Source organism: Phodopus roborovskii, unplaced genomic scaffold (genome assembly GCF_943737965.1).
Source record: "Phodopus roborovskii unplaced genomic scaffold, PHOROB, whole genome shotgun sequence".
Classification (NCBI taxonomy): Eukaryota; Metazoa; Chordata; class Mammalia; order Rodentia; family Cricetidae; genus Phodopus; species Phodopus roborovskii.
This window is the reverse complement of record NW_026126407.1, coordinates 15,858,496-15,980,391: the sequence shown is the minus strand read 5'-3', so window position 1 is coordinate 15,980,391 and position 121,896 is coordinate 15,858,496. Positions and strand designations below refer to the sequence as shown.

The following is a 121,896-nucleotide window of genomic DNA, read 5'->3' as shown; positions in this document are numbered from 1 at the left end:
GAGAAGAAAAATAATGAGAGGCTGATAAACTGAGCTGAATTTCCTCGTCCATAATAAGAACAGAAAAGAAAGAGGAGGAGAAAGAGGAGGAGGAGTTGGCCCTGTGTATCAGTCCTATAATAGCAATCCATGGTATTTCTTTCCCGGAATGTGAAATGGCACTCTTCTCTAAAATTCTAAATTGCCCCAGTATGACTTCCTGGGCCTCCAGTTGCCTTTCTGATTGTTTTATGTCTAGTCTTTGGAACTAGAGGTAGTTATATTTGAGAGCCTCGGGAGTCTCTGTCCATGGCATGAAGTTTTTTTGATTCAGGTTTCTCACCTTCTGTATATCACTGACAAGCATAGAGATGGCAGAAACAATTGGGCTACTGATTAAAAAGCAACATGTTCTGGATGGATTCACTGGACAATGCTAGTTAGCTGTTGTCAGTGAGCATCAGTCCAGTGGAACAATTTGGGGGTTGAGGGACACTGAGATGCTATTGCTTTTCTTGGAATTGATTGGCTTTGGCCCTCTCTTTGCCTTAAGGACTCTATGTGCTGAAGTGGGACATGCCTGCTCTTCTGACAGACAAAGGATACCTGGGAAGTTGCCTCCACCTTGGCATGGCTTCCAGAACCTCTGAGGAACTGGCTTCCCTGCCCTCCCTGGAGGCTCTGTTTTCCTTCCACAGAACATTTAGCAAATTCATAACAAAAGCTAACAGTATGAGCTTTTGCACCAATAATGCCAGAGAGAAACTGTAGAGTGAACTTATGTCTCAGTCACTGAGACAAACTGTGGGCTAGAAAATTACTGATATGAGAAAAGGCAGTGGAAGACATTTTGGCATTCTTAATCTGAGAAAGCACAGTTTTGAGTGCATCACTGAAGTTATTAACAGTTACTGGATTCTGATAGTAATTACATTATACATATCTTAATGACTGACTCCTGTTTGTTCTGGTTGATTGTCACAGAAACCTCCATTGCCGGGATCCCCCACCCCCATTTTTTCCTTCATCTTTCGGATCACACAAGTATTTCTGGCTGTGTGCTTTCCCCCATGGAATTCCTATCAAGCTTCCCTAGCATTTGTAACTCAGGTGTTTACCACTGCTGTAAATGGAGGTCCATGGGGGAATTCAAATTGAGATCGGTGACATCCAGGAAATCAATGTTGAATATGCTGGGGCCACTAGTGGGGAGGTTGCTGAAGCCTGGTGTGGAACTAGGTGGAGTAAGGTCCAGCCATTCCATTGTTTCCCAAGGAGATTCTGTGAAGCTCAGCTGTAGACCACTGCTGTCCACTGACGAGGGTGATAACTGTGTAGGCATCGGAGAAAGGGGCCCAGGCAAGAGCTCATGAGCGCTGAAGAGGTCTTCGGCAGCCTTCCCGGGGAAGCCATCCATGATTCCATCAAAAGGAGTCTCCTCGTTTCCAATTTTGAGGAGAGTGACATCACTCACTTTGCCCATGGGGCTGTGAGAATTCAATAAGACTTCCAGGTGTTCATCACTATCAGTGGCATAGTGATCAAAGGAGATCTGACCTCCTGAAGATGCCTGTTCAAAGGAAGCTGAGGGCTTGGGGAGGATGGTGGTGGGGCTGCAGGAGGACCCATGTATCTTTGGTACTTTTTGAAGACATGAATGATCTTCCCTGGCATCAGCAGGCATTTCTGTTGGTAAAACAGTGTGAGTTGTTAAGTCACTTCAAACTGGCCATGCCACATGATGAGTCTTTGAAATAAACGAGTTGCTTTATGGAAAGCACAGAAGATGGCCATGCTTTCCTGCTCAATACTTAACCTTGGGCTCACCCTACCTATGCGATCTCTCTGTTTCTTCTTACTTAAGGTTTCCTCAAATACCCCTGCTTTGGAACTTCCTCTCTATTATGGTCAAACACTTCTCTGCCGGCTTCTCCAGTCCCTTCACTGCCACTGTCTGTCATTAGAGGACATTATATCCCTGTCATACTCTCTGTTGGACAGCAAATGAGGGATGAGTGTCATCCACATCTATTTTTATGCTAATACTCCCACGCCCTTCTTACCAGGCCCCGGTGGTTTTTAGGGCAGCCCATTTCCCTAGTTTAGGCCTGCCAATCACACCTCCTCATCTTTTGGAAAATATCCCCCAGTTCACATTTTGCTGGGCCAGTGTTTCTTATTTTAAAGACAATAATATCCTTAGAAATCACACTGCTCATGCTGGCCTTTCAGTCCCATCCACTCCAGTTATGACAGCATCCCCACTTTGTTGAATACTTTGAGACCTGTCCTTGCATACAACATCCTTCCAAGAACTCTATCTTAAGCAGGATTTCTCACTCTCTCTCCTTCTCCTTCACACTCTGTCACTCATGTATGAGTGGTTTGGGTCAGTTATTTCTAAGACACTCTTAGGTACCCAATCTACTGTATATACTATTGACCATTGTGTGTCTACCTCCCACATCACCTCTTTCCTTGTTTGGATCATATTCTCTAAGACACTGTTACAGTTATTCCTTCTCTCCTAGCTTAGCAAAATTCTCTACCCTGAGAAGCCCCCATCCACTTTTTCTTAGCCTGCTCTAAGTTTCCTGGATGTAGAATGAGAACAATTCAAATGAACTGGCTGGATTTACTTTCAGGTGATGACATTAAGCCTTCTACTTGCATTTAATTCTACCTTACCATCTTGAGTCTCTATAAACCTCAATTCATTCAATACTAACTCATGGCTATCCTTTCCTGGACTCTCCTGCACTCTCTTCTGTGCCCTCACTACTTGCCTCCTTGTATGAACAGTCATCTTCCATCACAAAGTGTAAATACACACATAGACCCAAACCGATCTCTCTCATCCTCCTGGTTATGATAAGAAACACTGGTTCCCTTGCTCACTGTCTGTCTTCTTTACCAGACTGCAGTCCATAGAATTATCTGGTGGAGAACTGAGCTTAACATGATGCCTGGCTTTCCATCTCTGAGTCATTGAGTGCCTCCTGTTAAACTTCAAGTGCTGTTGTTAAGGGTTTAGCCTCATGTTCCTGTTTGACCTTCACAAAGTCCCATCAGACCCCTGATTCTTTTGTGTGTTTTCAAATTCTAGGCACACATTTGATGATATTTCTTAAGTAAATGAATGAACTGGTTAAAGAACACACTGGTTACGTTTATTGCTAAGGTGAGTAACATTTAAGCACATTCATGCATTCAGTGGGAGATGGTTGGTTGAATTTCAGTTTGAGTAGTGAGCACAAAACATTCACTATTTTCATATTTTTTCTTTTCTTTTAATAATTAAGAAGACATGGATTAGAATTGTAGAAAAATGATCTGATAACAGACTACACTTACAGAGATGGGGTGCAAAGCATCCCCAGGCTAAAGGTGATGAGAAATCATCCACTGTGGTTCTCTTTACTGCTAACAAAGCACACCAGAACCTGAGATTAAGTGACTTTACCAGCAGACCACTTGGTGGACCTGACTCAGTGTATCCCTGACCCTGGTCATCAGAAGCCATGTCCTATAGTATGCATAGCTGTGGAGGGTCCTGATGGATAATGGGCAAGGCAATCTTACCTCCACTTTCAATGAGGACATCCAGGAGTTCATCCATCTGCTGACTCCGAGTCATTTGCTATTTAAATTAGCCAAAAAGAGAGCAGAGGTGTTATATGGTGATTAAAATAATATGGGGACAGTAGAAGCAGTCACCATAGGGCTTTGGACTAGGCCTGCGTAAGGATTTTTTTAAAAAAGCATAGTAAAATAGAGCATAACAAAACTTGTAAGCTCCATCATTTTAAGTGTACATTCACTTCTTAAATACAATCAACACTATGCACCCATAGAACTCTTTTAATATGCAAAACTAAAACTCTATACACATCAAACAAACCTTCCCATAGTCCTTTGCCAACACCGCAAGTTGCAATTCTCCTTCCCGCCTCTATGAACTTGATTACTTTTGGTCTTGGACTGAATGGGGCTCTGTGGTATGACCATACCACATCTTGTTTTCCATTTGCCTGCTGATGGGCACTTGGGCTATTTCTACTTCTGGCTGAAGTAAATGATATTGTTGTATGCTTAGCTAGACCTGCTAAAGGGCTTTAGTTCACATTTGATCAAAAATTTTAGTGTAAATCCTACAAAGATAATCTACTGAACTAGATAATCCAACGCAACAAACAAGAATGAGGAAGATGAGGAAGTGATTCTTGCCTCACAAGAAAGCTTCTATCCCAGAAGTGGACATCTTAATATACAGCATATATCCCTTTCTCACTTTGGAAGCTACTTGCATGTACTTCTTTTTGGATTTGATCCAGGAAGTCAGCTTCAATTTTTTTTTTTTTTTTTTTTTGGTTCCTTTTGCAGAATCTCTGTCTCTACCCTTGCCTCTGCTCATCTGAGTGATTAAGCACAGTCTTACTTCTCTCGAGGTCTCCAGAAGTGAAAAAGCCTACTGCATGACATCTTTTGATAGCAAAGGAAGCCCTACTGCCTTGGTTTTTTACTTTAGGAGACCAGATATCAGGCAGCATCTGACGTAGCTGCTCTGTTGTGGGTTTAGTACATAGATGTGGTTATTTGATGTGATATATAAATTCAAGCTACTTGAACTATTCATCCTTCAGTATCATTGGAAGCCAATTTCAAGGAGCACTCGCCCTTGGTTTCCAAAATCTTTGGGTGCTCAAGTCTATTCTATATAATGATTTGGTATTTCAACAGAACATACACCTGTCTCTCTGTCTTGCAAGTCATCTCTGGAGCTTGCTACCTAATATGGTGTGACTAATGTGAAAATAGCTATTGTCCTGTGGGGCTTTGGGTCCAATGACAGGAAGAAGGGGTGTATGCTCAATACAGATGGAACTGTGACATACCTAACACAGCAGTGAGACTTGACTCTTGACACTCCCATGCAAATGCTAGAGAGGCAGGAGTCTGAGAAATGGCCAGAGGCTAATTCAAGACAAGACAGGGCTTTCATTTGGATGGATTGAACATCTCACCTGACGTGCAGCAAGCTCAAGCGGTGGTTGCGGGAACTTTCAGGACTTATTTCCTTCATTTCCCTAAGCCATGGCTGCTAGGATACAGACACAGATGGCTAACTACATAAAAGCATCCGTAATTTCCTTTTTCTTACTTTTTATATTCTGAAGTGTTTTCAAACACAAATGTAAGTGTTGGAGTCAGTGAACCTCCTTGTATCTATTACTTAGGTTCAACAGATGTTGAACTGTTTCAAGGTCTACACTGTTTCAAGGTCACTGATTTTAAAACTAAGAAGTTAGGAAAATATAATGATGATTGCTCTCACACTTGAGTGCCTATCATGTGATCAAACAATGGAGGTAAGTACTAGATTATCCATAATCCTTACAGAGTAAATACTTTTATTTTCTTGAAAAGAACTTGAGTGTGTATCCAACCTCAGTGACGGTGGCAGGTGACAATTTGACTGTTGAGTCCAGGCCTTGTGAATGCCTGCTCAGCTTGTTCTCCCTGAATCTCTCAGCTCCTACAAATGTCCCTCAGCTGACCACAGGACTATAGCCAGGTAAAAACACCTAAACTGATATCAAAATAGACCAAAATGCATTGCACACTAATAGCCTACTACACACCCTAGCACAGCAATACAGCATACTGTAGAGCTCCTGCTTTTCCTTATGGCTGGGCAGTTGATTAGGAACTGAGATTTACTGTAGCTGCCCAGCACCTAGAACTGAACCACATGCTACCAGCTCACAATGAAATCCAACTTCAAAATGCAATTTGTAATAAATGCACACCATTTTATAATACCACAAAGTAGAAAAGTCATCAACAGAGCTAGCCTAACTTGGAGTTATCTGTACACGCATACAACACTGTCTTCAGGTCATACAGATACACTTTGTTCACTCTATTGGTAAGGTACCCAGCCCACTCAGTAACAGAATTCACCAAATATAGAATTCTTGATACCGCAAAGTTCTGCCCTCTGAGTCTTTGTATTGAACCATATAGAATAAACTGCGGGGTTACCTGCTTCACTGCATCTTCATAGGATGGGGGCTGGGTTATCTCTGAAACCGCTGAACTTGACTTGGAAAAAGTTGGGGATGGAATTGAAAACTTTGGTCCCACCTTCTCAGAAGATTGCAAGCCAGTCATCTGCAAGTAGATACAATCCGGAGAACAACACTCAATCCATGGGTCCCAAGGGACAGTGGTTGTGTTTTAGAAGCCACAGGTTACATTGAAAAAAAAAATGCCAAGTACTAATAATAGAAGCCTGAGATGAGAAGATAGCAAACAACACTAATAGATTAACACCAGTTTGTGCCACTGTAGATTCATTGTTAATGGAATCTTAGCATAGAACTCACTGATTTATTTACTTCCCTTTTCTCCTTCTTTCCTTTCTTCCTCCCTCCCTCCCTTCCTCTCTCCCTCCCTTTCTTTCCTTTATCTTTCTCTCTCTCTTTCTTCTTTCTTTTTTCTTTTGAGACAGAGACTCATTGTGCAAACCTGGACATTCTGGGACTCACTATGTAGCCCAAACTGGCCTGAAAACTTCACATAGACATACCTGCCTCTGCCTCCTGAGTGCTGGGATAAAAGGTGTGTGCCACCATACCTACCAGGTACATCATTTTCTACTAGTTGATAAGAAAGGGGCATGAGTTCAATCCAGTACAAGGAAGTTTTTTAGCCTAGGGATTTTCAGAGCAACTCATTCCCTAGGTCAATTCATTTCATTTTCACACAGTCACTGTGAGTGTGGTCTTCTGTAGGTGCCTAGGCTGTGGAGTTTCTATCCCTTAAACAATGTGAAGCATGAGGCTTGGCTATGGCATTTCTGCTTTTTGCCTGTCTGATTACATCACTCTCTTTGCTCTGGGAATTCCCTACATCCTGACTCTTTTTATCCCCATCCCTTTCACCAGCTTCTGAGTACTATCTCTCATATCCTCTGCAGAGACTCCATCTCTGTCTCCAACATTATTCTCCCTGTGCTCTGATTTCAGTCCTCACCCTCACAGAAGCTGGTTTGTTGTCAGCTTCTCTACTACTGACCTTTGGATGAATAACTGGGCTTTTGGGACATGGGTTGAGCCCAACACTATGACTGCTGTCTGCTTGGGTGCCAGAGAAAGGCTGATGGAGGCTGGAAGACGATGGGGAGAAGCTAGGAGGATGGCCTTCATGTGCCCCTGAGTTCTGTAGGAAGGAAGATGCGACAAGTTAAAGAGCCAGGAGTGTACCTGAATTCTATTTGGTGACCGAATCTAAAATCTGGCTTTGCGTGTGTTACCTATGGATTACAAACTTTCACTAGTTCTCACACATCCACGACATAGATGCCTCACACCACACCTGTGCAAAAGTTCAAGGTTCTCTATGACTATAGGCATTACCTAGTTCTATGAACCTAAATTCTCCTCCTGTAACCATGCCTTATACATTTGTCTTACCTATCTTGTTCACATGGAGTATTTATATTTTATTTAGACTTTCCAAAAACTCTATAGCTTCATGGACAAAAGACAAGTCTACTGATCTATCCTCCATTTTAGTGCTTCCTGTGAAGTGCAAACTGGCTGCAAAGCCTTCCAAAACTCTACCAGCACTTTACCATCAATCTCCCCCTTCTCACCTATTTGGTGCTGCGTGATTCAGTGCCAAAAATCAGTTATGCTATCTGTTCTGCCTGAAATTGCTAATGTCCTATAGAGTCTTTGTAAACAGTAAATTATCGCACATCTTATTCCTTCCCAATAGCATGGTTATCTTTAAAATGGAAAATCATGGCCCAAGAGTTATTTTTACCTTTGTTGCCTAGGGCACTGTGCATGCAATAGATGTTTATGAATGGTGTTGATAAGCTATTTTAGTCCCTATTCCTCCCAGTGTGTTCTTTCAGGAGTGGATAGCACTGATTTTGAAGTGTTGTTAGGTAAGTGCTCTCATTACCCTTAGTCATGCTTCACACCCCCAGGATAGAGATATTTTATTATGAAGTTTAAAATCAACTACTCCTGGCATTCTAGGCAGTGAGTTCAATCATCATGGATCGCATTTTTCTTGATGGCAAAGAAAAACACTAAGCTGGAGCCACAGGGGTGCTGTGATGGTAGACAAGACGCTTCTTTTTGTTCCTCTTAAGTCTTGGCTTGGCAGGTACTCAATGTGAGTCATCGTCTTAGATTTTATAATCTTTTGACAATGTGGTCTTCATCGTCAAATAGTCTTCCATATACTTTTTAGTAATCCATTAGTTCCATGAACCAAAGGAAAGCCTTTGCTGGTCATGTTGGGTGTAGTCTCTGAACTGTTCCTCTCATTCTCCTACAGCTTTTTTTTTTTTTTTTTTTTTTTTTTTTAATTCCGTTCCAGATACACACTGGCTTTCTTTCTGATCCTTCGGCATTCTACTTACGTTTCCACCTCAGGAACCTTTCACCTGCTGTCTCCTATGCCTTCATCCCAAATATTAACAGTGTTTCCTTCTTGCCCTCTTTCAAGGTTCCTCTTCAACATTCCTGACTCCTTTAGTGGAGATTGTAAACTTCCAGATTTCTCATATATCCAGCCCTTCCCTACTTTCTCTACAAGACAGAACCTCTGTTTCCTTAGCACCCATCACCTGTCTTCCCACAGGAGTAGAGATTTTCCCCCCTGTGGTAGAGTGTGTCACATAGTAGGTCCCAATAAACATTTGATAAGAATGTAGGAGAAGTGCTATCTCATTCACAGGATGTCTCTCTGTATTAGGATGTATCCTAAGCTGGCCTCAAACTCACAGCAATCCCCTGACTCAGCTTCCAGAGTGCTGGAATTCCAGACCATGCCCAACTTCCACCACACCCTACTTCCTTTTGGATCTCTGAATAGAATGATTTGGGCTATGATAAGGGCTGATATTAAGCAGTTTTGAGAACATGAATTAGCAAACAATAGCCCACAAGCTTAGTACTGCTTGGGGCCTGATTTTGTAGATAAGTCTATATTGGAAAGTTATGTATTGTTACAAGCTGCCTGTGGATGCAAATTTGCTACAAGGGTAAAGCTTAGGAGTTTGGTTCAGGAATTATGATTTCCAGACACTTGCCTTCTAAGCCTTTATAGAGAAATTTTGCCAACCAGTGATGAAAAGATTGGCTGAGAAGGCTCAAGGATGGTAGAGTCAGTGAGGTACTGCCTAGCCTCTAGGAAACCTTTCCCGGATCTCTAGTGGTGGGAGTCCATCTCCTACCTCCCGAGACACCCTTTGGCGAGGTCACATGTGCTTACCTGTGTGCACCCTTGACTGCTGCTAGGTGAGGAGACCCCATGGCTCTCTCTTTGCACCCCAGAGGAGGAGGAGGCCAGGAAGTAAGGGTTGTTGGGCGATGGGGGCAGGCTGATGTGCTGTGGGCTCTTCAAGGTCCCCAGGGGCGAGTGCTGAGGGGAGCACTGAGGGCTGAGAAACGTGGATGAGAGTACATGGGCTTGACCTGAGGACTCCACACAGTGGGGCAGCAGCTGAGCAGCCTCACAGGCCGGAGGAGGGCTGTCGGAGCTGTGGCCCTGTCTCTTCCCAGACACTTGCTGGGCTGCGAAGGGACAGCTAGAGACATCTTCCTGCTTGATGGTGGTGGCCAAGAAGGGAAGTGGCTTTTGGTCGCTGCAGCTGCTCTTCTGCTTCTGCAACTGCATCCTCAACTCTTCTACCTGCCGCTGCTCCTGCCGCAGCTTCCAGGTAAGCTGGTTGATCACCTTCTGCTTCTCCACCAGCATCTTGTCTTTCTCCGAGTCCAGCCCATCCGGCTCTGAGGAACCTGAACCCCCATTCAGGCTGCTCAACAGGCTCTCGTCAGTGCAGGCTGGCACCGGGGAGGCATGTAGGCCGAAGCCAGGTGATGCATCGGTGAAGGTGTCTGGCAGAGACCCTGCGGCCGACAGGTCAGATGAAGCGGGGGAGATGGGTGGGCTGGAGCTTGTGCTGCCAAAGTGGTAGAACCCTGATGGTGAGGACTGGTAACTGGGCAAGGTATTGGGTGTGACAGGAAAGGTGACAGTTGTGATGTCCCCAAAGTTGGGCACGGGGTTGCCAGCACAATCCTGGAAGGGTCGAAGCCTGTCCACCAGTGCTGTCTTGGTGCCCGACACCGGCAAGCCTCGTATTCGAAGCTGTTGTCTTAACTCTGACACCTAAAGGAACAAGGGCTCCATTAGTGCAGTGTCGGGTGCAGGGTGCTCACAGTGTATTTGCATTTGTTATTTAGGGAGCCTTGGGATAAGGGATATTCACATGGGACTTTACAATATGTATTCATTTCTCTTTTAGTACTCCTTTGCAAGTTCTCTCCTGCCTCTGATTTAAACCAATTTTATGGAATTTTAACTATTTTTTTAAACTTTATCTCCTAATCATCCATCCTAATGTGAAAATATCATGAATTCAAAAACATAGGGAATACACTTAAATTGTGGAACAAACCAGCTGGGCTACAAGGCCTGCATGGTACATCAGCCATTCCCATGACCACAGAGCAGACTGGACCCAGAGGCCACTCCTGATGTCCAACAGAAAAGACTGACAGCTATCACTAGCCTAAGAGTCAAACATTAGTTCAAGCATTATGCATATGGAATGTGTATCATTTCACACCAGTGACCACTGTAGTGAAGACCACATCTGCCTCATTTTTCATAGTCATGGTAATGCTTTTTCTTAACCCAATGGTAAAATCAGCTAACCCACAGCTCTCTAGCCTCATCTCAGCCTGTGCCATTTCTGTGGACACAAGTCTAAGCCACAACAACTGTCAGCCACTCTGAATTCTTCTACCATATGCTCTTTCTCAAACATAAACATATACCAGCTTACTAGAGGGCTGGATAGACAACACAGATCATGTCTGGGGTCCAGGATTTTCCATGTATAACAATCCCAGCAGGACATTTATGCCTCTGGTCTTGGATCAGACTTTGAGAACAAGACTTTATATGGACATCATTGGGATGGGAGCTGTAGGAAGTGGGAAATATTGTGCATGTGTATATGTCACTATTCCTAGATACAAATGTATGTTTGTTCAAGAGATGGAACCTAGGGTCTTGCACAAGGTAGACAAGTTGTTACTCTCCATCTCCTCAGTTTATGTTTTGTCTTCATTTTGTGTGGCTGCCCTCCGACTCTTTATCCTCTGGCCCCACATCCTCAGTGTTGGGATTACAGACATACCTCACCATGCCCAGATATATGTTGGGTCTATTTTAATTTTCAAGACCTGTTAGATAGCAATTGCATATTGAAGAAAGTATATGGGGATAAAAACTAGGCCCTTCCTGTCTCTAGCTTCTTGATCCCCTGTGCTTTCTCTTTGAAGTGAGATATTAATCACTGCCTTATACATTTTCTGCAAGGGCATACATGGATTTTTAAAAGCACTTGGAATAGTGCCTAGAAATTGGTTGTGCAATATAAGGCTATTATTATTGTTATATTGATACACATGTAGCTAATTAATTCCCACATCTTATGAAGTTTACAAGTTGTAAACTATGAAATATATGCAGGCATGGGAACTGGTTAAACAAAAATTACTGCAAATGATGGGGTACCAAAGATCCACTAAGTTTAAAGCTATGAAAGTTTGTTGACAATGGGTGATAGGTAATTGTTTCTGGTTTATTATTAACTGAAAGAAAGTTTGAGTTGATACTATTTTGAATAAATTAGACAACATGCATACATTTAAACTTATGTTTGCTTATAAAATTATGTAGATGAACATCTGCTAAAACGTAAGCTAGTGTACTCCTCACTGCTTTTTCTAAATAGTCCATCACATTTCTAAATAGACACATCACTTCTATGAGTAACACAGAAAACATATTAAACACCTAAGTTCCAATGATTTTGTAAAACAGAAGGATACAGAGGGAAAGCTTTCCTGTAGGGATAGAGTTTTTGAGCATAAAAGCAAATGAAGCAATCATCAAAATATCCACAATAAAAATTTGAACTTTGATAAATCAAAAAAGCATATACAAAATGCAAATTCAAATAGCAATCCTTGGAAAGAAATCAATGGCAACATAAGCAATTAAGTTGCCCAAATGAGAACTCATCAAGTGTTCTTATCATCATAAAAGAAACAGGGGGGCTGGAGAAGTGACTTAGAACACTTGTTGCTCTTGCAAAGAATCCATGGTATTCCATAGTCATCTGTAATTCCAGTTGCAGGGGATCTGATACCCTCTTCTGATCTCTGTGTGTACTTAGCATGCACATGGTACACAGACAAACATGTGGGAAAAACATTCATACTCATGAAATAAACAAAAATTAACCAAAAAGGCTCAGACTTAATACAAAAGTAGGTAAGACATTCAACCCAGATCTTTATAGCCAAAACCATAGTTTTAAAATGTTCCATAATATATGTGTATGATCATTAGTGATTTAAGAAGCAATGCAATTAAAATGAAAGGAAAATTTTATTCACCCAACAACAGAGAAGTAAGTAGTGGCTTCTTATATGAGCAAAGCAGCAATGAAATAAAGACCTTGGCAAGCTGAAGGACTTTACTCTCTGCCTGTTTAAGGTAACAATGGCTGGGAACCGGTGAGATGTGCACTCTTACCCTTCCCACACCACTGAGCTGGGGGGGCTTCATCTTAACGTGCATTGGCACACGTGAACACATTTATGTTGGAGTGGATCTGCTTCAAGTGGCTCTGCAGGCAACTGTTCAGGAGAGACAAGTCTGGTAATATCCTTCAAGAACTTTAAAAAATATTAATGTGGTGTTTTGTTTGTTTTTTTGTTTTCGTTATTTTGTTTTTTCAAGATAAGGTTTCTCTGTGTAGTCCCAGCTTTCCGGGAACTCATTTTGTAGACCAAGCTGGCCTTGAACTCATGTAGATTTGCCTGCCTCTGCCTCCTGAGTGCTGGGACTAAAGGTGTGTCCCGCTATGTCAGGCTAAAAAAATATTAATGTATTTTAAGCCAGCAGTTTAACATGTATTTAGGTACTGGAAATAATCAGACAACATAATAGATGTATGTACAGAACCCACTATTCTGAATAGCAAAACATTTGGCAGCAAGTTAAATGTCCAGGAGTGGAATGCTAACTAGGTGATCAGATGATTTGCTGGTATTAAAAATAAAACTTTTATGGAATATTAAAAGTTATGGAAAATTTTCATGGCGTGTCAAGGAAAGCATGTCAGAAATTTATGGGCAGCATAATTATTTAAAAGTAGTTGTTGTCAAACAAAATGTGTTCACATGCATTTCAGGCTGGAAGAAGCATAACGTCATGTTTTCTCTGGCTCTTGGCTATTAAAATGCCATTTACTTTGCTATACACGATCATGTTTCCACTGGAAAAATGTCACTTTGCAATCAACTAAAAGCCATGAGAAAAGCCCCATGGTTGCCTTTGCTGTCGTCCAGCATGCTGCTCCTTGTCAAAGTCTTGCTGGACAATTTTCTTTTTCTTTCAAATTTCCTGGTTTGAAAAAGTACAAGATGGCAACCCATTATTGTTTTAATTTTGAGTTACTTAAAATTAATGAGTTCTACACTTATTTTTAGAATCTGTTCTTGCACCGAATAATTTGGCTACATTATTAAATAAAGCAGATAACATTCTGAAATAAAAATGAATACTTGTTTAGTTCAATTTCCCTGGAAAATTTCCGATTATTTGGCTGTGTGGGCTTGGGTGAGATAAAGGGTCACACATGCCTCTTCTCTCTACTCACTGTATTCTAATTATTGGTAACTTTGAAATAATGTATTATGGGAAAATTCTAACACACACAAAAGTAGCTAGAAAATATAAGGGACTCATATGCCCATCAAACAACTTTAATAATTATCAATTTATGTCAATCTTGCTCCCCTTTCTATTTATCTTAAATTATTTTGAGGCAATTTTGTGTTTTTTTGTTTTGTTTTTGTTTTTTGTTTTTTGTTTTTGTTTTTGTTTCTTTTTTTTGAGACAGGGTTTCTCTGTAACTAGCTCTGTAGAACAGGCTAGCCTTGGGGATTAAAGGTGTATGTCATCAATGCCCGGCCTTTGAGGCAAATTTTATAATTTAATTGGTATGCCAATCTGTATCTACCTCTGAAAGAAAAGTGCTCTTAAACACATAGAAACAATGGCACTAGCTGGCTTTCATAATTTCCCAGTTTTCATAATTTTTAGTTCCTTCCACTCATTCTTCCTCACATTGAATTCATTAGAAATAGGGTTTTAGAAAACCACTAATCTCTGTCCCTCTCTCCATGTCTCTGTCTCTCCCTCGCCCTCCCCCCACTTTCTTTCTTTCTTTGTGTGTGTTTAGGCCGGAGGGCAACCTCAGGTCTTCCTTCCTTCATTCCTTTCTTTCTTTCTTTCTTTCTTTCTTTTTTTTTTTTTTTCAAGACAGGGTCGGTCATTGCCCTGGAGATAGCCCAGTTGAGTTAGAATTGCTAGTCAGCCGGTCCCAGGGATCCTCCTGTGCCTGCTTCTCTAGTGCTGGGGTTACAAGTGTGCCGTCATGACACACAGGTATTGGGGATCAAATTCAGGCCCTCATGCTCGTAAGGCAAGCACTTTCTCACAGGGCTGTCTCAACCCTGATGTCTCTGTACGGAGAAACCAAATTCCTCCCACTGCCCTTTACTTTTAGGCAGTGGAGCCTTTGCTAAAGAAATCCCATCTATACTGTTGACCTCTCCAATTATCTCGAGACGGCCACCTTTGTAAATTCTTCATTCCACCCTTCTGCAAATGTGAGTGCATCGTGAGCTCCCTTTACTCCTCATCCCTATTCTTTTCTTCCCACTCATTTTTCTTCCCACTCATTTTTCTTTCTCTCTATGATCTCATTCACTTTTCTAGTTTCAGCTTTCCCTACTTTGCCAAGGATTCTAAAGTGTATGCCCCCATTCCCTGCAGCACAGCAGACTTGAGTGAGGTTAATGTATTTCTTATCATAGGAGTGGGTTAGGTTTTCTCTTGGTTGCTACTCAGAATTCCAAACCTGAATGAACTTGTCGCTGATCTTTCTTCTTTGACTTACTGCAATTCTGCCCTTGGTATTACTTTCCCAGGACTCAGGGACATGTCTCCCCACCACACACCAAGTGAGAGATCAAATCCGGCCAAGCTCCCTCCTTTCACCCATTCCCTTCTATTCTCATCTTTCACAGTAATGGCAAAGCCTTTGCCATTAGCCACTTAAACTGGACCCCATCCCATCGCTTGCAAATCGACTAACTTGCGTGTCATTGAACCCCTTCAAGACTCTGGCTTAACCTGGGATGATAAGACTGACCTGGCCAGATAGGGATCTACATTGAATGACTAGTTAAAAATACCGTAGCTACTGTCACCCCATCACCGTCACCACCACTACCTCCTTGACCTGTCCTAATTACTGTGATTGTCAGGATCAATGGTGCTGAGCTTGGGTGCTCACAGGGAACCACCTTGGGGACCTCTGCCTAATGCCACCAGCTCCTCTAGACTATGTTTTCTCTGGGTCTCTCCAGCCCTACACGATCCAGGACTTTTCTACTTTAATGACTCCAAATAATAACTTTACTAAAGTAAAGTAAACATAAAGTTTACCGTTTGGCCATTGTCGACTACACAGTTTAGCTTCAGCAAGTACAACCACAATGACATCCACCCCCCAGAATGTTTTCCTCATTTCAGTTTCAAACTATGTCCACATTAAGCAATTACTCCCTGTGGTCTTTCTGGAATGGTTCTGGTAACTTCTATTCTACTTTCTGTCTCTGTGAATCTGCCTATTCAAGTGTTAGGTAAGGCAACTCATCAGGCATCTGAACTATTGCACCTGCTTATTTCACTTAGCGTAATGTTTTCAGACGGGATGGCATCTTTTACGTCTGTGGACTTATGACTTGAGGAATGGAGGGGGTGACTGCATGTCAATCTTGAGGTTTGCTTTGAAGCATACCAGGTTCAATTATAAAGCCAGTAGCATTTGAGTGGATGTAGATCCCTGTGATCTGTGATCTGTAACCAATTGCTGGCATGCACATGCCTTTTAATAAGCTGTCACTTCAGAGCTGATGTTCCCAGGTTTGGGAACATAAAAGACTAGGGCATCGTTTTAAGCTATACTACTGACAGTGGGTTACCAACTTTGTTTCTCATTCAGTGAGGATCAAGATCCTTATTCAACAATATCTGTGTTGGACAAAAAGAACCAACCAAAACCATTTACCTTTCATCAGTATAGTCAGCATTTTTAGTGGAAAGGCTACTTTAAAATTCAAAACTGTTAGGAAGAAATGTGGACACATTAGCTACATGGATTAGCTACATGAAGAGCAATTCCCATGGTTTCTATTTTTCCCATTTCACCAGAGATTGCCAAAGGTTAATCATGAAATTGTTCATTGCTTTAGAACATTCTGGAAGCTTTATAAACCTCATACCTCTACTTTATGCTAAGCCTTACCCTGACTGACACTTAGTAACTCACTTATGCTAACGAGGAGTCTAAGGTGCACAAAAGAGCAGATTCGAGCTGGAACAGCCTGGGGAGGCTGAGGCAGGAGCTACAGGTTTGTGTTTGAACACTGCAACACCTTTGTGTACTTTCTCCCTCTTCTACTTTTTTTTTAAAAAAACTCAAGAAATCATGTGGCAAAGACACTGGTGACAACACATCTCTGTAATATTTTTTTTCTAAGAAAAAAAATGGATCAAATTGTATACCTTGAGATCATCCAGGTTGGCTGGAAGGGGTCCTGGTTTGAGAGAAGAGACACCAGTTTGTCCAGAGAGACTATTTTTGACAGGGGACAGAGGGGTATTGCTCAGTGGTGTTGAAGAATTCGGATTTCTGACCATCTGTTCGTTTGGTTCTCTGAAAAACAAAGAGGCACTTACAACACAGTCAGACCTGCTTGGTGGAGCTTGGAAAAGTCACAGAGTAATTGCCTATAGGAATTAGGCAGGTAACAAATTGGCAGAAGAGGATGGCAGAGAAGAAATAATAACCTGAACTAGACAGCCAATTGCAGAAACTTCCCAAGCTTCTTTTTGAGGACACAGAGAGGATGGAGGCTGGCATAGCAGACAATGCATATCCACCTATGATTTCACCGGGGCACTGTTCTGCAGGCGTCTATGCATGCCATATTAATCTTGATCATGCTCAGCTTTGGATATATTTGAAACTGTGTCCCGAGAGTGGCCAAAGACAGGTGACACACTCTTCATGCTAACTGTATGTGTGAGGATGTTGCCCATCTGTAATATGAATAGGACCTTGCAAGACAGGTATCCAGCCTGAGCTCAGGGGTCAATCTCCAAAGCTGTCACTTAACTCTTATGTTTTTGGTTGTGAGCCTAGCCTTTAACAGCTGAGCCATCTTTCCAGCCCGTCACTTAACTCTTTAGCAGTGACCTTGAACTGCCAGCAAAGCCAACTCTGCATTCGTAGACATTCCACAGTTTAGTTTAGACATGCTAGGAGTTTCCTTCTTCTCCTTGATTTATTTGCTTCCATTCAGCTCAAGGTCCTGATAATGTGTGCATGGCTTCTAAAGAACATTATGCTTGAAACATGCCAGACAAGGACATGATGTAGTACAGGATACACTGGTCCCAAGCAGCTGACTCTGCAGGCCTCACACAGAGAAGCCCAGAAGCCTGCACCCCAGGGCACTGTACTCACTTGAGGTGTGTTTGGTGTATCCCAGGGTAGTTGAAGCGCTGTTGCTGCTGCTGCTGCTGTTGCTGCTGTTGCTGGCTGAGGATCTGCAGCTGCAAGAATAGCTGCTGTTGCTGGAGCAGCCGAGCATAAGCAGAGTCCATAGGTGGAGGGGACTTCTCTGCCTTCTGGTCTGGGGGGATGTACTGGTGGTATTTCAGCTTCTTCACCTTTGGTTTGGGGTCCTTGGGCTTTTTGTGGCGGTTCTTACTATCACCCAAAGACTTGGACTGCAAAGAGAAGGGAGACACAGCCCAGGTTTTAAGTGATGGTGGCGAGGAGGATTTTCTCAAATCCTGGAAATTCAGCAAAGGCATGGTGTGTGGTCCCCAGTAGAGGTCATGTAGCAGATGGACAGATCTGCCGTGAAATCCCCCCCTTCATTGCACCTAGGCACCTCGTGTCATATAAGGGGCTCACTCTTGGAACTTTCCAGGAGTGGAGTCCAATGGAAGCCTGAGCCTCAGTGGCTTAGGTAAAACCTAGACATAGCTAGCACTCTGACGTGGGGATCTCTCCACCTCAAATCAAACACATGGTAGCCTGACTTGTTAAGGACACTGGGTTTAGATGAAGTTAACGTCGTCTCTATGGATCCAGAAGGTGATTCTTGGACCCAAACACAACTGCATGCTTGCTTTCCCTTCACCTTTGCCGAAATTGCTCATGCATGACAGGAAGCCACACCTCCTGAAATAACGATTCTTAACTACGGGGAGGGCTACCCACCCACTGTACACTGTAGCCTTTCCAGGAGTCACTCGCTGTACACTATGATCTGTACATGGTGAGGGGAGTTAAAGCGGCAACTTTGGTGGCTAAGAGAAACGTGTGAATATTTTGTCATTGCATACGTTTAATATATCTAAATTTCATCGCAGATAAGATGAGGGAAAAATTTAATTTGAATCTTCGTGTTCCATATAAAGATTATATAAAAAATAATCATCCTAGGAGCTGGCTTAGTAGGTAAAGGCACTTGCTGCCAAACCTTGAGTTTCATTCCATGAATCCAAAATGGTGGGAAAAACTGACTTCCACTAGTTGTCTTCTGATCTCCACATATATCATATACACCATGGTATGTTATGTGTGCATATATTGTGGTATGCACCCATGTATCTCCACATATACCATATACACGATGGTATGTTATGTGTGCATATATTGTGGTATGCACCCATGTATACATACACACACACACACACACACACACACACACTAGTTGTGGGGTTTTGTTGTTAAGATCATAAAAGTAACAAGTGTTCTTTTGAAGGATAATTCTATACACAGCCTTCTCTGAAAGTCAAAAGGCTTTCATATATTAGGAAACAATACGTCTGTTAGAATTGAGTAGAAAACAAAACAAAATAAAACCTGTGTTTATTACAGGTGGTTGAAAGAGTGTCAAATTGGAAGGAAAGTGTAGCACCAAAACTTTCCAGGAGAGGGAGCTCCTGAATAGCTGACAGGCACAGTCTCCAGTGGCTGCAAGCTCCAGACTTCAGCCACAAAAAGCACATTTGACTGTGACCTCCAAGGAGCCTACAGTGTTCTTTACTCTGACTCAAACATCCTGTCACTGCAGGAACTTTTGTTTTTTTGAGTCTTCCTCTTGGAGACTAATGAATAATGATTAGGAGTATTTCTGTGAGTTTGGTAGCTTAACATTTCTCTACTCATTAATCAATTGGCATTCCGGTTAATCAATCATATTTCTGTTCTGGGTGAGTTTCTGCAGGGTTTGGTGACCAGCTTCCTCCAGCTCAGGTTCAGGCCTCATCCCCTCAGACTTGCTTTGACAGAGGGTTGGTTGTCTTGTTGATGACTCAGGGAACCTGGAGATGCTTTTTTTTCTCTGACATTACCTTAGCATGGGTACAAGAACATTTCAGAAGCTAGTGTGTGACAGACATTATTGACCTAACACAACTGTATGGTTTCATTCTTTTGGTAAGCACAGGGGATACTTGAACTCTGTCTAGTTGCATGTTTGTTTTTTCTCTTTACAACTCACAGGACACAGAAGGCACCCACATGCATTTTCCTAAAGATAGATCAGGGATGGATCCACTGTGGTGTTCAAGTCCCAGGATAGGATTCATCAACTGGAAAGGAAGGGATGCTCTATGGCTAGAGATTGCAAGGCTTCCTAATGTGACAATTTGCATGCATGCATGCACACACAGACACAGACACAGACACAGACACAGACACAGACACAGACACACACACACACACACACACACACACACACACACACACACACACACACCTTTACCAAATGACCGGGCAGCCTACAGCCAATGCACTGGTGATCTTCTGAAAGGCAAAGCACAGTCCTATGGAAGCTACGGGACACAGTTCTTCCTCACAGTTCCTGGCTCTCCTCTCCAGCTATGCATATCTCTTCCCTCTTTCCCCTTCAGCTTGCTGTCACCTGCAACAACTTTTCTATCTGATTCTAGCTCACTTTCAAAGCTGGGAAGCTTTGTGTCCTCCTCACTCAGCAACTCAGCATGTTGAGGGTACAAGACAGTGGTCACATCACTTACTGAGGGAGTGAGGGAGAATAAAATTTACCCGCCTTCCCCTGCCTGGGTTACCGACTGCCTGGGCAGGAGAGCCTCTTTAATTATTGAGGAACATTTCTATTTTATTTTATTTTCTGGTTTTTCGTGACAGGGTTTCTCTGTAGCTTTAAGAGCTGTCCTGAAATTCATTCAGTAGACCAGGCTGGCTTCAGACTCACAGAGATCTACCTGCCTGTCTCTGCCACCTGAGCGCTGCATTAAAAATATGTGCCACCACTGCCCGGCCTCAAGTAACATTTTTACACAGTCACAATTTTTTGTGAGCATCATATCTATCCAGCCCCATAAAATTCCCATTGCTCCCAAATGAATCCTGTACCACTAAATAATCACTCCATATGCTCCTCTCTCCCTATCTCCTACAACTCCAATCTCCATCTTGCTAAATGTGATTATTTTGGACATTTTATACATGAGACCCAGATGAATACATTTTTGTATCTGACTTGTTGTGCTTGACATGATGTCTTCAGGATTAATTCTTGTTGTGGCAGGTGTTGATGTGGCATCCTTTCACATGCCTGAATAATATTTAGTACCATGGCTATACCATGACTTTATTTATCCATCAGTTGATGGGCATTTGGGTTGGTTCAGACTTGCAAATATGGCAAATGGTACTGCTTTGAAGAGTCAGGGACTTATTTTTAGTTCTTTCAGGTGTGGACCTAGGAGTGGAATTTCTGGGCCACGTGATAAATTTATGTTTAATTCACTGAGGAAATGGCAAGCCTGTAGTGTGTGGGGTTCCAGCTTTGCTACATCTTTGTGGACACTTGGAAGCTATCCTAATGTATATGGCAGGGCATTCCACTGGGGTTTCGGCTTTGCACCTCCCCAAAGACGTAGCATTGAGAACATTTTCATGTGATTCCCGAGAAAAAAAAAAAAAAAAAAAAAAAAAACTTCTGTATGTCTAGAGAAGTACCTGCCCAAGCCTGCTCTGCATATACTTACACAGGACACTATTATGGTTGATAATGGCCTGGAAACCCAGCTGGACTAGAGGATGGGGCAATGTTCTGGCTGGTTTGTGATACAGCCTGTTGGAGATTCCCTGGTACCTTCCTTTTAGACAGGATTTTCATGATTTCTGAGTGTTATCTATGAAGTCTCTCTCCAGCCCCATGAGAACCATATCAAGTCAATTGGGCTGAGATTTCTACCTTAGGTCAGCTGCTTCCTTCTAAGCCTTCCAGATGTGTCTAGACCATTGGTCTCAACCTTCCTAATGCTGTGACCACTTAAGGCAGTTCCTCATGTTGTGGTGACCTCAACTATAAAATTGCTTTTGTGGCTACTTCATAACTGTAATTTTGCTACTGTTATGAATCATCATGTAAATATCTGATATGCAGATGGCCTTAGAAAATCTCTGTGAAAGGGTTGTTTGGCCTCCAAAGAGGTCACTAGACCTCTGGTCTAGATGCACCTAGATGCATCTTCAACCGTTTTTATTTAGGTGTTGACCATTTAGAAGAGCTGAGCAGGCATCTATAGGCAAGTAGCCCCATAGACCAGTGGAATTTGCATGGGGATGGATTTTTTTTTTCAATTGTCTGTCTTTCATCTGAGCTCCTAGCGCACATTCTTGGTATGGGGATGTTGACAGCTTTACTAGTTTGAATTATGAAACATTTGAATACTCAACTAGTGACACTACTGTGATTCCTCTTTATAGACATTTTTGCTGATGATAGGAACCATTGTCTCCTCCATTCAATGTGCACAATGCCATCCACTCATATGATGAAACTACTACTTTGTTGTTGACTATCATATTAACTTACAACCTAAAAACATCCCCAAAGAGTCTTGTTGGCAGGTACTAAAGGTGTCACTAGAGCTAAAACAAACAAACAAGCAAAAAACCATGTTCCCAACAACTCCAATAGAAGCTAGCTAGTACCAAGTATTATAAGAAATCCAAAGGACTAACCAGCGGCTTATTAGGAGATGGTGCTCTCGGCACAGCTGGAGGTATTTGCTGGGAAATTAAATATGAAATACAGTTGCAACTGCTGGCTGTCTCCTGTGAGTAAAACCCCTCCTCCCATGTTCATTCCCACTTGTGTTAGACTCTTGCAATGTCCAAGGCTGCTCCCTTCACATAAATAAAATGGCTCTGGCTGGGTTTTGTGACCCTTACAAGTTCTGTGTCATTGCAGTCAGCTGTGACTTTCCTCAGGGTGAGTTTGGGAAATCTTCATTTTCATTTTTATGTACTGTGTATCCCAGGCTGGCCATGAACTCACTATCCCATTTCTGCCCTTCTGAGTGCTAGGATTACAGGCATGTACTTCCTTGCTTGGCTAATAAAATCCCAACCAGATACATGGCTGGCTGAGATATATTCCCAAAGTGAAACATGCAGGCTTCCCCAGTGCTGACAATGTGTGTGTGTGTGTGTGTGTGTGTGTGTGCGTGCGTGCGTGCGTGCGTGCGTGCGTGCGTGTGTGTGTGTGTGTGTGTGTGTGTGTGTGTGTGTGTGGCCACTCTGACATTTCTAGTGCCTGAACCTGTGTGTGGTTCCATGTGATCCTCCTCATGCCTACAGGACTGACTTGTAAAGCCCTGCATTGCATGGCTCCAGTGAGCCTGGCCTCAGGCAGAGGCTCTGGGCTAGACCCATCCATACCTTTACAGCAGCGTGCACAGGGATAGAGGTGCTGAGGGGGGCAAGCCCCTGCTTCCCAGAGTCTGACTGGTTGCTTGGCTTGGAGGCTGCATCATTCTTGTCACTTTCTGAGCCAGGAGCAAGATCCTGAAATCCAAATTGTACTGTTACTAAAGCACAAGAATAAGAGATGCTGTACCACTCAGTTGAAGATCTGCTGTTTTCACCCTGGCTTTCTGTCCTGTTAACATCAGGTGCTCCCTGCAGGAGGCCATCCCATTCTGTCACCTACCCCAGGGTACCACTAGAGATAAATGGGCAATCTCAGTGCCAGTTCCAGAAAGTGGGGTGAACTTCTGACTTGATCTGGACAAATTGGACATCTGGTCACCCTGAAGGAGAGCTCTACATAATAATGAGATTGAGAAAGAAAGGAAAAGCAGGGAGTTCTGGGGAAAAAAGAAGCAGCAAAATGGGGGAATAATGCTTAAGTGGGTGTGCAAGTGTGTGTCTCGGTGTGTAGTATATGCATGGTGCATAAACAAAATTGAGTATGTGTCTCTGTGTGTAGGAATATGTGGTAGACATGTGTATTTGTAAATGTACACGTATTTTTGTTGGGCATATATGTGTGCATATATGTGTATACATATCTTTGTGCATATGCATATGTGCATGTCTTTGTGAATATATATGTGTATATATATGTGTATGTGTGTAGTAACAAGTACGAGCACATTCCTGGGCATGTACATGCATTCATTCTTACATGTACGTGTACATGTCTGCTGATTAAATGCTTATATATGCAAGATCATACACATACACACATATGTATGCATGATTGATTATATGTATGTATGCATATTTATACTCATGTATATGCATATGTCAAGATATAAATATATAAATACCTGTGTGTATCAGTACACATCTGTGTGTATATGTGTGACTGTACACATTTTTATATGCAAGTTATATCAATGTGTGTTACAGCAGGTAAATGTGAAATGGGAAGAATTGCCAGAATACAGGAACAAGTTAATATATACATAGGTGTGTTTGTGCATATGTATGTATCCATTTACATGGATCCATGTATTTGTCTGTGTCTCATAAAGAAACATGTTTTTATGAGAGTTATGTTTCTGCCTGCTGAGTGTTCCATGAAAGGAATAACTCTCTTCCTTTCCTACATTTCTAGGCTATGACTCAACAAAAAGCCTGGGGTCCTTACACCCCTCCTGGGGGCCAGAACTGACCTTCTCAGTTCTCCACTGAACCCTGGCATCTGTCACAAACCTACAGGCTGCTTTTCTCTCAGAGCCTCAGTGTCCTTGTCTGTCAAACATGGTTGCTGAGGGAAAAGACACAAAGCCACTCCTGCATTTTCTCTGCATTGCTCAGCGCTTGGCCCCTTCTTTCCCCTTTGCTAGGGAGAGCAGAAAAGAAGTTGTCTTTTCCTCAAGACCATTGTTAAATCAGAAACTGGGGAATTTGCTGTCATAAGAATCTGTGCAAGTGGTCTGATAGATTCTTTGATGTTATCGGAGATGTTTGACTGTGAAGCTCAGCATGGGCGTGCCGGGGAAGGGAGATGCTTTGATGCTGAGCTCTTGCACAAGGAACGCACATTTAGCCCTGCTCCGTATTCCTCCCTTTCCCTTCCATGTCTCATTTCCCTCTTGGCAGCTTTATGTTTGCTCTGATGGAGTGGAGATAGGAATGACAGTGACCAGTCACCATCATGGTTTCGGGAAAACTGAACCCTAAATAAATATTACTACAAACTTCTCCTCTGGATGGACATTCCAGTAGGGAAATAACTTCAAATACAAGTTGAGCATCTCTAATCCAGCATTTCCAATATCTAAAATGGTTCAAACTTTGAAACCTTCTGGGGCCAACAAGAAACCATGAGAAGAAAATGCCACAGCACAAAACTTAGCTTCGAGCACAACAATGATAAAAAGTACTATATAAAATTTTATTTACGCTGTGGGTATGTATGCTTATCTAAGACATAAATGAATTATGTGTTTTGACTTGGATCCTATCCCTGAAACATGTCACAAACAGATGCAAATACATTCTAAGTCTAAACTGGTCCCAAGCATTTTGGGTAAGAGATGTTTAATTCCTGTCCCATCAGGCACTTGGTTGTCAGGAAGAGTGAAGTATTTGGGTGGAGGGGGTGGCCTAGAGCTTTCTTTCTAGAGAGGAGTGTTGTGGACCAGGGTTGAAAGCGTTCCCATGTCACGTGTTCATAGCACTTTCTCCTTCCCCGCTATGCTGTCCTCTCACTGACATCCCTTGGGGTCCTATGATACCATCATGTGTGGCTGAGGACAGTCCCCATCATGTGGCTTCATGAGATAGGGATAGTCTGTGTGATCCTGGCATTCACATAGCTACTTAGCCTTATGGAGCAATAGTTCCTTGCCTCTGGTCCTTGGCATCAGTGATACTTATCTGTCAGGGACTGCAATCTCATGTGAGGAGATATGAAGAGCCCAGTGTAGCCAGGGGCCCAGTGTGAGCATCAGGGCTAATTAAACCCACTGTTATTCTTAATAATTGGACTTCATATTTTTGTACACATTCACTGTTAAGTATGTGTGGGTTTGTCCAGAAAGAATGAGGACTAAACTCAGTGTGTGTGTAGGGTGTGTGTGTGTGTGTGTGTGTGTGTGTGTGTGTGTGTGTGGTGACTTTAAGCTGGCATGGTAGAAGCAACCACAACTGGTGTCTCCTGCTTTGCTGATAGCCAGCACCTCCTCTTCCCACCCTCTGAGGCCCTGGGATGAAATGGATATCAGTCCTGCCTGGAGACTGTTGGTCAATAGTGTGATCTCATTAAGTCAACTTACCTTATGCATGAAATAGAGGTAAAGTTATCTACTTGCTTACAAGGTAAGTTGAAAGCTAACACTGTGAGGGTTTTCCATGTTTCTGTGGCCCGAAGTGCCTGAACTTAATAGATTGGGAAGGACATTAAGAAAATACATCATCTGGTTAACTTTGGTGTGGTTGCATACACTGTAATTCCATCACTCAGCCTGAGCCAGGAGGATCCCGAGTGTAAGAGCAGAGACCCCCTGACTCAGGATAAAACCAGCAGCAGCAGCAGGGGCTGCAAACAACAGCAGTCATAGCAGTATTAATATGAAATCTTAGTGACTTGACAAGATAGTGAGGCAGGGACAGTCTGTCTGTTTACCTGGATTGTGTCCAGAGGACCAGCCAAAGTGGCTTCAGTGGCTTTGATATCAGGGGGCGAGGCCACAGAGCCCTGTGGATCTTCACTTCGAGTCTGATCTGGGGAAAGCCCATCGCTGCTGCTTTCCTCTTCAAAGGCAAATGCATCCGCTGATTTGGAGAAACTCACCTCAGTACCTGAGTGAGAGAAAAACCAAGCTGGGAGCAGTGGCTTGGAGCTTCAGAGAGCTGTTTTGGAGACACTGGCAATCATTGTCCCTGTGCTGAAGCACTTGGCTTTGCTTTCCAGTGTAGGATGAGTTTGGGGAAGAGTGAAAATGTATTTTAAACAATTAGATTTTCTACATAAAAATGTGTGTTAAAAAAAAAAAAGAAGAAGAAGTTTGATGTTGGGGGAAATGTATCAAAGCTTAGCATCGTGCACCAAACTATTTCCAGGCTGAGTCGTTTCTCGGTGCTTTCTCTGGAGCCTATGTCCTTTTGAAAACAAATCAGGAAAGGCAAAAGGAATGGGCATGCTATGAGGCCACTGGATGATAATGAAGAATGACTGCCCCTCTCCTTCAGGCTTTCCAGCACGAGAGAATCGAAACGACAGCTTGCCAGTTGCTTCATCTTCAAAGACAAAGCAGGGTACATGGCACAATATGTTTAGCAAACTTTGCTAATAAGCACAAGTGAGGCCAGCTAGTAAGTTTAAATTCCTAGATGTCAGGTTTAGCTTATCATCACTGAAGCTCAAGTCCAAGGAGCCACCCAACCAAGGCACCACCAACTAGAAAAGCCACAAATCTACCCCAGAGACTTCATCCTGACTCCTATTTTCTTAGTACATGGATATTATTTTCATTCTAATATCTGTGTCTTTTCAAATCCTTCAGCACCCCCACCCACTTCTAGACTCCCCCTCTGTTCCCCTGGGTTGTCTTTCTAGGACAACAGAGTTGCATTGGAGACAGAGGCCATCAGCCCAGATGGGTCTATTATAATACCCTGACCCATTTCTCACACTTGACATCACCCATGCTTCTACAGTTTGTTGTCTGGCTGAGCAGTACACAAAGTGCCAAAGCCACAAAGCCCTCCTGACCCCATTCTTAGTACCACCCTTTCAAAGGAATTTCAGCATCATCCGGAGCTTTTCCAGCCCCCGTTCCGCAATCACATTCACAAGAACTTTTGACTCTTGCTCGGTGTAGATAAGAAACTGGAACTCTCGCTGTGGTGATTGCAAAGGCCTAGAGGAGCTGGGAGGAATGGAACAAATGTGCTGTGGGGCTTGTCATCACCACCACTGTCGGCATGTGTCACAGGCTCTCTGGACATCTGTGTGTCAAATCAGGAAAGAGGCCAGGCAAGGACACAGCAAGTGGAAGCCTACCCCAATGGGAAGCCTGCTAACCTGGAGGGGCTTAGATGCCAGGACATCTGCTTCATGGGTCATGTGTAGGAAGCCCGCTAACCTGGAGGGGCTTAGATGCCAGGACATCTGCTTCATGGGTCATGTGTAGGAAGCCCGCTAACCTGGAGGGGCTTAGATGCCAGGACATCTGCTTCATGGGTCATGTGTAGAAGTCATTGTTGCTCTTATAATTATCGGAGTGGACAGCTCATGATAAAAACTCATGTAGTATAAAAATACCTAATGGACACATTCTACCTCACAATAAGAGTCACTGGTCTCTTTAGATTTAACTCTATGGATACAGAAAGATACGTGCAAAAAAAAAGTTTTAAATAGATTGGACTAGGTAAAATGTACTAGTTAAGGCTTGGTGTATAGCTCAGTTAAATATGTATTATTAGTGGGAACACTTAGAATTCATCCTTGTTCGTGTGTGTGTGTGTGTGTGTGTGTGTGTGTGTGTGTGTGTGTGTGTGTGTATAGATTAAACCTAGGTCCTTGTGCATGCTAGGGAAGTATTTTACAACCTAACTATAACCCAAACCCTTTCTTACTCATCTTTTAGCATAAAAAAATGTTCACTACTAAATTTTCAACCCTGGAAACAGACATACAGACCAAACAGGTTATACTTAGAAATATATATGTCTATACATATATGACTACAGTTAGTGAAAAAAATGGAATTGTAGGAGGATAGAGAGGTGGTATACAGGAGGGTTTGGAGAGAGGTAAGGGAGAAGAGAAATTTTCATCTCAAAACTAAAAATAAAATGAAAAACATGAGAGATTAGGAAAACGTAGAAGATTACAGAAATCATTTATTTACCAAAAGCACAAATAAGTCAATGTTAGCATTTATGTCAGAAACCTGCCTGTCCTCTGGTTAGAAAGACTCACTGGATGTGCCAACTTCATCATTGACACCAGAGTGTCTCTTCTATGGCGTTACTCCTCTTTTCCCAGCCCCCTTCCCTCTGGGGTCAGTTACACACTCTTGCTATTTTAGCTCTCTGAACACCCTAAGCCCTGGAGAAAGCCTTTGCGTGTCATTTTCCTGCATCAAGAACTCTGTGCATTTTCCTTTCTCAGGGGAATCAATACCTGAGATCTAAGGAAGCTCCTTCTGGTTGCTTCCATGAATATATGGATATATTGCCTATTCCACCCATTAAAAAACACTTTTATGAGCTGTGTTTTCATTGGGATTTTCACCCCAATTTATGACTATGGCAAAAGGTTTTCATCCCTGTTACTATCTTTAATGCCCCACTGACGATGATGTAGACAGAAGAAGGTGGGGGGGGGATTGTGGCTGCCCACTGGGAGACCACAGCATGCCACTGAGATCTACCTGGCTCATACCCTGAGTTCATGCTGCTCACCATCTCAGAGATCCCTGCATGTGATCTTAGCAGCCCCTCAGGAATACCCTTTGCTCTGCCCACCAGAACACTCTGAGAAGGTCATTGTCTCAAGTATCTTCCCATTTCCTTTACCACGAGGGGACTGAGCCTCCTCTGTGTGGTCTGATGTTTTATGTGACAAAAATTTGCCCCCCCCAAGTCTACCAGAATATGGCATCCCAAATGTGCAAAAATTAGGGGAAAATGAACTGAACTGTGGAATTGTCCCCCTTTCTAGAATATGGGTAGAAATGTTAGAAGAAGCATGGAGAAAGAGGGATAATGTTTTTCCTCTTACTACACAATGACCTGATTATATCTACAGGAAAGGGGAGAATGGGGGGGGGGCAGATTTGTGTAATAGTGACAACTAGAATAAAACAGATTTGTGAGTCCTCAAACAGGCACAGGGAGCCCAAGCACGACCCCAGTTTCTCGAATCTCTGTTTGGCTGTGGGGATATTCAAAGTCCTATTTTATGTGATTATTTAGTGACTGAACTGAAAGTGAACTCCCAGCCTTTGGACTCTCAGAGTCATTTTACAGAAGAAGGTGGCTAAACCACTGTTAGCCATAAAGCCCTGGGGTGGGGCCATCTGTTATTTAAGGGGAAATCATCAGCTGCCTCTAGTGGAAGGCAGGGGGTGCAACCGAGAAGCAACCGATGCCCCTCTATACACATTATACACTGAAGATGCCCAGTGAACTAATGCCCCCCAACTCTGATCACTGGCAAGTGGTGACCTCGAGTCAACACACTACAGTGATATAAAAAAAGTAGTTTAGAAGTAGAGAATTTGTAATGGGTGGGGGAGATAGACTCAGCTTGCCGTCTGTAGGTTCTGCATTCCTGACATTGACTGGGACTGACAAAATTGCATCTGTTCTAAACATATGCAGGCTTTGCGCTCACTATTACTTCCCTGGAAGTGAGTATAGTAACTTTTTACATAGTATTTTCATGGAATGGAGCATGGTAGTTAGTATATAGATGATTGACATGGAAGGGAAAATATGAATTGGTTATGTACAAATAGTATTAAATTTTACAGGAGGGACGGGAGTGTCCTGAATTTGTCATCTGTGGGGGGTCCTGGAATTAAGCCCCTGTGGATATGGAGGATCAACTTTCTGTAATCAGTTCTATTTTTCCTCCCAAGGCTGAAAGGAGCAGGATCCTCAATTATTTCATTTACTTCCATCCTTTTACACTTCAAGAGGAGTAGAGGTGATCAGATAAGATATGGTAAAGAGGCTGAAAGTCAGGAGAAAGAGGGTTGTCTGTGTATCTGCCTGGGATAATTGGAGAATCTGTCAAGGAGATGTGGCCTGGAGAGTGTCCACCGCAGTTAGGCAGAGGAGATAGTAACACAAGGTTGTCTAAGAACTCTCTTGGAGGAGGAGGAGGGCTTGGATGGAACCTGAAATAACTGGCAGCTATGGATAGGACAACAGGAGGGGGCAGTGTTGGGTGAAGATGGAGAGAGTAAGAGATACTAAAGGGGTTGATGAGCAAAACTAGGGACGGGGAAGAAGTCTCCTAGTTAGGGAGAGGGTTATTCTAGGAGCCAAATCCTACAGAATCATAGCCTTTATCAAATCATCTGCCAACCATTTAGAGGTTTCCTGCTTAAGCCAAATGCAACAAGGAAACCATGAGTTCACACGACTAAACACAAGGAAGTTGTTCACACCCACACAAAAAAGTAGGGTGGATGCCAAGGTACCTAGAAAGTATGAGGCTGCCTCAGCATTTGAGGACCACTGAGGAATGTGACATCATGTGGTCCCTGCTAGTTAACCCGTTAGGGCTGCAAGTGTTTGGGGTTGCCACTGTCAGGGCAGAAGAGGAGGGGAGGGACAGGCTGGTCTCCACAGTTGGGGGGTTCACACTTAGAGCAAGAGCTGGAACAATGGAGGAGTTCCCCTCCAACTGCTGCTACATGCTGCCTTACTTTCACAAGATGCACAAGGCACTCATGGGTTCTAAGTTGGAAACACTTGGGATACTTTCTTCTTGGCTCTGCTACATCAGTAGGAATGTGAATACCGGAAACTCACTGGTCCTCAGTTTCCCCAACTACAAAATGGGAATAATGAATGCAGCTACCTCTCCAGATATCAAGAAACGACATCTGTCTACAGAGCACTGAGTGCATGGCCTGATGTGAACTGTTCAGTCATGTCTAGCTGTTATGGAGGCCAATATTGTTTTTGTTAGCATCTGCCATTCTCAAGTTTACCAAAAAGACCACCCAGGAGGCAGTTTACTCTGTGGCCATCCTCCCAAAAGTCAGTGCATCTCTACGGTCAGGAGGACTCATTTGTCCTGAGAGACTTGTTCTGGAAAAATAAGGAGTCAGCTTCCCAAGAGAAGGAAGAGAGTGTGTCCTCGAAAGGCCACCAGTTACCCCCTCTTTCCCAGTTCAAGCCACACTGCTGCTGCAGAGAGGGACACAGGTCACCTTCTGGTCACCTTATCTATATTCTTGTAGAACAGTCACATCGACTACATTGCATTGTGACCTGGGCCCTCTACTCCAATCTCCCAAGACAAGAGCTGGCTGGGAGCAGTTGGAGAGCAGAGCACTGGCTATTGTCCCCGCAGACATGTCAGGCAGTGTGATGACAAGGACCTGCTCTGGGAAGCCCTGACATCATCCTCTGGGTATGCCCACAGGACTGGCTCTGGGCACAGGCCCCCTGGGGACCTTAGGCTGGCGACAGACCCTCACTCCCCCTTTCCCTGGAAGTGATTAGATGAATGAGTCAGCTGTACTTTCTTCTGTACAAACATGTAAAATTCCAAGAATAAATGAGATAATTGGAGCCCTGGTTACTTTCCCCCTAGAACCTGCATCAAGGGCGGTGAAGGAAGGGTACAGCCCCGCAGAACGTGGAAGTGTATCTCCTGATTTTCTACTTGTTCATCAGTCTGGTGAATGGCAAGAGCGCTAGGACCGACTGCCCATCCCTAACATCCACCTGAATGAGAATGAAGCAAAATCTGTTTCGCAGAGGAAACTGTCAGTCACAGAACATTCACAAAGATACAGATCTTAACAACCCTGGATATTGCTCAAGAAGACTTGCTGAGACCCAACAATATTATTATCTAGACCAATTAAGAACTGCATTTACACGGATATCCCAGAGTTCCAGGATAGAACCAAACAGGACCAGCAGAAAAAGGAAAAAAAGAAAAATCAATGAAATGATTCCTAATGACATGCTGCTCTACCTGTAGACAGGAACCTAGCACAATCATGATCAGAGACTTTATCCAGCAATTGATGGAAACAGATGCAAAGACCCACAGACAAACACTAGGCAGAGCTGGCTCGGGGGGGGGGGGATCCCATGGGAGAGGGGGAGGAAGGATTGTAGGACCCAGATGGGTCAAAGATACCACAAGAAAAACCACATAATCAACTAACCTGGCCTCATAAAAGTTCTCAGCGACTGAATTGGCAAGCATGGGTCTGACATAGGCCCTCCTCATATAAGTTATGGTTGTGTACTTTGGTCTTCTTATGGGACTACTCCTAATAATGGGGTTGGGGCTGTCTATCTTTTTTGACTGCTTTTGGGACCCTTTTCTTCCTACTGGGTTGCCTTATCCAGCCTTAAAATGAGGGGTGGTGCCTAGCCTTATTGCAATGTGATATGCCATGTTTGGTTGTGGTCTATGGAAGGACTGCACTTTTCTGAAGAGAAAGGAAGGAGGAGTGGATCGGAGATGGAGGGAAGGGGGCAGTGGACTGAGAGGGGAGGAGGAAGGGGAACTGTGGTTGGGATGTAATATATGAGAGAAGAATAAATACTTTTTTAAAAAAGGAGGATTTTGATAAAAATGAATTTGTCTTTGACAGCAGAGCTACATATTCTAAAACGCTGGTTGAATTGAAACTGAAATGTTGACTTAGATTGAAAAATCTGGTCCTGTTCAAAGACAAGTTGAGAAACTTGTCCATTGCAGCTGGAGTCCAGAGGCTTCCTACTGTTTGAGGAATGCAGCTGGATTTGGTCTAGTTCAAACCTGGAGTCAGGCATTGGACAGAATACTGCTTCCTCTGATGCTAGCAGATGCAGGATACTCACAGCCTGTGAAGAAACTATGACCAGTGAGCAGATTAACACCCGAGGAGAAGAACCAGGGATCCCATTACTGAGCAGTTTAACTAAAGAGAAGAACCCAGGGCTCTTAGTGCTGAGGAGCCACCTGAGTAATAACAACCACCCAGAAACCTAACAAGGCATCCTACAGAATGTAGAGAAGCCATCATTCCCAGTAAGATTGAGTTAGCTGTATGCTGCATCCTGACCTGACGAGGTTTTCCACAAAAGGATGATAGGTAGTCGGGTGCACTCTTGAGTGGTGGCCACAGGAGCCTGAGTGTTGTCTTCCTGCACAGTATGCCAGCTAGTGTCTCTAAAACTATAGATTCAGAGAAGAAACTCACAGGTTGGAAGTGGGACCAACAGTTGGCATCCTATTAGACAGACAAGTCTGTGGTTAAAAAAGACTTGGTGTGATTCAGCTACCAGAGGGTGATCTGGGAATGGTGAGAACAGCAGGTGGGAAGGCTTACTGTGTTAGGAAAGATTCTAGATCATTCTCTCTTAGATTTAAATGAGTCTTGGAGGGAAGGAGACAGCAACACAGTAGGCCTCTCAAGTCTGGCAGGAGCATAGAAGCACAGCTGGAGAGAGAACCACAATGTATAAACACAAATGGAATGGCACGTGGATAGAGAAGAGGAAACACACAGAGGTCGTGAGGCTGATTTTAAAAAAATGCCACATGAGCTCATTTGCGCCTCACCAAAGAAGGGATGAAGGGATGTGATCCCCAGGAGTAATAGGCTCGAGAGCAAGCTGGGTCGGCTTTGCTGCAGAGAGGGCCCCAGCTGCCATTTCTACAGCTGGACTCCAAGCTGTTTCCTGGTGTATGTTCATTTGCTTGTGAAACTCTTAAATACAGCAGGGGACACAGGGTTTCGGGGGTGAGTGTTCTATTCTCCAACCCCCACTTCTGGGATTTTCTTGAACGAAAACAAATGTATGCTTAGTCTTTTTTCTCCAGCTATTCCTTATTTATTTTGCACAGATTTCCTATCACATAATAGCCTTGAGCTTAATCCTCTGCTCTTTGTATGCATCACTCATATCCTGAACTGCTACCACACTTAGCAGCTTTTACTATCATACTTAATTTACGTGTAGGCTCTGAACACTGAACAAGAGTTTAGAGTGGGGTCTGGCACATTAGAAGAGAATCAATAGATATTAGGTGAAGAAGTGCATGTATGCAAAGGCGATTTTATCTAATCCATCTTCTTAAATCGTCATATGCATTGAAGATTTGCGAGTTTGTGCGTTCTTCTGAACTAGGAGCCAAAGGACTTGTTGACTATGAATGTCTGCCTTTGTGTTATTTGTGAGCTGCTCATATTTAGCAGTCAACATGAGAACTTGTCATTTTCTCACACTTTACTCATCCATTCATATTCCAGTTTTAATAAATGATGGAATCACTTACCTTGCCCAAGACAGAAGCCTGTGTGTTGCAGGGTAATCTACTATCAAGCCATGCAAAGTTGGTCATGTCAGATGCTTTTTGTGTACACCCACATGCAGGACTTTCCCTAGCTTGTCAGCTCTCCTCAAATAAGTGTGTCAGTCTCCCGGTGGAGCTCTTTCATCTCTCACAGGGCCACTGCACACTACAGATACAGTTCAGTCTGCATGCACAGCCTGATGCTGTACACACACACACACACACACACTCACTCACTCACCAGAACCCTTCCTGCACTCACCACTACCTTTTCCTTATCCCTCAGAAATTTTGTTTCCCCAGCTAGGAAATTAGAAAAATGGTTTGACCAAGTTTCTTGAGTGAGAAGAACCCTGAAGTTCCATATTCTCTGTTTGGAAGACATACTGTAAATTGCTTTTATCACTTAGTCAGCATTTCCCTCTCTGGCTTCCCTATCCTTTCCTTCCTTTCTTCCTTTCTTCCTTCCTTTCTTCCTTCGGGGCTTGTATATCTGTGCATCAAGCATTTTTCACCATTGGATCAGTCTCCCTAGCTCTAAGTTCATTCTTTATATCAATTATTTCAGACTTCTTGCAAAAAACAACTCTAAGACATAGTAATTTCTGTAATGGAGAAGTTTACAGATGACACAGTCGAGTCAGTGAGATGAAATGAAATGACAAAATCTGCACGTGCATGGCCCACAGTCACAGAGCTACAGTTCAAAGTTGGCCTAATGCATTCCAAATTTCTGGTTTGTGGTCATGGGCCCAGCTCAGTAGCAGTGCACTTGCCTTAGAATTTGAGAGGGCCTGGATTTGACTGTCAGTATGAAACAAATAAAGAAACAAACAAATGAATGAAAATACAAAGAAAGAGAGAGAGAAATAACCAAACAGCAACTCTAGAAAACAAACAGCAAAACAAGCCTCCAGCTGACTTCATGTAACTTCTCAGCGACTAGACTAGACTAGAGGCCAATTGAACTCCAGTGAAGACTTAGAAGCAACAGACTTAGAACCATAAACTTCTGCTTTCTAAAAGAACAAGACAGACTTCTAGTGAATGGGGAGGGGAAAGGAAGAGACAGTACCCTGAATATAGTAGGTAATTTGAAAAATGGAGTCCAGGTTCAGGGATACTTAGAAACCACAGCAAACCAACACCACATACTGTGGAGACCCAGGAACTTTGACATGCAGATAGAGGAGATTTCCCAGCATGGGGTAAATCATACAGCTGATATAAGGTAACAATTTGAATACACACATAACTATGAGCATCACCATAGAAAGTCATGGAAGAACAACTCCCAAGACAGGGACTGGGATTGGGAGATATGAATGAGGAACGTTCATGAAACTGATCATGAAATCACGTTTGACAATTTTCGTCACTCAGAAAAATGTCAAAGGTAATTATCAATTATTCCGTGAAATGTATACAGATAAATCACCCTTGACTTATACTGAGGTGGCTTTCAATAATCCAAAAGCTGTACTTTGGGAGGAACTTGACTGAGAAATTTGAACTTTGATCTTTTTCTGGGCTGGCTCTACCCTCTCCAGTTCAAGTGAGGTATTTGTTTCTAGATTTCACATGGCTAGATCCAGAGGGTGATGAAGGTCTATGCTTCTAAACTTCTAAAGAGTTTTATTAGAATACAGCCATGCGCTTTTCTTTACTTGCCATGGTTACATCCCCACTACAAGGGTGAGTAGAGCGGTTGTGACAGAGCTTATAGTTTACTATCTGGCCCTTTAGGAAAAAGCCATCATGCTTGGAGGATGGGGTTCAACAAGATTAAGGAGACTGCCACGGAGGACTCCTCTCTGTGGAAACCTCTTCCTGGACTGTTAAATGCTAAATAAATGCCATGACATTCCAACTAATGACAAAATTGATTCAAATGTATAAGTAAAATGTTAGCAATTTCTAAAAACAGAGTCATGAAAAGTTGCTTCCAAGAATGTTAGGGTGATTTGGAAAGGAAGCAATGCCACATGACTGTCACAATCAGAAACTGCCTTTTCACATCATTGTCATTTCACATTCTTTGAAAGTGTTTTACTCAGTATCCTCTTCAAATTACCCTTAGGGAAGGACATGTCCTTACACTGCCTTTACCAAGAGTACCTGTCATATATGAAGGCGGGCGACTATAGACTACCAGCTAAAAGAGAAAAGGAAAAAAACATGTGTCCATCAGCTGTAATAATGCAGATAAACATGACATAGACAGCTCTCACATCACCTTTACCAGACTAGCCATGAGCTCATTGCCTCCTGGCTGCTTTGAACCATTGTCAACCTATCAGTAATAATAGGATTCTACTAAGCAAAAGACACATGATTATTCAGTCATCTCTCATGCCATTATTAATTGCATATATGTGAACTATATAGGCTTTATACGTCATATACATAATAATATCCATAAGGTAGGTGTTTCTATGGGCCCTTGAGAAAAAGAGCCACCTTGTTAGATATCATGTATTAAATTTTTTATTTTATTTGGTATACTACACTATTATCAGTTGTGTAATTTATATCAAATTGATAAATCTACAAATGCAAATATATATTGAAATTCTGAAATGAAGTAGAAAACTATCAAAATGTTAGTGTGCATGAACAGTTCTAAGATGACATTTATCATATAATATACAGGCAGGTATTAAACTGCCAGTCAGTGCACAAAGTGAAGAAGGAAACACATTTCATTTGTAGACATAGACATTTCCACTTAAACAGTGTAAACTGAGAAACTTGCTGGTACTTTTAAGGAAATCTTCAAAAGCATCAACAAAAAAGAAATATGAAAAATTAATATTTCCAGTGTCACAGTGCTCTGAAGGACATGACCTATAACAACAAACTGTGTTGAAACACAGGGTTTGGGTAAATGGGAAGGGACCTTGTGTTTCTGACTTGGAAGAATCCATATGTTTTAAACATATGAATCCACTTCAAATTTACATGTGTGTTGCAGTCTCAAATGAATTTCAACATCTTTAAGTTAACACACACACACACACACACACAAAAAAAAAAAAAAAAAAAAAAAAAAAAAAAAAAACTGTTCCTAAGATTTAGCTGCAATATACCTCTGTAAGTAGCCAGGAAACAACAGACAAACCAGACCAGTGTAAAGAAGTTTTTGAAGATAAATGTCAAATCAGATTATAAAATACATCACAAAACTTTGGACAAAGCAAAATTACATGTGCCTCTTAATCTAGGCCCTTTAATGATTTCAGAGGCATTCAGACTTTAAATGTGAAAATGAGGGTGTATATATGATGATGTAGGTGAAAAAAAAAAAGTGTATATTCTTGAGCTGTTTTTTGAGACAAGGTTTCTCTGTGTAACAGTTTTGGCTATCCTTGAAATCACTCTGTAGACCAGGCTAGTTTAGAGTAAGATGTCCTTAAGTGTACTTTTGACTGCATATTGAAACTTTTAAGCATCTATTGTTAATAATTCCTTTCAAGTGTTGTCAGAGGGTCTAGCTGGAAGAAAGTCAATTTGCCTATAGGAATGTCTATCTCCCTACTCCATTTGCTTCTGTTCACCCATGGCCCAACTCAAAGCACAGTTCAGATGAACGCTATACTTTCAGGGTGTTTGGATCTACCCGACCTCAGTTGGTCTAAAGGTCTATGAAATGAACTAAGGCAGTTTTTGGGGGAATGGATGAGTGCATCATCTCCTTGAGGGTTTGGAGTTGGACATCACATAAAAACTGTCACTTTCACATGTGTCATAGCATGAGTTTTGCTTGTGAAGCCCTGTCTATCATCATCTCCATCTCAACTGTAGCACACAACAGTACAACTACTATTTCCAGTGTACGAGTTCACTCTCCACCTCTCTTTCATGATTAACTTGGTTTTGAAGATCTCACTTGCAGCCCAGATTGGCCTAGAACTGACCATGGAGCCCAATCTGGCCCTGAAATCATGGCAATCCTCCTGTCTCAGCTTCTCAAGTGCTGAGATAATGGCTGTGAGGTTTAATTGCTGACTATTCTCATCTCATTCCTCCTGCCTCCGCCTCTTTAGCATAGGAAACTGAAGACTGTGGACCTCTGGGTATAAGGTATATGCTTGGGGAGCAAGCCATGGAATGGCTCATCCAGTGGGCTGCTCAGAGCAGGGTTCCCAGATTGCCAGAGCTGTGGCAGCCCTGGGGTTCAAAAGTGCGGGACAGGCATGCCTCCCCCAACCCCAACTACCTTTTATAGCCTCTTTCACTGAAGAATCCATAGGCAGAATGTTCTTCTCCACCAGTTCCAAGGGCCCAGGGCGGAGAGCAATCTTTTCATTGAGGTCATCAGCAAGGCGGGCTCTTTTCAGCTTCATCTGAGCAGTTGGGATGGATCTTTCTGCTGTAGAGGCTACGCGGTTGGAACAGACAGGATCTGATTTAGAATTGGATGTCATTTTGTTGGGTTCACTTTTTTGGCTGGTGGTTACAAAACACTGTGTCACACCATGCTCTACCATCCCCATCCCGATAATTTTTCAATGCAAGCATCATCACTTCACAGGGATTAGCACCAGAGAGCAGCCACTTCCAAATAAAGGCAAATGAAGAGGCCCGGGAAAACCAGAGAAACTTGCCTTGAGAGGATTTGTTTTAAAAAAATGCAATTTGGCAATTTTGTAAGCAAGCAGTCCATGGGGTCCATGTGGCTTGCTTGACCCTAGGTTCCTGGCTTTTGAGAATGACTGGCACAGACTGGGCCTGCAGTAAAACATCATCTCCTGGTGACAGTAGGGGGAGTATAACCTTCCAGGGGTTTTAGATTTGTCAGTGTTGTGATACGGACTGAGAGTCAAATGTTCAGATACATTGTAAAAGGCAAAAAACCAAAATCTTTTGAAGTTGATATTTTAATTAAACAGAGGGATTAAAAAAAAAACTGAATGTATCCAACAGGCAGTTTCTCATCATTTGTGTGTGTGTATGTGGGGGGGAGTCAAGTACAGAATTCTAAACTCTCCTCTTCATGGCTGACCCCAAATGTCCTCTTTAGGATGAGCTGTGAGTGATTTCCATGAAGAAAATGGGGTGAAAATTTCAGTCAAAGTCAACCTGTCACTTTCAGGATCTGTCTTAACATGTTGAGATTAAAAGATGAGGAATTTATAGACAGCTCCTGGCTGGACTCCACTTCCACACTTTTCATTCTATCCTACCACAGGCGCTCAGGCTGTCCGCACACAGGCCCTCAGCCTCTAAGCCTGCCATGAATGGATCCACGTATTTTCTGAACAGATAGGTTTCCATTCCAATCCCTACAGTCAACCCCTGGTCCTTTCTGCCATCAGGGCATAATGTGTCAGCTTTTGCAATCTGTTTCCTATTTCCTGTCCCCACCGGAATGAGAAACTCAAGAGAGAGGAGACATTTACATGTTAGTGGATCTTTGATACTTCAGGAAAGTAATTCTTAATTTCTGTTGGGGAGACTTGAAGACTCCATGGAAGAGACATGTCACAGAAGCAAGGGCTGTTGTGATGGAGAACTTGATATTAACGGCAATGATGAAAGAAACTACTGTTTTTAAAGTGCTGGGAATGAAAGTCAGGCAAGTGCTACACTGCTGAGTCACAGCCCACCCTCCTAGGCCTTCTTGACCACAGCGCCTCTGTGCACATGGTATCACGAATGCCAAGGCTATGCATGAGAAAATGTAATGAGCAGGAAACTCCCCATGCTGCACCAGCCCTTTGGAATTGTTTGTTTTTATTATTAGACCAATACTTTTTCTTCCCAGAACTGGACCATGAATGCACATATTTACATGTTTAGTTTGTCTTCCCAGAATTTGTCTCTAAATACTGTTTTGCTTTCTGCTGTTTTCACTAAACACCCTCTAAGCTTTTTCTTATTATGACATTATTCTTCAAAATCCTTGCTGTGATGCTATGTGGTATTAAACTCCATGGAGGATCCCCAAATTTACTCGGGGGATCTCCTATTGTTGGACATTTTACCAGCTTCAATGTTTTCCCCCTCCAAATAACTCCTTGCTAAACACCATTGAATACGAACGATCCTTTACAGGACACACAGTCAAGGAGTTGGATACATTCTGCCAAACTGCCCCGTGGAAACACTGACCCGGCTGCACCCACCAGCAGAGTACCAATGCCTGCATCTTGTGCATCCTTGCTACATGCAGTATCTATTTTTATTTGCTAACTCGACCATTGAAAGTCTGCAACTCAGTTGAATGGAATTTCTTAGTCTATTTGTATAGCTGCAGTATTGTGCCAACACAGCAGCAATTCCCAGGATCGTCATAGATGTCACAGTAAAGGAGGTAAGAATTTTGTCACTTGTGTATGGAGCCTTTTTAGAGCTTTTCCTCCATATTCTGCGCTGTCTACTCTCTGTCTTATTGAGTCTCACCTACTCCGTAGTTGGAGAAAGTTTGGGAAGCCAGAAGAGTTGGAGATGAAGCTGATAAAAGAGGAAAGACTCACTACCCCCTCCCTATTTTAGGCCCTTTCCTACACTGTAGCATTTACATCTGGGCTTAGAATGAAATCTTCCCTTTAGAGAGAGCACACTGGTGCTGTGTGCATGCTCCACCTGCATCTTGAATGCCCTTCCTTCTTCCTATACTTGGTCCATACTTCATATCCCTTCCTCCCCTCCCTTCCCTTCCCGAGTCTAATCTGAGTCAGATGTCTTCCCTTTGAGGCCCCCTCCGTAACTCACAACCCCATGCATGCTTTCCCTGCATTCACAACACCATGCATTATTCTCCCTTGTGCTGGGTGGTGAATGCTAATTCTCATGTCTGCCTTCTCTGTTACCCTGGGAGGATTCTCTAAGGGCAGACATCCACATCTTCATCTCTACACTGACAAGGTCAGCCAGTCCCTTGCAACCCTCAGTGCATCACTGATCAAATGTGTTCACAGAAAATGTCAAAGTAAAGCTGGGCCTCTCTGAAGCTGGCACCAGTGGTCTGAGCATTCTCATGGCAGGAAAGGCCTCTCCTCTGCTCAGGTGTCAGATGAAGATGGCGAGTAAGCATTTGCTTTGGTTCCCACTTCCCAACATGGTCAGATCATCCCAGCGTAGAATTGCATGGATCAGTGCTGAGTTTTCTGAGATTGTTATTTCCTATACACTGGAGCTGTGCTTCTCAACCTTCCTAATGTGGTACCCTTTAATACATTTCCTCATGTTGTGGTGACCCACAACCATAAAATGTTTTATTGTTGCTACCTTACAGCTGTCACTGTGTTACTGTTAAGAATCATGATGCAAATATCTGTGGTTTCTGATGGTCTTCGAGGACCTCTGTGTAAGTGTTGTTTGACTCCCAGAGGGGTTGTAACCCACAAGTTGAGAACCACTGCAGTAGTGACACTATAGATTCACCTGATCTTGGAGTCAGGAATGGCATAGGTGAGGCAGGAAATCAAATCTGAAACAAGCTTTCAAGTCTATTATGTGGCTAAGAATGACAGGATGACTGCTCAAAATGGCTGAATGCAAAGCCAGGACACACACACACACACACACACACACACACACACACACACACACACAGACAGACAGACACACAGACACACAGACATATGTATGTATAATTAATTTATCTTTGGAGAGGCTTTTTGAGGGACTTAGAAAGTACAGAGACAGGAAAATCTAGAAACATGGGCAGGTATCTCCTACTTTATGATTTCTGTAGCCTTACCTTGGAGAATGTGCATATTAACCAGGCTGCCACAATCAGACCTGTTTCTGCCCTTGCGCCTCAGGGAATCTTCTGTCTGTAGAACAAAAGCACAAAACTCTCAATTTCTCTCAAAACGACTCTATTAATGGAAAATGGAAAAATATCCCCTTTCTCCCATTTTTTTTCTCAAAGAAACATAAATTTTCCCCTAGAATTTTAGTCTGGGGAAGAAGGGCAGAGGGATAAAATGCCTAGACCTGAATCAAGGGCTATAAATACAAAGGCATCCTAGTGATGTTCATATGACAGTTGACCTGGAGTCATTTTGCTGTAATTGATCCTATTGCCTAATAGGCAGAAAAGCAGCCAAGGTCAGAGATAAAACATTGCACAAACATGCACTACAATAGGACTCCATACAGCCCTTGCCGGTTGTTTTTTTACATAGCAAAGGGTGAAACCTATGATCAGACTTTGGAAGGCACTTTGGGAAGGACAGTTTGCTACATCTCATTGCCATGGAGGAGCAACTAACAGGCAAGGAAAGATGCTGGCCAGCCATTCTCATGTCATGGAAGGTGGTAATGGCTCCTACATTGTATTTAAATCACCGATAACATCAGGGGTAGAAATCTGTGGTAAAGGTGCCTAGTGAGTATGTTAATTTTTTCTTTAAGTGAAAAACTGAAATAAACCAAACAACCCTGTCTCCCAAATGAGAAAATCAAATAAATGCCATTCTTTGTGGAGCTCCAAATAAGCCCCACTTACAACCTTCATCTTCCCACCGAACCCACTTAGGAAAATCTGATTTTGCTAAGAACGACTGCACTGAAAGATGTAACTCAGTGGGAAGGCCGACCTTACTTCTCTTCTTAAAGGTGTTTTGACTTTATGAGCTCTAGCATATCTTTGGTGACTGTCCTCCAATACCAAGTGATTAGGGATGCTCCTTTTTAAACTGAAAACTATCACTCTTAAATCTGACACAGTAGATGTCATTTTCACAGTCTTCTTTAGTCCATGGGAGTGAGAGTCCACGTGGTGTGAGGACAGGGATATAGCCATTTGGCAGTTTGTTGTGGAAATCCTACATACTTAAGCCACACTTTCAGCATGCAACATCTATAATCTGTCAGCCATGGTCAGAAAAGGCAGTTTGCAAAAATTACCTTGTTACTATCCAAATTTTTTCTTGGGTCATGGAATTCAGTTGGACTTTTCAGTGCTGCAACAGAAAGATACCGAGGTGAGCAGAGGCTGGCTGAAGGCAGGGTCAGTATTGCAGGGTTGCCGTGTGCTTGCTGAGCTATGCACAGTCTGGAAGTGATGGCCTCTGTCAGGCTACAAGCAACAAAGAAGGAAGGCCTGGAAGATGCCAGCTGCGCAGAAGCCTCAGGAGACAGAGGAAAGCAGAACTCTGGCCTAAACCAGGAAGAGCGGCAGAGGCAGGAAATGCAACAGAAGTGGTGGAGGCAGGCCATGCCAAGTTTCTTAGGAAATGGGGGGGGGCAATAACCTTGGTTTGAGGGAGGGGCAACTAACACCCTCACTGACTTCACTAAGCCCTTAGTTCTAATAGCTTGCTGGATAGTTGTAGTCTGTGGCTGGTTTACCATGAACAGGCAGCCAAGGGTATGGAGTAAGAAGCTGAGATTCAGAATATGAGAGCTGGAAGGGTCTCTGAAGACAGTGAACTCCAATCCGAAACCTAAACAAAGTAGGGAAATGAGGTCCACGGAAATAGACTGACTTGCCCAGGAGCACACGGTTGGATCCTAGGTCATCTGATTCCCTCATCTTTTTCCAGGAGTGGGGTTCCAACTATTATCTGTCAGCAGACATGGACCTCCTCAGTCATTCATGTCTTATAGTGTAGAGTAGCACAGAACAATCAACCTATACCAGTTAGCACTTCCACACTTCTCTCTGTGTCCTCCCATCTCTCCTTGGAGCACCTCTCCACTATGGTTCCATAAACTCAGTGTAGCAAGAGTGCAGAACATCTTTCTGCCCACATCTGGACTTTGTATTGGCTGGCTTCCTGGCCTCCTGGGAGCAATCTCAGCCAGAAGCCATAGACAATCACATTTCACTGTAAGTGAAGAGATTGAATGAAGTATAGAATTACACTGCTTTTCTTTTTAAATTAGTTGCTAAGTCGGTATATATTGGTGAAACACATGATCCAGATTCTACAAATATTCTAATAGGTGTCCACTCATGTTACAGTTAAGGAAGTCATTTTCCAAATATTGAATTAGGTTTCTGGCTAAATCAGTGTGTGTGTGAGTGTGTGTGTGTGTGTGTGTGTGTATGTGTCTAAGTGTGTGTTTACCCACACATGTGTACATGCACTTCAGCCCTGAAAACTACACTATTCCTCTACTAACCTGGTGGGTATCAAGCTAACAGGACCATAGTGGTACTTGGTCATATTATTTTCTATGTAGGATGCTGTTTGGGCATGCTCTATCAACTCACCCACCTCACTCCAACATTAACAATGCTGGCCAAAGGCCATGCCAAAATTGTTGCAGCTGGATGCTTTGTACTCAATACAGTTGACATGTTCTGCTCTCACTGAGACTGGAGGCACAGAATCTCTTTCTCAAAGGAAGAAGGATGAATATTGAGCTTGACTATCACATTTCACACTGACCTGGAAACAGACTTTCCTGTCACTTTCCATCTCAAAATGGGCCCCTCGGCCATGCTGACTACTATAGATGCTCTCTTTCTTTCTCACCTTTCCCCAGCCAAGTGATTCTGAGAAACAAATGTGTAGGTGCCATTATGGCCCATGCACTTTCTTTGACAAGAGCCTCAGTACCCTGGCAAAGGAGGCTTGCCTTTTCTCATATTTGATCCCTGGAACTTTATGTTGGGGATGTCTGGAGTGCTGTCCCCAGCTCGCCAAGCTACCAGGTCACAGAGTCTACTTGGGCTCCTGTAATGTGCAAGTTCTGCACCAATAGCTTTACCTCTGTCCCATCACTTGGTGTCCATGGAATTAAGCATGGCTGATTAGTTAGGATGGCTGAATACTTTCATCACCAGTAAAAGAACTGATTCTGAACTGATCTTTATTAAGTGGTGAGAAAGAATAATGTGTTTCTCCTGGAGGTGTTCCCTAAAGGGAGCCATAGTCTTTAGGTACTTCCCACATTCTAAACACATTATGTTTGCTTTTCTAAAATTCATTGTTACTACTGTGTGTGCATTTGTATGTATGATGTGGGGGGGGGGATTATGCCAAAGGGCATGTGTGGAAGACAGAGGACACCTTATGGGGCTAGCTCTCTCTTTTCACCATTATGTGGTTTCTGGGCATTGAACTCAGGTTCTCAGATTTGTACAGCAAATGCCTTTAGCCACTGAGACACCCCCCCACCTTGCTGATCCACACAATTGGTTCTAATTGGACACGAGAGGAATGTGCTGATTCTGCATCCTCGAGATTCTTCAGGTCTCTCTAGCGGAGCTCATCACTTTTCCAAGAAACACTGACTGCCCTGTATTAGTTTCACAAAGCCAAGTATTATTACTGTGTCACTACCTTCCCTGTGAAATGATTGAAACAGTTTAATTCTGATGTGAGGAGCACAAAGGTCTTCGGGAACCTTCTACTGTGGGGTGTGAAGATGTGTCCATTTATTGAGGTCTTGGGAAGAAGATGAAGAGGTCTACATGCTGCCCTCACCAAATAAACGCTGTCGTCAGGCTTGCTGTGGAGGTCGAGTGTGATATGGGGCACTAGCGTGAGGTCACATTGTGGAAAACTCCCCAGCAGAGTGGCCCTGGGGTTGAGGTTTGCCTACTCTGTGACTCCAGAGATTGTGGGCTCTAGCCATCTCCCCTGCAGGCCTCCAAAATCATAATGTCTCCCTCAGTTGATTTTTTTTTAACTACACAAAGGACCCACTTCTGCTGCCAGCCCTGGGAGTATCAAATGGCAAAATTTCATATTTAAAGGACACTGACATTTAAGATGGAAAAGGAATTTGGATTTCTAAATTAAAAAAATAAGTCCATGTGATTTCAAATTAGAATTCGACTATAAATCCAGTCAGCCACACATCTGACTTGTTCCTCTGGAGGAAGATTAATCGCTCCTCACAGGGGAATTCATGTTCTCGCCTTAGCGTTTCGTCGCAGGCTATTCCTATTTCTGTCCCTACAGTTCCAGCTAATTTGGGTCAGCTGTGTGGATAAACATTTGCCTAGATAAGAACAGGCCTCCTGCAGTCCTTTCTGCTCCACTCAGACTTCAGGCCTCCAATAGGTTCCAATGAAGAAAAGAGGCCTAGGATGGAGAGGACTCATTTAAAGCCAGACGGGCTCTTTTGCATAGGGCTGGGCTTTGGTGTTGAGTGGCAGCCCATCAGGGATGTTGCAGCGTTGATTCCCCTCTAGGGGGCCTCTCACTACCAGGCCCTACTCCACTGAATAAAGACAGAAGGAGATGCCAAGAGCCACAGATGGTTCTTAGTGCAGGCCCCGGGACTGGCAATTCTCAACATCAATTGGGAAGTTGTTAGATGGTCCAGCCCTTAAACCCCATCTCAGAACCACAGCCTCAGAATTTCTGGGGGTGAAGCAGATGAATTTGGCTTTGAACGAACGCTCCAACTGGTGTTGATACCTGGGTTTAAGAACAACAGCCTTCGGGCTCATCAAGCCAGTGCACCCCTACTGAGAGGGTTTCAAGAAACAGTGAGTTCTAAAGAGAAGCCCTGGATTGGGATGGTCAGAATTGGTTTTCAGTTTCTCAAAAAGATGCTGAGGAAAAGGACACTGCCTTTTTCGTCATCGCTGCCTGGAGTCACAGCAATGGAGTTTAAAAAAAAAAAAAAAAGCTAGCTCCAGTGGAAAAGCATTTGGTACTAAATTTGTAGCTCATTTATTAGTTGAAAATAGACATGTGGATTAATAATGAATATTTATTAGTTTTTTTTAATTTCAATTTTATGTGTTTGGGTATTTTGCCAGCATGTATGTCTGTGTACCATGTGTGTGCCTGGTTCCTGTAAAGGCCAGAACAAGGTGTTAGATCCCCTGAAAGTGGAGTTACAGATGGCTGTGTGCTACCATGTGGGTAATGGGAACTGAACCCAGGTCCTCTGCAAGAGCAGCCAGTGCTCTTAACTGATGAGCCAATCTCCAGCCCTCTACAGGGTTCTCTGTGGAGAGGGAGACACAGTTATTTTCACACATGAGACTTCATGATTAAAGCCATCCTGGGACCAGAGAATTTAGGACCCATCTAGTCAAGACCTCTCCTTGTTGGCATAACCTTGAACTGATCCAGTAGGTATTCTGCACTCTTGGCCTCCCATTTACAAAATGGGCTTCATGGGGTTTGCTCACTGTATCTTGCTTTGAAAGGCAGAAGAGGACTTGAATAGTTACCCCTGAACAATCAGGATACAGGCTTCACGTAGATGATAGCAACTTGGAAATAATCTCTCTCTCTCTCTCTCTCTCTCTCTCTCTCTCTCTCTCTCTTTCTCCCCCTTTCCCCCTCTCCCTTCCTCCCTCCTTCCCTCTCCTTCTCTCTTAGAAGTTGATAATAATTTGCTTATTCTGTGGTCAAATTACAGTCTTAGGGGTTTGAAAATAGTGTATTTGCCCAATGTTGCTGGTGGCATTTAAGACCTGCATGTACAATTACAGAGTCTGACCTAACACATGCAAATGCTTGCGAGTTCCTACCCATGTGGATTCAGAGACAAATCCAAAGCATATCTCTAGTGACTAGTTTTCTACTTCTAAAGAAACAGGCAACTGGAAAATTGAGGGAGAGATGAAAGAGAAGAAAGAAGTAACAATTGATCTTGCTTGTCATCAAAGTTCAGGGTACCTTCCCCTACTCTGAGGGGAGGTGGTAGAGAGAAAGGAAGAGGCAGACAGATTAATCCCCTCGTGCTGCATTCTGCTCAGGCAGCCAACAGTATGTGGTAGGTGCTGTGGGGAGAAGCCAAGTCAGCTGGTGCACTGAGAAAAGGCAGGGAGACTGTCTGGTGAATGTCTCAAAGCTATGGTGAGGCTGCGTGGGGAGTGGGTGCAGGGATGGCCCATCATTCTTCTGGCTATTCAGGAGTGCCACAGAGTTCAGGGTTTTACCAAGGCTTGGCAGTAAGAATGTGGCTGATGTAGCTTGGATTAGTCTGCAAAACAAATAAAGGCAGCACACTTCACAGACAGCTCCTTATATCTTGAAATTCATTTACATCGACCTGATCATTGAACTCAAGCTGCCCAGGAATCCCACTCCGCCAGAGGTGGCTCTCTCTGAAACTGTGGGCACACAGTGACTCTCTGGTCCCGAGGCCCTCAAAAATCCATCCCAGTCCTTCTCTCTCCTTCTCCACTTCAGGAAGACAGCTATGTCCAGTGCTCCACAAGTTTACCCCCATTAGACACTCTTTAGTAGCAGAGATGGAGGAAGCACTGGGTTTCTCCTTCAACTGCCTTGGTACTCACCCTCAGGAAAAGCTCAATACTCTCCCCAAAGTCATCAATAGGAACAGTTAAAAGAGGGTTCTGCAAAGCTGGTGTCTTATTGACTGCAAATCTCTTGACTCAGAAACTGTCTGATTCCCATGAGTATGACCTACATACAGCCTTGCTACTAGACGATGCTCATAGCTCTGGGGCCATTTTAGTGCATTTGGCTCAGGAGGCTGAGAATCTTCTCTGTGAGGTCTTTGGAAGGGGTCAGAATGAAATAGAGTCAGTTAAGGTTCTGAATTCAAGACTAGAGCAAACCCAAGCTAGACCAAATCTTAGCACATAGCAGTTGGGCATGAAATTCCACCTGTAGCTCTGGGGTAATTAACAGTTGTTAGCTGCTAGGAGAGGAAGAGAATTTTCTCTAAGAATGTAGTCCCCTCAGAAGTTGGCAATGTTCCATGGGAGGCCTACACATCCAAGAATATTTGAGCATCACAAATTAGTCTTGAGGGGTCTAAATAAAATGACACAAGGTTTGTTGGGTAGGGAATCTAGAGTGTGTCTGGGAGTAGTGCAACTAGCAAAGGAGTAATAAAACTTTTACAAACAGAAAAGCATCTTCCTGGGAGAGTTCTGCTCAGGGATAAAAAGTGTAGAATATATGCATGAAAACAGTAAGTAACACCCTTTTACCTTCTTCTAAAGCCCCACAAATAGACTGTCTTTATGTCCTGTGTCCTTGAGCCTGCAGGCCTGGTGAAGACATCCCTACAAACCCTAGCTTCAGTGGAGAGCCAGGCAGTTCCTTTGGGGAATCATATGTGGATCTGGGAGTTAAGTCTAAACAATAAAGCTTTAGAATTCATGGCTGCTTAGAAAGCATGAACTTTACCACTCATTGGGAAAGCTCTCTTAGGATATGGCTCAGCCCCCAACTCAGGTTAAAGAACACCTTCTTTAAGTCTTTCTTAGGTTCTATGTTGGCCACTGGGAGCGACATGTAAAATAATAATTTAAAAAAAAAAAAAAAAAACCGCTTTGACTCCAAAATTTAAGTTGAAGAACAAGTTACTGGGGAAAAGTATTTCTATTTTTGTTTCCACAGAAAATGAAAAGATGTGGATTCCTTCCAGACTAATGTGGTTTGATCACACCAGACCGCCTGAAACAGAGTACAAGCTGATCCTACATTCCAAACAGCTGGACAAAACAGCCCTACAGACTACAGCTAGGATATCTGAATCTTCTTCGAATCCCCCAAGACAGCGCCCCTTACCAGCAGGAAGTAGTTTGGAAAGAACGACGCCCAAATTCCCAAATATTGTGTATAAATGTTTGTTTTCATTTAATTGGACTTTGTTATATAAAATTAAATAAAAAATACTCTATATGCATAAAAAAAGAATATAAGAACATTTATCTTTATTTCTAATCAAAAGATGGTGCATTTGATTTCATTCAAAGCATGAGAGGAGGGAAAGCCCTAAACTCATATAAATAAGGAAAATGTGAGTGCTTTTGAAGTGAGTAGGGGAATTGAAACAATGTTGTTGCTACTCCTGTGGGCTCTTTGTTACTTAGCAACAACCTCAAAGCCTGCATGATGCATGGCTGTACAGAAGGAAGGAAGGAAACTGAACCTTGTTGAACTAGTTCTAGTGGACTAGTCAACTGGAACATATATCTCAGACCATTGGTGTCTTAGAATAAACTTAGAGTTTATTCATCACATTGAGAATCTCGCAGAGTCTAGGTAGTAGAGTTTGTCATTCACAGTTGGTCCATCTCATTGAGACTATTGGATCACTCTTCACATTTTCCCAGTCTATCTTTGCAATCCGTGGGATCAAAACCAGAGTCTCTCTGTGCATGAGAAGTGGGTCTGCCATAATGGGGCAGTTGCCCCTGTTAACTGGGTATATGGAAAATTTAGAGCAAGCCACTAACTAACATGGCCATTGGTTTTGTGTGTAGGCAATTCATCATAAGTTGTAAAATTTTCAGAGAGAATTACAGTTATTTCACACCATGGGCAAAGTGAGATTTTTACCATAGTCTCATTTTACGTGTATTTAAATTCCTGCAAGTTAAAATGAGAGGGACCTGGATGGAGCATGCCGGATCGGCTTTAGGATATTTGAAGATTCTTTTGGGCTGTCAGCTTCATTTCCATGAATGTTAACTAGAAATAAGGATTTGACTACTGTGTTTCAGACCCCTGCTGAAGAAAAATGCCGCTCTAGTAAGATGACTTCAAAGCTTCTAGGAGAGACGAGGGGAGGTCTAGGGAGTGAGTGGTACAGACTATCAACATTATCTTGGCTAGAAACTATGCATATGATTTCCTTAAAACTGAAAAACTTAAAAAAAAAAAAAAAGAAAAAAAAAAAACCCTACAGGATTAGCTGATCTTTGTAGATTTTTGTCCCTCTATTTTTTCTCACTTCCTTTATCTTTCTTTTAAAAAGTTGAAATAATAGAAGGTCTTCTTGTGGCAGATAATGGGACTCAGTGAACTAGACTTACTGTCAGCAACCCCTAGCATTCTGAATTCCTCCAAGGAACCATCTTGCTCATTATTGTGGGACTCTTGGTGCACGACTCTAGATTCTGTACACATTTAATAATAAAATGTGTTAAATAAGACTGAATCCAGGATCATCTGAGCCTCCTGGATCCTCCACTTGCCATCATTTGCCTTTAAGCATGGCCCTTTGGTGTACTGCACGGCAGCTTGGTCTCTTATTAGGACTCTGGACCCACCATCTGGGGAAGAGACCCATCCTTTCTCTGGTGTTCTGAAGAGAGCTGAGCAGAACCTGTCCATCCACACAGGGTCTGTGGTGTGTGCCAGACACCCATACACTTGTCCAAAGCAGGAGCTGTGTCCTTAGAAACTCTGATTTAGAGGAGGTATCTAAAGACAAGTAAACCTTTATCATTTGGCCCAGTTTCAATTGAAACATTTCATTCTTTGTAGGACTTCCATGCTCTGAAATTGTCTTGATGATGCAATGGACTTACCACAAATTCTCTGTAAACTTTTTAATTGAGTTTTGTTGACATCTACACTACTTAGGCCTGACAATTCTGAAGAAGAAAATATTACATCTCAACTGTGTTCCCCTACAGGAAAAGATGCTTCACTTACACACCTGACATAAGAACTGTGACTTAAACTGTATTTTTCACTTATTTCCAGATCTAACTCCACAGAGCTCAAAAATTCTTTCATCCAAATGCCAGTTGTGAAATCCAGGCTCAGCATCTGGGCACATGGGCTGATTTTTGTTTAAATCAGTTGTGAAGTTGGATGGACTAAAAGGTTCTGGTGTGTATGAGCTATCTGCCCTTCCAAAACCAAGAAGTAGGAACACCACTGATGTCACAGGCATGGGCTTCAAGGGAAATCATATTTCTCTGCCCTAACTAGTCTCAGATCCCTGTCTTCCATTTTTCTCATTTTCAGGAGACTGACCAAACTAAAACACCGAGGCAAACTCGCTGCCTCAGTCTACTGGAAGTCTACTGGGTTGCTGATGGCTTACTGAGGTTACAGGATGATCTGTCCCTTCTGTGCTTAGGAAAAATCAAAAGAAGTTCAGCTCCACTGCTCCCTGCTGCTTACCACTGTATACTTAGCTGTTATGGAGGCCACTTTTGAATCACGAAAGCAAAGGCTTGAGGACTCTGAGTCCTCATATGAGTTACCCACGTAGGCTGTCTAGGACACAGCTGAGAGTTCAAGGCTAGACACTGAAGCCCAGTTTGTCAGTGTGTGCAACAACCCAGATTTCTGCAGGGTTATCATGAGCATAGACTTTTACATTTTATTTGGAGAGTTAATATCACCTAGAAGCATTCGAACTGTGATTTCATATGTCTAGGACCCCTTCCCTTGTACTCCCCTAGACAACCAAGAATCAGCTTTAGTTGTTACAAATTTGCAAACCATCTTCTAAAATCCATGGCAGCCCTTCTTTGACTTATACTTTGGTCAGTAGTTCAATATTATAGTATTCATGCTAGAACCATATTGCAACTGGTCCTTCTAGAAAGGAAATGCTTGACAATGTTCGGTTAATTGTGGGTTCAAACAGCTGAACCCCAACCAAGAAGGTGAAAGAAAAAAAATTAACATACATTTGGTACTTCTAGAAGAACCAACTTCGAAGGTAGGAGAAAAGCCAGGGATGTTCATCATAAAGCTTGAGTTTACCCACCCTGAGAGTAAATCTACCATATTGGAGTCTTAGGAACAACCTCTGTGTAGGCAAGGTTAGGGGACAAAAATAACCATGGTCTGGATGTCTGCAGATTCAGATTCCTGGGGACCCTAGCTGAGAGATACACCAATTGAGACTAACTGATCTCTAGTATCTTTGTGTCTGGCAGATATCACAATGCTGAGGGAATGAGGAAGAGCCACGAGTACTCACGTGGTATAAAGCCTTGGTTAGCCAGCTGCTCCTGGGTCCTTCGCTGTTGAAGCCGTAACTGTAAGACTTAGAAAAGGAAGCATGAGCTTGTGAGTTGGAACAGAACGATTACAGTCACAGTCACATGTTTTTACCATACTTTCCCAGCCCTTCTGGTTTAATGTCCAGAACAGCTTTGAACATTATTATGAGTACATTTTTATTTCTGAGGCAGACAGAGAAGTAGACTCGCAGTGCTGTGAGTCTACAGAAGCTAGAATGTTGGGCTCCTTTGAAGAGGCTGTTATTTCCCCAGAATGGTTTGTCCCCGTCTCGACTATACTGTTTCCAAGATGGATATAACCCAGTGCTATTTGGGTGATAGCCAGTGACTCCAAAGGAGAGACAAAGAGAAGAAAACATCAGCCATGGAGACCCAATGGAAACCGGATCCTATCTCTACCCCTAAATGTGCACCTGGGCACACTGCCTACTCTCCTGCATCCTCAGAATTCTCTTTTATTATAGGAATCACACCTGTCAGCATGGATATAAAGCCCAATAAAACAAATGTATGCACATGACTTAGCAGTGCCATTGTTAGATGCTAGTACTAGGAGAATATGGGGTTCTTACGGGAATTTAAAGGTTATTGGAAGTATGCCTCTCTTAGAACAAAAACACTATAAAATATCCAAACATTATGTTATGTACGAACATTAAATTTTCATAACACAAAGATTATGCATAAAACATGCACCTGTAAAATGTTAACATTGAATAACACAGGATTGTTAAAATATGAGTAGAATATGTACAATTTCTCCTCTCCCTCAAACACATTCTGCCTTTGGAAATTCAGCTTCCCCCTCATGAACACTCTATTTTCTCAAGAAGATTCTGTTTTTCCACCATGGTCCTTGGCTTCAGTTGTTGGGTCTAAGAGTGTGTATTAGTCAGCCTCCACCACTGTGACAATACCTGATGTAAACACTATGGTGTGGGAGGGTTCATTTTAGCTTGTACATTCAGATGTTAAACAACCCTTTCACTAATTAAAAACAGTAAATGCTGGACAACACACACACACACACACACACACACACACACACACACACACACACACACTGAAGAATAGCAAACATTAATTAAGCAGATTGCAGTGGAGACCAAAGCTTAGAGAAATGACTTGACTTCACATTCCAACTTTAGGAGTTTAGGCTTGAAGGTGGCTGCAGTAAAGAAAGTTGACAGTTACAGACAACTAGAACTCCAGAAGCAAATCAAAGCTCAAACTTCTGCTCAGAGGAATCAGGGCGTGGTGTTCTGATACATACATGCTGCCAACTGCCAGAGTGAGGTGAGGAAATCAAACAAGAGGACAGTAAGAGGGGGGGCTCTCCAGCTCACCAGGATCCCCCAGTTTCACACTTATTCCCATTGTTTCCATGGAACAGACAGACTCTAGACTCCCAGGCAAGAATTAGCATAGTTTGTATCTCAATGGATTCATTGCTGGCTGTGAAAAACACAGAAAAATTTGCATTTCCAAAGGATTGTGACAGATTTCAGGGTTATATAATATATGGTTTGCCCAATGTTCAGGGAAAAAAAAAATTAAGATTACTCTATACACAAAGAAGCAAGTCACTGTAACACGTGCTAAGTGGAAAAGGCAAAATAAAATAAACCCAAATACTGATCTTGGAACCACCCTAGTGTTGGGATTATCAGACAAGGTCAAGTGATGATTTTTAACCATGTTCAGGAAAGTCAAAGATGCAATGGTCAAAAGGAAAGACAGGATGGACAATCAAACTATAACATGTAAAAGGAAACAAATCAGGAATAGTAAAAAAACGTAACTATAGAATATCTAAAAAAAAAAAAAAAAAAAAAACACTACTTTATGGAAAGTGGGTTTACTAGATCTGTAAACTCAGAGACCCATCAAACTGAAGGAGGGAAACAGATGGAATTAAGTGAGAGGATTCTCGGGAGTGTATAAAACAATATCCAAACATCTGAGTCTCAGGGATTAAGAGCACCAAAGGATGAGCAGCACAAGAAACAATGCCCAGATAGCATGTCTAGGGAGGTAACATCAGGTTGAATAGCCACAGGCTTCTCATCAGAACCCCAGGGGCATTTTCACCCAGAAACTCCCAGCCTGCACAGAAGTGCCCTGCAGGAATGAAGGTGGAATCAGGTAATGTTCAGAGAAAGGAAAACAATATCATCAGCTGCTAGCTCATGCCATGTCAAAAATTGGTTATGGAAATCAGTGCTGAAAGAAAACCTGGACTCCAGCAATAAGAATATTAGCAACACTATCCAGAACTCCTTTCAGATGTACTCCTTTCTTACTAATTTAAAAAGCACATGACTGTTGGGAGAAAGACTGTGCACCACCTGGTGGCGTTCTCAAGGCACAGGGATGCAGGGAAGACAGGAGGGATGGATGCAGCCTAACGCCCTGCCATCCCTTGGATCTTGAGTTTCCCACAAAGGTCCTCGTGGCCAAGGTTTGGTCTGTAGCCCAAGTGCTCCAGCAGAGGTGGAGTGTTTAGAAGGTAGAGCCTTGTGAGGAAGTTAGGTCACTGGGGGTGTGTCCTTGGCTGAAATATTGGACCCTGACCCCTTCTCTTTCTTTTCCTTTCTATTGTTGGGATGTGCTCCTGTCATACCATGCTACCTCATGCCAGGCCCAAAGCAGCAGGGCCAATGGATTAGGGACTGGTGCCAAGATAACTTTTTACTGTTTATACATTGATTATCTAAGGTACTTTGCAACTTTTTACTAAAATGAGCTATTGACTATACACTTTGTTTAATTTACATGCAATAGTATGATTTTCATGATATAAATTATAATAATGAATTATAAACCCTAGAGTACCCCTTCCAAAAACAGAAATACACCATTAACAGCCAACTAAAAGGAATGCTGTCTGTTTGTGCTGGTGTATCTTGGTAGGGTTTGCTGAAAGGGGCAGAGGCAGGAGGGTCATGAATTTGAAGCCATCATTCTAACCGGTGGTGGTGTCAAATGCCTTTACCCAACACTTGGGAGGCAGAGGTGGATGGATCTCCAAGTTGGAGGCCAAGTTGTTCTACAGAGTGAGTTCTAGAACAGTCAGGGCTATACAGAGAAACTCTGTTTTGCCAAAAACAGACCAAAAAAAAAAAAAAAAAAAAAAAAAAAAAAAAGAAGTAATACTAAGTTGTTAAAAATAACTCAGAAGAAGAAGAAAAAAGGAAATATTGGAAAAAAAGAAAGAGAGGCAATAAGAAAACAAACAATACAGTGAGTGGTAGCTTTAGACCTCACCAAATCAGTCATTAGATCAACATTTGTTAGGAAAACACCAAAAGTAGAAGATATCACCAGAGTGGGTTTTAAAGGAATGTTATTTAAGTCTATATTTCCTACAAAAGATACATTTTATGTATAAAGATTCTGATAAAAACAAATTTAAAAAGGTCTGCCACTCAGAAAAATGTTCAAAAGCCTAAGTGATGGTTAGAATATTGCATAAAACGGACTTCTGGTCAAAGAGCTTACTAGACATCAAAGGCCTTTTAGAGGCTGGTAAGATGGTACATCAGATAAAGCTTCTTTCCACCAAATCCACCAACCCGAGTTCAATTCCTTGGATTCGCACAGTATAAGACAAAAAAGGACTCCAAGACCTTCTGACCTCCACATACATACATACTGTGGCATAGGCACACACCTTAACACTTACATATAAAATAAAGAAATGTTCTTAAATGTGGCATTTTAGAACTAAAAAAAAAAATGGACAATCATTGGTAAGACACATTAACTACACATGGACAACATGAGTGTGTACTGTCTCAACATTTGATTATATGAAAAAAAAAATCTCCAGCAACTCAGAGGAGTTGAACAGCATATGCAATCTCATTTTAAGTGACTTGTATCTTGATGAAGTTGCAGAGCGCTGCCCCCAACAACTGCATGGTACTCTTTTGAAGTACATATGGTACTTCACTGAGCCACGACAGGCAACAAGCCGTACCAACTTCAGAAGGGCTTAGCTCATTCCGTGTGTGTTCTCTGATCAGACTGCAATTAATTCGCAATCAGGAGCAATAAGTTACTGAGAAAGAAATATCTGGCAACACACTTTAAATAATCCACATGCCAAAGAAGAAAGCACAAGGGAAATTAAAAATATTTTGGCCTGAATGACAATGAGTAGAGGATGTAATTTATGGAAAACAGAAACTACCATGGTCAGAGAGAAACTCAGCTCTATATGTTCATATGGCAAAAGTAGGCCCAAGATCAATGGCCCAAGATTCTAACTTAAGAATATGCCCCCAATGGTAAATAAAATAATATTAATAGAGATTAAAACAGTGTGGTGGTTTGGATGAAAATGGCCCTGTCTTAGGGTTTCAATTGCTGCAATGAAACACCACAAACAAAAAGCAAGCTAGGGAGAAAAGGGTTTATTTGGCATATACTTCCATATTGATGTTCATTATTGAAGGAAGTCAGGACAGGAAGTCAAAAAGGGAAGGATCCTGGAGGTAGAAGCAGATCAAAGGCCACAGAGGGGTGCTGCTTACTGGCTTGCCACCCCCCCCCTTGATCAACCTGCTTTCTGATAGAACCCAGGACCATCAGCCCAGGGATGGCACCATCCAAAATGGGCTGAGTCCCTCCCATTGATCACCAACCAAGAAAATGCCTTACAGCTGGATCTCATGGAGGCATTTCCTCAACTGAGGCTTCTTCCCTTCTGATGATTCTAGCCTGCATCAAGTTGACACAAAACCAGCCAGCATAGGCCTCCATAGGCTCCTATATTTGGGTGCTTAGTGCCCAGTTGGTAGAAGTGTTTGGAAAGGATTAGGAGGTGTGGCCATGTTAGAGGAAGTGTGTCACTGGGTGTGGGCTTTGATGTTTTTTCAAAAGCCCACAGCAGGCCCATTCATTCTCTGCATGCTGCCTGTGGATCAGGGTATAAATCTCACAGCTAGTGCTCCATGCCCCCTGCCTTGGTGACCATGGCCTAGTCCTCTGAAACTGTAAGTAAGCCCTCTAATTAAGTACTTTCTTTTATCAGAGTTTCCTTGGTCATGGTGTCCCAAAATGGACTAATAAAGTCAGCAAACTTCTATCTAGACTGATGAAGAAAAGTAGGATAAAATGGCCCTATGTTAGGAATAAAAAGTGGAATTTAACTATATATCACAGGCATTAAAAAATAATAAGAGACTATCATTAATGATTTGTGTCAATAATTTTAGCAACTCAAGTAAGTGGGCAACTTTCTTGAAAACTACAGCTTATCAACAAAAATTCTGAATAACATTTATTAAAGGAATTTACATTGCTATTCAAAACCTCACCCCATTCTGCATACTGATAAACACCTCTAGGCCTAGGTGATTTTGGTAGTGAATTTTTTTTTCAAATGTTTCCGTAAGAATAAATTATTTGGGAAGCTGGAGAGACAGTTTTTTAGTTAAAAGCACGTACTGCTCTTGTAGGGGCCCCAGATTTGGTTCCCAAAACTGTAGGGTGGCATACAACCATTTCTAACTCCAGTTCCTGGAGATCTGATGCTCTCTTCTGACTAATGCAGGCTTCTACATCCTGTGGTACACATACATATATTCAGGCAAACACACACACACACACACACACACACACACACACACACACCTCTTAAAAAGAATAAATTATTTCCCAGGTTCTCCATCAAATAACCACATTTTACTCATTTCCATAACTGTAAATAATAATAATATTCGATTATCTTGTCTTTCAATATTATGAATTTCAACCTTACAAAGAAAAGCATTTAGCACTCTCTGTTGAGATGAGCAGGTTTGAAGTCTGCTTTGGTTCTCTAGACATTACCCTAGCTATTTTGACTGGGATTGAGTTCAATGAAGACAACAAAGTAGAAACAGAAGGGAAAAATCTGGAAAAGGAAGTGGCTGAAGTTGGTGACACGAAAGAGAGAAATATACCGTTCTCTCTCTAAAGACATAACGTGAGATGTTTCCGAGATGCTGTAGAAATTCAGGGGTGCCTTGATAGAAGGAAATAGATGAGCATACACATTTTTCCTCTGGGAATAGACAATGGTGGGAACTAGATCTGCATATACATTTTTCCTCCTGGGAATGGACCACGGTGCTCATTAGATTCCCACATGGAATGAATGTCTCAAGGGTTTAAAAGCAGTTATGCAGAAATCTGAAAAACCAAGATGCTGAGAATATTCATTAGAGAAATGAAGTTGACAAAGTAATTTGAAAAGGGTGATGAACTTAGACAATCTGAGTTTTGGAGGCCCCCTGTAAATCATAAATGAGATACCTCACTGTCACAGGGCTTGAAAAGTTCAGAGGTCAAGGTTAGGACATTAACTTTGGGTATCATCTTGACAGAATTCCTAAAGTAATAGGGGTAAATTATCCAAGGAAATAGATAATAAGAAGAAAACACTGATTAAAATTGCATTATAAACTAAGAAAGGATGCCTTAAAAAAAAAAAAAAAAAAAAAAGAGCCTAGAGTGCAAATGAACTCGGTGCATCTGATAATATGCGACAGTTGCATTATTTGTTTTCATTTTCAAAATCTGTTGCAGGTTTTTGCTGAAGACTGCAAAGCATTGACCCATTACAAAGTGTCTGATTGCCTACTCTGTCACAGGTACTGTTCACTATTAGCACGCAATGAATAAGGGTGGTGGTTAGTATCATGGCTCAAACACATTAATTGGAGAAAGAGATAAACTAAATCTCCCTGGATAGAAGATCATTTAATCCCCCACTCTTTTATTTTGCCTTCTTTAAGTGTCATCCTTATTTTGGAGTGTCTCCCCCTACAAAGTCTGGTTTTATTATACTCTGAAACTACAAAGTTGCGTGTGTGTGTCCGCTCGCGCGTGTGCGAGCACACACACTCAGGTACACAGTACTGCTGATGGGTATATGAGTTCTGTTGGATTTTTGGAAGTCTTTGCAGCCTACAATTGTTAATAATAATCATTAATTCAGACCTAGTCCACATCTTCTCATGTGATTACAAGCATGCTGCCTACTGATAGTGCACACAATATTATAAAGCAAGTTACACAAAGCCCAATTTGAGCAGGATTGCTTTGTGCAGTACGCTTCCTCGTAGCTGATTCTTTTTTCTTCACACAGTCTATTTCTTAGGCGGATTCTCTTCTCCACTAGGCCTCCTCCTCTTAAGCCTAATACTGCCAGCTATGAGCTTGCCCTGCCTTATAATAATCTACTATGCAGAGTTGGGAAGGCTCATGTGTTACAAAAAGTTTCAACTGTGTGGTTAGTAAACCATACAACTGGTGTTTTCTAAACACTGCTCTGTGTTCACTGATTTGCCGTGTCTTTCTCATTTGTGAAAATTTTAACACCAGCCGCGGCCCACTTTTAGGAGCTAATTTCAAATGGGAGTTAATTTTATGTATTGTATCATTTCTTCTCTTTTAAACAACAAAAGTACTAAATGTTTTCTGTTTCCAGGTAACAAGGTAAGCACATACTTACTCTTACAAATACCAGAATTGAGAGAAAAGCCTATATCTACACTGGGAAACAAAGAAAATCTTACTCATAAAAACTAACCTATGAAATATGAAAAAAGAAGTCATATAACTGAAGTCATGGGCTCAGGATCCTCCCCTGGGAAGAAGGGTCTAGCCAGGGCTAACAGAGTAGCTAGCTGAGGTACTGGAGAAGGTCATCCTCTATGATGGGGCATGCTCCTGTTTGTACCAGATATTTTGGTATAGCAGTCTCACAAACTAAGACATTATATTCAGCTTAGGTATGTCATATTAATATCTCATTTGTAAGCCTTAGCTTGTATGTGATAAACATGGTAAGCAACATGAGTTCTCCCTCACTGCCTGCTCTTTATTAATAAGATAGCACTATGTTTTTCCATGTTATTTAAAACCCTTTAAAATACACCACTTTAATAGTCACAGCAAGTTTTTCTTCCTTCTTCCTTCATGTTCTGGCTTCGCCTAAATTGCTGAATAGCCATTATAGCATATTTAGTTCATTTGCACACTTCTATGTTTTGTTATTGTTTCTTGTGTTTTTTAATTAATTTTAAGTTTAGCACACAAAGAAATGGTTTTCATCATGGCATCTTACATTTTTAAACACTTGGTATAAAAATTTCTGGTTGGATTAAAAAATTCTGCAAAAATAAAATTAATAATTTTAACAATGACATTAGCAAAAGAAAAATTTCAGTTACTGAATTTTGTTTGCAAAATCTGTGTTTCTAGATTTCTGAATAAATATTGCAAAGAAAATTCACACCACTTAGCAATAAAAGCAGGAGAGAGTGTTCTTTGGAATTTTGTTTCTGCCTGATCTCTCCTTTCCATTTTTGGTGGTGCCAGGGGTTAAAATCAGGGTCTTATGCATTGACCACATGTTTTCTAGCTCTTTAAAACATTTATAGTAATGAAGCTAGGCGTGATTTGGTACAGGAAAGGCAAAATTTGAAATCTTCAGGAGATGGGCCCCTCTGAAGGTAGTTTTGATTTTCCTTCCCATACAGCATGTGCCTCGTTTTTCCACCTTGCCGGACTTTTCACACTGGGCCACTGTGATCCTTCCCCCCTCTGAAGACTAAGCACTGGCAGGCAGCTCATTGCCTCAAGTCTCCAGCCTAGAGCCACACCCAGGATGAACCTGCCAGGGCAGTTTCTCTGCTTGTGTGTGGCTTCTTCTCCAGGTTTAGCCAAGTTGGGAGCTTGCAGGTCAAACCTCAGTGACTATATTCCTCCCCCCTTGTCTGCCTCCTGTGGCCTGTGCAAAGCTCTGTAGCTTCATGGCGACACCATGCCACCCCTCCCCCATGCCAGTTGTTGATGTTGCCTTTTCCTCTGGGCACAGCTATTGCTCAGTCCCCATTCCTGGGAGTCTTTTTTGTTCTCTCTCCTTCCCTTCAGCGTGCTGTGGCCACTGGTGACCCTCAAGCTTCTGGCAAGCCCTGGATGATCCACTACAGCTAAAAATACTCTCAGCAGAGGGTTGCTTTTTGGCTCATCTTTTTCTCCGCTTCCTGCAAACAGCAGGTGTTCATAGAATTCTACTCCATCTCCTCTCAGGCTCTACTGGTTTTAAGCAGCTGAGGGGAGAGGTTTTACCCTGGTGCTTTACCTGAGATAATTTTAATAACAATGTTAGTAATAATGACAATAATAAAAATAATGATAGTAATAATAAATGTGTGTGTGTGTGTGTGTGTGTGTGTGTTAGTGTGTACGTATGCATATGCATTTGCTTGCTAGAGTTTGAAACAAGGCCTTGTGCTTGCTAAGCAAGAGCTTACCAGTGACTGAGCTGTGGTTCTGCCATGTGGGAGTCAGTCTTTCTCAGCCTCCAGAACTAAAGCAATTTGCTGTCTACTTCTGCATTATCATCAGAATTGGAAGTCACATGTGAGGCTCAAATTGCTCTTTATTCAGAATTCAGGGGCTTTCTACATCTCTCTAGCAATCTTGTCTTAGTGCTACAGTAGTTATTAATAGATTATCCCAGACAAGTGGGGTATCTCATATCTGGTAAGAAGAATTTCATAATATTATAATTCCCTTAAACTGTGTTTTTTTTTTGTTTTTGTTTTTGTTTTTTTGTTTTGTTTTGTTCTTAGAATTCCTTTATAAGAATGTTTCTGAATGATCTTCAGGACAGAGTGGTAGGTTCTAGTATCACAAGTGCCTACCTCCCCAAAGGAGAGGAGCCATGATCCCGTAATAGTTTTTCATCAAAGAAAATGCAAAAGTCCTATTCAGTCAGTGAAGCAGCTTCCTCTTGAATGATGTGTACACACATCAGGCCTAATACATCAGATAAGTAGGCTTAGACTCCTGAATGCATCTAGGGATGGGACTGGGGTGTCCAAGTCACAAATAAGAGTGAAAATATCTGCATAAACTTGAAGTTGTGACCTGAGAGATGACTCTTGCCTGTGCCCAGGAAGAAGGGTCACATGCCATTGTGCTCTCTCTTGAGATATTGAGAGAAATATCTGGAACGATGGACATTGTGACAGTTTTTCCTGCCACATAAGCATTTCCCTCTTGTATGAGCCAAATGCTGCTGGACAGGCTTCTCTTGCCATCAGAGGAAAAGCAGCATGGAGGTGTAGAGGCAGCGAGGAGGAAGACAGACACCGCTAGCTTAGGCAGCGTGACAGTGCCATCCCATTTTAATATTCTCATCTTTATAGCAATGTGATTAATAGTAGGAGCAGGATTGGGATGGGGCCAACAAGTTAACTGTCTCCTGAACTCTGCAAGATTATCAAATATCCTTAAGACAATGACATGTCTTCACTGTTGTGGTGGCATATTTTTTTGGAAACCAGCACTCACAGGTCTGAGGAAGGAGGACTGAGAGTTTGAGGCCAGCCTGGTGAATACAGTGAGACCTTGTCTCAAAACAAAAAGTGGCTACAGAAGAAAAAACTCCCTGGTTGTTTTTGATTAAGAAATCTGAAGAACAGACATCTTGGGTCACAGTGGAGAAACAACCACAGGTCTTTCAAAAGAAGCATGCCTCTTAGACAGGGGTCTTGCCAAGGGCAACTGTGCCCAGGAGGAGATCACACCATTCTAAGAAGTAGGAACCAAAGGCATGTGTAACCGGGCTCACACAGAGGGCTGGGAAGATGGAAGCTAGGTGGAGGGAAGGAGCTGGCACCCATCCATTTTTTTTCTTCCTGTCTTTCTGATGCTGATCGTTTCTGGTAAGGAAGTTAAAGGGACTAGTCATCACCAAGAATGTGAAAGTCTCAGTTTGGGAGAAAGAAGTTCGATATAAATTACCTCTCGGGATCCTCCAGTCACCGGCATGTAGGAACCGGCATTATCATCCCCAAGCACAACTCCTGAGCCTGAGAGGTTATCACCAGCTCAGCTGAGGCTGTGGAAGTTCAGAAAGGGCAATACCGAAGGAACTCTGGGGCAGTAGATAGAACCTCGCGGGTGCAAGTTTCAAATAGAACTATTTTGATATGGAAACATTAACTGTGACCACAATATACTTTGTATGTGCGTACCTTTTAAAGATTTGTTTATTTTATACTTATCTTTGAATGCCTGCATGTATGTACATGCACCCCACCTTCGGAGGCTGTAAGGGAGAGAGAGCCCATGGAGTTAAAGCAGTGGATGCTGGGAGCTGAATTCCATGGCCCACCTGTTTCTTGCAGGCACAGAGATCTCTCCAGCCCCATAGTTTGTGTTTTACTATGTCTCTCCATGGAGGCGGGTGGGGTGGGCGAGGGGTGCTCTTTACAAATGATCAGGTGCCCTCTAGAACATTTGGCGAGTTTCATGCTACCTGCCTTGTTGGCAACTCAGCATTAGAACACTTGGCTCAGAATCACTGCCGATAGTGTTCCCATGGCAACAGTCATAGAGGGTGCCATTCTCTGTGGAGCCCACAGGCAGCCAGGTAGCTGTTCTAAGGACCACAAGTGATTGGGCCGGCAGAGTCACTGATAAGAACACCAGGCCCTTGGTGATTGGCCTGTGACAGCATTACATAGAGTGGTTGCTATGGCTTTGGTGAGAAGTGTTGCTTTTCTGAGGATTGCAAAACACTTTATGTTCCAAGCCCATGCTCCGTCATTCCTGACAGAGTGGAAAATGTGCTTCCACGGCTAAAATGTTCCTCTTGAGTCTAGCCCAAAGATGACATTTTTAGGAAAGTTTGAGAAGAATCCTGTGGCTGTTACTGAGTCACGGTAGAGTGGAAATGGATCTCGGCTATTTAAAGAGTTTTGTGCTACTGTTTGAAAATGTCACATTGCTAGGAAACAGGGAAGGAACGGAAAACTTTCCACTTGCTATCAACAAAGAAAGACTGTAACCAAAAGCCAAACAATGCGCTTGAGTCTGTTACCTGGCTGACAGGAGGAGGAGGCTATGTCTCAATAAAAATGATGCTCTTGAAGACGATGGCTCATTTGGATTAGAGCATGGACATCTCTGGAAGCTGTTCTTGCTATGGCCTCAAACAGCTCTCTGCCTCATTTGAGTGCAGTTGAAATTATACTGAAGGAAGAAGTGAGACATTTCTCCAGCTCACCTTTGACCCTGACAAAAACCATAAGTGTCCCTGGTCCCCTTCCTATAGAATATTGTTTAGTAGATCTGGAGTTCAACGAGAATGAGCATTGAGGAACAGGCAGCTATAGAAATATTAGTAAGGGGTAAAGCTCCGCGTTGGGTACTTATCTAACATGCACAGGCACTCACCTCCATCATGTGTGCATGTGTGCATAAGTGTATAAATAAATAAAAGAAAATATAGCTCCACAAAAATGGAGCTATGAGTTTTGGTTGGTCCTGGAGATGGAGCTCAGGGCTTCCATCATACTTGGCAAGGCCTCCACCCCTGAGTTACTTCTCCACCTAAGATGTATTTTCAAAATACTCAGTATCACTTTCTGTGTGGACACGTATGTTTTGAATGACTACTTCCAAGTTCCTTGTATACCAGCTATAGTGTCTTATTACAGGTTTACTTTCTTTCTCTAATGAGTAAAGATGTGTAATTCTGTAGTCACAGAGGATGCTGTTAATGAAAAATGGCTTTGCTACCTTGATAAGTAAGAGTGGTGTCCTATTGAAGTTCTTTTAATGAATCAAATGTATATTCATGGATCTGGTTGATTATTAGTGTTTTTTTTTCATTTTTGGCAAATTGTCCAATAATATTTTTGGCCAAATATTCTTTGGGAAACATTTTTGTATAGTTTTGGGAAAGCTTTCTGTATTTAAAGTACAATTAAGCATAGTCAACTGTGTTGTAAATTTTCTTGGGTTTTCAGTTTGTCTTTCAACTTTATTTGTGATGATTTGGGGCGTTTGACATTTTTATATGCAGTCCTTTAAAAATCCTTTATGAAGGATCAGAGACGTGGCTCAGCTGACAAGAACATTAGCTGCTCTTCCAGAGGTCCCACATTCAGTTCCCAGCACCCACACCAGGAAGCTCACAACTTCCTGTAACTCCAGCTTCAGAGTATCCAATGCCCTCTTCTGGCTTCTGTGGGCAGCCATGCATGCAAGGCATTTGCAGAGACATAAGTAAAAAGCACAAATCTCTTACAAATTAAGAAACTCTTTGATGCTTTCTATATTTGCTATAGACTCAGAGAGGTCCCCATTTCTGGTGGTATATATATATATGTGTGTGTGTGTGTGTGTGTGTGTGTGTGTTTGTGTGTGTGCACAGTGTGTGTACATGTTTGTATGTGTGTATAGTGTGTATGTACATATTTATTTGTATGCACGTAGAGGCCAGACATCAACTTCGGGTATGTTCTTCTATTGCTCCCTGCCTTATTGTTTGAAATAAGTTTTCCCAGTGAATCCCAGATCACCATATCATCTCGGTTGGCTGGCTACTGATCTCCAGAGATCCACCTGTCTCCCCTCCCCAGCTGCTATGCATGGAGACTTCGTTATGGATACCAGGATGCAAACTCAGGTCCTCATACTTGTGTGCCAACCACTTTACTGACTGAGCTGTCTCTCTAACCTTACATTTCGCTTATGGTTTCATATTAGTCAAATAACTACACCCTCAACCTGTTTTTCTTTCTTCATATTCTGACCTTAATGTTTAGTTTTGTTTGCTGTCCAGCTGAGTTTGTATCCGATTTATATACTACACACTAGAGTGTGGCGGTCTCCTTTGGGACACACTGGACCTCCCCTTTCCTACTGCCATTACACAGTTGTACTTTAGAAATCTGAAGCCATCTGGGGACTCTTTCTGGCAATAACTTGTTACTACTAGATCTTGGTGGGGGGGGGTCAAACAATAGTGAGTAGCCCATCTTATTGCTACAAATGAATTGAAGACAGAAGTAAGCCTCAAATATTTACAAACCACAGGTAGATGAGCCTCAGTGTGATTTCATCTGAATCTGAACCTGAACTTTCCAAGGACTTAGAGAACAGGGAGCAAAGGGAAAGCAAGAATGAGGAAGGCAGACAAGAGGCGAGGGAAGAGACACGGGATAGGAAGGAAGTTTTAACTTTTTAATTGTAACAGTATGGTGTGTGTGTGAGAGAGGGGGGAAGGAGAGAGAGAGGGGAGAAAGAGAGAGAGAGCGCAAGAGAGCTTGTGTGTACTTAATAGAAAATAAGATGGGCAAATGAGGAAGAAAGGGGAGAGTAGGGGGTGGGACAAGAAGAATTGGGGCGGAGCTTGTGAACTTCATTATACAAAATAGGTCATTTCTTTCCCAGACCACTGAAATGAAGCTGAGGAGCCATAGGAAGAAAAGAAAAGTGCTGAAGCCAACCACTAGGATGACCATTGCTTAGTTACCATGCAGGACTGTCAATTGCCACAGTAAGACTTGAGAGTTGCCACCTTGCTAGCCAATCGAAGCTTGCCAGATCCCTCAGACACTGAAGTACCAATGAGCTCTCATCCAAAATGAACCACACAGATTTCTATTCTGTGTACTCTTAGCTTTCTCTTTGATATGACACAGGAGATGCCTTCTCTCTGTGTGTGTGTCTCTGTCTCTCTCTCTCTCTCTCTCTCTCTCTCTCTCTCTCTCTCTCTCTCTCTCTCTCGGTCTCTCTCTCTCCAGATTGCAATTCCACTTTGTTTATTCACAGAGTTCCTTTATTGGAAATTCATCCCTATAATTTTGTTTGCTTTTGACAAAAGGAAGAAAATGACTTCTGCTTCCACAGAAAGAACTTGCTGTAAGGTTTTCAGAATCATTGGCTGTTTGTTCAACTGTTTAGATGGATTCGGAAGCAGCGAGCACTGCAAGAATCACTTATATGAGCATGGCTGTAATAGCAACTGGTGGCTCCACTTTGGCTGTGATAACAGATTTGGGAGGTCTAACAGAAGCCAGGAAGCCTCTCTGCTGCCATGCAAGATGGAGACAGTTGTCTTTCTCCATGCAGCTGGGCTTTTTAGCCTTACTCTTGTTGCCAGACAAAGGTAAATGATCTCTCTGTGTTTCCACATTGATACTTGGTGTCATTTCCCCCAAAGTTTAATCATCCAAATGATCACCAACCTTCCTGGGATCTATTTCTTCCACCAAATAAGCTATCATTGCTAACAACATCACCTTTGGCCAACAATGTCACCATGGAAATGGTGCTTCTTCAACACTGTCATAGTACTATTATCTGTCCCAGTGATTTTCACCCCCCCCACAGAACTGCCCTCCATCTATCTGTTATGAATTCTCCTTGTCTTTGCTTGGCAGGCTTGTACAACCCTACATATTGCAACCCCCATGCTCATCTTCTCTGGAGAAGCACTCGAATACTTGGTCTGACTTATATAAATTAATTTATATAAGTCTATCAAGCCTATCAAGATCATGACATAATTTACAATTCCCCTCTCACGTAATATAGCACCTCATGAACAAAGACTAACTGGACATATACAAAGTGTGGTGGGAAAATGAATAATAATCATGAAAATAATAATAATAATAACAAATCTCTAAATTAAATAGGAAGTGATGAGAAGTGAAATAGGTGGTTATAGGAGGAGTTTGAGGGAGTTAATATGATTAAAACACATTGTATGGAGTTCTCAAAGAATCAATAAAAACATTGTCAAAAATAAGCTGCTCACACATTTAATTTCTTCTGTGCAAATAAGCAAAATATATACAAGTGATTAGAAGAAGTTTCCAAGTTCTCTCTGCTTAAATATATCACCAAGATGCATCTGGCAAGTCATATGAGGGTTCAGAAGACTAGTCCCCATTCCTCCTATTGTATAGTTATCATGTAACCTTGGCTAGACCTCTTCATCTCACCAGTTTTTGTTTCTCCTGTAGAAGGAGAGTGATGTGCTGGTCATGAGCTCAAAGTCTCCTTGGAGGGATGGTGTTTCATGACACTTGGCTTTGCTTTTGACAAGCATCTCTCTTTATGAGCCTCCATCTGGAGCCCTGAGATTTCCCTTAATCTCCAGCATTTTCCACCATGAGATTATCTTATTTCTTGTAACCTTTCTTAGCATTACATTCAAAGTCCAAGAAAAGCCCATGAGACCCAACTGCAGGGCTCTATTGTGGCCTCTAAAGGGCCAATCACGAAAGCCAGGTCCCAAGGACCCTGCAAGAGTATTAGGCCAAGCTAGGGATCACACATTCCTGACCTTAACTCACTCAGCCCTAAAGAATCTTTAAAACATCTGTGGGTGATTGGAGATGGGTCTCTCTACCAAGGACAGGAAACTTGAGCTTAAACACTTTCATGAGAAAAAAAAAATCTTTTATGACACAGGGAATTATCTTATTTACTTTTACTTTTTAATTATGTGTTTGTTTAAGTGTGTGGCATGTGTGCATGGGTGCCTGAGAGACCATAAGAAGGTACCAGGTCCCCTGGAGCTGGAGTTACAGGTGGTTGTGAGCCATCCAATGTGTATTCAGGAATTGAACTCTGGCCCTCTGGAATAGCTGTGGGTGCTCTTAGGCCCTGAGCAATCTCTCCAGTCCCCCAAATTCATGACCGATGAAATAACATGTAGAAAATCTGAATTCTGAAATAAACATGGCATATCCTGAGTGGGACCTGTGCTGTCATGAGGTTTCTTCCATTTTTAGAAGGTCTCAGTCTTAGTTTATTGCCATGCCCTATTCATTTAAAAATTCTTAATCTTTTTTTTTTTTTTTTTTGCACAAAGGCCTGGTATTGTTATTTTCCATTGAGACCCACAAATATTTTATCTCTTAGTTGGAATCATTTAGGGAAAGTCCCCAGAGGCAGTGGTAACATATGATACTGGGGAAGACTTGGGATGTACTTCTCAAGTGTTTGCAATTTTTCCTGCAGAATAATATGGTGATATTGATGTTTTTGGAACATTAATATGATGCAGACGTGATTGTGACACAAAGTTGATTAGGAGACTGTCACTATCCACGGATGACTCTTGAAAGTCCACTTAGGAATAGAAAAGAGAGTGAGGAAAAAGAGCAAATATATATACTTGTTTCAGTGACAAATTAGGGAAAGATGGATGGAGAGGACAGATGTGAAGCAGAAGAGACAGAAACAAAAAGACGGGAACATATGGAGACCAAATTTTCATCATGTCCTCTTTGACAGACTTTTAAAAGATGTATTGTTATGTTTTTAATTATGTTTATGTGTGTGGATACGTCCATCTGAGTGCAGTGCCCTCAGGGAACAGACCTGACAGGTTGCTCAGGAAATGGAGTTACAGGTGGTTGTGAGTTGCACAAATGAGTGTGCTGAGACCTGTAGTACATGCTTCAAACTGCTGGCATTTCTCCAGTCCCTGCTAGTTTGTTCATGCATGTATCCATCCACCCACCCATCCATTCATTAGCTGGCCACCCACTTCTTGTCCAAATACTTTCATACTGCGGGATCTGGCTGTGATTAAAACTCCACCTATGTTACACTTATTGTAGTTCAGAGAGGAGAAAAGATACTAAATGAAAAACCGTGGTAGTAGGAATATCCTGGAGAGGATCTGACTATAATTTGAGAATAGTTGGGAATAGGGAGAGTTTCCTAGTCTCTCTCAATCTCTCTCTGTGTGTATATGTATATGGGGGGCATGCTAGAGGCAGAAAAGAGAAATAAAAATGATGAAGAGTGTCAACTTTCCTCAAACTTTTTCTGGCACGGTTTCCTTATAGGTTTGTTAGAAAGTGCTCGTCTCTTCCACTGTGTAGCTCTGATAGTCCCCTTGGTGGCCTTTCTTCCTGATCATAGTTTATGTTTCTGCTCTGGTGAGCTACATAGACAGGCTGGATTTCCTGGGAAGTTTGGGGATGTAACTAGGAGAAGTCTGATAGATGATTCTGGCTATGTGAATTAATGGCTGTTCTCATCACATGAACTGAGCAATGCTGGAGCTGGTCTGTGCTTCAGGGGCAGGGGAGTGAACAAGCACCTCCAAGAGTTGTGGAAGCATCCAGCCTTTGGTTCCAGCTTACTTCACCCAAGTCCTGATTTTTCACAGGGCACACAGCATAGCTGAGATAGCATTCTCTGGTTAGGCCGCTTTTTAAAATTCCTATTATTTAATTTTCTATTTTTCCACAAAGGTCCCCAGTGTTAGTAATAAAGAGACACACTGGTGGCAGAAACCATTGAAACAACCCAGGGCGACTTTGAGATCTCCTTTTATTTGGTCTAATTTCTGTCTCTTTTGAAAAGGTGTCTCATTGTGTGAACCAAGCTGGGCTCAAACTTGTGATTCCCTTGCTTCAGACAATCCTGAGTGCCAGGATGCGCTATCATGCCAGGCTCTCATCACCTTCTAAATTTTGTTGTGCATTTCAAAGACTCCTCAGAGTTTTGAAGAGTGACCAAACTGTACCTAACTAACATGAGTCAAAGGGCACTGGCATACTTAGGAGCCTGGATGAAGCAAGAACAAAGGTGACCCCTGACAGTGCCTCCACTCTAGGCAGCACATGGGAAAGTCACAAGCCATCTCTGTGAGAGCGAAGAGCCCACTGAAGACTCTTCCCTCAAAGGACAGTCATGACTGTGTCGAACTGAGGCCTTGGCCATTCTCCTTATGCTAATGTTGACCTGGGATACGCTGGATACATCTTCATATTCTCCTACCCTTAGCATTGCTGCTGCCTTCCAGGGCACTATAGGTAGATTTTTGGGAAAGCTACTGGCTCATGGATGGATGAATCCTTGGGCAGACTGAGCAAGAGCAATATTGGTAGTTTCAATTCTGACACAGTCACATGTCACACACAGCACTCTCCATTGCTCAGACTATGAGTGGATTTGACTATCAAATTTTACCCTTTCTGACATTATCTAACTGCAGGAAAAAACCACTACATCACTTGAGGGTCTCTCATGTTCCTACTTTGGGCATAAAGGCATCATCAATTTGCCCAGAAAAGAGAAAATGAGGTGACTTATACAGAGCCAGGCAAGTGGAATTGACAGGTTAGATTGTCTGCTTCAATCCTGAACATGGTTACCAACAAGCCTGAGAGTCAGAGATTTATCTTTGTGTTTAGTGCTAAAGGTTGAGCCCAGGCTTGTCACTTCCTGGCACCAGATGCCAGTAATTGTTCACTGCAAGACTTTGGATTGCCTATTCGTTGCATAGCCATGTTGTCACACTATGAGTGACACAGGCCCAACATCACCATCTCTCGGTAGGAATAAACAGTGAAAAGAGCATAATGACCAGGTTACTCACATAGCCCTCAAAAGGAAAGCATGTAGGAGAATCAGGGAATAGAGCTGGGCTTAGCAGCTGGCACAGGCATGCACGCACAGAAAGAATGAGACTAGGTGAACTCTGACCTTTCCTCAGCCTCAGGGGTGTCCTGACTCTCTGCTTCCTTCCAGAAGATTAGGAGACATTAATTTTGGCCCACTTCTAGCTCAGGCATCTGGAGGGTCAACCCAAGCAGAATACCAACAGAGTGTGGCCTTCGATCCCCAAGCAGTTACTTCAATGACCTAGCCTCACGCAAAGGCTCAAGTTGTTTCAGAGAGATGTCTGTTCACACAAACACTGTGAAGCTGTTCTTTCCCCTAAGCACCACACTCTGGGTTTGTCAAAACATTTGAAGAAGACTAATTCAGGCCTCAAAAGGAATTCTCTCTCACTCACAAAGCTGCCAGGTCTGCGGGCTTACAGCTTTCATGCTAAAATATGTCAAGGCATTAGAGGGAGGAGGAAGGAGAGCCTCCGTAGAGATTCAGAGGCATGCCTGTCCAGGAGGTGGAGGTGGCAGAATTTGCAATGTGTGCCCTTAGTACAGAAGGGGAAGTCCAGTGGTTTAGGATTCTCACTACCCCTTACCCCCCACTCCCCGGTTGGTTTAGTTGTCTATGGGAAGCATCACAGGGAAATGGAAAGCATGGGTTCTGAAGCCAGGACACACACGTTTAAGTCCAAGCTTTTCTATTTGCAGGCCAAGGAGTCTTGTGTCGCTGCTTCAATTTCACCCAAGAGAATTGGCAAGCACACTGTCAGTCTCTCCTTATAGGATGGTATGAGGCTTAATTAGGCTAAACATTTGCTGCAAGATCCCAGCAAATATTGAGGACCCCATAATCCTCAGGGTGCTCTCTTGGGTTGTGGTGAACCTCATGGGGGACATGCAGGCTACAGTCCCACCATCACCTGAACTCTCTGCCCAGGAGAACTGGCTCAGCTGTGGGGCTCTTTTCTTCCGTTGCCAACAGGTCCTGCAGTACAGAACAGAAACTCGGCAACTGACATAAACAATTTCAAACAATAATTTCAGAAGACAAATTGCTCCATTTGGGCACCAAGATTCCTCACAGAGGCTTTCCCTGCTTGTTTATGTACGCTGTGGCGCTGAGCCATGAGTGAATTAAGCAGACAGCATGCACACACCCCAGAGAGGACAGCAGGAAGGGTGGGGTAGCCGGGGACCTCCCATTTGACCAGCTTTCCTTGAAAGCCATTGCTGAGGGAGGTCCTCTAGCAACAGGACTCTGATTTATGTTTCCTATCTATTCGTTCACAGAAAGGTTACATGATCTGGTGCCAGAAGATAAGAGTTCAAGTCCAGCTCCACTATGCTGCAAGCGTATGAATTTGGGCAGAGATCACAGACCCCTTTCTGTCCCCTATTTCCTATCCTCCCAGGAGATGAACTCCTCATACTCACAGACTAGGAGAATGAGGATGATTAGATCTCTGCAATAATGATAAATAACTAAACAAATATGGGCAAGATTGACATTGTTAGTAATCAAGAGAAAATTGAGAATAAGAGTGATTTGAATTTGGAAGAAAGCTGTGGTTTGTAACGGCAAAGACATTCTCCTTAATAAAGAGGAGATTCTTTTTCTTCCCTGTCACTGTGGTCTTTGAAAACCGATTTTAGTTTTTCTAAAACCCTGATTCACAAAGTTGAAGAGATGACTTGGTCCATAAGGCACACATATGAGGATCTGAGCTATGATCCCCAACACCCATGTAAAAGGCCAGGTAAGGCCAGGCTCCAGGAGAGATCCTTCTCACAAAGTAAGGTAGAGAGTAATTGAGGTGGGTGGCCAACCAGAATTGGAGTTGTGTCATGTGTGCAATTTTGAAAACTCCTACCTGCACTATGAGCATTCTCATAGCTCATTATTCTTTGAAAACATGCACTTAATGTACAAGTTATAAGCCATTACATATTATTTTCCGTGTATTTGGGAATTTCCATTTGTTGGAGGTTATAATTTTTCCATGATGTTTTTTTCTGCAGGATATATACATATAAATCTTTAATCCTGTCATGTTATAGATAAGTTTATTGTTACACACATAGTAGTTTGTGTATGCTATATACATGTATGTGCATATGTACAATATATGGAAATATTAAAATTTTACTATAGAAAATTATGTGCTTAATCGATATTAAGATATTTAATGATATTCTCTTAACACTTTAAGAGAAGAAAATAATGGGTGGCTTACTGTTTAAACACTGGGCTTTGAAACAAACAGAAGACTCCAGAACATTTTCTAACTAGAACATTCTAATCCACATGTAACAGCAGGGTCATTGGCAAAGGCTGGCTTTTCTACTCAGCCAGTGTCTCTCTGCAGCTAGCACACCTCATCTTCCACAGTCCTTGCTGAATTACAAGCTTTCCATCTCCACTTATCTTTGAATGAATGTATTTCCTAGGCCTTGAAGCCAGAGAAGGCTGCTGCAACATGGTGAAGGATCCTTTGTTGAGAGAGATGCTGGTCTGGATACCAGATACCACCTGGCCCTGCCTCTGCCTTCTCCTGCATGGCTGTTTCTTAACTGGCCTTTTACCTTGTGGGAAGCTGAGAGAAAGACGTGGTTCTCCCTTCTCCTGCATAGCCTTGGACTAGTCTTCACATCTATGAGCACTACTCTCCCCAACCACATAGCCAGCCTTGTACTCACAGAGTTGGTGGGAGTATAAAAAATGTTGTTTTTAGTGAAGGAATGGCAGGTTAAAATGCATCATAGAAATAGAAGGTATTAGGTGGCCATGCCTAAAGCCTGATTTGTTCTGGAGAGAGCTCTTCTCTCTGGCTCTATTTGTAGACAGGAGAGTATTTTCAATTATAGTAGAAGAGGTTCGACTCTTAGCAGTTCCTGAGAAAGAGCCTCTGCCAATTCTGATAGCCAGTGGTGACCTTGTCAGAACCCAGACCAGGCCTGGACCACTCTATAGTTGCACAAACCAGATCTAGGATAGCGCCCACTTCCCTATGGAGAGAGAAGGACAAGAACTCCTTCAAACACTTATTTGAAAGAGAGAACAAGTGATCAAAAGTTCCTGATAAAGTATAAATTCTGTGATGATGCTAAGTATCCTCATAGTTCTTACACATGATCAAGAAGGCCCAGTTAGGAATTAGTAAGAGATGATTTTGACAGACCTGGCATTATTCAGACTCACTATAATAATATTTCTGTAATGACATCTAATAGTTTTAAAGAACTCTAAGTTAACACACTATAACATATATCATAGGATGACCCCTTGATATAAAGATATAGCGTCACATGCCACTCATGGATGTGACATTGCTGCAGTTTACTGAGTACAGAAATACAGCTTTGCTTTCTTACTTTTTCCACACTCTCTCACTAAAGCCTTCTGAAATCTCCAATGAGGGGAGCATCTCGGTTCTCACATTTGCAAACAGTAATGGAGGGACTGGAGAGTTGAAGGCACACATCCTGGTTCATGTAGAGAGACACTAGACTAAGCCCCACAGACTGTAGCAATGGTTTAAATTTGTGCTTTAAAGGAGAACTTTTCAGCAGTGAGTAAGTAGTATCACCTATGCCTAGCATTTATTTATGCCCCCTCAAAGCTTGACTGCTCTGATTGTATCGGACCCTGTATTTACCATGTTTTCCCTATGCAAATGTATCGATGGTAAAATTTCATTACAAGTTACACACACAGTGAGGTATTACTAATAACTCACTAAAATAGAAAAAAATCATAATAATATAGTTTACTAAAAGCCACTTAGAGAGTATGCATTTTTTTTAAAATTTCTGGAGTGTGTCATTTGGTATTTTTAGATCATGATTGATCACAGCTAACTGAAACTTGTAAAAGCAAGACGCTGGATAAGGGGTGAGGAAGGGGGACAGTAAATTAATCTTAGGGTCTGTGTGTTTTAGGTCTCTTGACTGAGGAGAAGAGCCTTTCAGGTACCCTGTGAGGTGATGGGAACTTGAGGACAGATAAATTTCCCAGGTGCCCAGCTAATCCCTCATCCCACTGCTCCTGAAAGAAAGTATATGCCTGCCCTTCCCCATGTATCACTTCAAGGCCTAAAAATAAAGCAACAGATAGATCCCAGGACCAAGTTATTCCTGTGTATTACAGAAGGAATAGAAGACTCTCAACAAATGACCAAAACAGAGTTGGAAAAGACAAGTTATGTTGACATGTTTGCAATTATGTTTTGATTACTGGCTTGTTGAGATATTAAGACTGTTTCAGCTTTTAAAATAATTTTCTTTACTTTTTTTTGATGTCTTATGACCAAGAAATGAGTCTAATGCATAAAATTTATTGACATTTGTATGTGTGTATTAAACATATATTCTATGTCTCTGTCACCTAATTCTCTGTTAGGCCAGAGGCTTAAGATACATAGTCAAATTAATTACAGTATTTATATCTTCTAAATTCAGACTTGAGGTTTTATCAGCATGATTAAAGACTTGTAGAAATAAGGTATTTTTGGCCTCCACTAAGATTTGGATTCCTCCTTCTGTTTTAGGCAAACTTGAAAATTACACAAATCCATTCTTATCTTAAAAGATTCAAATGGAAAACGACCTTCCTCTACCTGAGTCCAGGTGTCTTTCTAAATAATGTGACACATATTCTTTCCTTTTTTATGTGTTTTTTAAATGCATAGTTAAAAAGTGTAAATAAAAGTATGCTTCCCAATCATTTCATAATCAGCTTTTTAAAATTCTGAATCTTGGGCTGTAGAGATCCATCAGAGGTTAAGAGCAGTTTGTGCTCTTCCAGAGGACCTGTATTTGATTTCCAGAACCCATATGATGCCTCATAAAGATCCATAACTCCAGCTGCAGGGGATCTGAGGCCATATTCTGGCCTCCATGGGCACCAGGTGTGTACGTAGTGCATATGCATAGGAACAGATAAAACACTACTAATGTGTATGAAATAATTTAATCTAAAAGGAATATATATATATATATATATATAAAAGAAATATATATATATATATCAGTCTTAGAGATCTTTCTGCATCTATCTACATAGTATGTTTTTAATCAGTTTCTTTTTTGCTTTCATTCCATCATATTTCATAGTATGAATGTAATGTAATTTAATTAAACATCTCTCTGCAAGTGAACGCTTAATGTGTCTTCCATCATCCCTAGGTTAAACAATAGAAATCATGTTTCTGCTTTTCATATAAAAAACTGTCTTGTGAGGCTTGTACAAAATTATGTCAACTACTTTTTATAGTTATGGATATCTCGCCAATAGTATGTATGTAGCCATGTCTTCATGCTTACACAGCACCTAATAATATCAATTTTTGACCTGCAAAACTTGCAGCATGCGACCTTTCAGTTTGCATCGATAGAGTTAGCCATCCCTTTGGCTTCAACACTGTCTTCTATAAAGTTCATGTTTAAGATCTGAATAACAAATAGAAATAAGACTCAAAAAGTCTCATACTGTTTTAAACAAGTTTATGATTCTGTGTGGGACCATGTCCTTAACTGTCCACATGTCCCTGGGCCATGGGTTGGATACTAGTTTAGTATGTTTCATGTGTTTGTGGACCATTTCTCCTCTGAATCCTTTCTTGTGTTGTTTGTTTTAATGTTATTGTTAATAGAAATCTTTGTAATAATTTCGTCTTGAATATGCTTTCCAGAATTATTTTTTCAACCTACTATTTGACTTCAGTTTCTTTGGGTGATTTTTTTCTTTCATGTAAAGTTTTTAAATTTTAAGTAGCTAATGTACCCATTTTTATTTCTACCCTGGCTGGGGAGGCAAGCATTGGAATAATCCCATGCCAAGATTATAAAATTGTTCTCTACTGTCTCATCTATGATATCTTACAGACTTCAATACTCTTTAATCTATATGGAATTTATTTAAAGTTTATGGATATCAATTTTCCCAACATACTTTCACTACCTATTTTTCTGTGATTCTGAACAGCTGCTATCACATAAGACTAAGTTTATACCTTTCTCTACATATAAACATATGTTTAGGTAGTGTATATGTGTGTATAAATGTGTACTCAGGATCATACATATGTGATCCTAGCCCATTGATAACATTGTTTTGCTTTTACTCTGAATCTTAGTTACTAAATAGTTCTTACATATGTATTCATATTGTCTTATAACAGATCTCAATATTTTATTGGCTTCCAAATTTTTCTTGAAATTCTTTCTTTCAAAACAAAATGATATTTATTAGTCCAGTTGAATAAAAATCTTGTGATAAGGAGTGGCATGAACAACTTAATTAGTATTTAAACAAGTGACTTCCTTAGTAACTATCTGGTGATGGCAACAATAACTGGGACCATATTTGGAGTTGTAGCCAGAGGGTCTGTTAAACCCACCAGTTTATGTGTGTATGTGTGTGTGTTTGTATGTGTTGCTTACACATGTATGCGTTCGTGTTTGTATATGTGTTTTACATATAGTGGGTATTTTGTATGTATGTGGGGGTGTTCATGTGCCCACTCACACATGTATGCATGTGTATAGATGAAGGGCAGGAGCGGAAAATGACATTACCTCAATATAGTGGGACACACAGATTCATATTTGGTCTTCAGGTCATTTGACATCTTGAGCCTCTCCTTCTTCAGCTGTAACTGGGGAGAATTGTTCCCACCCACAATTCTTTTCTAAAACTTAGATGAGACCACAGACAAGTTCATGGACAATAGGTTCAGAAACTCCTAGCCCTCTTCTTTGACAAGTTATCACTTATATTTCATAGTATCTGCTTCTTAAATAGTAGACAATAGTAGGGCTTTTTAAACAAACACTGAAAAGACACAATAGTCCCACTGAATACCACTTTCCATTGGAAAAGAGAACAAGATGAGTCAGTTCTACTGCAGACAAGCAGGTTAAGGTTGATCTAGGTATGAAAATGCTAGCCACCACCATGGTTAAGAAAAAAAGCCTGTTATTCCCACACTCAAGTACTTATCTAATGAGGATTTATCAAAGCAAAAATAAAAAAAAAAACCCTGTTATTGAAGCAGTGCTTCTCAACCTTGCTGATGCTTTAATACAGTTACTCCTATTGTGGACCCCTCCCAACCATAAAATTACTTTCCTTACTACTTTCTAACTGTAATTTTGCTACTGTTATGAATCATAATGTAAACAGCTGTGTTTTTTAATGGTCTCAGGTGACCCCTGTAAGAGGCTCATTCAAGTCCAAAGGGGTTGCAACACACAGGCTGTGAACCACTGTCTTAAAGGGTTTTGTAGAGTTATAGACAATGATTTTTCAGAGTGGTATTATGCATACACAAAATCAAAACTGACTGAATTTTCTCATACAAGTGATTAGGAAATTACCATGTACATGCTTTTTGGGCTATCGAGTCTTAAAGCAGAATTATGCATCTGTTGAATAGCCAGAAGGTAATATCTACAAAGTCATGATGAACGAGATGCTCTCATTATAACAAATCTCTGGAAACCCTTTCAGATTTCAAGGAGATTGCTTTCCAGTTCATGCTGAATAACACACAGTGTTTAATTGTTTTTGTTTTGTTTTGTTTTTTGACCCTCACTGAAATTTTTGGAACTTTACCTTTTACTCAAAGCCCTGCCCACCGCTATACAGACACCAAGGCTCACTGGTTTCCTAAGGCAGTGTGGTTCTAGAACCAAGTGAAGGTGTAACCGTCTACAGAACACTTTCATCATGTTACATTGTCAGTGCAATGGAAATGCCTCAGGAGGTCACTTATGTCCTCTAAGACATAGTGGATGCCTTTGTGCCATTAAAGAAAGACCCCAAGGGAGCTACAGACTGAGGCTGGAGAAACCTTACCTGTGTTCATTCGAAAGTGCAGCAGACAAAAAACGCTGGTTAAGACACAGTAAGTATTCAAGAGCTGTGTATCCATTTGTCATTGCTACGCATATCAAATGTCACCAAGTCCTTACATGAAAGATCACCCAGCAAATACACTTAAAAATATCACAAGGCCTTCATTTACTTTGAATGTATAGCTTGTCGTGGGGTGGGGGATAACATAGCTGATAGTAGAAAACATCAGATAGAGACAACCACACTAGAGTCCTCCAGAAAAAAGAGTGATTTTATCTTCCCCCATCAACAGGAGAAAAAGAAAAAAGATATTATTCTCCCTTCAATAATTCTAGAGGGCATTTTGGGGGCATTTTGGAAAAATCAAGACAGCAATGAGCCTTATTTATTGTAGATTTCTGGGGATAAACGATACATCTTGTTTGAACAAAATTTGGCGAATGCTTCTGTTTTGTCTAAGAATAGTGATCCACATCTGGCTGAGTAAAGCTTGATTTATTAACAGTTCTGGGGGAAAAAAATAACCACTACCTGCTTAATAAAGTAGAAAAATCTAGGGACTTAAAGTATAAGGTTGCAAAGCCATTTGGCTAATGACTATTGTTATTGTTGTTAATCCTGTTTATGTCCATCAGGATCCTTTAACTACTTCATGTTTCTTTCTTGCCAAACTCACATGCCGCCGGTGTGTCAAGCAAGCCATCTCCGTGGAGAGAGTAAGATTTCTCCCTGAAAAATAAGTCCTAAGTAACTTATTCCTTCAAAGAGTCCTGCAGCTGCAAAGACCTCCAGTCACTTTGCCAAGATGCAAATGGAAGCCCAGAGAGCAGAGCTGGATTTCCCAAGATCATGCTGTCAGGGAAGAGGTAGTATCGTTCACGTGGCTCTGCCTCCAGGCTAGAGGGTAAAGTAATGGGAAGCAGATGCCTGCAGAATGCACCTGCTGCTCTTCCATCCCCACCTGGACAGAGATGCTAGGTGCCTGCTCACCATCTGTTAGGTAGCTTGCAGCTTGCAGCTTGCAGGGTAAATTGCAGCTGCTCTCATTTAGGTTAGACCCTCTTAAAAATGTCAAATTTGAACCCTGGGACAGAGGACTTGGCTTCTGCCCTGTATCTATTTTTCTTCCATTTAATCTATGCTAGGTTAGAGACCACTGAAACAAGCTCAAAGCAATTCCATATAAATAAAGATGTTCTGACTACCCCTGTCAAATACTATAGCAGATAAAATGAATACCATTTGCTCTGACTGGAAAAGCATTTTCCAGTCCCCTTGAAGCACTGGGGATTGAGCCTGGAGTGTTCCACATGCCAGGCAAGTACCCTCACACCTGCATCATCTCCAGTTTCTTAAAAACTGAAGTAACAACTCAGTTAATCACAATCCCTGGTATGTAGTATACAGCCACACATCTAAATCTGTCTATAGTAATTATGTATGTAACTGCTTCCAAACCCTAAAGCAGATCCTTACTTTGGGTTCCGTACACCTCTCCTAGCCTCCCTCACTTGGATACTACTTTGGATTTTAAATTCCTACACACTGTTATTCTTTCTGGGTATTATTATTGCTTGCAAATAGAGGTAAGAGCTAGCTGCATTTCTTAATGCTGTACTCACCTATCTCAGCAACCCCTTTTAAGTTAATCTCAACACCTACCCATGTATCTAAAAACCAGATAACCTTTACTATAATTGTTCTTGGTAAGCCTTTATGGAAAATATGACAAGTATTTATTTAACTTTTTACTTTTTTTCTGAAGCCCCGAGGATAAAACCCTGAGTCTGCTGAATAATACTGTATTACTGAGTGACACCCCAGCTCTTAGCACAAGTTTTGTGGGGTGCCCATTCTGGGCCAAGCCCTGGCCTAGCTGATAGTAAAAGCAGTGAACCAAAAGCAGGCCCAAAGTCTCCTTGTACACATAGGAAAATAATAAACCAATAAATAAGTAAAATGTTTAGTCTGTGCAAAGGTTTTTAAGTGGATAGAGGATAAAAATAGGGAAAGCAAAAGGGTGGGGCTCTTGCCTCTAACTCAGACAGGGAGAGAGGAGCCCAGGCTCTGAACTGCTGTCAGACTCAGGGAAATACAATGGTCTCAAGAAGGTGATGCTAGTCAGATCTGGAAAGTGTCTTACCCCTAACCAAAGATTTAAAGTATCACTGGGAATGAAGGCTCAGGTCTATAATACCAGCACCAGGAAGCTGAGGCAGGAGGATCACCACAGTTCTAGGTCAGCCAAGGCTATATAGTTAGTTATATACTAGCCTCGCCTAGAATGACCTGGTCTAAAAACAAAGTAAATAAATAAATAAAAGGTGAATTAAGATTCCTATTTAAAAATTGGAATAAATTCATTATTTAAAGTTCAATTAATTATAGTATCTTATGATAATGCTTTAAGATTTAAATTTTAATACTTTAGTGTTTAAAAGTTGACAAAAACAAAAACAAAAAAAAAAAAAAAAAAAAAAAAACAAAAACCCAAAACAGTTAAGGCCATTCAGTTGGGAGGTGGAAGCAAAGTCTTTAGGCTGGGGATAACCAAAGAGATGAATTAGTTAAACTCCTCTATTTTGCACTTGACAAAAATGAGACCGAAATAAGCTGAATTAAATCCCTATCCATCTAGGTTGTATGTAGTGGAAAAGGCCTTCCTTCAGGTTATATTTGTTGTCTAGGGTTATAAGACTAGTTAATGGCTAAGGCAGCACCAAATATTTTTTAGTGTATAGTGGACATTCTTTCAGTAGTGTCTACGATGGTAAATCAGGGACCAACCTCTCAATCTAATAGCCTTAGCTTATAAGAGAGATAATTCCGTCTCTGTTAAGGGTCTAGATTAATGTGGAATTTAGTATACCTCTTACATTGTCTGCAGGATGGGGGACAGAGGGACAGCAAGAGTCCAGAATCCCTCCAGGGAGGCCCTGGGCTTTCTCTCAGGAAATAAGAAACTACTCACACACATGGGAGGCCGTATCCTGAGCACTGGGTCTTCACTGCCTGTTGTGATAATCCCCAGCTTCTTTCTGATGCAGCTGTGTGATATCAGCATCTCCTCCTTGCCAGGAAGCAGGTAAACCTACTGGCTTCCTTCCCTCTGAATCCTGTGTCTGCCCCTGGTAACCCAGGTTTCCTCTCATGCTGCCTCCACCTCATGCTGCATCTTAGTTAAGCTATGAATTCTGCAATTTAGGGAACCCGGAATCTCAAGAGGCTCATGGGATATTGGACAGGGCAGCAGAACATTGGAGAAACAGTCCTGGGACTGTAGGTGATTGCCAAGGAAAATACTACAGGCACAGTGAAATGTGCATTTCAGAGAAAACTTTGTCCTAAATATTGATAAATACCAAAAGCTTATCATTGTTTATTCAAAATTAAAACTGAACGGGGTGTTCTGTTTTCTAAACCTGACAAGTCTACATTTATGAGGAGGCAAGGCTGGCAACAACAGGTACCAGGGTTTGCTGTGGTTTGGGCTGTTTGACATGGGTAAGAGGGAAACAAAGTGGGGGGGGGACTGGAAATGCAATGTTTCTTTTGATACAAAAACTATGAGGGAACCTCGTTACTTTTGATTCCCCTGTGTGTCTGTGTTGTCCTTGTATTTTGTGGATAAAGAGATTGATATTAAGAAAAACAACAGAAAGTGACACAATTACAAGTATTGATTTAACAGTGAGAAAATAAATACTATAAAACATGTTATCAGTTTAAAAAATAACAACCATATTAAGTGTAGACAAGCTGCCTCCTACTTACCCACCTCCATGCCATGCAGCCTAACTATCTCACTTGTTCCCATTCCTATATAATCTTTATGCCTTCCAAGAGCCAGACATAATACCAGAGGGGCCTAAGAAACCACTTCATTCCACTTGGACATCTACAAGTTAAGTAAACAAGGTCTAGAGGGGAGAAACGGCAGATTGAGAATCCCACTGCCACAGAGGGCTCACCAGTATTGGTCTGTGTCCTAACTAATCTGCTTGTGTTATCATACATAGCTCTTACAAGTGCCATAGAAACACCTTCATTATCTATAAGACAGTATTTCCCTGGCCTAGGTAAAGGTCATATAGCAAAAAGGTAGAGGTGATGGTTGAAAACCCAGCTACACTGGCTGAGACCCTTATACTAAGCTATGATACCCTGCTTCTGTCAGATAAGATTACTTTACATCACCAAAATGTTCACAAATGTAAACACTCAGAGTCCCCAACTCCTGTGGCGGATCAGTCACTTAATCACAAGGCTACTTGGACAGAGTTAGTGGAAAGTTGATAAGACACGGTTGCCATCCACGTCAGTTTCAAAATGAAAGGACCTATCTGAAGACTGTGAATGTGCCTTCTCACAGCAAGCCCATTGCTATCATCAGAAAACAATTGGGTTTCATTTAGTTCTGAAACATTAATTTTAAAATCACAATACCATAATAAAATCATAATAAAATGTCATTGAAGTGAATATTCACTGCCATACAGGGCATTTGTGGCTGGAGTTCTTCTTCATTTTGTATGAGCTTATCAACCATGGCTTCTCAGAAACCCAACTTGCTTTGGCCGTCCCAGATTCCAATTCCCCCTGTTTAATCAAAGATTGAGGATTAAGCTTCCTGCTTCTGTATCATGCCTCTCAAAACTACCTTCCTTGTGACACAAAGGACTGGAAAAAAGTAAGGCTTGATTTCTCCAAAGTTCCAGGATAAAGTGCTACAGGGTCCAACTGGAAACCTCAGGCCTCTACAAATTCTCTGAGCTGGGTATTGGGATGGTCAAACACTGTCTTTCCTTCCCAGTGTACATTAGGTGAGGGGTTCCTTGATAAATCTGTTTTACAAGCCCACTATTGAGAACATCACCAAATCCTTTTAGAGACACCTCTTCCTATCCCTCCTCCAACACCCATTAAACCTCACAAGAGCATTTGAAATAAACTTGGCTTAATGCAAAAAAAAACAAAAGGACATCCTCGCTCCTTCAGAAAGGTGGCAGTATTGCCTCATGATTTTGAGCAAGTTACCAAGCATGTGAGGCCTCTAACAGATTAGCCACCTCCTCAATTTGGGAAGGAAAGGACAGATGAAATCCATGGCTAACATTGGTGGCTAGTGGCTAGCAGATACACCCCAGAGCTACAGGCACTGTGGCTTGTGGCCACGTAAGCTCTTGAGTTTTCTACTTGCCTCACTGTACAGAGCCATAGAAAATCTGTAGTGGGTGACAAGACACCTAAGGACAGGGAACGACTAAGGCAGTTACAGAGGCTCCTTAAGACCTGTCACCCACTGTGCTAACTTTTGAACCACCTATCTCAAGTCAAACAGTCGTCTAGCCCCTCGGAAGGTCTAAGAAAAGCAATTGACAATGAGTGAGTGAGCGCGAGTGAACGACACCAGCATCCAGCCGACATGGACACCTGTTACACAGAAGGCTCACACCAGAGCTCTCATCAAAAGGCTTCTTCTTAGAAGTTGGGTTCTACCATCAATGAATGGTCTGTTACCACAGTTACAAAAGCAATAAAATGCAAAACTGCATGGCCCTGCCAGGATGCTGATGCAGGAACCTACACTCCTGAACCTTCCGTAGGCCTCCATACAAACCCTTTCCTACTACTCACCTCTCTTGGGTGTCCCTTCAGAAGTTTCTTTGTGTGCCACTAACACAACAGTTTTAGGGAAAACTGTCCATTTATAAATATCAGATGGGAAAAAAAATTTGTGGCAGCACTGGGTTTTTCCCCCTACAGTGATGTCATTTTAAATTCTTAGTATGCTCCAAATTCGCTATTTTTACTTCCTCCAAGTGACTTTTTTGGGAAATACATTTGTTTGGATTAGCTACATGTTAAGTGACCCCTGGGCTTGATACACAGCACCAGGTTCATCTTTTCAGCATTTATAGCTGATAGGGCACCCACTCTCAAACTTCAAATCCCGTATTCGCCCATTTCATTCCTGTTCCCTTTGGATAGATCCCTCAAAATTTTCTATTCACTGATAGAGGAGAAATATAGTAAAATAAAGACATTGGATTATTTATAAACAAAACTCACACTCAATAGGTTGGCATTTGAAGGCATTCAGTCAAACATTTTTGGGGGAACAGAGTGGAGGCCGCCAGCTCAGACCCGAGGCATTCATTGCAAAGCGGTTGAGTGGACAGTGGTAGAAATGAAAAGTTTAAGGAGTGCTGAACGCCTTACTCTACCTGATCGGAACTTCCTTCTAATCAGCAGAGAGTGCTCAGACCCCAGGAGTGTCATGGTGAATCTCAGCAAGCCGCTGGTCGCTGGCCAGACGCCCCTTGTTTTCCTCCAGAAACTGGCTCCCAGGAGCCCAGAGGACAGCAACTAACAACCCAGAATTCATCCAACTCTCAGGGAGCTCCCTCGGGCAGGAGGACGCACAGTGGCCGCCAGTGTCCCCAGAAAACTGGCGCCTCCCCCCTCGCCGCGCGCGAGGCTAATTAACTCCCAGCAGGCAGGACCCTCCTCCTCTCAGGGTGGCCAGGAGCAGCCGCATCCTAGGCGTTCCTGGCTGATGTCATAGGCTGCCAGCGGTGGCGGAGTACCGCCACCACGCCTTTATGAAGGTCCCAAGTTTGCTATCTGATCCTCTTTACTACTGACAGGAGATCAGCCAATCAGGAGCGGTTAGCGGGGCCTGGGGACCCGGCGAGGCCCCGGGAGACTCAGCAGCCGGCTCTTAACTCTTTACAGAAGATTAAACAGCGGTTGCTGGCCCAGGCGAGAGCATGCATTGACACCGCTAAGTCGGCTGCCTGGAGGCTGCAGGTGGCGCCCGGCGGCGTTAGGAGCGTACCAGCGGCTCTGGCTGTGTGCGACCCCAGTGTCTCCAGCCTGCTGCAGAGCTCGGGAAGGGACACCCTTGGAACCCACTGGAGCCCTGGCCACGAAGCCAGGCTTGCAACGCCCGGGAGCTCCCGCTTTTTCTCTGTATCCGAGCGGTACTGTATCAAGGAGATCCCATCTCGCAGCAGCTATAACCGCCTGAGATGAGCATCCGAGGAGGTGGAGGAAAGCCTTTTGCTGTGGTTGGATGCTCTCTTTGGGGGTACAAGAGACTTTGTGTCTGGGGACTGAGCCTGGAGCGGGAAGGTGCAAGAGTCTATCTAGTGCCCTACTGGGTTCTCTACAGGGTGGGACTTGGGGGCTTAGGAATGCCAGATTGGAAAGGTGTAGTCCCTCTCCCAGTGGGAAATTCACTTTGTACTCAAAGTTGCACTGATGCACGTTTCTAGGGGTCCCTGGAGTGACAGGGGTCTCATGTGAGTCATTAAATACAACGAAAATTCCGTTTAAGATGAATAAAAAAAAATTGAACTGCCTACATACAATACACGATTTGCCATTATTTGCAACCTTCTGTGCACATGAACTCAGGTACAATTCCTTACATCTCTGCTTTTGTCTCAAAATTCTGAATTCTTGAAAGATCATCCAGGCTTCAGGTGGAAGCCTGAAGCGACAGTAGCTCCTAAGGCTAGTCTCTGTCCTGATCCGGGTTTCTGCTGCCATCATCTGTTACTGGAGACACTCTAGGCTGACTAGACCTTGACTTCCCTCATCTCTGGGCTGCACCAGTGTTGGTATGAATTAAGTTTTCTGGGATAGGCAACTTTCTTCCCCACTTCATCAGAGAGGAGGTGGAGCCATCTTACCCAACTTCCTCTTGCATATAGGGTTGGGCAGCTCAGGCCTGGGACAGGCTGCCTCCTGCAGAAGCCCAGCAGTGGCTGTGCTACATTCCACAAGCTGTGCTGGACTTGAGCTGTTCCTGTGGGAACAAACCAGCAACACATTAATGGCTTACATCAACCAAGATTCATTGCTGTGCAGGTCTGAAGGCTGGGAGTCAGAAATAGGCCTCACTGGGTTAAAATCAAGGTGTTGGCAGAGCTGTGTTCCCTTCTGGAAGCTCATGAAGAGAATCCATTTCCTCTCGTCTCCAGCTACCAGAGGCCACCCATGTTCCTTGGCTTCTGGCCTGTTATTCCATCTTCCAAAGCAGAAATTGTGGGTCGAGTTCTTGTTCCATCTTATCAGTCTAGCAGCCCCCCACCCCCTCACCTTTTGCATCTCTCTCTGAGTTAACCTTACTTTAAGGAAAACCTCTGTCAGGATAATTGATTATGAACCTTAATTCCCGCTTGCTATGTAATGTAACAGAATCACTGATGCCTGAAATTAGAGTATGTAGGGGAGGGTGTGGTACTGTGGGTCACATAGAGCGAATGGACGGCTTCTGTCCCAGCCTGTCTTTGTTGTAGTTAAAGTCCACAATACAGGTCTTCAAGGAAAAGAAATAAAACTGACGAAGGCTTGGGAGGGGCAGGCTCAGGTGTCTAGAAGAGCTCTAAGCAGGTTTGAGATGCCTGGGGCAGGGGCTACTCCAGAGGTGGGGGGAAAGTGGTAGGATAAGGAATATTATAAAATCCTATGGAGAAAGCAACCTTTAAAAAGAAAGAATTGAAGAATAGAGCCAAGCAGATCTTTACACTGAGGGCAGCAGGCTGAGAAGGTGCCCATGGCAACTTAATAGGGCATCTTTGTTTAGTTTGAGGATCTTACCCAGGGGTCTTCCTGGTCCAGAGGGAGGGAGCATGTTTGAGTTTGTGCTTGGAGACAGATGCATAGCCCCTGTTTTGTTTTCCTTTATTGTTGTTGTTTAGTGAGATGATGTCTCCTGAACTAGTGTAGGCTGCCCTACAAATCTTTTAGTTTTCATCTCAAAAGGACTTTGTTAATCAATCATTAAATAATACCGTTACTAATTCTTCAAGAATTTCACATAATTAATTTTTATCATATTCATGCTCCCTCCCCCAAGCCAATCCAGATCTACTATCTCTACCCTCCTTGCCGCCCTACCCATCCAATTTTGAGTTGTTCTTGTGGTCTCCTCCTCTCGTTCTCCTCTCCCTCTGCCTTGTCTTTATTTAAACCAATTGTATTTGATTGTGATGCCTAACTACTCTCAGGAGTGGGGCCTGCTCAAGTGGACCACAGTCCTGCCTCAGCCTCCGGAGAGCTGGGATTAAAAGTATATATCACCATTCTCCCATTCCTATTTTCTTTTTGTTCATTCCTTCCTTCCTCTTTATCCTGTCTCTCTGTCTCTTGGCCTCACCCCCACCCTCAGAAGCTCAGTGTGAGTTGGGAAATCCTGATAACCACAACCCTCCTCGGTTTTTCCCATCAGAGTATGGAGCAGCTGACTTCTGCCCTCTGGGATTTCTAGCACTTATGGCTTGGGATATCTATGGGTATAAATATGTGCATTATAGAAGCTCATCCTCTGCCCTCTGTGGTCAGATATTTTTATGACTTTTTGGGTGGAATTTGGACAGGCTGTTCCCCAGGAGAATGGAATCTCAGACAGCTGCTGTTGGAGTGTACTGTAGCAATGGGGCAATGGCTGTCACTGCTGCCTGACTCCTCCGCACTGATTCTTCGGGATCCTTCTCCTTTCTCCAGGCATTCTGTTTTGATTTATTTTACTTTTCTGTTAGTCAGGGTTTTTTTTTTCTATGTTACAAATCATAGCCACATGACACGTAAGGATACTCAATCCACCATGGACTAATGAAGCTCACATACAAGGATGTAAATTCTTATATAGAGATGAAAAGAATCAATTCTAACTAAGACAGAATTAACCATCTCTATTGCTAAACTGAGTGGTAGTGCTTGCCTGTAACCCCAGCACAAAGGAGGTAGAGGCAGGAGGATCAGGAATTCATTGTCATCCTCAACTAGAGAGTGAGTTTCAGACCAAGGCTACAGGAGAGCCTGTATAAAATTAAAATGAAACAAAGAAAAAGCACAAACAACAGCAACAACAACAACAACAATCCCCTCTGTCCTTTGTTGATGTTTTGCCCCAAAGGCTGCTGGGCAATGCCTGCTCATAGGCCTGTGGTGATACAGGTAGAGACCAGTCCATCTTTACCAAAAGGGGGTGGCGCTCATCTTCACCAAAGTCTAGTGCCATTTGCCATTTTTACCAGTCCAGCACATGGTGAAGGTGAACTACTATTATACAAGGGACTATGAAAATCTTTGCAGGCTCACCTTAGAATTCTGTCACTCATAGCTCTGGTCCTTAGCCTGAAGGTAATATGGTAATGGCTGTGTTCATGAGCCTGAGCCCAAAGCATGGCTCAGGAGAGTCATCTTGAATTCTGATCCCTTAGAGACCTTCTTCCTTGGGTACATCATGAGATCAATGCATGGATTACATGCAGGTTTGGTGTGGTGAGCAAAGTCAGCTCAAGTATGTAGGCTCAAGATCTACAATTCCTCCCTGGAGGAGGCTTCTTCTTAGTGTGGCCTCTGATCCTCCCACTGGATCATTTCCACTTTGATCTTGAAGAATCCTTGATTCAGGTGTCTCCTCTCTCCTAGAGTCTTTCTTTTTTCCTTTCACAGTTCTGACGACAAGCAACCAAAGGGCCATTTGCTCTTCTTTCACACCCTGAAAGTGCATTCCAGGATCTGCCTGAGTCACCATGGCAAGTACCTTGTCAGACAGATTTGCCAATGCAAATTAGTTGAGTGAGAGGAAGATAAGAAAAACATGTAGGGTTAAGGGTAGCATACAACAGATGGGATGGCAGATAGCTTATCCAACCCCAGGTACCTGTGGCCACTTGGGAAGAAATACAGATCCACACTACTATGTTGGATAGCTGGTCAGAGAACTGGAAATCCAGGGTGTGAAACACACTAAACAATTAGCAGAGAACAGCAACAAGATATGTCCTAATATATGACTGGTTGGGTTGTGGGGAAGCACAACTTGTTTAAAAAGTGAGTGTAAAAATGTAAATATAATATTTTGTGTAAGAGCAACTGCCTCTACTGAATGATACCATTACTACGCTCACTACTGACAGATGTGTGGAGGAACCAGTCCCTTCATTGAGGTCAGTGAAGCAGAAGTATCCAGGTAGAAGTGCTTGCTAACTGTCTCCTCTTCCCAATCTAGGACACTCTCAGCTGTCAACTTCTCTCAGCACCCCTGGGACCCATGCAGGGGGAGATGGATTCAGTCTCTGTTGCATTAACTTCCACTCAAATGACATGAAGAGACACTCATTGTGACTTCAGGCTGAGCGGCAATTCCATGCCACTATTAGCTGCCTCAGGAATGCAATTTAATTTCTCACCTCTAAGAAACTACTCAAACTCTAGTTGGGCAGGGGAAATAGGCCAAGGAATGCAGCCTCAGTGACTAGCTTATTTCAATTCCGGAAATATTTATTCAGCACCAACTGTGTTCTAGCAGCAAAGGGAATATAAAGATGGAAAAGATAGGGGCTGGGACCTTGAGCTGAGACTACAGCTATGGGTCTCCCACAGGCTCCCAACAAACCTGAATCTGGGGTCATTCCTGCACAGTGCTAGTTAATGTCATGATGTCTCAGGTGGAACTCATGTCAGGGACACCTAATAGAACTTGCTCTCTTTCACGAAATTGAATATAAAAGGACTTTTGTCTAATTTAAACAAAGACTTCAATTTAAACAAATGTTAAAATAAAAAGTAGTTTCAGTTGAAAGAGTCTGTCACAAACCTTTCTTCCCCTGCCTGCCAGAAAAACTTTTCACCCTACCCCTCCCCCCCGAAGGGCACACAATATGAAGCCAAGTTGAAGCCATTGGGCAAGAGGATGATGTTACGGGGTTGGAAGATCATGGGCCCTGCGACCTCTTTACTTTGTCATCCAGTGTCCTTGCTAGTACTTTCAGGAGTTGAGACCACACACCAGCAGAAACTCTTCTGGCAGTTTTTGAATCAACCCCATCCCCTTTTCCAGCCCCATCTAGTGTTTAGGTTATAGAGTATGGAGGTTTTGTGCAAGCTACTTTGAATTGCAGCTCTATAATGGGTATGTTCTTCTGACCCACAGTTGGTCTAAGAAGACTCTTACTACAGCACTTCCTTTGTTCCAGAGTGTATGGAAGATGGAAAAGCCTAGAAGAGTGATTAAGCCACTGACAAGGAAGTGTGAGTTTTATGCTACAACATATTCAACTTCTTTTTTTCTTCAACAAAACCAAGGTTACTTCTTTTGTTTGTTTTTTGAGTGCAGTGGAGTAACCTATAAGAACAATTTAAGAAGAGTTTATTTTGTCTCTCAGTTTGAGTGTATGTAGTTCATTGTGGCAGGGAAGATCTGATGGCCAACTAGAGTGAATGTGAGCAGGATGGTCATGTTGTATCCTCAGTTGATAGGCAGAGGGAGATGATTGATTGCTGATTTATTTTTAGCTTGTTCTTGTGTTCTCTCAGGTCCCCTGCTCATGGGATGGTGCCACCCACAATTAGAAAGGGTTTTCTTTACCTATTTTTTTTTTAAAGAAAATTATTCCAGTTGTACCCATATGTGAATCTCCTACAAGATTCCATATTTAGTCAATCTTTCTAGATTTTCTTGGGGATAGAGCATTGCTGGCTTTTCTCTTCCTCGTGAAATCCATCTCATGTCTCTATGTCCATCTGAAGTTTTTCTCTTGCACACTGGAGCATGGCTTATTGAACTGTGTTACAACTCTCTGTGGGAAGGCATAATTGAATGTGGGGTTCCAAAACATTTGACAACAGTAAAATGTTTGTAGATTGTGGTGGTTTGAACGAGAATGACCCTATAGGCTCACATATTTAAATGTTTGGTCCCCAGTAGTCGAATTGTTTGGGAAAGATTAGGAGGTATAGTCTTGTTGGAGTAGGTACCGCCTTATTAGAGAAGATGTGTCACTGGGGGTGGGCTTTGAGGTTTCAAAAGCCCATGCCAGGCCAGTGTTACACTCTCTGCCTCCTGCCTTTGGTAATGATATAAAGCTCTCTGACAGTTTGCTTCCTGCCATGATGATCACGGACACTGCTAAAATGCTAGCTAGCTTCCAATTAAATGTCTTCTTTTATATGAGTTGCCTTGTGTCTCTTCATAGCAATACAACAGTGACTAAGACATAGACACTTAACAATGAAAAATAAAAACCAATCCAAAGTGTTTCAGGCTGAGCTTGCTAGTGTCGTGTCACATTACATGCGGACTTTATAGTGCCCATGTATCTGTATCACAGGTCTCCACATTCCTCATGCCTCTGCATCATAGGTCTCCAGAGAATACTGATGAAATATCTCAGTTCACATTCAGGATTTTTTTTTTTACGTGTCATGAACTGCAGTGATTTTTACTGTAGATGCAAAGGCTGCTGCTCTTACAGAAGCATTAACAGTGTAGAGACTTAAAATATTTCCCCATAATTCCTTAGCAGGTATTAAACTAGTAGATCTCTGGACTGTATTATATTAGAATGTTTGACTTTCAAATTACATTTGAGTTGCTCACTTAAGTGCTTTTAAAAGTCATTCAGTGAATTTTAGCTTTGGAGTTTCCAAAGCCATCTGAGATAGCCCTACACATGCTTCTACCAGTTTTAACTATGGAAAATGGCACTTTTTGTTATTGGTGGCTATAGAAACAAAGCAGTAATCGAGTTTAAAAAGCACTGAAGACTATCTATGTCCTGCATTATCAAATATTTAATGCAGGTTTAATTCTTTATGTAAAAATAAACATGCAGTTCATCTCAATATGAAAAATTGTCTTTCATCTTTAATAAATGCTAACATTATATGTATACTAAATATTTTGAAATGTCTCTATAAAACTTAGTTTTAGTAAATTTTGATTTGTAGGTCTATTTTATTTACTTATATAACTGGTATCATGTAAAGATTTCCCATGTAAAATGATTCTGAGCGGAAGAAACTCAAAAAGTCTTGCGTTAGGCCAATATATCCAAGTGTTTTTCTACTCTGATTTCCTCAAAACTTTTCGAAAAACCAAACTTACCTTCCTCTGTGCCACATTCCCTATGAACCTCTTCCTGTCCCCATGTTTCCTTACCTGTAGTTTTCTACCCTTTTAAGTGTCTGGGAAATTGTTTGCCTGATGCTGGCTTGGCAAATAGCTCACTGCTGATGCCTGGGCCTTCTCCCATGGCCATTCCATCTCAGAGCCCCATCTGTACCCATTCTTAAAGGCTCCTTGCCCATTCCTGCGTTTGTTTAGCCTTGGTACTTCTATACTTAAGACTTTGGTTTTTTCCTGGTTTGTTCCAAGCGTCTCTTGACATTTCCCTGCTCCGATTCATCTTCCATGTGATCACCAATGCCATACTTCTAAATCAGATCCAATTGCTTCTTGTGATCCTCTTCCGTGCCTGTAGATGCCACCCATGCTTCTGAGTGTGGCACAGAAGGCTCTGTAGATCCTGCCCTGTCATCTTCTTTACTGCTTTCTTTTCTGTCTCTTCCCCTCATTCCTTGTGTATTATCAGTAACAAATAACTTTGAGCATGGTGAGGCCTTTTCGTGCTCTCTGCCTATCTTCTTTCCCCGTGGTGTGTCTTTGGCCCGAAATGTCTTTCTCCTCTTCTCTGCCTAGAGGTATATCCATTCTCCAAAAACCATTTCAGGCTTTACTTTGTTTATAGTCTCTTCTCTGTCAGACTCAGGCTGAGTTTATTGTGCACTCTCCTTGCTTTGCTACTGCCTTATGTATATGTATATGCATATCATATATATTTAAATAATATATTTATATATAATGATCACACACACACACATATGTTACTGTGACAGTGAAACAGTGTGTTGTTTTGTTTGTTGTTGGGTTTTTTGAGACGAGATCTTGCTATGAAACCCACCCTGGATTGGAACTTCCAATCTGCTTGCCTCAGTCTCCCAAGTAGTTAGAAAGAGTGTTGGGGACTGCATTTAAGTAGTAGAGCACTTGCTTAGCTTGTGTGTGGACCTTGGTTCAACCCCTTTTACTTACAGAAGGTAGGTAGGTAGGTAGGTAGGTAGGTAGATGGATGGATGGATGGATGGATGGATGGATGGATGAGTGGAAACCAAGTATTTGGGATGGCAGGCTGTGTGAGCATGCTAGAGCATCATTTATTTTCAACCCAAAGATTTCTCAGTTATCTGTGGGAAATTGAAGGACATCTGTAACTCAGGATCTAGTTTTCCTTTTTAATCTCAATACATTTTGTGTCTCTCCTCTCACAATAAACTACTACCCTTTGATGGATTTGTATTTTCATTATTATATATTGAGCAGTGTTTCTTGTCTCCTCCTCCCTCCCACAATTAGTTTATAAACTTGAGGTTGATAACGGTATGACTTTCTTTGAGTCTACAGAGAAATCTGAGGCAGTGGTGTGCTTCCACCAAGTGCTGCTCACCTTGGGTTGGCTGGTGGATGCAGTGGAGGGATAATTTTGTTGGTCTGAATCATCCTGGGGGCCTGCTATAGCTGTCTGCACTTCCCAGAGATGATGACACCACTTCTGGTTCATAAAGGATGATCTGGGAGTCTGCTATTTCCTTAAACTTTGTGTGTGTGTGTGTGTGTGTGTGTGTATGCAACTGGTCACATTGTGTCTCCTGACTACTCTCGGAGTTTCACTAGCCTGCCATCTCCTCTACTCCCCAGATAATAGAATGGAGGCCCATAAATCTCTGCCCCCCAATCAGGTGACCTTACAAATCACGTGAGCATCATCTCATTAATCCAGATTGCTTAGTATGACTAGAGCATGGCTGAGAACCTCCCACAGTGCCTGCAGAACCAGGAGAGGTGGGAGGGTTGGCAGACCAAGCTGCAGATGTGGCAGTCGGTCAAGGCTTGCCAAACCTCTCCCTCACATCACCCCACTTCTCCAAGGATGTGTGTGAGTCAAAGAGGGGTGCTTTCTGTCTGAGGGGACACTGTCAGGGAAGGAGATCTGCCTCTGGAACAACATGGTCCAATGAGGGAGTTCAAACACATTCTCTCAAACTTACATGTGACCATTAAGAAATTAGTGCATTTTAAATGCAATTGTCTGAAAAGGAAAAATCCCAAGTGCAATTAAAAGCAGCTACAGTAACAGTGAGGAAATTCATAGTGGGAGGCTTGTTTACCAAGATACCCTCAGGAAGCTGGTCCCTGGAACCCAGTGTTCAGTCAAAGGAAACTTTAAAGTGGCTGAATTCAGCAAACAGCCAGGGGACGTTCACACGAACCTACCCTTGTGCAGCAGAGTGACTTTTTACGAACCTGGCTTGAACAGTGTCCTGCATTACGGGAATTCACCAGGCGCCCTTCCCTGAACCTCAGCACTCAGGCTGGCCCACCATGCCTCTCTTGTAACGTCTCTGTTTTCATACTTTCCCCCAAAGTCATTTCTACTTTTTTTTTTTCCACTTTCAATCCTTCACAGGCTTTGCTTCGTGATCTTTGGGAGAAAAAAAAAAAAAAAAAAACCTTTGAGAGATTTAAGATGCTTGTTTTTGTTTGTTTGTTTTTTTTTTGTTGTTGTTGTTTTGATATGGAAGATGACATGTAAGGCAGGGTTGTTGACTTGAGTGACCACTTCCTAGTGAGAAGCAGAGCTAAGACCCAGGCTTGGGTCTATTGTCTTTCTATGAAACTACTCTTTCCACAGATCGGTTTGTCTTTAACTTGGCAGGCAATAGAGACTTGTCAGCAGCTCTCTGGATATCCATATGCCCCATGGAACCGCTGCCCACCGGGGACAGGTGTTTCCTTTATCCCCCTGGGTGGCCAGTGTTCATGTCAGGAAAATTAAACATCTCTAAGTTGTTTCCTGGCTCATGTAGCCTTTTCTTAAGAGTTCATTGCCAATTCCTGTTGGCTTTTTTTTTGGGGGGGAGGGGGTGGTTCTGGAAAGTTCTTTATTATGAACTGACCTTGGTACTAACCCATTCAATGAAAAGGAAAAAAAAAAAAAAACAGAGATTTTGTTACATTACCATGTAAAACTAAAGAACAGTAAGTGTATATATGAGCCTTTCAAGACAGAAGTCTAGGGAATCCTGATGTGTTTGACAGGAACATTGTTTAAAATGGTCAGAGGAGACACAGTAAAATTCATGTGACTGAAGTTGGGCTGGGTTTAGAAGGAGGGTTGAGACATCCAACCACGTTGTTGGAGTTATAGTCCTCCATCTTGCACTGTAGCTATACTGTCATGGAGGTTGGTTACAGCAAATGTGGCTTTGGAATCACAGGTTCAAACCCAGTTCCTTGGCTGTATCTTCTATTGCCAGTGTAACTGTGGGGTAGGTTACTTAACCTCTCTGTTCTTTGTATCTCGGTTCTGTCATCTGTATGGAGAGAATTCAGCAGACACAGACACAAAAAGCACGCTCAGAGGCCAGCACATGGCAAATGAGAGGCAGAGTACTGATGATAATGAAGATGGGGACTCAGTGAGTCCCATCATTAGAACCTATGAGCTCATCTACAGGCCAAGCTCCAGGGCGCAGAAGCATCTAATGCATGTTAGAGTGTTCTACCAACACAGTTACATGTCAAGGAACTCTGCCTATGGCTGCTATGGTCTTTCTGCAGGTATGTGACAAAGTGTGTGGTCAGGGAAGCTTCGCACAGCCCATCTGAGCCTATTTATTTATTTATTTATTTATTTATTTATTTATTATTTATTATTTATTATTTATTTTTATTTTTATTTTAATGAATGAAGATTCCTTGGGGACTATAATGTAATGAAATGCCCTTATGCTAATTATAATATCTGAAGTGATAGCAGTCACAAAGGTTTGAGTTTTGTCCTATTCGGAAAGAAAAATCCCACTGAAATATTTGCTGGGGTAGAAGTCTATAAATCTGGAATTAAAAACTCTCTACAGTTTGATCTTATCCATGAGTAGGTTTGAAGACAGCAATGTTCTGCCTTCCAGGGGACAAAACCCAGTATTAAAAGATAGTAGACACATGTGTCATCAAAGTTCTGAGGCTGGGAATGTAGATCAATGGTAGAACTATTGCCTACCATGTGTGGCCCTGTATCTCATCCCCAGCACTGCCAAAGACCAGTTTCTTCACTTTGATCCACAGCATATGTATTGTGAGCATGCATTTATGCATTCATGCATGTCTAACCATTAGCTGACACTGAGTGGTCTTGTGAGCTAGATATGTGAATGGTTGTAGTATCTAATTTAATATTCATGACTTAGGAAGCGGGTACAATTTTTATTCTACAGATGGGGAAGCTGAAGTTCAAAGCAACTATTGACCTTAACATAAGACACCACATCTCAGGGTCATCCCTGAAGCTTGGAAGGCCTACCTCTCTTGACATTTTCCATGTGGATAGCATCTGAGGAGACCAGAGGTGGTATCAGAAGGTAGGTAGATAGGATGGGCCCTGCCCCTTGCTCCATTTGTCTGCATGGCTTGATATCCATGAACTGTTCCTGGAGTGGGTCTGTCAGGTACTTAGACAGCTTAGTCTTGTTTGTTGTCTGGCCTGCATGGATATAGGGGGCTTCCTGGTGTTGATGCAGTTGGGCTGGGATGCTATTTATTTGGTGGGCTCACAAGTGCCCAAGTGTAAGCATTACCATGCCAGTGTTATCTGACTAATGTTGCTGAGAAATGAAAACCAGGTCATGATGGAGGGCTCTCAGCAAGACTGAGGCTGGGACAAGTTTAGTGTAGGCAATCAGAATTTTTATACGCTTATCAAAAACTGAATACAATGGTGGTTAATATCCAACACCAATTGTCCTGTCAAGCTTCAATATGATTCTCTGACTTCTAGGAAACACAGAGAAACACAAGGTGGCCTGAATGTTTCATTGCCTGTGGGAGTGCCTCAGTTTCTCAGAAACTGGAAGGCACACAATGTCCTGAGTGCATGGACTCTAACCTGAAAAACCTATGACACATGCCTCTCAAGGCAGCTAAATTAGACCAACTCCGTGATCCTCTGCACCCAACATGCTGTTTCAGTAATTCAAAGTGTGATATGGATGTGAGTCCTGAAAAAAAAAATATTTGTTCAAAGCCCTCAGACTTTCAAAGGATAGCCCTGCTTAGAAAAGTGACAGTGTGGTTGAGGTCATCTGGTTGCTAAGAGACAGGGTTGGATTCTGAACTCAGGTGAATATGAAGCACAAAGTTTTCTTTTACTTTTAAAGATACCACTGGTTATAATCTTTCTATGTGAATTTTAAAGAAATGGGCAATTTCCTCAATCTTCCTCCCTTATGTCAAATCTTTTATGTGTAGGTGATCAAACACGCCCTTCTCAAACTCCCTTTTTCTTTTCGACTATTGTCTTCTTCTGGCTCACCTTATATAAGAATATGAATGTAACAGTTCTGCAGGTTTACTTATGGGTCACTGGAACTTTTCAGATGTGGATTCATGATGTAGGTTGATGTGAGGACACGAATCACTGAGGTTGGCACTAATGGCATTCAAAAATAGCTCCACAGCTCTCAAGTTGGAAACAACACCACATCTGGGGACATTCTGATGTCCGACAAAGCAGAGAGATGGCGTGGGTACAGAAGAGAGGGAGGGAGGGGGGCATTCATGACTAGGAGTTAAGAAATGAACGATGCTATTTGTTCATTAAGATGATAACTCATTCGAACATCACACGGAGCTAACCCCCTTTAAGCAGATAATAAGCACGGCGTGTTCTTTATGATAGTGTGGCCATAAAACGAGAGGACTTTACTCTTTGTTATTTATTGAGTCAACCGGACAAATCATTTTTCTACATGCCAGGCTTGGAAAATTCTTTTATTTTCTGTCTCCTTCTTATAAATAAAAACAGCATAGAGCTGATAAATTTATCTTAATGCGTTCTGTACTGTAAAATCAACATGAGTTGGCCTTGGCATAGAGGCTTTTGGTCCGAGTGTGGATGGCATGCATATGTTCTTATTTTTCCATTACATGTTCTTTTAGCTTAGAGCAATGGTAGAAAATTAGGTTTTGGATGCATATGCTAAGTCCACTTCTTTCTCTTTCTCTTTGGCCACCATATTAGACTGAAAACCTCAGCAAATTCTTCTCATGGGGATGCTATAATCCCTGCCTAAATAACCTGCTTACATCTCACCTTTTTCCTCTAAAATGAATTCTCCACATATCCACTTGTGACCTACTCAATAGAAATAGCTTGCTTATCACTCTTCCAGAATGCCCTTAGGATCAAACCCAGCCCCTCTCATTCCCCATCCAACCATCTTCAGCCAGTTCCTCTTGGTGCTTCTGGTTCTCCTGGCCTCTTCTTCCATTGAGTTCCTCTCCTTAGCAGCTATTGGGGAGGGTGGCCAAATACGATGACCTCATTAGCAGGCTCATTTGCCCTTTGCTTTCTGGATGTGCCCAATTAATGGGAGGCTCTGGCAGGAACTGGAACGAAGTGCAGAGTGAGGCTCCCAGTCCAGCCACAGCCTTCCTGAAAACCATTCCCCCTCTTGCTTTTCTCAGCATGGCCAAGATATCCTGCCAATCCAGCACCGGAAGAGTAGTCCACATGGCTCTGTGGGGCCCTCATCCCACCTACATCTTTGCAGTTATTCCATTTATCCAAATTTCCTTCAGTTTTCAACATGACTACTGTTCCTTACTGGCCTTAAAAGTACCTGCTGTGTAGCATCTGCCTATATGGCCAACGTTGTTCTAAGCTTGTCTACTGTCTTCCAGTCACCTTGCCTGATCTCTTTACAGGTACACACTAACCTGCTATTGAGAAGATGGCATGGATTTTGACATAGTTGTTACCCTAAACTCACTTACTACCTTCCTCAAGTTTATGAAGACTTTATTAAGTAAAGCAGAGATGTTGTTGATCCAACATCAAAGTGAACAGAGATACTGAAAACAGACTGTAGTGAGCAGTCCAGCTGGAGCCTGAGCAATTGGATGTGGGTGGGGAGGGTGTCCAAGGATCAGAGACCATAAATGAATTTATCTTTAAATTTAAATCAAAGTAGCAGAAAGTGGGTCATAGACCTTATGTTGATCTGCTTCTCATTGCTTCAATAGGGTACCCATAGCAGGTTAAGTATATATAAGGAAGAGGTTTACTTAGCTCACCTTTATGGGCATTCAGTGAATGATGGCAAGACCAGCCCAATCTTGGGGAAGACCTCATGCAGATGACAATGACAGAAGTCCAGGTGGGAGCAAATGGTCATTGCCAAACATGGGAGTAGAGTGACTCCCAGTGGCCTCAGAACCTCCCACTAGAGTGTCCCATGAACTCTAGATATGACCATACTGAGGACCAAGATTCTAGCACAGTTCAGGACATGGCTCAACAATATCCAACCCACAGCAAGCACTTTAGGTCAGAGATTTGAGACTGAGGATCACTGTAAATATGGAATTTTCTTGTCCCTTCTCCATATTTTCAAAGGTCTTTGGAAATAATTTTGTTAAGAACATCCAGTAGGTAAGCAGCATCTTCCCCCTTAGTGGCAGAACAAAATATTGACTTGGTTTTCTTGAAGTTATCCTGAAGCACAGTGATTGTATCTATGCTTCCAATAAAACAGCAGGATGGGACATAGTTGGGGAGAAGTTTGCAGAAGTGAGAAGTGTCTGGCACAGAAAGAAGGAGCCAAGTCAAGGCCTTGGTGATCAATGGCTGTCAAAGTACTCAGGCCATTGATAATAACTTACAGACCAAGGTTTGGTGGTGTTCAGTGTGTTCTTTTGACTGGTGTCACCTGCATATAACACCCCCCCCAGAAGAATTTCTCTTGATTTCAGAAAATGAATAGACCACCAGAAGGAATTGCTGGGCTGCTCAACCAGGGAGCAGGCAGGTGAATAGCTGGGAGTAGCTGTGAAGTACTTAATCTCCATTCTGTAAGTGTTCCAGAGAAATGTCTTAATTTATTAGTATGCAGAAGCTGTTGTGCAATTGATACTAACAAAAACTACTTCTACATTTTCCTAGGTCTACTTTTGAGCCGCCCAGTATTTTCATCATAATATTTACTTCTGGGTAAATAGGCTAAATTCTCCAATTCTGATACAAAACAGAAAGATCAGAGAATGAAAATAAATAGATGACATGGCTGTTTAAAGATAATGTACAATGTTTTCTAGCAGCATAAATATTTGATTGTAAAACTTTCAATATGTTGTGTCTATTAACTAGTAATGTACAACATTTAAATAACTCATCCAGACCAAGTAGGCTCGGGTCACTCAGGAGGACAGAGGGAGGGCCAGCCTGGCAGAAGGCCAAATTCCCATCACACCATGGTTGAACCCAGAGGCTACATTTGTCCCATCCATCCAGAGCTCTTTGGCCAGGATTTAGCCACAGACAAAAGTAGAGGGTTAAATAGAGCCCTTGTGGACACAAAGTTTTCCCTTCTTCCATTTTGGACCAAATTTTCTCTGTTTCCTACTTAGAACCTTACATGCTAGGCAAGCTTCCTATCTCTGAGCTATTCCCTCAGCCCTTGACTTTTTGAGATAAAGTCTTAGACTGATGATCCTGCTTCCACCTCCCGAGGGCTAGGATGAAAGGAATGCACAGCCAACCCTCTGTGCAATCAACTACTGTTAAACCTTGGGATGCTCAGTTTGGCTGGTACTCTTTGACAAGGCTCATCAACTTTTATATTTAGGGTGGGGAGCTAGATGGTGTTTTTGGAACATCATGGATTGACTCTGAAGTTCCAGTGAACTTGTTGTCTTCCTGTCTCTCTAGTGTGGTCGAGGCTCATATCACAATCAAGTGGCCTGAATTTGAGAGACCTTTTATATTTCTGCTCATGTGCATGTGCTTATGTGCATGCATTCGTGTGTGTGTCTGTGTGTGTGTATAGGTGTGTGTGTAGTTGTGTGTGTGTGTGTGTGTGTGTGCATGTATGTGTATAGGCGTGATCACCTCTGTAGGCAGGTGTGAAGGCCAAAGGTTGATGAGATGTTTTCCCCCATACTTCTCCACTTTTCTTGACAAGGTCCCTCACTGAACCCAGAGTTTGCCATTCTGGCTAGGCTAACTCTGGGATCCACCTGTCTCTGCCTTCTGACATTGGGGTTACAGAAGTACTTCATGTAGGCTTTTGACATGCATCTGAGGACTCAGTTTTCCCCACTTGCACAGTCCTTTCCTAATCTCTCAGTGTTGGTTTTTGTACCACCTGCAACAAGGGACAAACACTATAATGTGCCTCATCCTTCTTCTGTATGAGAGCGAGTCATGGGCACAGTCTATGGAGACACCAACTTTCAGCAGGCATCAAATCCACTGGTCCCTTGCTATCGGCCTTACAGTCGGTGGGGACTAAGGATGAAGAAAGACACTGAGCTCTATGTGGACTAGAAAGGGTGCCCTTGTTCCGCAACCCCTGAGCAGAGTCTTTCTGAAGGATGGGTGGTTCTCAGACCTCTCCCGAGCTGCATGTGGGTCTGCTGAGCCTCGGTTGAGTCCTGATTATGTTACAGGAAGTACACTTCAGCTTCAGCAAGGCGAGTGGAAGAGAGCACCCAGCAACAGTCACGCAGGTCCACTCCTCTGTATCTGAACTTCATAGTCTTGGTTTCTTTTGGTGCTGCTGCAGTGAAATTCTCTGACCAACATCATGGCATAAAAAGAACCAGTGTATCTCAGCTCCCAGTGCTAGGTGTTGTGGAGCATCCTGGAAGGGAGGTAAAGGCAGCTGGAGTTTGAAGCAACTGGTCACATCACATCTGCCATCAGAAGAATAGAACAATGAATGAACAGGCTGGTGCCTGGCTCTCAGAGTCCAAAACCCCAGTCGTGGAATTCACCAGCAACAATAAACAAGTCAGCTAACACCATCAACACAACCTCGCCCAGTGCCCAGTCTCACTGTGATTATCCACTCTATCAGGCTGGAAGCACTAACGGACACATACACGAACGACAAATAACATGGAAGTACCGTGTGGATTCTTGCCAGTGGTAGAAATGACAAGATACAAAGTTTCATACAAGCATTGATGTGTCTTGTTATTACCCCGGGGTGATTGTGAGGACCAAAATCTGAAAGGAGTAGAATAATGAAAATCATCAAAGTGCCAGTTTCTGGGAGAACGGCCATGAGTTTATACCTCTTTGCAGGTGATCAGCTATCTAAGCAGCCTGGCACGTTTCAAGTCTCTCTTGAAGTTTGCTGATTGAATGAGTGAGTTCCACGGCAGCCTGAGAGGCTTTTCCTCATCCTTAGTACTCTTGAAACCAAGTGTTCTGTCAGAGGAGCTGAATGTCCAGAGACCGGAGCTAGATTAAGTACCTTTGCAATGATTTTTGGTGTCTTCTCTATTGCTTTTATTTTCTTTTATTATATAGGGGCTGAGTGCTGGCAGTGAACATTCTTGGTGTTTTCAAAGCCTGCTTCTGCTGTTTGGAGGCTCTCAGAATTCCCTAATCCTACTGGAAAGGGGCTGTTGAAGTTGCAATCCAGTAGAAGCCTGTGCCCCTCCTGGTTTGGTGCCTCATCTCTGGTGATAGAATTCCCATGAAGTAAGGCATGTGGAGCAAGCTATTACGTGCTTGCTCCAGACTCAGAAACAGCAAAATAAAAGAAATTAAGCCAATCCATGATAAGGACTCACTGAATTATTTAAATGAGAAAAAAAGTGATTTGGAAAATTGGTGTGACCAGTACCTTAATTATTCTGCCATTCATTTGTGTCACTCGGAGACAACCTCCATGCACCCGTAGTCACAGCCTTAGAGTAGTCTTGCTTATTTCCCACTTTGCCCATCTTTCCTTTCCCTCTGTTTTATGAGCCAGTGTGAAAGTATTCATGCTACACAGAGGCCTGTAATCTAGTGAATGTTACTATTCTGTATAATTTCCTGCACCTGAATTTAAAATGAGTAGGCTCTCCTATATGCACACTTCCATGCATTGTCTCATGCAATAAATGTTTGGAGTGTCTCGTACACGCAAAATGGAGAGAAGTGACTTGCCACCAGAGACACAGACTAATAGGAAACTGTATGGCAGAGCGGTGAGTGGAGAGGTGTTGTAAGCCTTGTGGGCAGGTCCACAGCGTGCCAAGTGTATAAAGGCAATAAGGAAACAATGTTCATCTGAAGACATATCCACACACATTAATATGAATGGGTGAACTACTTAATTTCATGAACCTTAACTTAAACATTTTTCCACCTTTTTTTTTTTAATTTTAACTGTTATTGAAAAAGTAGTGCCTTTCAAAATTGGTGGAATAGAGTATCACCCTGGAACTGGCAGAGATTTTGTTTTCTTCTCAGTAGAATGTAAAATGATGGTTGACATTACAATCAACAGAGGTTTGTGGTAAATCATTAGAGGTAAGACTTGTTTATCAAATAACAATTCACAGATTGCCTGGACATTTGGAAGAAATTTCTGGGACTAGAGAGATGGCTCAGTGGCTAATTACCTACTGTTCTTGCAGAAGGCCTGAGTTTGGTTCCTAGCCTCCATAGTGGGTGGCTCACAATACCTGTAACTCTAGCTCCAGGAAGTTCTGAAACCTCTTTTTATCTGACCACTATGGACACCTGTACTTACAGATATCTGCAAACATATATACAAATATAAACATGACTAAAAATAAGTAATTCTTCCTACAAAAGAAGTGTCTTATAGATTCCACTGGACAACATTTAAAAGAGAAGGATGGATTACTGGAACTTGGGGATTGAGGAGAGAAAGTCAGATAGAAATAGATGGCAGGAGTTTTTAAAGCATTAGGCAAGAGAGGCACAGTTGTAGAAATGATACATGTTTCAGAAATATTGACAGTGTACATTTTACTGTAATGGAGAATGTGTTGTGTGAAGCAGCACAGGGCATTCCTGCAATAAATGTAGGATCATTCAGATTTTAGAAGGATTTTGATAGCAAGCTGGCACATGGATTTCATCTTCTACACACACCCTGAGAAACCTAACGAAAATGGCAAACTAAAAATAGCACTTTTAAGAGAATTAATTTGTGCTTGGGAAGTTAGAAGTCTATGACACTGAAGGCAGGGCATGTGGTTAGGGGAGTTGTACTTAGGTTGTAGAAACAGGAGAAGAATGAGTGGGAGAATTTGAAGGCATCGGTTGATGACATCTTTCGAATTTACTCGTATATTTAAAATATTTTAGCTACATGTATGTGTGCATACCTATCTATAGGTGGCCATGTGCCCCCTGCTTAAGAGCTGAACTTATGGGTGGTTATGAGCTATCCAAAATGGCTAATAGGAACTGAAATCTGGCCTTCTGCAAGAGTAGTTCATGGTCATAAATGCTGGACCACCTCTTAACACTGGACCATCAGTGTTGCAGAGAAATTAAATGTTGTAGTGGTTTAAATGAGACTGCCCCCCATAGGTTCATATAATTGTATGACTTGGTCCTAGTTGGTGAACTGTTTGAGAAGTATTAAGAGGCGTAGCCTTGTTGGAGGGAGTGTGTCACTGGGGATGGGCTCTGAAAAGCCTATGCCAGATCCAGTGTCACTTTCTCTGTCTGCTGCCTGTGGATCAGGATGTAAAGCTCTCAGCTGCTGCTCCAGAGCTATGCCTGCCTGAATGCTGCTGAGCTCTCCCATCAACCCGATAATGAACTAACTCTCTGGAACTGTAAGCAAGCTTCCTCCAATTAAATGTTTTCTTTTTATATCAGTTGACTTTGTCATGGTGTCTCTTTACAGCCACCAGACAGTGACTAAGACAGATGAAACTTAGATTCTTTTTGTGGTTAGAAACTTTTCCCTAAAATTTGAACATTTTTGTGTGTTTGCGTGTGTGTGTGTGTGTGTGTGTGTGTGTGTGTACATATATATGTATATTTAACACAGGTAAGATATATTGGTATGTCTCGGCTCATATTATATAATACTTGGTGGATGCTTTCAAACTAAAGGGTTCTATTTCCCTTCACCCCCCCCCCCCCAGTTAAGGATAACTTTTGTTTCTTTGGCTATTTTTTTTTGAATACTCTGACCTCTCAGGAATTCTTGTTACATATAACACTGACATCTGGGTTATTCTCTCTGTATTTCCCATCTTCTTAATTCTTTATCGTGTTTGTCTCTTATACTCCCAGTTATGGGAAGACGTCTTGTACCATAATTAAATTATTCCATTTTATTTGAAATCCATTTGCTCTGTACAACATTCATTTCATTTTAAAAGGTATCTGCCATTTTAAAATTGCTAGTAAACATTTCCTGAAGCTACTCCTGCCTTTATGGGACATATTTTATAAATGTGGACTCTTCCTTAATTGTCTTTAGTATGTTTCAGAGAGATCGGGTTGCCTACAATTATTCCAATAACTTCTATTGAAATAATGGACCATTGCCTTCCACTAATAGATCAGATTCTTTTTGAAAGATTGTTGAGTATTTTCACATGTTTTCTATCTCATCCATGATCACTTTTACAAATACATTATTTGTCCAGTATTGAGGGATGAACTGTGTTCTGGATTTGTCCCAATTACACTTAGAGAGCTGTGAAAGTGTGGACCTAGGGCTCTTCACAGAATCACAGCAGCAGGATCTTTAATTTCTCTGACAGCCCCAGTTGATTCCACTGTTCATTTTGTTCCTTCCTAATTGCATACAAGTTACCTCACTAAATGAAAAGGGCTACTGGGTAGTAGTACTTCATCTTCCCAAAGGCATTATAATTCAGGCATACCTCTTGATTGTGTTTAAAATCGGGCAAACAATTGATTTTTAAGTGATTAATGAGTTATAGTTATGTGAGAACATTTGTAGCAAAAGACTGCCTTGGGATGGCCACATAAATATTTGTGTCTGTGACTTACCCTTGGCTCAGTTTGTGATCACAGAGGTTTCCCGAGGCCATGCTATGTGAGATAAGGTGACTAACAACACTGGCTTATTCAAATACAAGCAGAGTGGTAGCAGCACACACAGGGAGTCCTTCCATCAACACATGCTTACAGAGCATCTGTCACTAGGACACTGAGGAGACAAAGGTAATGAAGTTCAGCCTCAAGCCAGTGGTATGAGCTTGGAGAAGTTACTTGTGTTCCTTGAGCCTCAGTCTCCATGCCTTTAAAATAAGATTACTTAACCCTGCCTGACTATTTCCAAGTCTCACCTAAGAGCATGGAAAGGGACATTTAAGAGCATGCTAACAGAAAGTCACAGGTCTGTTAGTGTGACAACATGATTGCTCCCTGGTCTGACTCTTTCAGCCAGAAGGGCTCTCCTCTTTGCTCTGGGAGTCTTTGGTCTATCTGAAGCTCTGCTCTAGGAAAGCATTGCTTCCTGCTTCTCTCCCTCACCACATTTCTGCTCAGCTTGGTCAGGGCTTCCCTCTTCCACCATGGTTGTGGGAAAGAAGAATATGAACTCTGAGTCATAGGAGGAAGGAGGGTAGATCCTGTTTGTCTGCTTGCACCGAGTTATTAAATTAGTTCCACCCACTGCAGATGTTGGGAAGAAAGACACCTTAGGTAACACTATGGTCAGACTGTTGAGTGTCTCACAAAGGCCCACATGTTAAAGAACTCCAGGGTGGTGACTTGAGGAGACAGGGGAACTTTTGAGAAGATGGGGTTATGTGGGGAACTCCTCAGATCATTGGAAGGTATGTCCTTGAAGAGGACTATGGGATCTATATAATGTCTTTTTCTGCTTTCACTTCCTGGTCAAGAGATGAATAGTTACCCCATTGTGATCACCAAAGGTCCAAAGCATGGGTCTAGTTGATCATGGGCTAAAAGTTCAAAGTCTGGGTGAGTCTGAATTAGATTTATCTTTGTAAGTTAATTACTTCAGGCATTTTATTTTGATAACAACAAGCTGGCTACTACAAAGATCCACTCAGGAAATCACCAAATAGATAGATTTAGTCAATGACTTCCTTAAGAGAATTACATTCACCTGTGGAGTTTGGAGCAGAAGTGCCCCTTTATCTTCCACAACCCATCTGTCAGCAGTAATGCAGGCACTTGTATGTGGCAGGCGCTTCTGTAGGAAGTACCCTGAGTTCTCATAGTTACTGAACTTCACAGTTGAAAAAAGGCCAGGAGAAGTGCAAGCTACCCGGGTCTGCTTGATGCTGTGGCTAGGCTCTGCTCTGTCCATGTGTCTCACCATTGTCTCTGGGATCCTCCTTAGTTTACAGGGGAGAGGTATTCACAGGAGCTTGGCTTCTGGGGTGGGAATACTTTTGGCACCTACCATTGTCTTCTGTTTTGGGCCCAGACTTAGAACCATGCTTTAACATCTCTTTATCCCAGGAGCAGTTTCCCCTCAGAGAGGGGGAAAGAAATGAGATTAAAGATTTAGATTCCTATCCCATTCTCTACTAATTTACCATGTGGTCTTGGCTAGGCCATCCTAACACCATCTTGGTTCCTTCCTGTGGGAGGTAAGAGAGGTCATGGTAGAATGGGTTTCATGTTCAAGTTGTGTTATGAGCAGTTTTCCCACCAACCTGGTCCCACTGCTGGATCAGCCCCAAAATAACACACAAAGATGCTGCATTAGATATAAAGCTGTTGGCCTGTTACTAGTGTTTCTTATTGACTAGCTCTGTCTTAAATATTAATCCATTTCTATTAACATAAGTGTTTCCATGTAGATCCAGACCATCTTCTCAAGTCCCTACATCTTGACTCGTCTCCTACATCTCCCAGAATCCTCCTTGTCTCCTAGTCCCACCTATCTTGCCTTCCCATTTGCCAACAGTGCTTTATTCATTAACCAATAAAAGAAATGTATTTACAGTGTATTTACAGAATGATATCTTCCATCAGTGTTGGATATTCAAGGCAGTCCTAATATGTCATTGTTCTCAGTGTCTTCTCAATGGCAGCTCTGTGGATTGATAAAGTCCCCCGGAGAGGAAGAAGGTACTGGCACAGTTCTTAGTTCCCTTCTGCCCATTAGCTGGCAAATTGTCAGAACACAAAGGCCTTTCTGTGTAGCTCTTAATCCAAACACACTTTGAAAGGGGTGCCTGTTGCCAAAACTTTATATTTATCCCAAGAAAGACTAGAACTATTTTTGGATTATCTACACTCGGCTCATCTGCCTTGTTTCACATAAATAGCAATTACATGTATGCAAACCTGTGTGTCACACAGAACATGTGTCATGCTTCACTGCACAATTCTGTCTGTGCTCATGGAAGCTCTGTGAGGCCACCCTTCCCCGGCAACTTCAGACTGCACACATGCAGATTCAGGCCTAGACTCTGGCTCCCAGGCTTCCCAGCTCCATAGCTCTGGGTAAGATAATTAACTTTCCTGAGCTTCAGTGTGAACATGTGAAAAATGGAGCAAAGTGTCAACTAGTTTCAAGGTGTTGCTCAGGGTTAAATAGATGAATCGCCATGTCCCTTTCCTTTCCATGTATGTTTAGGCTTAAAAAACTAAAAAACGTAAGCCATGTTTAAGGAGGTGGCTAGAGAAATGAGGAAAATGTATACGAATTTACCTCAACTTTTAGCATGCTTTGTCCAGTGATAGCTAAATCAGAGAGAGAGAGAGAGTGAATTAGCCAGGGTAGCCAGCATCTGTTTACCTGTAGAGAGCATTTAGGAATGAGGAAAAACAGCTGGATGTCAATGTGAATGGGTGATAGACAAGCACCTCCATTTAACCCTTGCAGAGCACCAGCCCAGTGAAAGTGGAGCTGGGCTACATGAGATCCTGGGATACCACTGTGTTATTCCACCCTGAAGGCAACTACTTCTGCCTTGAAAATCTCCTGCATGGGAAACAGAAAATTTTAATATTCTGTCATGGTACCTGGATTTTTCCACTCTTCCAGACCGATTGTTAAAACACCTGCTATGCAGAAAATACCATAGAAGAGAATGAATTAAATATATAACTAGGATGCAAGCATCCATCTTGAAAGCCTTCAGCAAGATTGTTTCTGGCTGGAGCAGAGAGGGAGAGGAAGGTTGTTCTTGGTGTCCTAGGAGCTCTTAACGGCTCTAATAGGTAGTAAGAAGGGAGCGGGTATATTCATTCCTTGATTAACTACGACCACAAGGTTGTTTGTCCCTCATGTATGAGTTTACTGTCTGAACTATCTGAAGCAGCTTGGGGGGCTTATAACCTCTGTTTATTTTCTTGGTTTCCCCACAATCCATAATACCTATCTTAGTTTCCTACTATTTATGAATCTCTGGACTTGGAGAAAATGAGACGCCAGATCCCCCCTGTCAATGGGACAAAAAACATTGGAGTCACTTGAACAGCACAGATAAAGCCCGTGAGGCTGATATTGAGATGTGTCTGAATGAGTGGTGGATTCCTCAGACCTCAGCTGACAGATGAAGTCAGGCAACTGATAACTGCCCCTCAGGGCTTCCTCCTCAGCTGAAGGGAGAAGCATGGCAGGCTCCCCCTCCCTGTGTCTAATCACCGTTGTTTAGAAACAACTAATGGAGAAGACCTCACACATTATGGTGTTGCCAGGAAGTGGCTAGTGGGCTCTTCATCTGTCACAAGATACAGTGTTGATGTATCTGAAAGGTGATGACCACCCTGGCTGGGCAAAGGGCAGAAAGAAGGAAAAAGGAAGAACAACATCTTGCCTACTTCACAAGGCATCAAGTCTAGATGTGTCTCCATCAGTCTGCTGGAAGGTGTCAGGAATGGGGAGGCTAAAACTGAGAGGTGTGGGGCTAAGAATGTCACCCAAACATGGGCTATTTGATAGCCATTAGGCTGAGTTTCACCTGGATCTCATTTACCCCTCACAGTAACTCAGAGAGAGAGAGAAGACACTGTTGTCATCTTGCAGCAAAGGCAGAGACCTGGATGCTGGGAATGTTGCCCACACTCAGATTTTCAGTAAATTGTAGGGTTGATCTTCAAACTCAGTTTGTCTTTTATGTAAGTGTTCTAAGTCTCCATGTTGACTATTTTTTTGGCTGCTATTTCTAATAAAGATGAAGTTGAGTAGAGGCATGAAGGCTTACTGGGAATGGCCGAGGAATAATTCCTTCAGGAGTGACCAAGTCAGGAGCCTAAACTGAAGGATTTAGCTGTGATATGATCCCAGTTCCCTTAACAGGTTCCAGCACCTTGCCTTGGAACAACTTTTGTGAGTTTCCAAACCACTCAGATATCAAGATACATATTGCAATGCAATATAAGTTTGTAAGCTAATGTAAAAAGAATCCATGTTATTAAAAAAGTCATTAAAATTTTTATACTATAAAGACAAAATCCAGTCAACTATTTGTTCAACTTCTCCACATCATGATAATCCCTGCCTCATGCCAGTCTGTCTTCATATAACCTTTTAGTAATTTATCATTAAGTTTTGTTTTTGCATGAAAATTTTCAAGCATTCCATTAGAATATTAGCTCTTTCCCTGGGATTTTAGGTGCCCACTTATATTTTACCATGGAAGAACACATCTCTGACTTCACCCTAGTCCTTAGCCTGAGTCCCAGGAGCCCTGGAGTGAGGAGCATTCTACAGAGTTGCCCTGTTCCAAGCAGTGAGGCTGGCATCCTTTATTCTCTATTTTCTAATATCAGTTGTTGGAGGTCCATGTTCAGGTGTAGGTACATCCCAGTGCAATGGCCCTAAGGACTCCCATCAGCTGGAGACTTTGAGAATCACAATGCTATAGACATCACACTCCCCAACAAAATGACCTTGAGTCCAGGAATTTCCCGGCTGTGCCCTTCCAGTGAATGGAAACCTGCAGAGAGTGCAGTGCAGTGCCTCCAATACACACAACTCCTCCATTACATGGACCTGGCAAGGAGGATGCTGAAGTTACAGAAGGTAGGTGTTACCATGTACAGTTCTTCTCCTCTACAAAGGGCACCACTGATAAGGCTAGAGTCTTCTGGCTTAGCCAAAACATCCAATTTTCAATAGCAATGCGATTAAACTGTCTGAACTCAGCTGGTAATGGTAGTGCATATCTGTAATCCCAACATTTGGAAGGTAGGAGAATTGAGATTTCAAGGCCTGGCAGGGCTACAATGAGATAGCTTCACTTACACAAAATAAATAAGGTAAAACAAATACAGAAAGGGCCTGTATCCATCAGCCCCAGCCTCTAATTTCACCATTCAAATCCCCATGGGTAGCAAACCCTACACATTAGATTGTACTAACTTCAAAATTTAGAGATATTTCTCAGCTGGAACAATTGCCAGAGGGAAGAAGCAGGCCCCACATCCTTCTTGTGTGTCAGGAACAGCCTTGAAGTCTCCATGACTATACTGTTGGAGATTCCATTACTAAAGGTCAGACACAAGAGAGGCAGGATTCAAGGTCCCATAAGTCACAGTTTTGAGGTCTGGGTCATAGGAGCTGGCCACTCTGGGCATTAGAAATGGCCCATCATATGTCCATAGGATTGAGGAATAGATAAAGAGTGTAGGGCTGGAATGTGGGTAGTGGGGATGGAGGCAGTAATTTGGATTCCAGATAGTGTACTGGTGGTTCTCCTTAAGGGACAGGTCCACCTTCCCAACCCATCAGCCACATCTGTCACCAAGGGCACTGGCTTCTGAGCTTGACTGCTTTGGTTCAAGTCTCGTCTCCCGTTAGTGTGTTGGATGCAGATAAACTTTTAACCCCTCTGTGACCCACTTCTTCAGAGAAGGTAGTCATGTGGACTATATTGATCCTTCCGGGGAAAAGTGTGTGAGTTTAGAGCAGTGACCACACAAATGAACTCATTTCTTCCAGATGTGTCCTCTGTCCTGCTTGTGCCTCATTTTACCTCCTCCCTTTCTGTCTTTCACTCTATGTTCTTCCTTCTCTTTCCTTCAGTGGATGCTCACTCAAAGTAAATTGATTGACAGACGTGTCTCGATATACGATTTAAAGCACAGCATCCTTTGTGTTTAAAATCGAGTCTGAGAAGTGTTTTATATTCTCCTTCAATTGTTTCCTTTTGCTTGTTTATGACCCGCCAGTGAGATTTTCCCATGACTGTGTAGCTTCAAATAGAAAACCTGGTTCTGAGCTTGACCTCTGTTCTCATTACTTCATCATTAAATCTCAGTGAGCTCTCCCTGGGCCCTAAAGTTACTTTGATTAGATTTAACTATGGCATCACTACATAAACACAGGACCACTCAGGCCATAGTGAAGACTTCTGTTTTAGGAGAAATCTTGCATTCATTCTGAGATGACTTAAGAGTATGGAGAAGTTCTTTTTATAAAAAGTTATTTTTCACCTAAGGAGCACACCATTTTCACAAATAATGAGACTCATGCAAATGTCATGGGAGATAGACAAACTCAAGGCTGAGAGACAGGAATTCCTTCCTCTTCCTTTCTGAGCCAGCTTGGTTCTGATATTTGCTTTGTCACTGATTACCACACAGACACATTGCAAAGATTCCTTGTGCATGGCTGCCTTCATGGTTGTCTGCTCTGGGGGTGGGCAACACTGCACTGGAACTCTGTCCCCAATTGAGGACTTTTAAGTGCATCATGGGGCCATACTTTCTCATGGAAGCAAATGTAGATATTCCCAGGTTTCCCTTAGCACCCACCCTTTCAGGCAGAGGTAGGTGTGTGTGTGTGTGTGTGTGTGTGTGTGTGTGTGCAGAATCACAAAGACCTTGGGATCTCTGGGTGTGAGAACTGAAAGCATGGGGATGGGAACAGGTGGAAGTTTTGTTGATTTTTTTCTGTAGGATGCTCACTCCCTTTTAAAAGTGAATTCAAGACACCATGCCGTCATTGGAGGTAGAACTCGGGCTTCCTTTACTTCCTCTGAGGAAAGCACACTTGCCTTCTACTGTAAGGATAAAAACTAGCAGTTTATTTTCGTCCATGGAAACCAGCATTCTTCTCTAAGTCCAGGTTGTTTTGTATGTCCATTGGCAAGCAAACTTTCATAACTGGAAGCTTTGGAGATGCAGACATGTTCTCTATAGTTACTATCAGTGTGAGTGGCTGTCGGCACCTGCTTAAAATAGCCACCATAAGCCTTTTGCTTAGTTAGTAATTTGCTCTGTTACCAAGCTCTGGATGTGTTGTGTTTCACTTCTGCGTTTCACTTTTTAAAATGCAGGGAAGCGTTTCATTCCTCTATAGTTACCACTCCATGCCATGTCTGGAGGTTTTGCATCCACAGATTCAAACATGTAGCAAAAAGAAAAAAAAAAAAGTATTGCTGCTGGCTGGGCGTGGATGCACAATAGTGTCATCATAGTACTCAGGACAGGGGCAGAGGAATTGCTTCAACTTAGAGGCCAGCCTAGTATACAAAGGGATTTCCACACTGGCTAGAGTTACAGAGTGAAACACAAACAAATAAAGAATTGAATCAAAATAAAAAAAAAATAAAAAATTTAAAAACGTTAAAACCTGAAAAATTTTGCTTCTATACTGAACATGTAAACGTTACCCCTTATCATTCTATAAGCAATGCAGTATGATGATTTGCACGGTATTTATGTTTTATAGGTATGAAAGGTAATACAGAGATAATTTAAGGTATATGTAAAGATGCACATAGCTTCTGTGAATTCCTGTACCATGATATTTGACAGACAGGAGCATCTGTGGATCTTGGTGTCTGTGGGGGTTCCGGGAGTTAATCCCATGGATGCTGAGGGACTAGGGAACTTAGGCTGCAAACCTGACTGATAGTAACTATCTAGGATGGTGAGATAGCCTTGCAAGTGAAAGCCACATAATGAAAGTGCTAGAGGAGAAATTTAAGAGTCTGGATCATTTGAAGTCACTGTGGTTCTACCATGCTATTATTATCAGTGTGTTTTAGTTCAATAAAAGAAACACCCTAATTCTAACGAATACACTGTTCTTTTGCCATACCTGCAGAGGTCTGACTCTTGCCTTGCTTAGGCAGATCACTTTAACTCCAAGGCTGCACTGAAATTGTCAGCAGGCTTATCTTACTGTAGGGCAGCTGTCCAAGCATATCAGGCATTCCAGGCAGGGTATGGCATTGGTAAATCACAGGTCATCAGCTTGGTGGAAAGTTCCAGTAGGCAGAGTTTAAGAGCAGGGCTGGTGCTGCTTCTTCGAGGTTCAGAGGAACCCTAAGGCTCTGATTTTGAGCCACTATTTGTCAACCTGTCTCAACCTGGCTTATTGAATAATGGATGCAGAGAGTCATGGCTCCTCCCTCTGCTGTAAATATTTTAGCTATGAGAAGCATTCACACATTTTTTTCTTTCCATTATCATCTGACTCTTATGGCTATTAGACTTTTCTGTAGTGAAAAACAAATAGGAGATTAGGATGAAGCCAGGTCTGCCACAAATGAAACACTTTTATTTCTCTTCCCTTGAATGTTTTTCTAGTGACTCCTTCTGGAATGTTATTTTGAACTTGCAAAGGTTCTTAAAAAAAAACTCTGTGTATTTCTTTTAAGCATCCCTTGAGAAAGTCAGATTTAAACTTAGCAAAAGCACTGGCTTTTTAAAAGCACTTTCTTAAAATAGTGGCTGTCAATCTTGGTGGGAAATCTTTAGGTGCCCTGAATGTCCAGAAATAGAAATGTTAATGGAAATGTCATTTGCAAAGACACTGGTAAGGGACCCAATCAGAAAAGACAGGAAGCTACAAACTCTTCCAGGGTCATTCTGACTTCAGGAGCCTCAGACAGAAGAGTGAAATAAGAATGAGGGAACAGAGGATGCTGGTACTGTTTGAGCAGGCAAGCCTTCAATATACATGTTAACACATCACTGAAGGCAAGTCTCCTTTCTAGCCCTTAATGGAGCAGCCTCATCTTTCAATGATTCCAAATGGCATTAAAAGATCCACCCTGACAGTTCAGCAGGATTTGGTTTGAATTTTAGCATTACATTTTCTTCCTTTTCACGGGCAGAAGTGATCCAAGGTTGCATGTAAGTTGTTAAGGCCATCCTATATGGCTTTGTGGTCTAGAGGTTAGAGTGGGACTAGCCAGCCAGTATTGGCCAGAGGTGTTAGTTCCATTCGCTGAGGTGTTCTGCTGTTAGAGAGGTAGAGATGTGGTTCATGGTCCCCCTCATGGAGAAGTCCCTTTTACCTTACCGGCAGTGGTTCCTCAAGCTGGGGCAGAACCCTGGCTTCTAGAGGCAATTCCAGTTCTCAGGTAGGTTTGATGGCTAGAAAGCCAGCCATCAACTTAGTTGAAGCTTTCCACCTGAAGGAAAAGACACAGCTGGCTCTGCTTTCTGCCTGATGAGTTGTGGATGTTTAATCTGGAAGGTCAGGAGATGCGATGATGAGGTATGACTAGAAGGTCAAGAGACCCATCTTTAGCACACAGAAGAACCCAAGCTCAGCTCTCTATAACCATCAGCTGCTAGTTTGGGTACTCAATGTTAGTGTTACATGAAGGACAGGGCTGGACTGACAAATTTCAAGGCAGACACAGGGCGGTGGTGGGGCACCTTTAATTCCAGCACTTGGAAGGCTGATGCAGGAAGATTTCTGGATTCAAGGCCAGTCTGGTGTACAAAAGTGAGTTCCAGGATAGTCAGGCCTACACAGAGAAACCCTGTATCTAAAACATTTGAAAAACAAAGGAAGGAAAAGAGTGGTGGTAGGCATGTTCACACACACACACACACACACACATACACACACACACACACACACACACACACCTAAATTGAAAAATTTAGAGCCAGCTGATGAACTACAAATAGTGTCCTGCTCTGCTTATAGCTTCTTTCCTGAGATGAATCTGGAAATAGCTTCAAAGTCTCCCCTTGAAGCAGACAACTGCTATTCTCTTCAAGTGTTCTCCTGTCTTGTAGTTTAGGCTGTGGCTTATGATATGCTGGCTCTTCGTTCAGCACATATTTTTTTTTTTTTTGAGTGTCCATACTGAGTGAGATTTCTGGGGCACCTGATGGAGAAGGAAGCATACTCTCACCCTTGTAGAACTTTTTAATTGACAATTACAGACATGACATTTTGAAACACTTGCTCATGTAGAATGGTTTAATCCCTCTCACAGAATACATTGGTTTTTGTGGCGAGAACACTGTAGACTCAATGGTCTTAGGTACAGTACCCATCTTATGTACAATAAATCTCTTGAACTTATTATTACCACAGTTTTCTTCCTTTTCACTGACATCTCCCCACATCTCCTGATGCCAGCCCCTACTTCCTGGAACTCAGTCTGACATCTGTAGATTCCGCATATCCATGAACTCACACGGTATTTGTTTTGCTGCATCATTGATGACTTCACTTAGCTGGTGTCCCCAGGTTCATCCACATGTTTGCAAATGGAAGTATTTCTTTCTCTTTAGAGACTAAATGGTGTTCTCATCAGGGTTTAGTTCAGGGGACCAGCTGAGGCAGGGGCATGGGCATATCATGTCTAGATTCAACCTTTTCAAGGCCTGTTTGGGGGAATCCAGGAAGTGTAAGAGCTTAAAGCCTAGATAGGGTGAAACTTTAAAAAGTGTTTGTAAGGCTCCTAGCAGTGAGATCAGGGCTCATCCCTGGCATTTAGTTGGTTTTGGGGAACTTGTTCCCCAAGCTGGATAACTTCTCACCCAGCCTTTATGTGTGTATGGGGGAGTTGCTAGGTCCTACCTCATCTTGATGTGGCATGCTTTGTTCAAGCCCATCTGAGGCCTGTTCCTTTCTGAATGAAGATAGAAGGAGGAGTGGATGTGGAGGGGTGAAGATGGGAGTATGTTGGGGAGGGGGGCAGGAAGAGAGGAGGGAAGGGAAACTATGGTCGGTATGTAAAATAAATAAATAAATGAAAAAAATTTTCAAAGTACACTTTTGTTTTCCAACTCTCATTTGTATGTAGCCATGAACATGTGCTATGACCTGCCTGTGTAGGTCAGAGGACAGCCTATAGGATTTCTTTCCTTCCATTCTGTGGGTCCTGAGAATTAAATCCAGGTCATCAGCCATAGGGGCTGCCAGTGCCCTTACCCCCTGAGCCATCCTGCCTAACCTCTGTTTCACAGCTTCTGTGAATGAAAATTAATAAAGGAAATTTTGTTAAAAGAAAAAAAAACTCAGCTCATTGTCCCAACATGTCAGTTTCTGCTTTCTTTACCCATTGATCATTTCCATTCAGTTCAGCAATGGTCACACACAATAGGCAGTTTCCTTTCTGTGCATAGTGTGGATACAAGGGATCTTCCATATGCATTGAGTTAGGGGCATTTGTCCCTCAGCCTCCATGCATTTCAGGTCCTCCTTGCCCCCTGAAGTATGGGGCCCACTTGAGATGCCATCTAGCCAGCTGCCATTTGATCCCGCCAGACGCCATGTCCCTGGTTGAGATTGTTCCTCAGCTCCCACGCCTCTGTCTCACTTCCCCTGAGAAACAAGAGAGATAAGGCAGGCTCTCGTGCATTTGCTTGGCTCTGAGTGGCCTGCACAACACCATTTGGGAGCCTACTTCTGCTATCACTGTCAAGGGTGTCAGCTGTCCAGAAAACTGCGAGCAGAAAATAACATTGAGATTAGCTAAATGCACAGGGCCACGCTGGGACCCTGCTGGGGAGGGTGGGCGAGAGAATGCAGCACCCTCTGTTGCCACAAGGTATCCAGAAATCCACCCTGCTCTGCCCTTTCTCTTGAGTGATGCCATCACAAAGCCAGAATGATCCACAGTTTAATTCTGAAGCCACACTAGGAGAGTTTGGCTACTTTTCCTTATTTCTTGTAAAGGAGAGGAATTTTGCTTTGTGTTAATAATCACTAGAAAGGGACTTTGTGTCCCAAATACATATCTTGATGACATTCCTTGAGTGACCTTGAGTGAGTAACCCTTCTCAAGGTGACTCTAAGGAAGACCCTATGTACATCTGTGTTTGCAATCTGACTTCCAGAACTGTTGATACCTTTTCATTTTTTCTTTTCCTAGAAGTTCTTCCTCCCTATATTGGCAAGATCTGCCCCAATTCGATTCACCCAGGATCCCCCTTACATCTTTACTTAGTTCCCATCATGAACTCCTTCTGACTGGTGTGGTACTCACTGGACCTGTGTGCTGTGCACCTGACCATGACCAGTGCCATGCAAGGAAGGGAACAAAAAGTGGAAAGGTACTGAACTGCAGTCCATACAAATGTTAAAACCAAAGGTGTGGAGAGCGCCATCTTACCAAATGACTCGATTATTTTAGTGATCTTTGACTATCTAATACCCAAGCTAAGATGTGCTGAAAATTAAGGGTTTGTTTTTATGTTCTGAGGACATACGTGCATGCCCGTGTGGACCAGAGGTCAACCTTGGTTGTTATCCTCAGAATCACCAGTTGTATCTTTTGAGACAGGGATTCTCACTGGGACCTCCTCTCTAGTTAGGCTGGAATGGGTGTGGCCTGTGAGCCCCAGGGTGATTCTCCCATCTCTGCCTTCCCACTGCTTGGATCTATAAGAGCATCCTCACATCACCACACCCAGCTTTTTCTGTCAAGCCAGAGACCTCATGCTTGTAAAATAACATGTTACTAACTGAGCTTTCTCACCATCCCAAACTCAAAGATTTTCAGGGCTCAGTGTGAAAAAAAAAATGTAAGCAATCTCCTGACTGTTTATGCTCATCGTGTTTATAGTGTTGACATCACCACATTTTGGATAACTTTAGTTGTATAAGACATTTGAACAAATTAATTTCACCCTTTTTGTTATAACAGAACTGAAGAATTCAAAACTTCTTTGGAACCATTGCTCTGTGCTCTCAATACTGAACTATACATTTTATGGAACCCTACATTACATTTTATAAATAATCTGCATATGCTTTCACTTCCAGACAGTCTGCTAGGATCCTCTATCTTCTTTTCTTTCCTTCCCCCTCTTCTCCCTCTTCCCCAAGATGCAAGAATATTTCTGGAACTAGCAATTGTCCTGCTCCAGCCTCATGAGTGCAAATATTTTCTTCAAAACATACATACTTATTGTTTAGAAGAGTGTTTTGCTTGCATGTATCTGTGGACCACATAGGTATGTGCAAATGGAAATGGAGTCAGATCCCCTGAGAGTGAAGTTACAGACAGCTGTAAGCTGCCATATGGGTGCTGGGAATCCAACCCCAGTCCTCTGGAAGAGTAGTCAGTACTCTTAACTGCTGCACCATCTCTCCAGCTCCAAGGACGTTATTTTCTTAGTGCTAGGATATCTTCCTAAAACTGATTTTTGAAAAAGTATAACATCCTCTTAATGTCCCCAGTGAAGAAAATATAGGGGTTTTGTTTCAAACAGTGGACAAATATTGATCAGAATTAGATAGAGGTTTAAGAGATGAATCATAGGGCTTTCCTTTTTTAGCATTTTCTTTGAACCTTTCATCTTATATCTAGATATCCAAGGTCAAGGACCTGACTCTCAAGATCCATTCCATGGAAAGATATCTATTTCTCAAATTAAAGTTATAGACACACAGTAGAAGTCAATGGTGGGCTGTCACTCAAAGATATTTCCCCTAAGAAAATGGCAGTGGCCTCTGTGCCATCCAGAGCCAAGTGAAACTGTGTATACATCCTGCCTGTGTGCTCTGCAGAAAGACACCGATCTGATCTTGTTTTTTCTAGGTGTGCATTAATTTTTAAAAATCTGTTTGGGATAACTAAGAAGTGAAAATAAGGTGTAATAATCTACAGACAGTAGCCACTGGAAGACTGACCAGAGAAAGCCAGACTTGGCCATCATTTGCTCAACATACACTTTCTGGGTATGAACAGAGCTCCGAGACTTAGAAAAACCTACCCCACACCTTCATGTTTACCTCTCATTCATTTTTGAATTCCTTACATGGCAAATATTATTACAACCATTGGTATTATACCACAAT

General features: G+C 42.3%; 1 protein-coding gene across 3 annotated transcripts; it reads right to left on the bottom strand.

The window, feature by feature from the left end:
* Window positions 1-775: 775 nt before the first annotated feature.
* On the bottom strand, window positions 776-86,982 carry Myocd (myocardin). 3 transcript variants are annotated; one of them, XM_051180380.1, is made up of 15 exons: window positions 86,466-86,531; window positions 53,112-53,177; window positions 48,343-48,386; window positions 43,389-43,444; window positions 42,235-42,310; window positions 38,746-38,907; window positions 26,157-26,332; window positions 22,958-23,083; window positions 17,690-17,955; window positions 16,726-16,876; window positions 9,277-10,176; window positions 7,060-7,203; window positions 6,025-6,153; window positions 3,562-3,619; window positions 776-1,665 (listed from the first exon to the last, which is right to left on the bottom strand). In XM_051180380.1, exons 5-15 carry the CDS (start codon window positions 42,248-42,250, stop codon window positions 1,094-1,096), a joined length of 2,700 nt encoding a protein of 899 aa, XP_051036337.1. In that variant the 5' UTR covers window positions 42,251-42,310; window positions 43,389-43,444; window positions 48,343-48,386; window positions 53,112-53,177; window positions 86,466-86,531; the 3' UTR covers window positions 776-1,093. The 3 variants fall into 3 exon arrangements, with proteins under 3 accessions (XP_051036337.1, XP_051036336.1, XP_051036338.1); XM_051180379.1 differs by lacking the exon at window positions 48,343-48,386 and having other exon boundaries at window positions 86,466-86,982; XM_051180381.1 differs by lacking the exons at window positions 43,389-43,444; window positions 48,343-48,386 and having other exon boundaries at window positions 86,466-86,484.
* Window positions 86,983-121,896: the final 34,914 nt, after the last annotated feature.

Bases quoted from the DNA above. Each gene is read 5' to 3' on its own strand.
- Myocd (XM_051180379.1), bottom strand. From the start codon at position 86,520: ATGACACTCCTGGGGTCTGAGCACTCTCTGCTGATTAGAAGGAAGTTC. The intron at 23,084-26,156 runs GTAAACAGACAG...TTTGGATTTCAG, and splicing joins GTCCTCTGGACACAATCCAG to GATCTTGCTCCTGGCTCAGA. The intron at 7,204-9,276 runs GTAAGCACATGT...TCCTTCCTACAG, and splicing joins GCAGTCAAGGGTGCACACAG to AACTCAGGGGCACATGAAGG.